The sequence below is a fragment of the Pelophylax lessonae genome, assembly GCF_965119305.1.
Source record: "Pelophylax lessonae genome assembly, chromosome: 1".
Taxonomy (NCBI): domain Eukaryota; kingdom Metazoa; phylum Chordata; class Amphibia; order Anura; family Ranidae; genus Pelophylax; species Pelophylax lessonae.
Window position 1 is genome coordinate 34441590 of NC_138768.1, and position 144179 is coordinate 34585768.

The 144179-nt window shown below is 45.1% G+C and overlaps 2 protein-coding genes across 3 annotated transcripts in view; both read right to left on the reverse strand.

Moving 5' to 3' along the window:
* Positions 1–15659: 15659 nt before the first annotated feature.
* PIGO (phosphatidylinositol glycan anchor biosynthesis class O) lies at positions 15660–82103 on the reverse strand. Of its 2 annotated transcripts, XM_082243708.1 has the most exons (11): positions 82008–82103; positions 75740–76233; positions 71473–71616; positions 51310–51433; positions 41251–41410; positions 37287–37466; positions 30589–32167; positions 25418–25621; positions 24812–25017; positions 19066–19136; positions 15660–16268 (listed from the first exon to the last, which is right to left on the reverse strand). In XM_082243708.1, exons 2-11 carry the CDS (start codon positions 76230–76232, stop codon positions 16139–16141), a joined length of 3291 nt encoding a protein of 1096 aa, XP_082099834.1. In that variant the 5' UTR covers position 76233; positions 82008–82103; the 3' UTR covers positions 15660–16138. The 2 variants fall into 2 exon arrangements, with proteins under 2 accessions (XP_082099834.1, XP_082099835.1); XM_082243709.1 differs by lacking the exons at positions 15660–16268; positions 19066–19136 and having other exon boundaries at positions 24839–25021.
* Positions 82104–103151: 21048 nt separating this feature from the next.
* The window catches only part of VCP (valosin containing protein), a 78693-nt gene continuing 37665 nt past the window's right edge, over positions 103152–144179 (reverse strand). The window contains exons 3-17 of the mRNA XM_082256397.1: positions 142100–142272; positions 135478–135620; positions 131245–131375; positions 126397–126528; positions 125382–125484; positions 123993–124126; positions 121363–121498; positions 120809–120921; positions 118764–118928; positions 118362–118484; positions 116263–116475; positions 115846–116154; positions 112871–113026; positions 110552–110706; positions 103152–103465 (exon numbers count right to left, since the gene is read on the reverse strand). Of these exons, the coding sequence (XP_082112523.1) occupies positions 103363–103465; positions 110552–110706; positions 112871–113026; positions 115846–116154; positions 116263–116475; positions 118362–118484; positions 118764–118928; positions 120809–120921; positions 121363–121498; positions 123993–124126; positions 125382–125484; positions 126397–126528; positions 131245–131375; positions 135478–135620; positions 142100–142272 (2289 nt within the window). The 3' untranslated portion in view covers positions 103152–103362. The remainder of the gene's footprint in view (positions 103466–110551; positions 110707–112870; positions 113027–115845; positions 116155–116262; positions 116476–118361; positions 118485–118763; positions 118929–120808; positions 120922–121362; positions 121499–123992; positions 124127–125381; positions 125485–126396; positions 126529–131244; positions 131376–135477; positions 135621–142099; positions 142273–144179) is intronic.

A 144179-nucleotide genomic window follows, 5' to 3' on the forward strand; every position in this document is an offset into this window, starting at 1 on the left:
GGGAACTCAGCATAGGGATGGGGAGAACCCCTCATAATGGGCACAGCAGGTGTGCAGACCTGAGATCTCAGCACAGGGATGATGGGAACCCCTCATAATGGGCACAGCAGGTGTGCAGACCTGGGAACTCAGCATAGGGATGGGGAGAACCCCTCATAATGGGCACAGCAGGTGTGCAGACCTGGGAACTCAGCACAGGGATGGTGGGAACCCCTCATAATGGGCACAGCAGGTGTACAGACCTGGGAACTCAGCACAGGGATGGGGAGAACCTCTCATAATGGGCACAGCAGGTGTACAGACCCAGGAACTCAGCACAGGGATGGTGGGAACCCTTCATAATGGGCACCCAGGTGTACAGACCTGGGAACTCAGCACAGGGATGGTGGGAATAGTGTGTATGTTTGTGAACAGCAGAAAATATATAACAAACATAAAGCTGGAGTTGCTGTACACATTCGGATTAATCAGGAGAATGTGGGATTAGGCGCACAATGCTGAGTCTGCATATAGGAACTCCAGAGCAGAGTTTTCTAAGTTTGGATGGAGTGAAGATTCATGGAATAGCAGAGAATAAAGAGATCTCACCGTCCTTCTGCAATGCTGAGTGTGTCTGCAGGCCGGAGCAGAGTCTCCTATGTGGAATCCACAATGTCCTCCTTCCCAGGACTGGGCGGGTGGAAGCCTGAGCTATTCACAGCCCCAGCAGCAGGCGGGAACATACTCAGAGCAAAGTACACCATTCACACTGAGCCTGCCTTCTCATGAGATTCACATGTGCCAAGTCTACTTTTCTTTCCCCAAGTCAAACGAAGCTGCCTATTGCCAAAACTATCTCGCAATCATTGTATGCTCTATGCAATCTAAAAGCAAAAAACATGTAGCCAAAAAAAAATACCGGTATCAAATAATAGAAGATGCAATCCAATTGTTGTTGCAAATATCCTTTACTTCTAATCTTCATGCATTATTAAGTAAACATACATTTTACCAGCAACATTTACAAGCGACTGCACAGTTTTGGACTTGCATATGTCCTTCATCAAGCTGCAATCAGCTTGATGAAGGACATATGCATGTCTAAAACTGTGCAGTCGCTTGTAAATGTCGCTTGTAAATGTATGTTTACTTATTAATGCATGAAGATTAGAAGTAAAGGATATTTGCAACAACAATTGGATTGCATCTTCTATTATTTGATGGATACTTTGTGGTAAGAGGGGAGTGCCACAATAGATGTAATCTTTGTGCAAAGAGATCTACACAGCAGAGGTGTCCCCCACTTGAAATTATAGATATATATTTTTATATATATATATATATATATATATATATATATATATATATATATATATATATATATATTTATTTTATTTAGATATATATATAATTAGATATATGTAAATATTATATATTATATATATATATATATATATATATATTTTTTACACACACATACATACATATATATATATATATATGTCAGGTATCTATTTACTCGGCATAACATCAACTTTCACAATATAGAAAAAAATTGGGCTAACTTTACTGTTTTCCAATTTTTTAATTCAAAAAAAGTGTTTTTTTCCCACAAAAATTGCGTTTGTAAGACCACTGCGCAAATACGGTGTAAAGTATTGCAACAATCTCCATTTTATTCTCTAGGGTCTCTGCTAAATTAAAATATATAATGTTTGGGGGTTCTAAGTAATTTTCTAGAAAATTACTGATTTTATCTTGTGTCAAAAATAGGCCTGGTCCTTAAGTGGTAAAAAAAAACAAACAAATGCAGCCATCATATCTAAGAATTAGTAAGCTGCAATATAATTAATGTTTTCTTCTGGGTTTAAAAGCCTTTGCTGGGGTGGTGACGTCACAAGGTGGTGGGGTCTCAACATGATGTCACTGGATGGGCATGGCCCATCCCTACATAAAAAATGGCAGACAGCGGGAGCCGACACAACAGCGGGAACCAGCGTCAGGAGAAGACCTCAGCGGAGGGGGAAGAACTGACAGAAGAACCAGAGGAAGAAGACATCAGCGGAGGGAGAAGAACTAGAGGAAGAAGAAATCAGCGGAAGGAGAACTGGCAGAAGAACCAGGGATAGAAGACATCAGTGGAGGGAGAAGAACCGGAGGAAGAAGACATCAGCGGAGGAAGAAGAACCGACAGAAGAACCAGAGGAAGAAGACATCAGCGGAGGGAGAAGAACCGGAGGAAGAAGACAAGAAGACATCAGTGGAAGGGGAAGAACCGGCAGGAGAACCAGAGGAAGAATACATCAGCGGAGGGAGAGGAACCGGAGGAAGAAGACGTCAGCGGAGGGAGAAGAACTGGCAGAAGAACCAGAGGAAGAAGACATCAGCAGAGGGAGAAGAACCGGAGGAAGAAGACGTCAGTGGAAGGAGAAGAACTGGCAGGAAAACCAAAGGAAGACGACATCAGCGGAGGGAGAAGAACCGGAGGGAGAAGACATCACTGGAGGGAGAAGAACTGGCAGAAGATCCAGAGGAAGAAGACATCAGCTGAGGGAGAAGACATCACCGGATAGAGAAGACAAGTTGAAGCTACGACTGGGGACATTCTTCATTTTTTAAAAAGGACTTTGTCAAGAACCTGTGTACTTTTTTATTTATATTTTTGACATTTTTTTTTTGGGTGAATGAGTGGGGGTACAATGTACCCCTACTCATTAACATGGGGGGGCGGGATCTGGGGGCCCCCTTGTTAAAGGGGACTTCCATATTCCGATAAGCTCCCTGCCCGCAGACCCCCACAACCACCGCCCAGGGTTGTTTAGAAGAGGCCCTTGTCCCCATCATGTTCAGGGAATGTGGGCTTGTATGGTCCGGAGCAAACTTTTTTTATTCTTGACCATTTTGCATGGTAGTTGCTTTCATATCTGACTTATTTTATATTTTTTTGTTTCACTTTTTATGTATTTGATTCACATCATAGGCTTTCACCGTGATCTAATGTTCTCGCCAACGGAGACTGTATTTCAATTTTATCACTGTTTCACATTTAATGATCATTTATTGTTATTAGCATATTATAAGTCCTACAGCGCAAAACTTTACACATAATTATGCTCGCCTCTTTTGCCCTATAAACAAAAAACAACTGACAATTTTGAAAAAAATATATGTATTCTTTTTTTATGTTCCTCTTGCAGGAGATTGATCCTAGCCAGAGGCGTAACTAGAACCTTCAGGGCCCCGGTGCAAGAAACCATGAAGGGCACCCCGGACCCCTGGCGGGGGCCCTTCCCTTCAAGCCTGGGGCTCTTCCCACTGATCCTGGGGCCCTTTACTCTCATTGCGGGGCCCTTTAATACGGTCCCGCAGCGGGCCCCCTTCCTGCCATCTTGGGGCCTCCTCACCGTGGTGGAATGCCAGGGCCTGGTCTCAAGTGTGGCCTTTGCAATCCTGGAAGTTTCCCCACTGGTGTCAGTAGTTTTTTATTTTTTTGGTATTTCAATTCTATTATTTGTTATCATTTTATTTTTTTTTTTTTTTACAATGTCACTGACTATGACTCTGTCCATTCAGAAAAGGAAGGAGCTGGTAAATCACATATTTACCGACCCCTTCCTGGTTCTCTATTGTGACACATCCCCTGCAGAAGCGGGCAGGAGAGGGGAGGGAGCACAGTGGGGGGGGGGGGCAGCACAGTTGGGGGGGGGGGGACTAGGGGAGCACACAGGTGCCCAGAGACAGCAGAACACAAGTGAACTGGATAGGAGGAGTTGCGGTGGCAGCATACAGAGGAACTAATCTCCTCCATTTTCCTCCTGCAGCTATAGGAGGAAAAAGGAGGACAGTGTTTTCTCTAAATGATGCCCCCGCCGCCCCCCCCTCCCATCCAGGTGTACAGGGGAGCTGCACAGGCCCCCTGGAGCATGGGGCCCGGTTGCAATTGTAACCCCTGTAGTTATGCCCCTGGTCCTAGCACATTCTCCGGTGCAGCCCCGAAACGTCTCTTTTTGTGGTCCCCAGATGTCGCTCCTGGCTCCTCCTCTTCTTGCTGTTTCTCCATAGCAAGCCGCTTGCTAAGAGAGCACACCTGCAGACTTGTTCCCAAGCTGCGCTGCCTGCTTCCATAAACACACAGCAAGGCTTGGCCCCGCCCCCTGCTCCCTCGTTACAGGATTTGGCTGACAGGAGCAGGAGCCAACAGCATCATCTGCCTCAGCAAAGGCTGTGAGACTGGGAAATGATAGAAGTACGAGTAGAGAAGGTGGAGAGTGGAGAGGAGATGTGGATAGGTGAGGGAGGAGAGAGGAGAAGTGAGAGACGAGTAGAGAAGATGGAGAGTGGAGAGGAGAGGTGGATAGGTGAGGGAGGAGAGAGGAGAAGTGAGAGACGAGTAGAGAAGGTGGGGAGTGGAGAAGAGAGGTGGATAGGTAAGGAAGGAGAAGTGAGAGACGAGTAGAAAAGGTGGAGAGTGGAGAGGAGAGGTGGATAGGTGAGGGAGGAGAGAGAAGTGAGAGACGAGTAGAGAAGATGGAGAGTGGAGAGGAGAGGTGGATAGGTGAGGGAGGAGAGAGGAGAAGTGAGAGACGAGTAGAGAAGGTGGAGAGTTGAGAGGAGAGGTGGATAGGCAAGGGAGGAGAGAGGAGAAGTGAGAGACGAGTAGAGAAGGTGAAGGGTGGAGAGGAGAGGTGGATAGGTGAGGGAGGAGAGAGGATAAGTGAGAGACGAGTAGAGAAGGTGAAGGGTGGAGAGGAGAGGTGGATAGGTGAGGGAGGAGAGAGGAGAAGTGAGAGACGAGTAGAGAAGGTGGAGAATTGAGAGGAGAGGTGGATAGGTGAGGGAGGAGAGAGGAGAAGTGAGAGAAGAGTAGAGAAGGTGAAGAGTGGAGAGGAGAGGTGGATAGGTGAGGGAGGAGAGAGGATAAGTGAGAGACGAGTAGAGAAGGTGAAGGGTGGAGAGGAGAGGTGGATAGGTGAGGGAGGAGAGAGGAGAAGTGAGAGACGAGTAGAGAAGGTGAAGGGTGGAGAGGAGAGGTGGATAGGTGAGGGAGGAGAGAGGATAAGTGAGAGACGAGTAGAGAAGATGGAGAGTGGAGAGGAGAGGTGGATAGGTGAGGGAGGAGAGAGGAGAAGTGAGAGACGAGTAGAGAAGGTGGAGAGTGGAGAAGAGAGGTGGATAGGTGAGGGAGGAGAGAGGAGAAGTGAGAGACGAGTAGTAAAGGTGGAGAGTGGAGAGGAGAGGTGGATAGGTGAGGGAGGAGAGAGAAGTGAGAGACGAGTAGAGAAGATGGAGAGTGGAGAGGAGAGGTGGATAGGTGAGGGAGGAGAGAGGAGAAGTGAGAGACGAGTAGAGAAGGTGGAGAGTTGAGAGGAGAGGTGGATAGGCAAGGGAGGAGAGAGGAGAAGTGAGAGACGAGTAGAGAAGGTGAAGGGTGGAGAGGAGAGGTGGATAGGTGAGGGAGGAGAGAGGATAAGTGAGAGACGAGTAGAGAAGATGGAGAGTGGAGAGGAGAGGTGGATAGGTGAGGGAGGAGAGAGGAGAAGTGAGAGACGAGTAGAGAAGGTGGAGAGTGGAGAAGAGAGGTGGATAGGTGAGGGAGGAGAGAGGAGAAGTGAGAGACGAGCAGAGAAGGTGGAGACTGAAGAGGAGAGGTGGATAGGTGAGGGAGGAGAGAGGAGAAGTGAGAGACGAGCAGAGAAGGTGGAGAGTGGAGAAGAGAGGTGGGTTGGGGGGTGGAGAGGTGAGGTGGATAGGTGAGGGAGGAGAGGTAAAGGAAGGGAGGGGGGGGCGAGAGGTGAGGGGAGAAAGGAGTGGGAAGTGAGCATTGCCAGGATGGGGGGGGGGTGACAGGAGAGAGGAGGAGGAGGGGGGAAGAGAGAAATAGGCAAACAAAAGAAGAAAAGGAGAGGGGGGGACAGAAGAGGTGACGGTGGGATGAGGAAAAGGTGACAGATGAGTGGGGATAGGAGTAGGCGAAGAGGTGAGGGGTGACAGCGGAGGGTTGGGGGAGGGGGAGAAAGAAGATAGGGGGGAGTGAAAGAAAAGAGGAAAAGGGCAGATGGGAAAGAAGAGGGGAGGGTGGACGGTGAGCTGATAGAGATGAGTAGGGAGGGGGAAGACAGGAGAGGGGGGAAGATGGGAGGGGGGGGGGAAGGGATAAATCTAGAAGGAAGGGGGGCACTGACAGTTTCAGCTTATCCAGGGAACAATTGGGACAGGTTTCCTATGATTCCCCATCTGCTCATTCCCACTCACAGCAGCCATCTGAACAGATCAAGCAGTGCAGAGACAGGAAGGAAGAGACAGAAGACAGACATTTATTAATGATACATGGAATCCATGTCATTACAGTACTCCCCTTCTTCTATTATCCCCAATCATCGGACAGACAGAGATGATCCATCCACCAGCAGACATCTGTACATTGATATACTTACAGCAATAATCTTCTCAGGCTTGTTGGCAGATTGTGAGGTTATCTAACAGCCAAAGAACAATAATAAGGGAATATAATATTACACGGAGACATGCAGAGCGCCACCTAATGAAAGCAGTGGGTAAAACAAACTACAAATACAATTTAACTCTTTCGTCACCAAGACAGCAGATTTGGTTGTTTAAGGTAACTGATCCTGAGGGAATCACAATATTACAGGCATGGTACTGAGACGCTGGGATTGTGTAGTGGAATCATTTCATTTTCCCTTTTGTTACTTTAGGATATACAACACTCAGTGCTGGGACAAGGTCATCCAGTGTCCAGGGCAAAGATGCCCAACTGCGCCCCCCTTCCCTTAGAGTTAGGGCCAGGGCACCCCCATCCCTGCAATAAACCATTGTGCCCAGGGCAGCCGCCCCTCCTACCCACCCCTTGTCCCGACTACACACACACACATATATATATATATATATACTTAAAGTGACACTAAATTCAGATTTGGAATACATGTTCTCCTTGTGTACATTAGAGCGAATACTTACCACTCCTGCCATCCGTACCACCGAGTGTCAATCTCCTGGTCCCCTATAGGGTGTTCAGTTGGTTCCTCCCACACAGGTTTTTTTTTACAGTTACAGTATCTCACAAAAGTGAGTACACCCCTCACATTTTTGTAAATATTTTATTATATCTTTTCATGTGACAACACTGAAGAAATGACACTTTGCTACAATGTAAAGTAGTGAGTGTACAGCTTGTATAACAGTGTAAATTTGCTGTCCCCTCATAATAACATTAATGTCTAAACCACTGGCAACAAAAGTGAGTACACCCAAGTAAAAATGTCCCAATTGGGCCCAATTAGCCATTTTCTCTCCCCGGTGTCATGTGACTCCTTAGTGTTACAAGGTCTCAGGTGTGAATGGGGAGCAGGTGTGTTAAATTTGGTGTTATCGCTCTCACTCTCTCATACTGATCACTGGAAGTTGAACATGGCACCTCATGGCAAAGAACTCTCTGAGGATCTGGAAAAAAGAATTGTTGCTCTACATAAAGATGGCCTAGGCTATAAGAAGATTCCAAGACCCTGAAACTGAGCTGCAGCACGGTGGCCAAGACCATACAGCAGTCTAACAGGACAGGTTCCACTCAGAAGAGGCCTCACCATGGTGGACCAAAGAAGTTGAGTGCACATGCTCAGCATCATATCCAGAAGTTGTCTTTTGGAAATAGAGGTATGAGTGCTGCCAGCATTGCTGCAAAGGTTGAAGGGGTGGGGGGTCAGCCTGTCAGTGCACAGACTATACACCGCACACTGCATCAAATTGGTCTGCTTGGCTGTCGCCCCAGAAGGAAGCCTCTTCTAAAGATGATGCACAAGAAAGCCCGCAAACAGTTTGCTGAAGAGAAGCAGACTAAGGACATGGATTACTGGAACCATCTCCTGTGGTCTGATGAGACCAAGATAAACTTATTTGGTTCAGATGGTGTCAAGCGTGTGTGGCGGCAACCAGGTGAGGAGTACAAAGACAAGTGTGTCTTGCTTACAGTCAAGCATGGTGGTGGGAGTGTCATGGTCTGAGGCTGCATGAGTGCTGCCGACACTGGGGAGCTACAGTTCATTGAGGGAACCATGAATGCCAACATGTACTGTGACATACTGAAGCAGAGCATGATCCCCTCCCTTCAGAGACTGAGCCGCAGGGCAATATTCCAACATAAGAACCCCAACACACACCTCCAAGACGATCACTGCCTTGCTAAAGAAGCTGAGGGTAAAGGTGATGGACTGGCCAAGCATGTCTCCAGACCTAAACCCTATTGAGCATCTGTGGGGCTCCTCAAACAGAAGGTGGAGGAGCGCAAGGTCTCTAACATCCACCAGCTCTGTGATGTCGTCATGCAGGAGAGGAAGAGGACTCCAGTTGCAACCTGTGAAGCTCTGGTGAACTCCATGCCCAAGAGGGTTAAGGCAGTGCTGGAAAATAATGGTGGCCACACAAAATATTGACACTTTGGGTCCAATTTGGATATTTAACTTAGGGGAGTACTCACTTTTGTTGCCAGCGGTTTAGACATTAATGGCTGTGTGTGGAGTTATTTTGAGGGGACAGCAAATTTACACTGTTATACAAGCTGTACACTCACTACTTTACATTGTAGCAATGTGTCATTTCTTCAGTGTAATAAAATATTTACAAAAATGTGAGGGGTGTACTCACTTTTGTGAGATACTGTAACTGTAAAAAAAAACCTGTGTGGGAGGAACCAACTGAACACCCTATAGGGGAGGTACTGATACTGTATATTACTTATAACAGGTATCAGGCACCTGTGCTAGGACAAGGTCATCCAGCACCAAGGGCAAAGTTGCCAAACTGTGCAGCCCCCTCCCCCCCTACGATTCATGATGGGAAAGCTTAGGGTATCCTACACTCAGCAGTCACTTGCTTCTTAAAATCACTGCCACTGTCACTACTCTTGGCAGCCTTGTAGCACGTGGATGGCGCCCCCATTCCTACAGTAAACTATTATGCCCAGGGTAGCTTCCCCTCCTGCCCACCCCTTGTACTGGCCTTGCCAGACAAATATGTACTGTATATTGTCAACAATGTATAAAGTGCCACACTGAGTGATAAATATAAGGCCCAACAGACTACTCTCAGCAGCTCCTTACACCTAATGTGCAAAATGACCTTATAAAGGCATCATGATAACATTCAACTTCCGCTATATTCATAAAAGTGATACGTAAAAATGATCAAAGTGGAGAAATAAACAAAGAAATATAAGACTGTGCAAAGGGAAACTAAACAGTGTGCTAAAGTCAGTCAATGAGAATACATTCAAAATAAAGAAATCCAAATAATATCCACGTTTATTGTTTTTCTTTTAATGTGCTCTTCTTTTGCGCATCAAAACTCTGCCTGTGTTGTGCCCTTCCCCCAATTACACTCCAGCTGCTCACCTTACAGTGGGGATCGAAAGTTTGGGCACCCCAGGTAAAAATTTGTATTAATGTGCATAAAGAAGCCAAGGAAAGATGGGAAAATCTCCAAAAGGCATCAAATTACAGATTAGACATTCTTATAATATGTCAACAAAAGTTAGATTTTATTTCCATCATTGGCACTTTCAAAATGACAGAAAACAAAAAAATGGCGTCTGCAAAAGTTTGGGCACCCTGCAGAATTTATAGCATGCACTGCCCCCTTTGCAAGGTTGAGACCTGCTAGTGTCATGGATTGTTCTCAATCATCGTCTGGGAAGACCAGGTGATGTCAATCTCAAAGGTTTTAAATGCCAAGACTCATCTGACCTTGCCCCAACAATAAGCACCATGGGATATTCTAAGCAGTTGTCTAGAAAACTGAAACTGAAAATAGTTGACGCTCACAAAGCTGGAGAAGGCTATAAGAAGATAGCAAAGCGTTTTCAGATGTCAATATCCTCTGTTGGGAATGTAATTAAGAAATGGCGGTCATCAGGAACAGTGGAAGTTAAAGCAAGATCTGGAAGACCAAGAAAAATATCAGACAGAACAGCGCGCAGGATTGTGAGAAAAACAATTCAAAACCCACGTTTGACTGCACGATCCCTCCAGAAAGATCTGGCAGACACTGGAGTTGTGGTACACTATTCCACTATAGAGAGATACTTGTACAAATATGGTCTTCATGGAAGAGTCATCAGAATAAAACCTCTTCTACATCCTCACCACAAAAATCAGCGTTTGAACTTTGCAAATGAACATATAGACAAGCCTGATGCATTTTGGAAACAAGTTCTGTGGACCGATGAGGTTAAAATTGAACTTTCTGACTGGAATGAGAAAAAGTAAGTTTGGAGAAGAAGGGGCACAGAATTTAATGAAAAGAACCTCTGTCCAACTGTTAAGCATGGGGGTGGATCAATCATGCTTTGGGGTTGTATTGCAGACAGTGGCACAGGGAACATCTCATGAGTAGAAGGAAAAATGGATTCAATAAAATTTCAGCAAATTTTGGATGGTAACTTGATGCCATCTGTGAAAAAGCTGAAGTTAAAGAGAGGATGACTTCTACAAATGGATAATGATCCTAAACACACCTCGAAATCCACGGGGGATTACATCAAGAGGCGTAAACTGAAGGTTTTGTCATGGCCTTCACAATCTCCTGACCTCAACATAATTGAAAATCTATGGATAGACCTTAATAGAGAACTGGAAGACTTTTGTAAGGAAGAATGGGCAAAAATACCTCAAACAAGAATTGAAAGACTCTTGGCTGGCTACAAAAAGCGTTTACAAGCTGTGATACTTGCCAAAGGGGGCAGTACAAGATATTAACTCTGCAGGATGCCCAAACTTTTGCAGACGCCATTTTTTTGTTTTCTGTTATTTTGAAAGTGTAAATGATGGAAATAAAATCTAACTTTTGTTGACATATTATAAGAATGTCTAATCTGTAATTTGATGCCTTTTGGAGATTTTTCCATCTTTCATTGGCTTCTTTATGCATATTAATACAAATTTTTACCTGGGGTGCCCAAACTTTCGATCCCCACTGTATATATAGACCTTTAGATCAGCCTATTTCAACTGGGGTGCCTAGGCACCATGGGGTGTCTTCTGGGTTCTTCAAGGGTGCCTTGACAAAATGTTACACAAAGCCATAGGTTTTCATTATGCAACATTACAAACTTGGGCACCGAGTGGGCCAACTGCCAGTGTCCTAACAACTGCTGGCGCCATTGGATGATAAGGAGGAAGTCTTTCACCTACACAGCATCCTCGTTTGACCCCTCACCCCTCTCTATCAGCACTGGGGTCACATTAGCAGCATGGTGGAGAGAGAATGAGCACAAATGCTGCAATATTAGTCAGTACCGGTGTGCAAAAGTGTATTTGCTTTGCAAGAAATAAACATCTCTAATGTTGGGTGTCCTAAGTGTGTGGATACTAATGCGATATGTAAAACAATTAGGGATGCCTCGAAATTGTGCATCATTTTAAGGGGTGCATTGACTGGAAAAAGATTGAGAAACAATGTTCTGGATCAGGGGTCTCCAAAATTTAAAAAACAAATGGCCAGTTTATTGTCCTTCAGACTTTAGGGTGGCCAGACTGTGGCCAGCGGGAGTGAAATTTTTCCTGGCATCATTTGAGTAAACAATGCCACATTTGGTATTAGGGAGAAGAATGGTGCCCCATCGTAGGTGTCAGTGGGAGAAATGGTGCCCCAATGTTGGTGCCAGTGGAAGAAATGGTGTCCGAATGTTGGTGTCAGTGGGAGAAATGGTGCTCCAATGTTGGTGTCAGTGGGTGAAATGGTGCCTCATTGTTGGTGTCAGTGGGAGAAATGGTGCTCCAATGTTGGTGTCAGTGAGAGAAATGGTGCTCCAATGTTGATGTCAGTTGGCACAATAGCATATCAGTGGTGGGAATAGTGCCTCAAGGTTGGAGACCACTGCTCTAGATTATAAGAGGTGTATATCAGCCTGTGTGTAAGGCTAGGTTCACATCTATGCAGGTTGCAGGTGATGTGTTTTTCCGGCCCTCCTTGCGGAACATTTTGCATAGTTTGTTTTGGCTAATGGGAAAGTATGACAGTTCTGTTCATGTGATGCTACTTTTTGTGAGGAGATCTCCATGGTACAGATACCTTCTCCACTTAACACTCTATGTCCACAGGTACAATCATTACTTCCTTCCTTCAACCCTACCACTATAGATGAGGTTGCTGAATTTCTTTCTAATGTCCACCTAACCACCTGCTCCCTGGACCCTGTTCCCTCACAAATACTGCAGTCACCCTCCGGCTCTATTCTACACTTTCTTACTCACATCCTAAATCTTTCCCTCTCTTCTGGCATCTTCCCCAACTCTCTAAAGCATGCACTAGTCATCTCCATATTAAAAAAAAACCCTCATTGGACCTCCACCAATCTTAACAACCAAGCTCCTTGAATGTCTAATCTACAGACTGATAACCTCAATAACCTTCTTAAGCCCCTTCAGTGCGGATTTCGCCCTCAACACTCCACTGAAACTGCTCTCCTAAAACTCACAAACTATCTGCTAATGGCTAAATCCAATGGGCACTATTCTCTACTCCTATTCCTGGACTGCTGCCTTTGACACAGTGGACCACCCTCTCCTCCTCAACAAAATTCACGCCTTTGGTCTCTGTGACTACTCTTGGCTGGTTCTCATCCTACCGCACCTTTAGCAATAGTTACATTTCTACTTTCTCTTCTCCTCTTCCTTTTTCTGTTGGGGGTCCCCCAAGGTTCTGTTCTTTGACCTCCCCTATTCTCGATCTACACTTCCTCCCTGGGTCAGTTTATAGCCTCCCATGGCTTTCAATACCATCTCTAGGCTGATGACCCCCAAATTTATCTCTCTACCCCTCAGCTAATTCCTTGAATCTCCTCACGTATCACTAATTTACTAACAGACATATCAATCCTCAAACTCAATCTATCCAAAACCAAGCTCATAATATTTCCTCCCCACGTGCCTCTTTCTCTGACCTCCCTGTCAAGATCAATGGCACAACTATCAACCCATCCCCGCATGCCAGGGTGCTAGGTGTAATCCTGGACTCTGAACTATCCTTTCGGCCCCACATCCAATCACTGTCCAAAGCTTGCAACCTCAACCTCTGGAACATCTCCATGATATGCCTCTTCTTAACTAATGACTCCACAAAGCTTCTCATTCACTCCCTGGTCATCTCTCGCCTCAACTACTGCAACTCCCTCCTCATTGGATTACCTTTACACAGGCTATTCCCCCTTCAGTCCATCAAGAATGCTGCTGCCAGACTCATTCACCTTACCAACCGCTCCGTGTCGGCTACCCCTTTCTGCCAGTTCCTTCAATGGCTTCCGCTCAACTGATGAGGAAAAGGGAAGCAGCCATTTTATTTATCAAATATTTACTTATGATTATCAAACATGGATTTATGATTAAGCAGATATATTGGATTTATATTTTGTGAGAAGTCATATTGTATAACAGCTGTTGTATTCAAAAGCCATCTACAGCTCCAGCTGTTAGATTGCTATCTCTACCTTTGAAGACCTGTTTAGCCAACAAGTTTTGGAAGTGACACATTTATGTTTAAATGTCCATTTCACATATCAAAGAATGTTATCAAAGACTGAGATGTGACTTTAAAGAAATTAGATAGCTAGGTTCCACCCACTTTAGTGTATAAAACTGTATTAGAAACCCTAGCCAGATAGAGCAATGATTACTAAGCCAACAGAATGTAATGTGATTGACTTGCTCTCCAAACATGTCTCTACCTACATGTTGTCTAAATAAATATAATTTTCAATCTGGCTTCAACAGTCAAAATGTTACTGAAACCCGTGCGTTTTGGGGTTACCCTTACACAACCAACAAATTAAATTCAAAATACTAACAGCTTACAAAACCATTAACAACTCAGCCCTGAGCTACATCACTAACCTAGTCTCGAAATACCAACCTAATCGTTCTCTTCATTCCTCCCAAGACCTCCTGCTCTCTGGCTCCCTCATCAGCTCCAGGACTTTTCCCAAGCCTCTCCCATCTTAAGGAAATGCTTATCTGAATCTGTGCGACTATCTCCTACTCGGTTTGCTTTTAGACGATCCCTGAAAACCCTTCTCTTCAGAGAAGCCTATTCTGCCTTCACCTAACAACTGTAATTTTATTTTCCCCATCAGCTCATCCCCCACAGGCATTACCTTTTGTATCACTTGACCCTTCCTCTTAGGATTGTAAGCTCTAACGAGCAGGGCCCTCTGATTCCTCCAGTAAAGTGCCTTGAAAAAGTATTCATACCCATTGAAATTGTCCACATTTTGTCATGTTACAACCAAAAAACGTAAATGTATTTTATTGGGATTTTATTTGATAGACCGACACAAAGTGGCAGATAATTGTGAAGTGGAAGGAAAATGATAAATGGTTTTCAAAATGTTTTACAAATAAATATCTAAAGAGTGTGGCGTGCATTTGTATTCAGCCCCCCTTACTCTTTAACCTCTAATTAAAATCTAGTGGTACCAATTGCCTTCAGAAGTCACTTAACTAATATAGTGTCCACCTGTGAGTTATTTAAATTTCAGTATAAATACAGCTGTTCTATGAATCCCTCTGAGGTTTGTTAGAGAACTATAGTGAACAAACTGCATCTTGAAAGCCAAGGAACACACCAGACAGATCAGGGATAAAGTTGTGGAAAAGTTTAAAGCAGGGTTAGGTTATAAAAAATTAGCAGTTTGCGAGAAGCCATGTGGGTGACACAGAAAAATGTGGGAGAAGGTGCTCTGGTCAGATGAGACTAAAATTGAACTTTATGGCCTAAAAGCAAAACGCTATGGGTGGTGGAAAACTAACATTGCACATCACCCTGAACACACCATCCCCACCGTGAAACATGGTGGTAGCAGAATCATGTTGTGGGGATGCTTTTCTTCAGCTGGGACAGGGAAGCTGGTCAGAGTTGATGGGAAGATGGATGGAGTCAAATACAGGGCAATCTTAGAAGAAAACCCATTAGAGTCTGCAAAAGACTTGAGACTGGGGCGGAAGTTCACCTTCCAGCAGGACAACGACCCGAAACATACAACCAGAGCTACAATGGAATGGTTTACATTAAAGCATATTCATGTGTTCTCAATCCAATGAGAATCTGTGGCAAGACTTGAAAATTGCTGCTCACAGACGCTCTCCATCCAATCTGACAGAGCTGGAGCTATTTTTCCAAGAAAAATGGGCAAAAATGTCCCTCTCTAGATCTGCAAAGCTGATAGAGACATCCCCAAAAGACTTGCAGCTGTAAATGCAGGGAAAGGCGGTTCTACAAAGTATTGTGGTGAATACAAATTCACGCCACACTTTTCACATATTTATTTGTAAAAAATGTTGAAAACCATTTATCATTTCCCTTCCACTTCACCATTATGTGCCACTTTGTGTCAGTCTATCACATAAAATTCCAATAAAATAAATTTATGTTTTTGGTTGTAACATGACAAAATGGCGAAAAATCTCAAGGGGTATGAATACTTTTTCAAGGCACTGTATTAAATTGTATTGGAACTGTATTGCCTGCCCTCATGTTGTTGAGCGCTGCGCAAATTGTTGGCGCTTTATAAATCATGTATAATAACAATAATTTAATGGTAAGTACAAAAAATCATGTGTGGTTATTTTATTAAATTTCCCTGATGTGATGCATAGAAGAAGACACTAATAATAATGTAGCACAAAATTCCCTTTATTTCAGAAGACTCCAGCACCACTTGCACACACACTCAAGCAATCTTTATTGTGCGGTCACTGACGTACTGATCACCTATGGCAAGCTCCTGGCAGTGGTTGGTAAGTGTTCTTCTATGAATTGTGCATTTTTTTGATCTCCCAAAAGCTACATTTATTCTTCAGTAAAATGCAGTTCACCCACACCACTCCCCTTGTTGCAGCAATAATAGGGGACTGTCTGCTGTCCATGGTAAATACATGACAGGGGAGCCGTCAGAAAATGGCTGCTGATAACACCAGGCGAGTCCGAGTTACTTCCGTCTCTTGGCAAATCCTCCCAATAGACAGATCCCAACAAATATAGCGGAAAGGTCCGGGTTCTGCCAGCTGGCGGAGTATAATTAGTGCAGCAGCCCACAGCCTGGGCTGGGAAAGGCACTGAGGGAGTTCTGAGCAGAGTTTCAGTCCATCCTCCGCTGCTACCTGCTCTGCTGGACCAAGAGGCTCTGGAACCAGTCACTAACGACACAGTCCACCCGCAGGACCAGTGCAATCCCACACACCATAAAGATGCTGCTGATTGTGAAGCCCAGAGATTCAAACAGGAACCTGTGAGACAAGAAGAGGATAATACATTAAAAGAGATACTATAGACGCAATACTTAACTCCAGGCTAAACACACTGTGTATTACCTGCCAAAAGATTTGCAGTTCTGTCCATCCAGTCCTAAAATTTACAGAGCTCAGCCACACTGCATAGCCCAATCTAGCAGGGGAAGAGACTGGATCTTTCTCTCATGCAGTATTACTTATATAAGGAGACGCAACAGACTACAGGTATACCCCGTTTTACGTACACTCGCGAGTACAGACACAGCTTGGTCAGCTTGGCATGGCACTTCTCCCAGTTTTTAACATTGGCATCTAGGGGAAATCTTGGTCAGCTTGACATGGCACTGGTGCCACTTTTTAACATTGGCGTCTATAGGAAATTTTGGTCAGCTTGGTGAGGCACTGTTACCTGTCTAACATTGGCGTCTATGGGAAATTTTGGTCAGCTTGGTGAGGCACTGCTCCCTGTCTAACATTGGCATCTATTGGAAATATTGGTCAGCTTCACATGGCACTGCTCCGGAACCATAAGTGACAGGGACACCAAAATTAGGGAGTACCGAGAGGGCATCCAGGACTACAACATATCCTATTTTTTGGTCGACCAGCTTGCCTAGGTAATCTACCATGTCATAGACCTGGGTCCCCTTAACGTGCTCCCCAAGTTTGGTGTCCTTGTCACTTATGGTTTGGGAGCAGTGCCATGTCAAGCTGACCAAGATTTGAGAGCTAGTGTATTTGCATTCATTGAGAAGTGAAAAAAAGTTATTGCTGCACTGTAAGTACATTTTCGTTTTACATACATGCTCTGGTACCATTGTGTACTTAAAAGTGGGGCATGCCTGTAAGGAGTTCATCTTTTGCACACTGCTCTCCCCTTCTTTCAGCCTGCCCCTGCAGGGCACCTGCTAGGCTCCTAGTGCTGCTTCTCCCTCCCTTCTCTGACCTCTGCTGTACAGGGACTGCAAGAGGCCAATACTAGGTCAAAACCATGTACTTTAATGATATAATAATGAATACAGAGTGCCAATAATTTGTTTTATTATATATAACTGCCTGGAGTTCAGCTTTAAAAAGCCCAACTCCAGCCCATACCTTTTTTTCCATATATAGTTTTTTGTACAATGGTTAGGGACTATTTCAGGATTTTACTGCGGTCTGCCTATCCATTGGGGAGGTTCCCCTATAACTTCCTCTACTGCTGACACCCGGACCATAAACTGATGTTCCAGAAACACAAAATGGAAATAAAGAGCTGTTCTAAAAATTACTCATAAAAAAAAAAGTTTATTTTAGTCTCTGTTCCTCTGTGGACAGATTTATCATCACTTCCTGTACCTGTGATCAGGGCCTCTGATAGGGGGGACCGCCAGTCCTCCTGTAGGGGGCCCGGGCACACAGGGGGGCCCCAACAGCACGGGGAATCGTTGCGGTCAGGCGGAGGAGCAATTACAGAAGCAAATCCTGTGTGGCTCTGTTTTATGCAGTGAATCCCTGAGTGTGGGGCCCAGTTTCATGCATTGAATCCCTAAGTGTGGGGCCCAGTTTCGTGCATCGAATCCCTAAGTGTGGGGCCCAGTTTCATACAGTGAATCCCTAAGTGTGGGGCCCAGTTTCATACAGTGAATCCCTGAGTGTGGGGCCCGGTTTCATACAGTGAATCCCTGAGTGTGGGGCCCTCTTTCATGCATCAAATCCCTAAGTGTGGGGCCCAGTTTCATGCATCGAATCCCTAAGTGTGGGGCCCAGTTTCTTGCATCGAATCCCTAAGTGTGGGGCCCAGTTTCATACAGTGAATCCCTAAGTGTGGGGCCCAGTTTCATACAGTGAATTCCTAAGTGTGGGGCCCAGTTTCATACAGTGAATCCCTAAGTGTGGGGCCCGGTTTCATACAGTGAATCCCTGAGTGTGGGGCCCTCTTTCATGCAGTGAATCCCTGAGTGTGGGGCCCTCATTTATGCAGTGAATCCCTGAGTGTGGGGCCCTCATTCATGCAGTGAATCCCTGAGTGTGGGGCCTGGTTTCATACAATGAACCCCTGAGTGTGTGTCCCTCTTTCATGCAGTGAATTCCTAAACGTAAGGGTCCTGTGTGACATTGCAAGGCTCCATACACGTTACATGTTACGTGCAGTGAATCCCTGAGTGTGGGGTCTCGTTTTATACAATGAATCCCTGAGTATGGGGCCCTATTTCATACAATGAATCCCTGAGTGTGGGGCCCCGTTTCATACAGTGAATTCCTGAGTGTGGGGCTCTGTTTCATGCAGTGAATCCCTGAGTATGGGGCCCCGTTTCATGCAGTGAATCCCTGAGTGTGGGGCCCAATTTCATGTAGAGAATTCCTCAGTGTGGAGCTCTGTTTCATGCAGTAAATCTATGAGTGTGGGGCCAGTTTCATACAGTGAATCCCTGAGTTTGGGGCCTGGTTTTATACAGTGAATCCCTGAGTGTGGGGCCCAGTTTCATACAGTGAATCCCTGGGCATAGGAGTCCTGTTTCATACAGTGAATCCCTGGGCATAGGAGTCCTGTTTCATACAGTGAATCCCTGGCTGTAAGGGTCCTGTATGACATTGCAAGGCGCCATATAAAAAGAATCCCATCCACAGGTCTACATTCCAGCTTCTTTAGTTGGAAAAACAGTCTAACTAAAAATTAGGACGCCCCACCTTTAGGGAAAACAAACTAAAACTCCATCTTGCTGTCCTGTATTCGTAGGAAGGGAAGATAATTTTTTTCCTGTGATTAGGGACATGTGCGTGGTCATTTCAGATACAATCAGCTTTAACCTACTTTGGAGCAAACACTTTCCACACCATTAGATGACGCCGAAGAATCATAGCCGCACAGACACAGGACAGGAGCTGTAAGGAAACAAAAAGCAAACATGAGTTGGAAAGATTCTCAAACCAAACTACTCTTCCAAATCTTTTTAGTTTCGATAAGCAAAGCTTATGTTTGTCTTGCAGTCGGGGTTACATCCAAGTGTTAAAGTAAGTCATCATTTTACCTATCAGCCCTATAAATGTCTACAAATTGGCTGGTGGTGTAAAGCATGCCAATGTTAGACCGATAATCAATACTAATCAATTGCTTTTGAGTGAGTTTCCACAAATCCCATTGTTGTCCATTTTTAATTACAGGAGACAACCGACCAAATATGGAAAAGATTGGAATTCCAGTCAGAACCAAACTAACTCTAAACCTACACATTCTAAGCCTAATCTATCTAGCCCTGTAGAGCAAACATCGCTGTACTTACCCGCTCCAGTGCGGTCCCATGTTGAGCTGTCAGCGGAGGCTTCAGTGTGGAGGTGGGTGCAGGAGAGGCAGCTGAAAACGGAAGCACCATAGTAACTCTATGGGTGAAATCATTTCACAGCCGTTGTCGGTTCTCTCCTGCACACAGCATCCACCACTGGAGACTGGACCGGCTTCAGAAAAGGTAAGAATATAGCAATTTTTTTCTTTACAAGGTTAGATAGATTAACGTTAGAATGTTGCAAAGTGTAGGTTTAGCTTTAGTTCGATTTTGATTAGAATCCCACTTCAACAATGCCAAAAAAATAGCTTCCGTTGATACTTATTTGCAATCCCAGGGTATTTGAGAGTGTTCTTTCACTTCAGGCTCAGTACCTGCATTCCCTGGATGAAGAGTATGTGTGGTCACAGTAACATCAGGCTCAGTGCCTGCATTCCCTGGAGGAAGAGTATGTGTGGTCACAGTAACATTGGGCATGGTACCTGCACTCCCTGGATGAGGAGTGTGTGTGGTCACAGTAACATTGGGCATGGTACCTGCACTCCCTGGATGAGGAGTGTGTGTGGTCACAGTAACATTGGGCATGGTACCTGCACTCCCTGGATGAGGAGTGTGTGTGGTCACAGTAACATTGGGCATGGTGCCTGCAGTCCCTGGATAAGGAGTATGTGTGGTCACAGTATTAGTGGGCTTGGTGCCTGCAGTCCCTGGATGAAGAGTATGTGTGGTCAAAGTAACATCAGGCACAGTACTTGCATCCCCTGTATGAAGGGTGTGTGCAGTAACAGTAAGAGGAGGCTTTGTACCCCGAACTCCCAGGAGGAAGAGTATCTCCAAACACATTACTTGCAATTCCTGACCTAAATGAAATGTGTGCATTCAAAGTATTAGCAGGCTCGGTACCCGCACCCCCTGGATGAAGAGTATGTGTGGTCACAGTAACTTCCGGCTCAGTTGCTCTCACTGGATGAAGAGTATGTGTGGTCACAGTAACTGCCGGCTCAGTTGCTCGCCCTGGATGGAGAGTCTGTGCAGTCACAGTAATAGATGGCTCGATAAACAAAAAATACCCCGTACAAGTACAGGAGAAAGAAGCTATATGGTAGACAAAAATAATTGACAGAGGGATGCTCTGATAAAAATTATGAACTTTAATGAGTCAATTGTAGTCAATTAGTCAAAAGGCCCTAGCTCGCCACCCATCTGGGGATCGTTGGAGTGGCGTATCGGCTGCCAGTGACGTCAATGCGTTTCGCAATGCTGATGCATAGCTTCCATCTGGACTCGGTCAATTCATCATACAACATTAGCAGTGATCCCAAACTGGATATTGGCCAGCACGGTGCCATCCAAGCCATGGACATCTGGACTTATGGGTTCCATATCCCCCTTTTCCAACCACCTTCCTTTTCCTCTTCTCTCCCTTCTATTGATCCCCCACGGTACTCCACAGCTCGAGCTCACAGGGGCTTGCCATCAGAGGAATTCCTAGTTACACACCGTATTGGTAAAGGTTTTGAAACGGCGGTGCCGTTGGAATTCTGTTCAAGTGCGTGGACCACCTGGCGTCCGGACGTGTTGCCATACATGTTTCTTTTGTGTCTTGTTTTTTGTGCATAGGGTTGTCATCTCACACACATGTTAGCATACGGCTTATGCTGCAGCCAGGGCATCTTGGCTAATTGACTCATTAAAGTTCATAGCATCCCTCTGCCAACAATTTCTGTCTACCATATAGCTTCTTTCTCCTGTGTCTGTACAGGGTATTTTTTTTATTATGCATTAAGCTAGGTTGACAAACACCATATTAGCGAAGACAGAGTTGAATTCATTTCTGCACATTTGAGCCATCTTTGCTTTTTTTTTTTTTACAATAGATGGCTTGATACCTGCACTCCCTGGATGAAGAGTGTCTGCAGACAACGTAACATCAGGATCAGTTGCTCTCCCTGGACGGAGAGTGTGTGCAGTCACAGTAATAGATGGCTTGATACATGCACTCCCTGGATGAAGAGTGTCTGTAGATACAGTAACATTGTGTTCAATACCTGCACTCCCTGGATGAAGAGTGTCTGCAGACACAGTAACATTGTGTTCGATACCTGCACTCCCTGAATGAAAGATGTGTGCAAACACACTATTAGTGGGTTTGGTACTTCCACTTCCTGGGTATAGAATGTGTGTGTTCATCATTATTAGTTGGCTCCCTGGATGGAGAGTGCCTGCAGTCACAGTATTGGATAACTTTGTACCAGCACACCCTGGATGAAGAGTGTCTGCAGACACAGTGACATTGGGCTCGGTATCTGCACTCCCTGGATGAGGAGTGTGTGCGGTCATAGTATTAGTGGGCTCTGTATCTGCACTCCCTGGATGAAGAGTGTGTGTGGTCACAGTATTAATGGGCTCGGTGCCTGCACTCCCTGGATGAGGAGTGTGTGTGGTCACAGTATTAATGGGCTCGGTGCCTGCACTCCCTGGATGAGGAGTGTGTGTGGTCACAGTATTAGTGGGCTCAGGGGCTTCACTCCCTGGATGAGGAGTGTGTGTGGTCACAGTATTAGTGGGCTCGGTGTCTCCACTCCCTGGATGAGGAGTGTGTGTGGTCACAGTATTAATGGGCTCGGTGCCTGCACTCCCTGGATGAGGAGTGTGTGTGGTCACAGTATTAATGGGCTCGGTGCCTGCACTCCCTGGATGAGGAGCATGTGTGGTCACAGTATTAGTGGGCTCGGTACATGCACTCCCTGGATGAGGAGTGTGTGTGGTCACAGTATTAGTGGGCTCGGTGTCTGCACTCCCTGGGTGAGGACTGTGTGTGGTCACAGTATTAAAGGGCTCGGTGCCTGCACTCCCTGGATGAGGAGTGTGTGTGGTCACAGTATTAATGGGCTCGGTGCCTGCACTCCCTGGATGAGGAGTGTGTGTGGTCACAGTATTAGTGGGCTCGGTACATGCACTCTCTGGATGAGGAGTGTGTGTGGTCACAGTATTAGTGGGCTCGGTGTCTGCACTCCCTGAATGAGGAGTGTGTGTGGTCACAGTATTAGTGGGCTCGGTATTTGCACTCCCTGGGTAAGGAGTGTGTGTGGTCACAGTATTAGTGGGCTTGGTACCTGCACTCCCTGGATGAGGAGTATGTGTGGTCACAGTATTAGTGGGCTCAGTGTCTGCACTCCCTGGATGAGGAGTGCGTGTGGTCACAGTAATAATGGGCTTGGTACCTGCACTCCCTGGATGAGGAGTGTGTGTGGTCACAGTATTAGTAGGCTCGGTACCTGCACTCCCTGGATGAGGAGTGTGTGTGGTCACAGTATTAGTGGGCTTGGTACCTGCACTCCCTGGATGAGGAGTATGTGTGGTCACTGTATTAGTGGGCTTGGTGTCTGCACTCCCTGAATGAGGAGTGTGTGTGGTCACAGTATTAGTGGGCTCGGTATTTGCACTCCCTGGGTGAGGAGTGTGTGTGGTCACAGTAATAATGGGCTTGGTGCCTGCACTCCCTGGATGAGGAGTGTGTGTGGTCACAGTATTAGTGGGCTTTGTGTCTGCACTCCCTGGATGAGTAGTGTGTGGGGTCACAGTATTAGTGGGCTCGGTGTCTGCACTCCCTAGATGAGGAGTGTGTGTGGTCACAGTATTAGTGGGCCCGGTGTCTGCACTCCCTGGATGAGGAGTGTGTGTGGTCACAGTATTAGTGGGCTTTGTGTCTGCACTTCCTTGGATGAGTAGTGTGTGTGGTCACAGTATTAGTGGTCTCGGTGTCTGCACTCCCTAGATGAGGAGTGTGTGTGGTCACAGTATTAGTGGGCCCGGTGTCTGCACTCCCTGGATGAGGAGTGTGTGTGGTCACAGTATTAGTGGGCTTTGTGTCTGCACTTCCTTGGATGAGTAGTGTGTGCGGTCACAGTATTAATGGGCTCGGTGTCTGCACTCCCTGGATGAGGAGTGTGTGTGGTCACAGTATTAGTGGGCTCGGTACCTGCACTCCCTGGATGAGGAGTGTGTGTGGTCACAGTATTAGTGGGCTTTGTGTCTGCACTCCCTGGATGAGTAGTGTGTGTGGTCACAGTATTAGTGGGCTTTGTGTCTGCACTTCCTTGGATGAGTAGTGTGTGCGGTCACAGTATTAATGGGCTCGGTGTCTGCACTCCCTGGATGAGGAGTGTGTGTGGTCACAGTATTAGTGGGCTCGGTACCTGCACTCCCTGGATGAGGAGTGTGTGTGGTCACAGTATTAGTGGGCTTTGTGTCTGCACTCCCTGGATGAGTAGTGTGTGTGGTCACAGTATTAGTGGGCTTTGTGTCTGCACTCCCTGGATGAGTAGGGTGTGTGGTCACAGTATTAATGGGCTCGGTGCATGCACTCCCTGGATGAGGAGTGTGTGTGGTCACAGTATTAATGGGCTCGGTGCCTGCACTCCCTGGGTGAGGACTGTGCGTGGTCACAGTATTAATGGGCTCGGTGCATGCACTCCCTGGATGAGGAGTGTGTGTGGTCACAGTATTAGTGGGCCCGGTGTCTGCACTCCCTGGATGAGGAGTGTGTGTGGTCACAGTATTAGTGGGCTCAGTGTCTGCACTCCCTGGATGAGGAGTGTGTGTGGTCACAGTATTAGTGGGCTTGGTTTCTGCACTCCCTAGATGAGGAGTGTGTGTGGTCACAGTATTAATGGGCTTGGTATCGGCACTCCCTGGATGAGGAGTGTGTGTGGTCACAGTATTAGTGGGCTTGGTGTCTGCACTCCCTAGATGAGGAGTGTGTGTGGTCACAGTATTAATGGGCTTGGTATCGGCACTCCCTGGATGAGGAGTGTGTGTGGTCACAGTATTAGTGGGCTTGGTGTCTGCACTCCCTAGATGAGGAGTGTGTGTGGTCACAGTATTAGTGGGCTTGGTGTCTGCACTCCCTGGATGAGGAGTGTGTGTGGTCACAGTATTAGTGGGCTCAGTGTCTGCACTCCCTGGATGAGGAGTTTGTGTGGTCACAGTATTAGTGGGCTCGGTTCCTGCACTCCCTGGATGAAGAGTATGTGTGGTCACAGTATTAGTTGGCTCTGTATCTGCGAGCTCTGGATGAAATGTGTGTGTAGGCACAGCCACACTGGGCTCAGGACTTGTACTCCCTGGATGGAGTGTGTGTGGACACAGTATTAGCTGGCCCAGTATATGCACTCACTGGGTGAAGAGTATGTGCAGACTCAGTAACACCGGGCTCTGTATCTGCATTCCCTGGATGAAGAGTGTGTGTGGTCACAGTATTAGCTGGCTAAGTACCTGCACTCCTTGGATGAAGAGGTATTTGGTCCCCAGCTGGAGAAGAGCCACAGAGAAGCAGTCCGGATTCTCTCTCAGCCTCATCTCCATTAGAGGCATGTCCTCGTCCTCACTCTCCCCCTCTCGGGTCTCTCTTTTCCCTCTCTTCCTCCGCCCGGTGGGGGATTCACACAGGAACGGCCAGAGCAGCAGTAGGCAGGATCCGGCTTCCTCAGGGGAGAAGATATTTATATCAGACACAAATCTCCCAGTATAGATTTTACTGTGACTTTATAGTGCAACTTCATGCCACATCCCTTAGACCACACCCACAATAAGCCACACCCATTATCTGCCTTTTATCTAGGAAAGGTAGCAACCCTACAAATATCCCAACCACACTTTGTTTTATCCCCCTGTAATACTGTTCTGTGAGAAGAACACCTGATCTTCAAATCATGCTTTATTTTGATTGTTTTGGTCTGCTTCATATGCCTTCCAGTTATCTACGAGTTATGCGGTCACCCCTTTGCACAATCCATATTCTATTGATTGCCTTGACCTTCCCCTAACTCCCAGTAATTTCCTGTCCTGATTTGTTATGCAGTTATGTGCATTCATTGTTACCTGAGAAGAGGATGTTGGAGCAGAAGGTGTTGGCAGCAACCAGCAGTGCAGGGATGATGTTGTTTGTGTGTCCATCCTGAAAGCCCACAAAGGCCGAATTCCAGTGAATGGCAGGGAAGACTGGCTGGTGACCAGTAGAGTAGAAGCTCTGGGTGGCGGCGAGAGCCCACGCTATGACCGCGTACCACGGGACACAAAACAAGTCTAAAGTAACAATAACAATAGAATTTATACAACTCTAACCGTCTGAGGGTCAGTCTATTCTAGCCTGCTACCATATGTATTGTCCCTTAATAGGAGGCCTATTTATAATGGAAAGCAGGAATATCATCATCTGCTTTCTGTTATACTTATCGCAGCCTGCATTTTGGAGCAAATTCATAAAATGCAGGCCAAAGTATAGAACCTGCAGCCTGGAACATAATGCTGCATAGAGAACTTCAGCATTGGAAGTGAGGCCAGTCACATGACTATATTGAGCCAGGCAACGCACTGACACCTTTGCCGCCATTGTGCGATGTGCTGGGTGTTCAGTGTGACCCTGTGCCTTTAAGGAGGGGGTGGGCTCCCTCCAGTTACCTGTCCTCCATCTATCCCATTAGATGCATGTGCTCTCATTGTAGAGACTCTTTAAATTGTAGAGTTAGGGACTGCAGATCACAGGGTGCCTTGCCGAGGCCTGCAGCTTACGCACGCATTTGCAAATGTGTGCAACCAAACCCCTGTTTTTAACGCATACTGTTAGACAGTTCAATTTGGTTGGTGGCTGGCTGGTTGGTAAGTTGTGACTGGAAATCTCTTCGTTTTTTTTTCTGATCAGTCACATGACAGGTCGTGTGAACAGGCTCTCCTCCTGCCTTATTATTTTGTTTAATTCAGCTTATTCATTTTAATTGCACACCCCTTGGTTTTAGAGGGCCAAACAAGCAGAAATGTGCTTCATGGATTTGCAGTGCCTTTGTAAAGCAGAGGCGCCTCTAAGTGCAGACTGTAAATTACATTTTATTGGTAAATGACAAGCTGGTCAAAAAAACTCAAATTTTCCATGTATATAAAAGGCCTTTAAAATAGGGATAGATGGTCCCTCTATGGCAGTGATGGCGAACCTTGGCATCCCAGATGTTTTGGAACAACATTTCCCATGATGCTCATGTACTCTGCAGTGTAGTTGAGCATCATGAGAAATGTATTTCCAAAACATCTGGGGTGCCAAGGTTCGCCATCACTGCTCTATGGCATCCTGGAGGATGGAATTAGGAAGCCTCTAGCTGGTGCAGCAAGCCGTCTCTTCTCCGTCCCCTCTGTTCGTATTCTGCCGGCATCCGAGGAGGAAAAGGTGGAGACGAATAAAGCTGAGGGCTGGAATGCAGCGTGGACCGCAAATCCTGCGCCAGTGACATCATCAACTCGTGACGCATTTCGGAGCATGTGCCATAACGGCAATAGTCCAATAGCGTGCTCCTTTATTTAGCTAGATCCTCGGCTTTGTTCATCTCCATCTTTTCCTCCTCGAATGCCGGTAGAATACGAACAGAGGGTACGGAGGAGAGACGGCTTGCTGCACCAGCTGGAGGCTTCTTAATTCCATCGTCCAGGACCCCATAGGGCAGTGATGGCGAACCTTGGCACCCCAGATGTTTTGGAACTACATTTCTCATGATTCTCAACTATACTGCAGAGTGTATAAGCATCATGGGAAATGTAGTTCCTAAACATCTGGAGTGCCAAGGTTCGCCATCACTGCCATAGGGGGACCATCTATCCCTATTTTATAGGCCTTTTATATACATGGAAAATGTGAGTTTTAACCAGCTTGTCATTTACCAATAAAATGTAATTTAAGTCTGCACTTAGAGGCGCCTCTGTATTTGTCTCTTTTTCATGTTTGGGAAAACTACTTCTGTCATTCCCCTCTTGCTGATGGCTGCCTAGGAACTTGTGGACTTATTCATTAATGGTGGCCCAAAATTTCTGGACACTGTAAGTTTATCAAGGATTTCTTCATTATTTATTGTCCATGAACCAGCGCCGATTCACCTGTATCTGTGTTGCTACCCTTTGTAAAGCAGCCAAATGCCTGCAACGCTGCTGGACAAATGGCCCACTCAGCTAGCTGCACGCTAAAAAAATAAATTTTTATGTGCAGACTGGGGTCCGCTGCGTTAAGGCGGAAGGAAGGGGTTGCATAATTGGATGGTGACTTTGGGGAAGCACCAGTGCGTTGCGGAAAAATGCACTTTTATACAACACACTGCACCGAACCTGAAGGCAATGTTGCAATGTGAACAAGGCACATAGAAAATAACTGCGGTGACCGGCGTTGATCAAGTGCAGAAAAACGCCAGTCACGCAACACTGAGAATGGGGCATAAAATTGGTTAACCTGTGGAATGCCTTTCTGTATTAGGTTAACATGGGAATGACAATAATATGGAATGAATTTGGCAAAAAAGTTGATGTCACCACCTTTGTGGGTCAGGAAAAAATGTTGTTTTCCGGTTTCAAAAATGGCCACAATTGACTGGGAAGAATTTCACTGGAAACTGCTGCAGCTTGTGAAAGCCGGAACTAGGTTGCACACACTGTTTGCAGCAAAAACAAAAAACAACAGGGATGGTGCAACTAGATTTCAGCCTCAAAAAATGTAATACCATACAATCTCCTAATACTTTATCCTGAATGGGCAAAGGACATGTTTGTAACAGGTACACTTGATAGTCAAGCTAATCTATACTTCTGGAGCTCGGTGACACACATAATACTTCCAGGTATGCAGGAACACAACTCTCCCCGCTTCCTCCCACAGTGAAGCACCAGCTCTTAACAGCCAATCAACAAACCGTGCTGTATCATGGGGGCGGGTCTTTAGCCACGTGCAAGCGCTGATGAGACCTTATAGAGGGCATTGTCCTGAGGATTTATTGGGCATCTGCAGGACCGCTGATAAGGCACTACAGCCAGCCCTTCTCTACTGGGCCCAGGCCCCATCAGTTCAAAAGGGGGGCCCAGGCACCTGCTGAGCAGGAGGGCCAGCTGTACTGCCTTACTGCAGAAACCAATCCCCTTTCTGCCTCCCCTGGCAGTGCTGCCAGCTTCTCCTCCACTCCCTCCCTCCAGCTGTGCTGCAGGGGCATCAATTGTAGCCACCTCACACCCATTTCCGGTCCCCCCTGCATGCCCCTTTTCCCCACAGCGTTGCTGGTTTCCCTCTTCTCCTCTCCTGCCAGCAGTGGGGATGTTTCAGGGTGAAGAGCGGGGGAAGGGGCTGGTAAAAATGTCAATCAATAAATAAGAATTTTAGTGTATTTTTAGAAAAAATATAATTTAATATTATCTGGGGGGTGGGGGTAAGGCCCTGTCAGGTAAGCAGTATGGGGCACCATGATTTCCAACAGCAGCCCTGGACATCTGGAAAGAAGGTATCAGCAATGAAGGGTTTCCGTACCCACCAAACTTGTACCCTAGACTTAAAAGAGAAGTATGGGACTTTATTTTTTAATTATACTTACCTAGGTGGATGCACCATCAGTCCAATGCTGCATCTGTCCCCCACTGGCTCTAAGGCTGAGCCGCTGAGAGCCTGAGCCGGAAGCTCTCGTCCCCTCCAAAGCCCAGCACTCCAGTGAGCACAGGGGACCAGAGCAGACAGCAGTAACTGACAGGACGCGGAGCTCTGAGAACCGAGCGATCAGTGGTGTTTGATCACTCGGTTCTCAGAGCTCCGTGTGCAGAGAGCTGGTGACTGTCAGTTACTGCTGTCTGCTCTGGCCCCTTGTGCTCACTGGAGTGCTGGGCTTTGGAGGGGGCGAGAGCAGCCGGCTCAGGCTTTCAGCGGCTTGCTGGGAGGCTGAGCCAGGTGCCAGTCCAGGCATGTGGGCGGATCCCGACCATATTGTTGTGATCTTGCCCCAGCCTGGACTGGCTCAGTGACGTCAGCCAACTTCAGCCCACTGTCTGCTGAAAACAGGTCACAGGAGTGCAGAAGGAACTGCACTCCTGTGATCCACAGGAGAAGTACAGCCAAACGAGCTTTGGCTGTACTTCTCCTTTAAAGTAGAACTAAGCTTACCTCTTCTCTAATGGTCGGGTTCCTCCCTGGCATCTTCTCCCTGGGTGCTGCTGTTCAGGCATCTCCATTGGCTGGTGTGGGATGCCGTAACTCTTGCGCATCAGTCATCATGGCACTCAGGGAGTTGCGCCTGTGCAGCCAAGTTTACCTGCCGCTGTAAACTGCGAGCAGGCAGGTAGGGGTATTTTAATGCAGAAGAGACATTGTCCATCTCTTATGTGCTAAAGCCCTACCTACAGGCTCACAGTTCTTTCTAAAAAAAAAAGCCTTCAGTCCCACTTTAAAGGAAAAGTCCAGCCAAAAGTTTCTTCTTTTGTTAATTTAGCTTTGGGTAATTGGGTTGGGTGATTAGAACTCATGCTGGGTTTTTATTGCTATCTGTGTATCACCCACACTATATGTCCTGGTCATAGTCACTGGAAGAAAAAGTGATGGGAAAGTCCAACATTTTTAGTTGGTGCTGAAATAAGAATATACGGTAAACCCCCGTTTTATATCGAGGTTCAGTTTTCGCGGTCCCGGTATTTTGCGTTATTTTTTTCTGTAAGACCTATTACTATTGTTTTATTAATTAAATCATTGTTAATTCAATATTTGTGTTTTCCATTGCTCTGTCTCTCAGTATCTTTTTATGTGTTTAAATGTGTTTCTATTGTTTTAAAAGTGTGTTTAAAGACCTTAAAATGCTTTTAAAAGTACAGTGAAAATTATAAAAACATGCCAAGGGTGTATTTAAATAGGGTCTTTCTATTTCGTGGATTTTCACTTTTCGCGGGTGGGTCTGGAACATAACCCCAGCGATGGAGGGGGGTTTACTGTAGTGTAAAACTTGAGCTTTCCCTCTTCTACTAAAAAACATTTTTATTACTGCCCGTGTTGATGTTGGAGATTGTTCCTCACTTCTTGTCTGGTTAAGCTGTTGTCACTGGGGCTCTTGTCTCTAACAGAGCCCCGGATACCAGTAAAACCTGACAGGGGTTCTAATCCTTCCCCAATTTATCCAACACAATAAATTAAAGTTTTGATTGGGCATAGGATTAAGAAAACGAAATCTATCTTTGACCTTGCATTCCTATAGTAAACAGGAGACAGATTAACTCACCGTTGTCATCAGGTGCCCAGTACAGGTTGGAGACATGTCCATGGATCTGGAGAATGACTAGTGCCTCTAATAATAGGAGGAGGAAGGCAGGGGTCATTCGTTCACTGTGCAGCATTATGAGAACAAGGGTGAGCAGAGACAGAGTAATGACCATGGCGGCAGAATAGACGCTTCCTAGTCCATAGGCCTCTAGTGCTGCTCCTTTCTTTCCTTCCTCTCCCTCTCTGCTATGCTGGAGCCGGTTCTTTAGTGTACGTTGCATCTTCCTGTAGATCTGTGGGATGACATGCTGGAGCTCTGCCTGAGATCCCGGGACACCACCAAAAGTGGTCACTGTGTTGTCTGCACTGGAGTCCTGGCTTTTCTTCATATATACTGTCATTGGTTTCCACAGGGAGAGCAGAATGCCCATTCCGGCGAAGACATACATAGCCCTGGGGCAGACCACCAGGGCTAGGTGTGTGAGCTCCCGCAGCCTGGCAAAGCTGTCCTCTGTGCCAGAGCTAAGGGCCCAGAAGGAGGAAATCCCTATTGCTATAAGCGGGAACCCCCATCGCACATACAGCACCAGGGGGGAGGAGCTGTTCAAGTTTCCATAGTGCTGAAGCCACTTTCTGATGAGGTAGACAATGACCCCCAGGCACAAAACACAACAGATATAAGAGAAGTTCTTTAGTTCCGGATCCTGCACACTGGACAGCGGAGTCAAAAAAGCAGACGGCTGACATTCTGGTGTCTCTTCCCGGCAGTTGTGAAAGAAGCTGGAGAGGCGAATACACAGACCCAAGGCTGCAAGTAACAATAACAGCCGGGATCCATCCTTCTTATAGGCTGGCGTAAGTGAGGGCTTCAAAGATTCACTTCCTAGCGGGGTGAAAGCTGGAAGGGTCAGTCTGCCATCCCAGTGTAGCTTTGCTACTGTTACTAAGAGCAATGACGCAAGAAAAAACTGAGCTGCCTTTCCCTCCGCCACTACAAAACTGTCTGAAAACAGAGCACAGCAGCGGAAAAAGAGCACAATGCAGGACCCTGACACTAAGAGAGAGGTAGGCCGGGACCACCATCTCTTTTGTGCATACCTCCTCAACCTGAAAATGTAAAGGAAACTAAGCTGAGAGGCGATAGTGACTAAAGCACAAAGAGAAACTAAATCTATATCTATGAATGACATCCATGTGCCCAGGCCAAGTACAACAGTTAGCAACAGTGAGATAAACACCGGATACCCCAGCAGATTCCTGTAAGACAACTTCATAGTCAATCCAGCTTCGGCAACTATGTAGGAGACGACGCATGACATAAAGAGAATGAGGCTTCCGAAGATCATTCGGAGTGGGTGGAAGCGGGCCCAGGACTCCATACAAACATGGCGGGCCTGGCTGAGGTAGAGCTGCATTTTCTGTACCAGCTGGGTCAGTCGATCTTCCATCTCTGCCTCCGACACCGCATTCTGGTCCCACTCTGACATCAGCTGCTTGTATTCTGCCATGGAGGAGGAGGAAAGATCATCGAGGAGCCTCAACTTATCAGCAGAAAGGTCCCCTGCAGCCTGGGAGTAGGAGGACAGATAACGGGCTACCTGTGAGACAGAAGACATAGTAATTGTGAGCGTCCTCAGCACAAAAGGTAGCTGCAAACTAAAGCAGGTACAATAACACAACAAAAACTGAAACCTAGTATAAAACCCACTGTGACTCTTACATTAGTGTAGCACCCTCCTAGGTAGGTGATAATGAGAAAGTATAGTTTTGAGCTCTGTCTGCTTACCAGAGGGGCTGCAGGTAAATCTACATTGTTCTCTGCCTATCAGAGAGCAGGATCTGTTAGTGAGGTCTGCTCATTGTGCTCAGTATGCGATTCATTATGTCTAGAGAGTGTTTCACGCTGGTCCAATAGGGGGGCATGTTGGACAGTGGGAGAAAACCTGACGAATGGATGCATAGGCTTTTGATACAGTCCTGGTGATTGGCAGAGTTCAGGTCGCCTGGGTGCATTCTGGGATACTGTATAAAAGCCAGGAGCACATGTGCTGTGGGGTCTTTGGCTGAAGAGCAGAGTCCTGGAGGGAGGGGGGTGACTGCCTCTTCATCTGTAGCAGTGGCATGCGGTCACAGGTCTTCCTGAGGGCCGGAGGAACGGATAAGAGAAGCTGAACCCAGAGGTCCAGGAGAGCTGACTGAGGGGGAGACACTGAAGACCCTGTTTTCTGATGCCATCTGGCAGCAATAGGGTGGAATACATGTCAAAGCCCGTGCAGTCATGCACAGAGCTTTAGCAACTTCCGTACCCTTTCGAAGGCTGTCATTTAATGCTGTGACATTGGTCATGTGGTCTTTGTTGAAGGTGGTGATGGATTGACATCCAATGAGAGCCAACCATTCAGCAGCACTTCTAAAAATTTGAGAACCTCCCCCCCCCCCCCCTTTTATCAAAGACCAATCCAGTTTCACTGGTCATCTGACTAGCCATTAAATGCATGTCATTTTTCCCTTAAGCCTTGTTTACATGGGCAACTGTGCGAGGGCCGTGTTTGGCCACAAGGGAATGCACAGGTGTTACATGCATCCCTGTCCGGGCAGTCCCATTTAGGTCTATTGGGACGCAGTAGCTGCACAGACACAGCCGCTGCTCTCAATTTGACATCCGTGTGGGTCCCTGAATGCACGCTGTTTGCATTCAGGGACCTGCACCCACATGGCTATCAAATTGGGAACAATGGCTATGCCAGTGCCGCTGCTGCGTTCCAATTGACTTGAATAAGATTGTCTGCACAAGGATGCACGGAACACCTGTGCATCCCTGTGCAGGCATATACTTAAAGCGGAGTTCCACCCAAAAGTGGAACTTCCGCTCATTTACTTCCTCCCCCCTCCGGTGCCACATTTGGCACCTTTCAGGGGGAAGGGGGGGGGGGGGGAACGGGTACCTATTTTGACAGGTACCCTTCCCCATTTCCGGGAGACAGCACCGTCCCTCGGAAGTTTGGCCCCCTCCTCCTTACCCGGCCGCTGAGCCAATCCCAATGCGCAGCGCGCTTCATGCATGTGCAGTAGGGACCCGCCCGTGAAGCCACAAGACTTCACTGCTGGGTTCCCTTACCGGCAATGGTGGAGGCAGCACCCGACAGCCGATGGGAACATCGGCTGTGGTGCCGACATCGCTGGACTCCAAGACAGGTAAGTGTCCTCATATTAAAAGTCAGCAGCTACAGTATGTGTACAATATGTGTAGCTTTAGAGCGGAACTCCGCTTTAAAGGGACACTAAACCCTCTTTTCCTTTTCAGCTAAGGAAGCTACCATCTTAGCCTGTATTTGATCTGCAGCTGCCATAGTGCTGCACATGTGAAAAGTCTAAGAGTAGAGAGCACAAGCAAATATGATACGTAGCATCCCGGCGTTCTTGGAACATAGCTGTTTTTTGAAACTGTAAAATCAATGGGCTTTGTTTCAATTTAAAGTAGTTGTAAACCTCAAACATGAAATATGAACACAAATATGTACTTGTCTCAATCCAGAGCACTAAGTGTAATTGCTGTCTGCTGCTTTGTTTCTCTGCTATAAACATTAATCACTTCTGACAAGTTTTCTGGACACCAAGAGAAAAATGGTGACAGGGGAGGGACCTACAGCTGATTGACAGCCTCAGCTCTGTTCCTGCGAGCGGTGTGTAGGGGGGGTGTGTCCCTTCCTTCCAATCAACATTCAGAGCACTCCTGACTGAGCTCTGCAGTGTGTAATTTCAGCTCTCTGCCCCCTTTTTTCTAAACTCTCAGACAAGCTTATCAGTTCAGCACTTTGAACAGATGTAGAGAAGACTGCAGATGAACAGGTATCACTTATGTAGGAGGATTTTTTTCATTTCTGTGTATCACATGAGACCAGTCACTTCATTAGGTATATGTGAGGGTTTACAACCACTTTAAGTATTGGCGTGTGAACGAGGCCTAAGAGTCTGCATAATTATTAGTTTAATAATTAGTAGGCATTGTTAGATTTTTGAATTCTTGCTTCAAAAATAGATTCCAGAGACAAGTATTGAATGCAGTTACCATAGTACCGAGTATTCCGCTAAAATGTAGTGTCACACACTACCTACAACCTATCACGAATGTTGCTGAGGTTCTTATCTCTTCTACCTTCTCTGCTCTTTGTCTGTGCCCTTCACTGCCTGTTTCTTTATTATTTTCTCACCAGTCTGAGAATTAAATTCAAGTTACTAAACTTTGTGTTCCAAACACTTACAAACTTACCTCCCTCCTAGATTTCTGGTGTCCTACTAGAATATTGGTCTGCTCTGCTTTTCCACTGACTTTCTTTTGTCCTTCTCAATCATAGCCTCATCCTTTACATGACGCCATGACTTCTACTGCTCATCCTACCAGACTTTCCCCCACCCTAAATACTGTTGTGCTCATAAGTTTACATACCCTGGCAGAATTTATGATTTCTTGGCCATTTTTCTGAGAATATGAATGATAACACAAAAACTTTTTTCACTCATGGTTAGTGTTTGGCTGAAGCCATTTATCAATCAACTGTGTTTACTCTTTTTAAATCATAATGAAAACAGAAACTGCTGAATGACCCTGATCAAAAGTTTACATACCCCAGTTCTCAATACCGTGTATTGCCCCCTTTAACATCAATGAGAGCTTGAAGTCTTTTGTGGTATTTGTGGATGAGGCTCTTTATCTTCTCAGATGGTAAAGCTGCCCATTCTTCCTAGCAAAAAGCCTCCAGTTCCTGTAAATTCTTGGGTTGTCTTGCATGAACGGCACATTTGAGATCTCCCCAGAGTGGCTCATTGATATTGGCTGAAAAGGCCACTCCAGAACCTTCGCTTTATTCTGCAGTAGCCAATGACAGGTGGACTTGGCCTTGTGTTTTTAGGATTGTCGTCATGTTGGAATGTCCAAGAACGTCCCATGCGCAGCTTCCCGGCTGATGAATGCAAATTTTCCTCCAGTATTTTTTGATAAATGCATTCATCTTGCCATCAATTCTGACCAAATTTCCTGTGCCTTTATAGCTCACACATCCCCAAAACATCAACGATCCACCTCCGTGTTTCACAGTAGGAATGGTGTACCTTTCATCATAGGCCTTGTTGACTCCTCTCCAAATGTAGAGTTTATGGTTGTGGCCAAAAAGCTCAATTTTGGTCTCATGACTCCAAATGACTTTGTGGCAGAAGGTTTGAGGCTTGTCTCTGTGCTGTTTGGCGTATTGTAAGTGGGATACTTTGTGACATTTGAGTAGTAATGGCTTTATTCTGGCGACTCGACCATGCAGCCCATCTTTCTTCAAGTGCCTCCTTATTGTGCATCTTAAAACAGCCAAACCACATGTTTTCAGAGAGTCCTGGATTTCACCTGAAGTTATTTGTGGGTTTTTCTTTGCATCCCGAACAATTTTCCTGGCAGTTGTGGCTGAAATTTTAGTTGGTCTCCCTGACCGTGGTTTGCTTTGAACAGAACCCCTCATTTTCCACTTCTTGATTAGAGTTTGAACACTACTGATTGGCATTCTCAGTTCCTTGGATATCTTTTTATATCCATTTCCTGTTTTATACAGTTCAGCTACCTTTTCCTGCAGATCCTTTGACAGTTATTTGGCTTTCCCCATGACTCAGAATCCAGAAACGTCAGTGCAGCACTGGATGAAAGATGCAAGGGTCTGTCAGGAGTCCAGAAACTCATTGACCTTTTATACACACACACTAATTACAGGCAAACAGATCACAGGTGAGGATGGTTACCTTTAATAGCCATTCAAACCCCTTTGTGTCAACTTGTGTGCATGTTCATCAGGCCAAAAACACCAGGGTATGTAAACTTTTGATCAGGGTCATTTGGGTAGTTTCTGTTGTCATTATGATTTAAAATGAGTAAACACAGTTGATTGATAATAAATGGCTGCAGCCAAACAGTGACCATGAGTGAAAGAAAAGTTGTGTTATTGTTCGTATTCTCTGAAAAATGGCAAAGAAATCATAAATTCTGCCAGGGTGTGTAAACTTATGAGCACAACTGTATATCTCATCCCTCTTTCTACCTACTCTGACCATTTACTACTGATCAAGTAACTCCCACCAAATGCACAACCGCCATCTTCCATACCTATATAGTGCCCAGTGCTCCCTAACTCTTATGGCACTTTTCCACTGCAAGTACCGGCTCGGCTCTACTCGGCCCTGCTTGGCCCGGTCTGGTTTTCCACTGCATGGTACCGCATGGTACGGTGTTGGAACGGTTCGGTACGGTTTGGTGCGGTTTGCTTTTCCACTAAACTAGTACTAAAGTAAGTGGGTGGGATAACAACGATTCACTGACCAATCAGTGGCTAGTAATGACAAACAGTCAAGGCTGCATGCAAAGGATTGTGGGATATGGTATCGGTACGGCCCTCTTGGAACCACAACCGAGGTGGTACTGTTTAAGCGAGCTGTACCGTTTGGTTCCATGTAGTGGAAAAGCGCCGCCGTACCGTACCGTTCCTACACCGTACCATGCAGTGGAAAAGCACAAAAGCAAGCCGAACGGTTCGGTTCCATGCAGTGGAAAAGCGCCAATAGATTATACAACCATTCACAGGTTCCTCTTTATGTTTGCCTAGAGTTTGCCATTTGCACCCCTACTATGCCCAATATGCTGGTGCTTTACAAAAATAACAATAATTAAAGCTTGAATGTACAGACCTGCTGTGTGTTAATCTGATAAGCAGTTGTCTTTGCAAGGAGTGCTGATATGTCACCCTCATCTTCCGACCACCAGAAGAGGTCGCTGATCAAGGCTCCCAGGTTACTGTATGGGATGGGGACACCAAGCAGAAGCGACAAGCTTGGGACCAAATTCACCTGGGGGATGGCTTCGGGGTCCTACAACAGAACAACAATCAGATAAACAGCAGGCAGCTCAAAGTCAGAACTAAACTACAGCCTGAAATGATGTAAGGGGAAATAAGAGAGATATTTAATGTTCCTGTATGTAAGTTTACTTGAACAGGTATGTCAAAAAGTAAATACACCCCAAGGAAATGGTTGACTCAACATATTTGAACAGGCAAACATTAGATCTTTGCTTTAATGGGGCCTAAACATAAAGGTGATAGACTTAAACAATAACATTATCGACACTGAATTCATTTTCATGATCCAAAATTAGAGAGGAGCTCCAGGCTCCCCGCAAAAAATGTAAAGTCAGCAGCTACAAATACTGAGCAAATACAATACTGAGAGGGCCTGGGCATCTCTCAGTCATCAGACTTTTAAAGTGATTGTAAAGTCAGAAGGGTTTTTATCCTAATGCATTCTATGCATTAAGATAAAAAGCCGTCGGTATATAGCAGCTCCCCTAATACTTACCTGAGCCCCCTCTCTATCCATCGATGTCCACGAGTCTTTTGGCCATCCGGGACTCTCTCTCCTGATTTGCTGAGACGCGCCATTGGCCCCCGCTGCTGTCAATTAAAGTCAGTTAGCTAATCAGGAGAGCGATGTGATATGTCCCAGAAGACTGCGAAAGAAGGAGGAGTGCAAACAAGCAGAACTTCCCCTTTTGGGTGGAGCTCTGCTGTAAGAAAAATGCAGCCTTGCACAGTGGAAAAAGTAAGTACACCCCGTATATTTACCACCACTTCAAACCCATGAAATTTAGAATCTGGGGTTTCAGATTTTGTGACAATAATTACAACCTCCTTAGGGAGGTACAGTATGTGGGTGGGACCGGTCTTATTTAAACCTCAGTCTGGGGTTCGCTTTGCTATTGACAAGTATGGTGTCATCATGCCAAGAATATTAGAGCTCTCTAAGGCCCTCATAAAGAAGGTTGTGGATGCCTAGGAGTCTAGGCCTCTTAAAAAAGATCATCCAAAGATTTGAAATCATTCTTCTGTAAGGAAAATACTGTACAAGTGGCGCAGATTTGAAAAGACTGCTAATTAGTCCAGGACAGGTTGTCCGAGCAAATACAACCCATGAGCTGACTCTTTGATGCTAAAGGAAGTCTCCCGGAACCCCAAAATTTCACTGCAGAGTGTGCTGGTATCTCTTGCAACAGTTATGGTCAATGTGCATCCATCCACAATCAGAAAAAGATTAAATCAAGTCCTACATGGTAGTTGTGTTAAGAAAGAGCATTTGCTGTCCAAAAAAAGCATTACAGATTACAGTTTGCCATTGGGCATATAGGCCAAATATAGACCAGGCTTTCTGGAATAATGTACTGAAGACTGATCAATCAAAGAGTTGTTTGGTTACAGTAACAGTAGACGTCTGCCGCAAAGCGAAGAAAGTATTGCAGGAGAAAAACCTCCTAACTGTGAAGCATGGTGGTGGAAGTTATAGTTTGGGGTTGCCTTGCTGCTTCAGGGCCTGGGCATCTCTCAGTCATAAAGTTATCAATGATGCATCATATCAAAGTGAGCTTGATGAGAATGTGAGGCGGACTATCAGAAAGATGAAGATGAATCAGAAATTGATTTTTCAATACAATAATGATCTGAAGTACACAAGGCAAATCCACCAAGGAATGTCTTGAAAATAAATAGGAGGGGTATGGACTGCCCTAGTTTTGGAAGGGGATTTCACTAAAGGAAATTCACAAGCATCTTGCAACTGTAGAAATTTTGCATGGAGCAGAAGTAAAAAATGCCACCTAGTCAATATCAGAGACTTGTGAGGAGTTGTAACTCAGCTACAAGAAGTCATTTCTGCTACTGAGGGCAATACCAGCTTCTGAGACAAAGACTATACATACTTTTTCCACAACACACCATTGCATCTATTTTTTTTTTGTTGAATAAATAATTGAAAATGCATTTTTTTCTTGTGCTGTTTTTCAAGTATATCACCTTTATCTGTAGGCCCTGTCTGAATAAAGAACTAATGCAGGATCACTAAATGGCGGACCATGGTCCTGATCCAAACCGAGTCAATGTCCCACTATGGTAGCGCACTTTAGGAGCCAGCTCTTCCCCTCAGCCACAGCTAGCACTGTCTTAATTGCAGAGCTGACACTGGGAAGCAGCACAGCGATGGATAAAGGGGTGGGAGCTAGTCCAGTTAACTGACTGGTTGCTAGGGCTGCCCTGCATCCTAGCAACCAATTCGTGCTGCCCTTCCGATGTCAGGTCTAGACCTGAAGTGCCTTCCGCCCCCTGCCCTGTGTAAGGTAGGACAGGGAAGAGGACTCTATTACAACTATGAAGGACAGGGAGCCGGGGGTGATGTAAAGGGGTTCCAGAAACCAAACTGTGAAGGAAGAAAGGAGGCGATATAAAAGGGGGCAAGGACAGGAATGGGAAGGGAGTGATACAAAGGGGGGGGGGGTGTTTTACAAAAGGGATGAGGACAGGAATGTGAAGTAGGGCTGGGAACTGCAATGTGAAGGAGGGGTGCAATAAAGAGGGTGAGGACAGGAATGTGAAGGGGGGTGCTATAAAGGGGATGAGGACAGGAATGTGAAGTAGGGCTGGTAGCTGCAATGTGAAGGAGGGGTGCTATAAAGAGGGTGAGGACAGGGATGTGAAGGGGGTGCAATAAAGGGGATGAGGACAGGAATGTGAAGGGGGGCTGAGAAGTGCAATGTGATGGAGGGGTGCTATAAAGAGGGTGAGGACAGGAATGTGAAGGGGGGCTGAAGAGTGCAATGTGATGGAGGGGTGCTATAAAGAGGGTGAGGACAGGAATGTGAAGGGGGTGCTATAAAGGGGATGAGGACAGGAATGTGAAGGGGGGCTGGGAACTGCAATGTGAAGGAGGGGTGCAATAAAGAGGGTGAGGACAGGAATGTGAAGGGGGGCTGGGAACTGCAATGTGAAGGAGGGGTGCAATAAAGAGAGTGAGGACAGGAATGTGAAGGGGGGCTGGGAACTGCAATGTGAAGGAGGGGTGCAATAAAGAGAGTGAGGACAGGAATGTGAAGGGGGGCTGGGAACTGCAATGTGATGGAGGGGTGCTATAAAGAGGGCGAGGACAGGAATGTGAAGGGGGGTGCTATAAAGGAGGTGAGGACAGGAATGTGAAGGGGAGCTGAGGATTGCAATGTTAAGGGGGTGAGCACAGGAATGTGAAGGGGGGCTTGGAACTGCAACATGAAGGAGAGGTGCTATAAAGGGGTGACAACAGGAATGTGAAGGGGGTGATATGAAGGGGGAACTGCAATTTGAAGTAGGGGGTAATATAAAGGGGGGCAGAGGGCAAGAATATGAAGGGGGGCTGAGGACTATATTGTGAAGGGGTGGATAATGTGTAGAGGGGACTGAGATCACTGATGCAATAACAGGATTGTGATGAGAAGGCTCTGAGGCTACTGCCATCTGCGTGTAGGCGACCTATTTATTTCAATGGGCTTCCTTACATGCAAAAACGCAGAGAAAGAAGTTCATGCCCCCCCCCTTTTTTTTTTATTTTTAAGTTGCGCCATACCGAGTTGCATTGTACTGTGACTTGCAAAAGCACGCCGCATTTGCCAATGTGCAGAGGTGCCACTAAGAATTAAACGTACTTCGGGCTCTGCTGGAAGAAAATTTTACTGAGTGGACCTTCGTAAATTTTAATTCAAAAAGTCAACCATTTCCATGGGGTATACTTAACTTTTAATATGACTGTATATAACATATACATATGATCATGTTTAATCAAATGAACAATTTCTGGATACCTCCAAAAGCTGCTTAGAGAAAAGAGGGGCTTTGCTGTACAAGAAGAGAGCTGCAGTCACTTCCTTCTCACTGTCTCCTCCATGGTCCCCGGTGTCTGTCATCCCATGGTCCCCAGCCACCACCAGTAAGGTGTCGTCATCCAGGTGTTCTATGAGGGAGCTGTGGGAAATATTTATACGTAATGGAAGAGTTATGAGATTTCTGGGACCAGCGGGGTCATGGTGATATCATGCCATAAGTGTTCCTCTCATGAAGCACTTGAATTCTAACATTCTAAAAGTGGCCATAGATGGATCAAAAGTCACTTCAGCAGGGACCAGAGGAATTTTGATCCATGTGTGGCCACTGCAGTTGCCGATCTAACAATATAAGTTGCTCGATCAACATCTGCAGCACTGATCTGTGTGTATTCTGATAGCTAGGGAGTCTCCCCGCTGTCAGAATACAATAGCTCAGTGCTGCGGATTCCTCAATCCACCTCAAATCTGTTCTGAACCAAAAAATAAATCTGAGCCATGTATGGCCAGCCTAAAGTGGAAACCTCAGACATGAAATACGAACAAAGCGCATCCCTCTATAGTGTGTACTTGTCTCAATCCAGAGCACTAAGTGTAATTTCTGTCTGCTGCCTCCTTCCTCTGCTATCTGCATTAATCCCTTCTGACGGGTTTTCTTGACACCAAGAGAAAAAATGGTGACAGGGGAGGGAGCTCCAGCTGATTGAAAGCCTCAGCTCTGTTCCTGTGTGAAGTAGGCTGTGCCCCTTTTCTTCCAATCAGCTCTCCTCACTGGGGTTTTGAGGAAGCACAATGTTTGTGTGAAACGCGTCAACCTGATATATTTGACTGTGTCCTGGTGGTAGTACTCATTGCACAGTTTATGCAACAAATATTCTTGGACCTGCGGTGGTGTGCAGCCAAATTTATTTTGTATCCAGTGTCACAGAAGGGAGCTGGGGCTAGCACCCAGACTACTGAGTTCATCAGGACTTTACATTTACCTGGAGCAGCATATCCCACACATAAAAAAGTGTGCACTGGTGAAACCAAATGTAGCAACAGCAGCTAGCACACAAGGGTGAATATGGAGCAGCCTACCTTCCCTTTCTTCTCACTAACTTGTGCAGAGTGTAACTTCAGCTCTCCGTCCTCTTTTTTTTTCTGGAAGCTCAGACATGCTTCATAACTTCTGTACTGCAGATAAACTGGTACAACTTACGTAGGAGGATTTGTTTAATCTCTGTGTACCACCTGAGGCCAGTTACTTCACTGGGTATATGTGAGGGTTTACAACCACTTTAAGACAAACAGAGATATCAGCTGTGTGCACCTACAAAAAAATCTGTGCAAATTGCAACAAGGTGCCTCTGAAAAGTGTGGCACTCCAGTTCACCTTGCCAACAGACAAGTGTGGCAGTGCACAGTAACACACTACCATGTGCTTTTTTTTTTACTGCAGACATTCTGAAACTGCAATTTAAAAATAGTGCACTCAGGCACATTAGCAAATCTATGGCTCTAGTAGCATTTCTAGAAAGTTTCCCAGCTGCTGTGCAAGACGTTGGATTCTCTACAACCTCTTAGTTTCAGCTCTGCTGGCTGTATAGCTCAGAGGTCATAGGTTTGACACTTCCTGCTTAGTATGTAAGGGCAGAAGTCTCATACCCGGAAGCAGGAATCCAGCCTGGAACGCATGAAGGGGACGTTGACCTGACGATGCTTTTCGCGCGCATGCGCTTTATCAAGTCCTTGTGGACGGAATTGTCCCCTTCATGCGTTCCTGGCTGGTTTCCTGCTTCCGGGTAGGAGACTTCCACCTTGTGCTTCTTTTTTTTTTTAACAGAAACGTCGCCTTGTGCTTCTTAGTTGCGGGGACGTCATGCAGTGAGTGTCAGCGGGCCCGGCTCCCGCCTGTATACGGCCCTTCGGATCATACCGCTCATTCACTGGCTTTTATTGACTTCCATTGTATTTTATCTTTGCTAATTTCTCCAATAAACGGTTCCTTGCAACCATCGGCCTGTTTATCACCATCTTGATAAACCAACATCCAGTTTCCCTTTGGTTGCTTGTTGGATGGTCATTTACAATAACCGTGAGCTCCGTGAGGCTCTGAGGAAGAGGCGTAGGCCTCGAAACGCATCAGCCGTCATCCTAATAGGACAATGGACTTTCGTATGGACTACTTCTGACACTCAAGTTTCTGAGTCCGATATGATTGATTTCATCTGCGTTTGTGAGTAGCCATTTTTATGTTACAACAATAAAACCATTATTGAGGATAATGCGCTAGGTCGGTGCGCCCTTTTTGTGTTTTTTGTTTGCCGTACTGTTGGACTGCCCCAGTCCTTTAAGGCAGCAAGACCATAGCCATCTGAGTCCTGTGGGAAGAGCAGTTGGGGAGCCTCGTTTTCTGAGCGCAGGAGAAAGGTGTGTCTTTCACCTTATTTTATTTGGAACACTAACCGTGACGGCTGCACCAATTTGGTTTGGGACCATTTACAGTACAGGTGCCGAAGCGTCAGTGCTGGAACTCTTGTTGCCCTTTCAGAGAGCGGACTTCAGCCTGCTCTCTGCTGAAAACGGGTCACAGGAGTGCAAAAGGGATTGCACCCCTGTGATCCATAGGTGAAGCACAGCAAAACGAGCTTTGCCTATATTTCTCCTTTAATTGACCCTGTTTCTTTGCCTTGCACTGGATATTTTCAGAGATGTATAGTAACTAAGTAGAACTACTTCACTACTGTACTTAAGTACCGAAAGGCGGTATCTGTACTTTCCTGGAGTAGAATTTTTTTCTCCTACTTCCACTTTTACTTCACTACATTTTTTCAATGATTTCAATACTTCTACTCCGATATTTTTTTTTTGTGCTGCATAGTTACTCGTTACTATTATAAAAACTACCACTGCCAGAACAGTAGATGGCAGGTTTCATGAAGCTCAAAACATGTGTATTATCAGCGCATACGAAAATAAATGCTACTGTATGTATAAATAAAAGCTGCATTTGAAATAATAAAAAACAATATGATGTTCAAACTTTTGACTTCTTTCTTTTTTTTTTTTTAAAACAGTGAGGTTTATTGAAACTTTTGGTACAATACAAAAATAAACCGTGCATTGAAACTGCGATCAGAGTCATAACACATTGGGGTACAAAAATACAAATATACAAAGTGATTAACACCGAGAAACAGAACAGACATAGTAAAAATAAGGCAGTAGTCAGTGACTCTCCGTCGGCCCAACACTCGAACAGAAAATATTGGTTTAACAGGGGCGGTCAGCATAAAGTAGTTACCCACTGCATTACTGAGCCGTATCAGGGCACTGCACCCATTTGTCCCAAATCTTGTTGAACTTCTGAGGGCACCCCCTATGTTTATATAAAAGTTTATGAAATGGGATGACACTATTAATTTCCTTAATCCACAATCCTAGAGTAGGAGGAGTAGGTCTCATCCACCTCCTGGCTATCAATTTACGTGCTATAAACAAAGTTTCCTGAAGAAATATGACAGTGGATTTGGGCATCTCTCCATCTGGGTAGACCCCCAGGAGACACTCCTTAGGGGAGAGTTGTAGAGGAGACCCCATCTTGTCATGCAGAAATGTGACTACTTGTTGCCATAGAGTCTGTAATTGGGGACAGCTCCACAATAGATGAAAGAAGGAAGCATCAGGGTCTCCGCACATAGGACAAGAAGGGACCAAGTCAGGGTGATATTTGGACAGTCTAAGTGGGGTGAGATAAGCCTGGTGTATTATAAAGGTCTGGGTTAGGCGATCCGACAGTTTTGGCGACACTCTGCGGCACGTCTCCAGGGCATCCTCCCATTCCTCATCCTCCATGGCCCCCACACTGCGCTCCCAGCGGGTCTTAAGTGCAAAAGCCAAAGTGGTCGAGGAAGGTGTGTGAAGTTCAGAGTAGAACATGGAAATAAGGTGACTGGGTTCTGTACTTTTAACAATCTCAAGGGTGGTAACCGATTCTAGCTCAGGAGGGCCGTCAGGGAATTGAGATCTATAGGCATGGGAGAGCTGTAAGTATCTGTAGTGCATGGGGCCCTGGAGCGCAAACTGGTCTTGCAAGGTCTCGTAAGACCGCAGACCAGTGGTCGTGGAGATATGGCTAAGGAGAAGAATACCCCTCCCACTCCATACTGACAGGTCAGGGATGGAAAGGAACTCACGCAATGTACTATTATGCCACAGAGGGGTGAATGTGTGAAATGGAGGGCACCGAAGCCTGGACGCTACCACCTCCCAGATCCGACAATAGTGGTATAGAAGAGATCTGGGGCACAGGGGCTCCGGCGAGCCCCTGACGCCCCTAAGGATAACTAGGAGGGGGTCCCCGAGGGGATGAGCCCACCCAGGGCAGAGCAGGGTCAAGAAGCGTTCTCTATCCGTTTTATCTATGTGAAAGAACTGGGACAACTGAGCTGCCAGATAGTACAGATTAAAATCCGGCAGGGCCATTCCCCCTAGATTAGTAGGATTCTTGAGTTTGCGCCAGGAGATCTTGTGCCGGTTAGCACCCCAAACAAAGGTCTTGAGGAGTGATTCCATCTGCTTAAACAGCTTGAGTGGCAGGTAAATAGGAGAGTGCCATACAACATAAAGTATTTTGGGAAGGAGAATCATTTTAATTAAATTGACTCTACCCATCACTCCCAGAGGTAATTTGGACCATACTTGAATTTTAGCCTTAAGCAGAGGGAACAAGGGTTGAACGTTATCCGGGACATAATCTGCTGAGTTAGCTGTCACCTGAATCCCTAAGTATTTAATGCGGGATACACATTGTAAGGCCGGGTTTGCGGGGGCGATCGCCTGCGGGCTCTCGTCAAGCGGGAGAATTTGTGACTTATCCCAGTTTATCTGAAAACCGGAGAATCGTCCATACCGTTCAATTAAAGAAAGGGCCGTGAGTAGGGATTCTCTAGAGTCTTCCAAATATAACAAAGTGTCATCCGCATACATGCTGATCTTCTCCTCCAGCGGTCCCTTACGTAGGCCTCGAATCCCGGGATGTGCTCTAATGGCCATCGCCAGGGGTTCCGCGGCCAGGGCATACAGCAGGGGGGAGAGGGGGCACCCCTGTCGAGTGCCACGGGATAAAGGGAAGGCGGTCGACTGCCAGCCATTTGCCAGGACCCTAGCTACCGGGGCGCTATATAGAAGTTTGACCCACTTAATAAAATTAGGTCCAAAGCCGTATCGGTCCAGACAGTTCCATAGAAATGGCCACTCTACCGAGTCAAATGCTTTAGCCGTGTCCAATGAGACCACCACCCTGCCACCCATTCCGTCGTGCTGTGCCTGGAGATTCATGAATAACCGGCGAAGGTTAAATGAGGTGTTCCTCCCAGGCATGAACCCGGCCTGGTCCGAGTGTATGAGTGAGAGGATCACCTTGTTAAGACGGAGGGATAAAACTTTCGCAAGGATTTTAGTGTCTACTGGGAGCAAAGAGATGGGACGGTAAGACTCTGGGGCGTGTACATCCTTGCCCGGCTTGGGAATGAGCACAATTAGCGCCTCACGCATAGAAGGGGGCAGGGTTGCATCTTTGAATAGAGATTGAAACAAAGCCAATAATTTAGGAGAAAGGAGTTCCGAATATTGGGAGAAAAATTCAATCGGGAGGCCGTCCAGGCCGGGGGCCTTAGATCTAGGGAACTTGGACACGGCTGCTGCAATCTCTTCCACAGAGATGGGTGCCTCGAGGGTCGCCAACTGGTCGGGTGTCAAAGTGGGAAAGTCAATAGAGTCCAGAAAGTCATGCATGTCAGTGCAGTCAGCGGGAGCCCTAGAGGTGTAAAGTGTACTAAAAAATGATCGGAAACACTGTGTCACCGCAGCAGGATCAGTGATCTCATTGCCCAGGTCATCCTTCAAAGTAATAACTACCGGGGGTCTATCCTCACAATGAACTAAATATGCGAGGAGTTTCCCCGCCCGCTCACCATGTGCAAACAGATTCTGCTTCTGAAAAAACATCTTAGATTTCGCCTTCTCATAGTCAAGTTGGGAAAGGACTTTAGAGGTCAATTTATACTGGGATTCATGTGCCGGAGTCGGGTCCGCCATAAAGGCCTGTTCAGCTTCAATTAGATTTGTCGTTGCCCTGGAGATCTCCTCAGCAGCCCGCGCTCTAACAGCCTTGATTTTGGAAATCATAGTGGATCTGGCGAACAGTTTAAATGCCTCCCACACCGCAGCCGGGGAGGCAGTGCCCTCATTATCAGAGAAGAATTGTGTCCAGGTCCCCTCAATGTCGTTCCCATCAGACACCAAGGGGAGCCAGGCGGGATTCAGGCGCCAGGCCGGGGGAGGTCTATTGCAGGGCAAGGACAACAGTATCCAATAAGGGCAGTGATCAGACAGAGTCCGTGGGGCGAAGCCTGCCGTCAGTAACCTGGGGAGCAGGGTTCGAGACAGCAATATCAGATCAATGCGTGACATAGAATGGTGTGCAGCCGAAAAACAGGAGTACGCACGCTGAGCGGGGTATTTGCTGCGCCAAGAGTCGGCCAAACCAAAGCTCTCCAACAATCGGGAGAACCTGGTCGGGGACGACCCCGGCGGCGCCTGGGAGGCGCCACCGGATCTATCCAGACCCGAGTCCATCACATTGTTAAAGTCACCCAGCCAGATCACCGGGGCCCCCGGACTCTGTGCCATAAACGCCAGTCCCTCCATAATAATCACAGCAGAGTAAGGGGGGGGCACATAGAAAGCCATCAGCAGCATCAATTCCCCATAGACTGACGTTTTGAGAAAAACATATCTACCCATTGGGTCGACCTGAGATCCTAGGAGCTGGAAATGTACCGATTTGGCCACCAGTAGCGCCACACCCCTGGAGTGCGAGCTATAAGCAGAGTGCTGCACCCAGCCAACCCAGGGCCGTTTGAGAGACTGTTGTACACGGCCCTCCAAATGTGTCTCCACCAGAACTATAATATCAGCCCGTACACGGCGTAGAACATTAAAGACAGCCGTCCGTTTAATCTTATCGCGCATACCCCTGACATTCCACGTCAACAATTTCAATGCGGCCATGGCAGGGGTAATACGGAGCGTGGAGCGGAGGCTCCCAGGATCTCAGGCAATAAGGCCACAGAACTAACAAGTCCACGGTCATACACTAGCAGTAATAAACGGCAGCAGAAGAGCAGATAATTATTACTTGAGGTCAATGTGCATAGAACAGAAACAGTATAGAGATTGTACCAAATATAAACCGTAAACAATGGTAATACCCCAATCCCCCCTCCCTGCCCTGCACCAACCCCAACTTGTGCGGGCATGTTCCCAAACAAGTGCCTCAACCAGAACAGGCCCACATGCGACTGGTAAAGAGCAAGATCAGGAGGCCAGGGACCCCCAGGGTATTCAGCAAAAATACAGCAAAATACAATTAGGACAAGCAAGGGGGCCCGGGGGCCCAGGTCCAGCAGAAGTCGCAGGGGGCAACAGGGGAGTTGGGCACAAACACACGCCTTAGCGGGTGTAGGGGGCGAAAACCAACAGGTGTATCGCTGGGTAGCAAAACCTATGGGCAGGTGGAAATCCATAGGAAGAGAACAGAAAAGTCAGTTCCATCTGTGGAGCCAGGGCGCTCCGCCGGTCAAACACAGGAGCAGTAGTGCAGGGAAATGAGGGGGGAGGTGGGGGGGGGAAGAGGGATGCAAAGTCTTGAGTTCCGCAGGATCTACAAAACCCCCCCTCCACCCCTGCAGCAGCTTAAGGTATAGGCAATCAGGGAGAAAGTATCATGAAGTCGCCAGGGCAAGGTGGTCAGGCTCTAGCTTCCAGTCCTTCTAACCAGGAGATGGCGGCTTCCGGATCCTCAAAGAAGTGGGCTCGGTCCTCACCCTCCACTCTAAGACGGGCCGGATACAACATAGAGTATTTGATATTCTTGATACGCAGCCTGCGTTTGACCTCCAAAAAGCTCTTGCGGCGCCTCTGGACCTCAGCAGAGAAGTCGGGGAAAATCGCTATTTTGTGATTTCCAAATGGAATGTTCCCCTTAACTCTGGCCAGGCGCAATATGGCATCTCTGTCCCGATAGTTCAGGAATTTAGCGATGAACGTGCGGGGGGGTGCACCCTGAGGGGGGGGACGCCCTGAGAGGCGATGTGCACGTTCCACAACAAAAGTGGGTGAAAAGGATTCTCTGCCATATGTCTGAGTGAGCAATTGTTCCAAATAGGATGAGGGGTCTGCACCTTCAGAGCCCTCCGGGAGGCCAATGAACCGCAGGTTACAGCGGCGCAGCCTATTCTCCATGTCATCTTGTTTTTGGAGGATAAGGTGTACTTGTTGCTGCAGCCTGTCTGAGGAGCTTTGCAATGGGGGGAGGGAGTCTTCCACCTCACTAATTCTGTGTTCAGCCTCACCAACTCTGTCCCTTAGCTTCTGCATATCCTGACGCATCAAAGATATATCTACCTTCACCTCCTCGATTTTAGTTGTCAGCATGGTCTGGCAAGTGGCAATCGCTTCCAAAACCTTGGATGTAGCAGGGCTCTCAGGCTCCTCCACCACAAGCGACGGGCCGGCGCCATCTTGGATCGGGGCCTCCTTCTCCAGCCTCCGGAATGCAGCCAGTTTTGCCGCGGCTTCAGAGCCTTTCTTCGGCGGAGACATGCGGAGGTCAGTGTCGCGGGTGTGCGGGAGGTGAAGGAAGGATTATCGTGCCCGAAGGGCTGCAGGATTAGCGGTAAAGGATATCGGTCCGGCGGAGCTCCTCTCACACACGTCCTCTCACATGCTGCGCCAGGCCACGCCCCTCTTGACTTCTTTCTTTAATAACTACATAACACAGTACTTGTACTTTTACTTTCAGTACTTGAGTAGCAAAATTTTGAAAAAAACTACTTGCAATACTTAAAGCGGAGTTCCACCCTGGATTTATTTTTTTTTTTTTATTAATACCCCCGGGACAGTCAGGGCTAGTACATTCCACAATGGCTAGCCTCTGATCTGTCCCGGGTTGCACTTACCTGTTAGGACAAATACTTACCTTGCAAACGTCTTGTCCAGCGCTGCCATCTCAGATGTGGGCAGCTTGAAGCCAGCGAGATCCCCTTCGGCGTCTTCTTCCGCCTTCTTTGGTCCCACGATGCTCTGCGCCGGCCCCGACGTCACTTCCGGGTCGTGCGCGTCATCCCTCTACAGCTTCTGGGCATGCCCAGAAGCTGTTTACAAGGGGATGACGCGCATGACCCGGAACTGACGTCGGGGGCCGGTGCAGGCGCAATGATTCCTGGGAGCTATGACGTTCAGCTCCCAGGAATCATTGCAGAGCCAGGAAGTGACGACGGGCCGCGGCCGAGGAAGGAGGAAGAAGGAAGTAAGGTAAGTATTTTTTCTTCGCTACGAGGTAAGTAAAAAAAAAAAAAAATATGCGATTATCCATTTCTTTTTCAGGTGACCCGGAGCGAGAAGATGGAGGTAAGTATAAAAATAGGGTGGAACTCCACTTTAAGTACAAAAAATGTTGAATACTTTAGTACTTCTACTCAAGTCACTTTTTGATCAAGCATTTCCACTTCTACTCAAGTCACTTTTTGATCGAGCACTTCCACTTCTACTCAAGTCACTTTTTGATCGAGCACTTGTACTTTTACTCAAGTATGGGTTTCGAGTACTTTATACAACTCTGGATAATTTTAAGGCTACCACAGAATCCTGATATATGTAAAGAACCTATAAAGGTTTGGGGTCAATATTATATTTAAGTGTTCAATTTGTAGCAACAGACAGTTTTCAAGCAGTGAACGGAAAAGTCACAGCCCGAACGTATTTTTTATTTTTTTTTGTGTGTGCAAATCTTCTCTTGAGCTATTGAGCTCTGTAAATGACATTTTGTTTTACGCATACCAGGTAAGACTAGCTTGGAGAATCTGAAAAGCAGCAAAAAGTGCCACCCGTTGCTTGCAAATGAAAATACTAAATATTTACATCTGGCCATACACATGTATAGAGATAAGCTATCCAACATTCTGAGCAGTCAAGCTTAGGAAGAGTTCCTTGTACCTTATCATCTGATTCATTTGCGTGAGTTTCTTGGCGGTCTCTGGGTGGTCTGGCCCGTGCTTGTGTCCACAGTGATCAACACCAAGAAAATGAGCAATTACCACGTCCCAATCTCCCCCGTCCACTAAGAGAAGAAGAAAAGCATCATGATATAAAACATGTCACAGCACAGATTACAGATCATTAAAGTCATAATTTATATAGGTATACTACTCGCGCCTAGGTCACGTATATAAATATGGGAAGCTGCAAGTAATCAAGTGTACTATAAATATAGTTAACTAAAAAAGTAGATATAATAAAAAATACTGCGCTACCCTTAGGGTAAAAAGTGAGGACTAGTTAAAGTGTTGTAGTGATAATAAACTTATGAGATTATAAAGTGCTATAGGTGATTATAATATTGCAATGGCTCATTTGTGTCGTAACATCAATAGGTGCATATATAGTGCAAAAAATTATCAGTTCAAAAATACAAACATGATACTTCCTTAGCAGTATCACCGACTGTTTTTTGAAGAAAACATATTATCACATTGCATTGTATATTGCGTTTTTCCAGTATTAATATCACGGACTTATTTAGCAATAATTCTGGATTTTATATATTTATTGTTTGTATTTTCGAACTGATAATTTTTTGCACTATATACAGTGGGTACGGAAAGTATTCAGACCCCCTTAAATTTTTCACTCTTTGTTATATTGCAGCCATTTGCTAAAATCATTTAGGTTCATTCTTCTTCCTCATGAATGTACACATAGCACCCAATACTGACAGAAAAACACAGAATTGTTGACATTGTTGCAGATTTATTAAAAAAGAAAAACTGAAATATCACATGGTCCTAAGTATTCAGACCCTTTGCTGTGACACTCATATATTTAACTCAGGTGCTTTCCATTTCTTCTGATCATCCTTGAGATGGTTCTACACCTTCATTTGAGTCCAGCTGTGTTTGATTATACTGATTGGACTTGATTAGGAAAGCCACACACCTGTCTATATAAGACCTTCCAGATCACAATGCATGTCAGAGCAAATGAGAATCATGAGGTCAAAGGAACTGCCTGAAGAGCTCAGAGACAGAATTGTGGCAAGGCACAGATCTGGCCAAGGTTACAAAAAGATTTCTGCTGCACTTAAGGTTCCTAAGAGCACAGTGGCCTCCATAATCCTCAAATGGAAGACGTTTGGGACGACCAGAACCCTTCCTAGAGCTGGCCGTCCGGCCAAACTGAGCTATCGGGGGAGAAGAGCCTTGGTGAGAGAGGTAAAGAAGAACCCAAAGATCACTGTGGCTGAGCTCCAGAGATGCAGTCAGGAGATGGGAGAAAGTTGTAGAAAGTCAACCATCACTGCAGCCCTCCACCAGTCGGGGCTTTATGGCAGAGTGGCCCGACGGAAGCCTCTCCTCAGTGTAAGTCACATGAAAGCCCGCATGGAGTTTGCTAAGAAACACCTGAAGGACTCCAAGATGGTGAGAAATAAGATTCTCTGGTCTGATGAGACCAAAATAGAACTTTTTGGCCTTAATTCTAAGCGGTATGTGTGGAGAAAAACAGGCACTGCTCATCACCTGTCCAATACAGTCCCAACAGTGAAGCATGGTGGTGGCAGCATCATGCTGTGGGGGTGTTTTTCAGCTGCAGGGACAGGACGACTGGTTGCAATTGAGGGAAAGATGAATGCGGCCAAGTACAGGGATATCCTGGACAAAAACCTTCTCCAGAGTGCTCTGGACCTCAGACTGGGCCGAAGGTTTACCTTCCAACAAGACAATGACCCTAAGCACACAGCTAAAATAAGGAAGGAGTGGCTTCACAACAACTCCGTGACTGTTCTTGAATGGCCCAGCCAGAGCCCTGACTTAAACCCAATTGAGCATCTCTGGAGAGACCTAAAAATGGCTGTCCACCAACGTTTACCATCCAACCTGACAGAACTGGAGAGGATCTGCAAGGAGGAATGGCAGAGGATCCCCAAATCCAGGTGTGAAAGACTTGTTGCATCTTTCCCAAAAAGACTCCTGGCTGTATTAGATCAAAAGGGGGCTTCTACTAAATACTGAGCAAAGGGTCTGAATACTTAGGACCATGTGATATTTCAGTTTTTCTTTTTTAATAAATCTGCAACAATGTCAACAATTCTGTGTTTTTCTGTCAGTATGGGGTGCTATGTGTACATTCATGAGGAAGAAGAATGAACTTAAATGATTTTAGCAAATGGCTGCAATATAACAAAGAGTGAAAAATTTAAGGGGGTCTGAATATTTTCCGTACCCACTGTATGCACCTATTGATGTTACGACACAAATGAGCCATTGCAATATTCTAATCACCTATAGCACTTTATAATCGCATACGTTTATTATCACTACAGCACTTTAACTAGTCCTCACTTTTTACCCTAAGGGTAGCGCAGTATTTTTTATTATATCTACATTAAAGTCATACAATTAAATGCAATTTAAATGGCTAGATGGCCTGAAATGCCTCATCGCCACACCATTAAATGAACCCCATTGCTGACCAATTTTTTTTGTTCTCCATAATTCAAACATGTAAAAATGTGCACGTTTGGCTTCAATAATAAAGGAGTTGTAAAGGCAGAAGAATTTTATATCTCAAAGCGAAGTTCCGCTGGCTTTTGTGTTTATTAAAATTCAGCAGCTAGAAAAAGTGTATGTGCTGACTTTTAATAAACACACACTCACCTGTCCCAGGATCCAGCGATGCGGCCACCCGAAGCCTCGGTTCTCTCTGTCTTCTCCCCGTGGTGCCGGTATCTCGAGTGTAGCTTGCGGCTTCACAGCCGGGTGCGCACTGTGCACGCGCGAGTTACACTGCGAGTCCTGAATGGACGGACAATCTTCTGGAACCTGCGACTTGTCCCAGAAGACTGCAGGGAGGGAGGGGCAGAGGAGAACTTCCGCCCAAGCCGCCTAGGCGGCCCGAGCGGAAGTTGGAGCGGGTACCTGTCAAAACTAGTGCAAAACAATCTGCACACAGCATGTAAGTATAACATGCTTGTTATTTATTTATTTATTTTTTAAAATTGAGACTTTACAATCGCTTTAATTAAAACCCACAAAACATTATAGCAAAGGACTTAATGAATAAAATTATGGTAGCTGCAATTTTTATGCGGCATGATATTTGTGCGTATGTGGGGTCAGACACCTCTCAAAACCGACCCAGTGCTTCTGATGTGGATATGGCTTTGGCTTTTTTGGTTTTATTTGACATACGATGCCCTTCCAGTGCTCCTCGCTGTAAAGGCCAATTATCGATGGGGGCCGTGGCCATTTGTTTGTATTGTTACTATATAGGTCGGGCAACGCACTGACACCTTTGCTGCCATAGTGCTATGTGCTGGGTGTTCAGTGCGCCTTTAGGGATGGGTGGGCTCCCTCTGGCTCACCTGCCCTCTATCTATTAAAATGCATGTGCTTCCACTGTGGAGACTCTTAGAAGTTCGAGTTAGGGACAGCAAAAAATGGGCCTGTAGCTTATGCATGCATTTGCAAATGTGTGCAGCCTAAACCCCTGTTTTTAATGCAAACTGTTAGACAGGTCAATTTGGTTGGTCGCTGGCTGGTCGGTAAATTGAGCTTAGAAATTTCTTTGGTTTTATTTAACCACTTGCCGACCGCCGCCCGACTATATAAGGCGGCGGTCAGCCCCTCCCAGGCAAAGTGACGTACCGGTACGTCACTAGCCTGGGAGCGAATAGGGGGCGAGCGTGCGCCAGAGGCGCGCTCCCGCCCCCGCTCGTACCAGAGGAAGCCGGCGCGTGTGACCAGCGGACCCAATGTCCGCTGGTCGCTCGCGATTGTCGGGCAGAGGAGGGAGAAAGGCAGACGGCTAGTGTAAAGAAAGCCGCCTGTCATTCTCCCCTGGGTAAAAACACAGATCACTCGGTCCTGCTATGTAGGACCGTTGATCTGTGCTATTACACCACTAGCCACATCCAATCACAGTAAGAATCACGCCCCTAGGGACACGCCTAACCCCTCTCTCTCCAATAAAGTTAACCCCTTCACTCCCAGTGTAATTTTTACAGTAACAGTATATATTTATAGCACTGATTACTGTAGTAATGTCACTGGTACCCCCAAAAGTGTCAAAAATGTCAGTCAAGGGTCCAATCTGTCTGCCGCAATGTCGCAGTACCGCAAAAAAAAAAAAAAAAAAAAAAAAAAAAAAATCGCAGATCGCCGCCATTACGTGTTAAAAACAAAAACAACAAAAATCTTTCCCTTAGTTAGTAAACGCAATAACTTTTGCGCAAACCAATCAAAATACGCTTATTGTGATTTTTTTTTACCAAACATATGTAGCAGAAAACAAAATTGTCCAAAAATTAAAAAAAATTTTGATTTTTACATTTTGGGGGGAATTTCATATAAAAAAATGTGAAAAATATTGTTATTTTTGCAAAATTGTCACACTTTTTTTGTTTATAGCGCATGATCAAAAAATTGCACAGGTGATCAAATACCACCAAAAGGAAGCTCTGTTTGTGGGAAAAAAAGGACGTCAAATTTGTTTGGGTACAGTGTCGCACGACCGCGCAATTGTCCGTTAAAAGTCACGCAGTGCCGAATCGCAAAATAGGGCCTGGTCAGGAAGGGGGTAAAATCTTCCGGGGCTTAAGTGGTTAACATACGTTGCACTTCCAGTGCTCCTTGCTTCAAAGGCCAATTATAGGTGGGGGGCGTGGCCATTTGTTTGCTTTAAAAGGTTGCAGCCAGCGCTGCTCCGGCCACACCCCCTGACATGTTTCGCCCTGCCTACCGGGGCTTGGTCACAGAGATATATGATATTTGTACAAATGTTTATCAAATCTGTAGTAAAAAAATAAAAGATAAAAATTACATTTAATTCACAGTTCACAAAAACACAATTTAATCTCCAACTTTTGTGCAGAAAATGTAAAATGGATATCAGAATATGTCAAGCCTCAAAACTGTGTACACCTGTGAAACAGGATAAAAATACAATACCCTACATTCAATAAATACCTTAAAACAAAAACCTTATAGCAGTCTAGATCACTTCTACAAGGAGTTCCTGCAGAAACATTCTAAGAAAAGTTCATGGCTGCTATTGATTAAACCACTGGGTTAACCCTTTCATGCCTAAGCCTTTTTCTGACACATGTTGTTTACAAGTTAAAAAAAAAAAGTTTGTGCTAGAAAATTACTTAGAACCCCTAAATATTATATATATTTTTTAGCAGAGACCCTAGAGAATAAAATGGCGATTTTGCAATATGTTATGTAACACTAGATTTGCCCAGCGGTCTTTCAAATGCAATTTTTTTTTTTTTTAAGAAATACACATTCATGCATTAAAAAAATAACAAAAGAGTAAAGTTAGCCTAATTTTTTTTTTATAATGTGAAAGATAATGTTACGCCGAGTAAACAGATACCCAACATGTCATGCTTTAAAATTGCGCACACTCGTGGAATGGGGACAAACTTCAGTACTTAAAAATCTCCATGGGCGACACTTTAAAAATTTCTACAGGCTACCTGTTACAGAGGGGGTCTTGCACTAGAAATATTGCTCTCGCTCTAACGATCGTTGCAATACCTCACATGTGTGGTTTGAATACTATTTACATTTATGGGCGTGACTTAGGTATGTGTTCGCTTCTGCGCACGAGCACGGAGCGATGAGGAGTTTTAATTTTTTTTTTAACGCTGTCCCTTTAAATATTTTAAAGGTTTTATTTTTGATTACTTTTATTGCTGTCACAAGCAATGTAAACATCCCCTGTGTCTGTAATAGGCAGTGACAGGTGCTCTTTTATAAAGGGATCTGGGGTCTATATGACCCCAAATCCCTCCTTTGCACTTAAAAGCATTCACAACACCAAAGTTTGGCTGTTTTGAAAACTGTCATTTTTTTTTTTTACATCTGGCGTCTTTAACCACTTAAGCCCCGGAAGATTTTACCCCCTTCCTGACCAGGGCATATTTTGCGATTCGGCACTGCGTGACTTTAACGGACAATTGTGCGGTCGTGCGACGCTGTACCTAAAAGAATTTGACGTCCTTTTTTTCCCACAAACAGAGCTTCCTTTTGGTTGTATTTGATCACCTGTGCGATTTTTTGATCATGCGCTATAAACAAAAAAAGAGCGTCAATTTTGCAAAAATAACAATATTTTTCATTTTTTTTTATATGAAATTCCCCAAAAAAAATGTAAAAATCAAATTTTTTTTAACATTTTAGGCCAATTTGTTTTATTCTACATATGTTTGGTAAAAAAAAAAAAAAAAACGCAAAAAGTGTATTTTGATTGGTTTGCGCAAAAGTTATTGCGTTTACTAACTAAGGGAAAGATTTTTGTCATTTTTGTTGTTTTTTTTTTTTTAACGAGTAATGGCTCGATTTTTTTTGCGGGACTGCGACATTGCGGCGGACAGATCGGACCCTTGACTGACATTTTTGACACTTTTGGGGGTACCAGTGACATTACTACAGTAATCAGTGCTATACCTATGCATTGTTACTGTAAAAATGACACTGGGAGGGAAGGGGTTAACTTTATTGGAGAGGGAGGGGTTAAGTGTGTCCCTAGGGGCGTGCTTCTAACTGTGATTGGATGTGGCTGTTTGTGTAACAGCAGAGATCAATGGTCCTACATAGCAGGACCGTATGATCTGTGCTGTTACACAGGGAATGACAGGCGGCTGTGTTTACATTAGCTGCCTGCCTTTCTCCCGGTGTAACCGACGATCGGGAGTGACCGGCGGACATCGGGTCCGCCGGTCACTCACGCGGGGGGGTCCGTGAGCGAGCGGGAGCGCGCCTCCGGCGGCGCAAGCTTGCTCCCTAGAGCCTCACAGGCTAGTGACGTACTCATATGTCACTTTGCCTGTGAGGGGCTGACTGCCGCCGTATATAGTCGTGCGGCAGTCGGCAAGTGGTTAAGTTGTCAGTAAACCAGAAGTGATGCCATGACATTGCTTCCGGGTTACTAGATCCAAGACTCGATCAAAGCCGATTCTGGCTTAGTTCTGGGTCTCCGGCCAGCTGACGAACAAGCCGGCTGGTCGCTCAGGCCCCCAGTGGAACGGGAGTGCCTGGGCGAGCCGTGGAAGGCGGCAGGAAGAGGGGGGGGCGCCCCCTCCCGCTGCTTGTAATAACAACCGAGCGGCGTTCATGCCAAAGAGCTGAAATCCAATAAAAGGGACAGATCAGGAACAGTCAGGCTGGTGATGAAAGGGGTTTTGTTGCACACATCTGCAAATACATGCGTAAGCTCCAGAGCCCCGACAAGGCACCCCATTTTCTGTGGCCGAACTCTAAATTCTGTGAGTCTCCAGCAATGGAAGCACATCTTTTTGTGTCTTGTTACATGCATTGCCCTTCAAACGCTCCTTACTGCAGAGACCAGTTACAAGTGAGGGCAGTAACCATTTGTTTGTGCTATGGATTATATTGGCCAGGCAACACACTGACACTTTTGCTGCCATAGTGCTATAGGCCCTGTGCCTTTAAGAAGGGGAGGGCTCCCTTCAGGTATATCTGCCCTACACCTGTCCATTTAAATGCATGTGCTTCCATTGTTGGAGACTCACAGAATTTAGAGTTAGGACCACAGAAAATGGGGTGCCTTGTCGGGGCTCTGTCGCTTACGCATGTATTTGCAGATGTGTGCAACTAAAACCCCTGTTTTTCAAGAGGAAGTAAACCCATCAAAAAAAAACCCCTGTAAGACAAAGGCATAATGTGCTAGTATGCATCGCATACTAGCTCATTATGAAATACTTATCTTAGAACGAAGCCCCCGCAGTGCCGTCCGCTCAGCGACAGGACAGCCAGCATGTTCGGCTGTCCTGCATCCTGGTTTGCGTCCTCTGGCCATCTGATTGGCCGGAGGCGCGATGACATCACTCCCACGCATGCGCGCCAGAGCAGCCGTTCTAGGCACAGGGCTCTGAAGGAACGGCACGGGTAGCTGTTCCTTCGGAGCGCATGCACCGATGACGTCGTCGGCTGCATTAATAGTAAATATCTCCGAAAAGGTGCATGTTTAGGAGATATTTACAGTACCTATAGGTAAGTTTTATTAACCACTTAAGCCCCGGAAGATTTTACCCCCATTCCGACCAGGGGGTATTTTACGACTCGGCACTGCGTGACTTTAACCACTTGCCGACTGCCTAACGCCGATCTACGTCGGCAGTCAGCCCCTCACAGGCAAAGTGACGTAGGGCTACGTCACTAGCTTGTGAGGGTCTAGGGAGCGAGCGCGCGCCCCCGGAGGCGCGCTCCCGCTCCCGCGTGGTCACGGACCCCCCCGCGCGTGTGACCGGCTGACCCGATGTCTGCCGGTCACTAGGCGATCGGCGGGGGAGAGGGAGAATGTCAGGCAGCTTGTGTAAACAAGCTGCCTGTCATTCTCCTCGCTGTAAAGACACTGATAAAACGGATCTAGTATGTAGATCCGTTGATCAGTGTCCTTACAGCTCAAGCCACAGCCAATCACAGTAGAAAGCACGCCCCTAGGGATACACACAGCCCCTCCCTTCCAAATAAAGTTAACCCCTTCACAACCAGTGTATTTTTACAGTAACAGTGCATATGTATAGCACTGATTACTGTAGAAATGTCACTGGTAACCCCAAAAGTGTCACAAATGTCAGTCAAGGGTCCGATCTGTCCGCCCCAATGTCGCAGTACCACAAAAAAAATCGCAGATCGCCGCCATTACGCGTTAAAAAAAAAACAACAAAAATGACAAAAATCTTTCCCTTTGTTAGTAAACGCGATAACTTTTGCGCAAACCAATCAAAATACGCTTTTTGCGATTTTTTTTTACAAAACATAGGTAGCATAAAACAAATTGGCCGAAAATTTTAAAAAATTTTGATTTTTACTTTTTTTTTTGGGGGAATTTCATATAAAAAATGTGAAAAATATTGTTATTTTTGCAAAATTGACGCTCTTTTTTTGTTTATAGCGCGTGATCAAAAAATCGCACAGGTGATCAAATACCACCAAAAGAAAGCTCTGTTTGTGGGAAAAAAAGGACGTCAAATTCGTTTAGGTACAGCGTCGCACGGCCGCGCAATTGTCCGTTAAAGTCACGCAGTGCCGAATCGCAAAATACCCCCTGGTCAGGAAGGGGGTAAAATCTTCCGGGGCTTAAGTGGTTAACTGACAATTGTGCGGTCATGCAATGTGGTACCCAAACGAAATTTACGTCCTTTTTTTCCCACAAACAGAGCTTTCTTTTGGTGGTATTTGATCACCTCTGCGCTTTTTATTTTTTGCGATACTAATTAAAAAAAGAGCAAAAATTTTGCAAAAAAATGACATTTTCAACTTTGTCTTTTAAAAAATATCCAATATACTCAATTTATGTATTTTTTTTTGGCCAAAATATATTTAGCTACATGTCTTTGACAAAAAAAAATTCAATGAGCGTATTTTTATTGGTTTGCGCAAAAGTTATAGCGTCTACAAACTATGGTGTAAATACAGAAATTTACGCAGCTTTAATTTTTGACTGCCTATCTCATTTCATGAAGTGCTAAAATGGCAGGGCAGTACAAAACCCCCCCAAACTACCACTTTTTGGAAAGTAGACATCCTAAGGAATGTTCTGAGAGGCATGTTGAGCTCATTGAATATTTCATTTTTTTGTCACAGGTGTTTGAAAAATGACTAAAAATTTTTTTTTTTTTTTTTTTTTTTTACACAAAGTTGTCATTGAAATGATATATTGCTCACACATGCCATGGGTATATGTGTAATTACACCCCAAAATATATTCTGCTGCTTCTCCTGAGTACAGGGATACCACATATGTGGGACTTTTTGGGAGCCTAGCTGTGTACGGGACCACAAAAACAAATCCCCACCATCAGAATTTCAAAGGGCGTACATTTTTCATTGCATTTTCTCACTACCTCTAACGGTTTAGGAGGCCCTGAAATGTCAAGATACCACAAAACCCCCCCAAATGACCCCATTTTGGAAAGTAGACACCCCAAGCTGTTTGCTAAGAGGCATGGTGAGTCCATGGAATATTTTATATTTTACCACAAGTTTTGGGAATATTACTATTTTTTTTTTTTATTTTTTTTTTTTACACAACGTTGTCACTAAAAGATAGAATTCTCACACATGACATGGGTATATGTGGAATTACACCCCAAAATACATTCTGCCACTTCTCCTGAGTATGGGGATGCCCCATGTGTGAGACTTTTTGGGAGCCTAGCTGTGTACAGGACCGCGAAAACCAATCAACACTCCCAGGTTTTCTAATGGCGTAAATTGTGCATGTCACCTCTGCACTACCTGTCACAGTTTCGGAGGCCCTAAAATTCCAAGATAGCACAAACCCCCCCCAAATGACCCCATTTTGGAAAGTAGACACCCCAAGCTATTTGCTGAGAGGCATGGTGAGTCCATGGAATATTTTATATTCTGCCACAAGTTCCGGGAAATATATATATATATATATATTTTTTTTTTTTTTTCACAAAGTTGTCAGTAAATGAAATATTGCTCACACATGCCATGGGTATATGTGAAATGACACCCCAAAATACATTCTGCTGCTTCTCCTGAGTACAGGGATACCCCATGTGTGAGACTTTTTTGCAGTCTAGCCGAGTACAGGTCCCCGAAAACCAGTCCCCGCTTTCAGGCTTTCCAAGGGCGTAAATTGTTGATTTCACTCCTGACTACCTATCACAGTTTCGGAGGCCCTAAAATTCCAAGATAGCACAAAACCCCCCCAAATGACCCCATTTTGGAAAGTAGACACCCCAAGCTATTTGCTGAGAGGCATGGTGAGTCCATGGAATATTTTATATTTTGCCACAAGTTCCGGGAAATATATATATATATATATATTTTTTTTTTTTTTTACACAAAGTTGTCAGTAAATGATATATTGCTCACACATGCCATGGGTATATGTGAACTGACACCCCAAAATACATTCTGCTGCTTCTCCTGAGTATAGGGATACCCCATGTGTGAGACTTTTTTGCAGTCTAGCCGAGTACAGGACCCCGAAAACCAATCATCGCCTTCAGGCTTTCCAAGGGCGTAAATTGTTGATTTCACTCCTGACTACCTATCACAGTTTTGGAGGCCATGAAATGCCAAGACAGCACAACCCCCCCCCCAAATGACCCCTTTTCGGAAAGTAGACACCCTGAGCTATTTGCAGAGAGGCATGTTGAGTGTTTTGCAGATCTCACTTTTTGTCACAAAGTTTTGGAAATTGAAAAAAGAGGAAAAAAAATGCATTTTCCTGTTTTTTCTTCATTTTCCAAAAAAAATTAGAGCTGCAAAATACTCACCATGCCTCTCAGCAAATAGATTGGAGTGTCTACTTTGCAAAATGGGGTCATTTGGGGGGGGTTTGTGCAATCTTGGCTTTTTATGGACTTCAAAACTGTGATAGGTAGTAAGGAGTGAGATCAACAATTTACGCCCTTAGAAAGCCTAAAGGTGCGCATTGGTTTTCCGGGTCCTGTACGCGGCTAGACTGGCAAAAAGTCTCACACATGGGGTATCATTGTACTCAGGAGAAGCAGCAGAATGTATTTTGGGGTGTCATTTCACATATACCCATGGCCTGTGTGAGCAATATATCATTTACTGACAACTTTGTGTAAAAAAATAAAAAAAAATAAAAAAAATTTTTTTCCTCGAAACTTGTGGCAAAATATAAACTATTCCATGGACTCACCATACTTCTCAGCCAGTAGCTTGGAGTGTCTACTTTGCAAAATGGGGTCATTTGGGGGGGTTTTGTGCCATCTTGAAATTTCAGGGCCTCTGAAACTGTGACAGGTAGTCAGGGGTAAAATCAGCAATTTACGCCATTAGAAAACCTGAAGATGTGGATTGGTTTTCGGGGGCGCGTACACAGCTAGGCTCCCAAAAAGTCTCACACATGTGGTATCCCTGTACTCAGGAGAAGCAAAAGAATGTATTTTGGGGTGTCATTTCACATATTCCCATGGCATGCATGAGCAATATATCATTTAGTGACAACTTTCTGTAAAAAAACAACAAAAAAAAAAAAATAATAATTTTCCCGAAACTTGTGGCAAAATATAAAATACTCCATGGACTCACCATGCCTCTCAGAAAAAAGCTTTGGGTGTCTACTTTTCAAAAAGGGGTCATTAGGGGGGTGTTTGAACAGTTCCGGCATTTTATACTCAATCTTAGCCACACATCACCCACTCTTCTAACCACTTGAAAACCAAGCCTTTTCTGTGCCTTTTTGTTTACATGAAAAAATATTTTTTTTTTACTAGAAAATTACTTTGAACCCCCAAACATTATATATTTTTTTAAAGCAGAGGCCCTATAGAATAAAATGGTGGATGTTGCAAATTTTTTTGTCACACGGTATTTGCGCACAGATTTTCCAAACGCAATTTTTGCGAAAAAAATACATTTTTTTTTAATTTATTGCACAAATACACTATATAATTCCAATTTTTTTGGTAAAATTTAAAAGATGATCTTATGCCGAGTTCATAGACACCTAACATGACATGCTTTAAAAATTGCGCATGCCTGCGCAGTGACAAAAACGTATGTACATTTTTGAAAACCTTTAAAAGTCTCTACAGGTTACCACTTTAGACTTACAGAGGAGGTCTACTGCAAGAATTACTGCACTCGATCTGGCGATCGCGGCGATACCTCACATGCATGCTGCAATTGTGGTTTACATATGACACTAGACCACCGCTTGCGTGCGCCATTGCGCGCAAGCACCGGGGGTAAGGGGGGGGGCTCAATTTTTTTTTTTTTTTTTTCTTTTGCTTTTTTATGTTATTTTGACACCTTTCCTTTAATTTTTTTTTTTTTTAAATCATTTTTATTGTTATCATAGTGAATTTAAATATCCCCTATGATAGCAATCTGTAGTGACAGGTACTCTTTTTAAAAAAAATTGGGGTCTTTTAGACTCTAGATCTCTCCTCTGACCTTAACGCATCTGACCACACCAAAATTGGTGTGATAAAATACTTTCCCAATTTCCCAATGGCCCTGTTTATTTCTGGCGAAACAGAAGTCATAAAATGCTCGTAGCCTCCGGCATCTTAGGCCATAGAGATGATTGGAGCCATTCTCATCTCCAATTAGCTCTATGGTTAGATAATTGAACCACCGGCTGCACTCTCGGGTTAACCGGTGGGACAGGAGAGCCAGAGAAAAACCATGGAAGGCTGCGGAAGGCGGCGGTGGGGGGAGGCCCCTCCCACTGCATGTAAAAGCAGTCTAGCGGCCAATTACCTGCTAGAATTGCTTTTACATGTAAGCCGACCGCTGGCTGTAAAAAACGATACCAAGATGATGCCTAAATCTGCAGGCATCATCCTGGTATAACCACTCAAAGTCCAGCAACGTACCAGTACATTGCTGGTCCTTGTTTGGCATATAGGTTTTTTTTTTTTTCATGCAGCCTGTGGGCTGAACGGAAAAAAAGAGAACCTATCAGAAATCAGCACAGGAATAATGCGTAGTATTACTCATCATTAACCGCCCAAACAACCACCCACTGAATTTAATGATGGGTATACACGGCGCTATCCACGTATACCAAAATAGGATTTTAACTGCAGTGCTGAAATCAGAAAATCACCACAGCTGCTATCAGCAAAGGTATCCATATATGCTGAGCGCAAACGCTGTTTGTGTCAGAATATATAAAATCAATGCGTGGTAGCCGACGAGTACCTGCAAGAGAAACAGGTCACAAAAGAATGAAAAAACAAACAAAGGACATTGAAAAAAAGTATAGTAGGAAGGAGTAGAAGGACATATAAAATGACTGACAACAACAGTTTTTGGATTTTTATCATTAACCGCCCAAACAACCACCCACTGAATTTAATGATGGGTATACACGGCGCTATCCACGTATACCAAAATAGGATTTTAACTGCAGTGCTGAAATCAGAAAATCACCACAGCTGCTATCAGCAAAGGTATCCATATATGCTGAGCGCAAACGCTGTTTGTGTCAGAATATATAAAATCAATGCGTGGTAGCCGACGAGGGACCTGCAAGAGAAACAGGTCACAAAAGAATGAAAAAACAAACAAAGGACATTGAAAAAAAGTATAGTAGGAAGGAGTAGAAGGACATATAAAATTACTGACACCACAACAGTTTTTGGATCCTTTTATTTTTCTTTCTAACTGTTCCTTTACTTCTTGATTTGGGAGGGACTGCGATCATCTGCGATCTTCTCTTCCAGCTTGGGTCTCTCAAAATGTCGATGGACATCCAACATCCTTCGAGACCCTGTGTTTATGTGCCCTACACTGTGTCGTGCTGTACCCTACGCTAATAATCCACTAGTGTATGGTAGCGCTCGAAACATTCCCCGATGCAGAGACCAGGTTGGTCAGGACATTTGGGACAATAATAACGGGTGTCACGCCTAAATCCGCGCTTGCTACAGACACGACATCTTCTTTGGGGCCATCTTTGGGTAGGGGTACTCGGGAGGACATGTGAAAAATGCCTCTCATGCAGCCGGCTCACTGCATCTGGAAGGGGAAGTTGGGCAGGCATGCCTCCTGGGTACAGGTAGGCAAGGATGATCTCTTCCTGGAATTCCCGGAAAGATCCAGTTCGTCCTGACGCCCTGTATAGGACAAAGGCGTTCAGCATAGCCAATTGGTATAGGTAAACAGACACTTTTTTGTACCAGCGTCTGGCTTTACGGGCAACTAAATACGGCGCCAAAAGCTGGTCGTTAAGGTCCACCCCTCCCATGTTAAGGTTATATTCGTGGACACAGAGGGGTTTCTCCACAACGCCAGTTGCCGTAGGAATTTGGATCGTCGTGTCTGGGTGAAGGGAGGACAGAACATAAACATCCCGTGTATCCTTCCACTTCACCGCAAGTAATTTGTCCGTTTTCAAGCAGGCTCTCGCCCCCCGACTAAGACGGGAATCTACAAGCCGTTGGGGGAAGCCCCGGCGATTAGGTCGCACGGTGCCACATGCGCCAATTTGTAAATCAAGAAGGTGACTAAATAGTGGCACGCTTGTATAAAAGTTGTCCACGTACAAATGGTACCCCTTTCCGGATAAGGGTGACACCAAGTCCCAAACGATCTTACCGCTGCTCCCTATGTAGTCTGGGCAGTTGGGGGGCTCCACACAGCTATCTTTTCCCTCATAGACCCGGAAACTAACTGTATAGCCTGTGGCCCTGTCACACAATTTATACAGTTTGACCCCGTATCTGGCACGCTTGCTGGGGAGGTACTGTTTCATAGCAAGGCGGCCAGTAAATTTAATCAGGGACTCGTCAACGCAGACAACTTGTTCGGGGGTAAACAAGGCTGCAAACCGCTGATTGAAGTGGTCTATGAGGGGCCGAATTTTGTGGAGCCGATCGTATGCAGGGTCTCCCCGAGGACGACAGAGTTCATTGTCGCTGAAATGCATAAATCGCAGAATTTGCTCGTATCTCCCCCTGGACATGGAGGCAGAGTACATGCGCATATGGTGAACTGGGCTAGTGGACCAATATAGCCGCAATTCACTCTGTTTAGTTATGCCCATGTGGAGGGAAAGGCCCAGAAAGATCTTAAATTCGGAAACCGTTATAGGTTTCCAGCCGAATTGTCTGGCAAGGTGTGAATTTGGGTTGGCGGCGATGAACTGTTGTGCATACAAATTTGATTGATCCACAATAGATCTGTAAAGATCTTCCGTGAAGAACAGCTCAAAAAAGTTCAGGGGCGTAAAACCAGCTGTCTCCACGTGGATTCCAGGTTGGGCGGTGAATGGGGGAAGTACTGGCGCTGTAGTATCGGTGGGTTGCCAATTAGGAAATGCCAGCGCATCAGGGAGGGCACTATGGGCTCTACGGGCCTGTCTTCGAATACGCGGTGGCTGCGGGCCACTACTTGTGCTAGCCACCGCACCAGCTTCAACTGCACTTAGGGGACTCGCCACGTCACCAGGTCTTACTGCAGTGCTGGTTGTACTAGGTCCAGGTTGTACTAGGCCGCTGGCGCTTGCCAGGTCGCCAGAAGGATGAGCGGCACTAGTACCCACACTCTGCTCCATACGAGCACCCTGCGATTCCTGCATCACAACAACTTCAGAATGGGGTCGGGTACGCCTGGGTCTAACAGGGACCCATCTGTCGTCAGAGCTATCTGTCAGGGAGCCGCTGCCGTCATCAGGTTCATATACTGACACTAATTCGGTCATTGTAGCTTCCCCTTCGCTATCAGATGACTCGGTCAGCATATAACTGAGAAGCTCTTCATCCCTGTACGAACGTTTGGTCATTTTGGCAACTAAATTTACTCGTACAGTGATGCGACTCACAGGTAATAAAAGCACCTGGTTGTCGAAGACTATTTCAAGCGCTACAAAAAAAACTGCTAATGCTAGCAGGGATCAGGCCTGACTCTGCTAACACAGCGGTTTTGTGTCTTGTGTTTTTTTGCAAGTGACAGTAATCTATTGATTACTACACTTGCCTGGGTGAAAGGGTTAAACGCAGGTGCTGGCCGGAATCAGTGCTGATCGTGCAAACACCGCGTTTTGGGAACCCTAAACTATGGGGGCGCTAGTATAGTTCTGATCAGATCAGATATTGATCTGTTCAAACACTATACTAGAAATGGAAGTGTAGGTGCGTGCGTGCGTGCGTGCGTGCGTGCGTGTGTGGCAATCAAGGGGTTACTTCTAAACTATGCGCTGGGGATCTGGGGGGGGTGGCGGGGACCCTAAACCTCCTTTGGGAAAGAAACTAGCTAGCTAGAGCAACCTCAAGTCACAATGACACCAATACAAAATACAGTAAAAACAGTATATTATGTGTGTATTAGTGCTAATGTGACAGAGGGTGTAGGGGTTAACGGGATGTGATCAGGGGGGGATCAGGGGTTTAAATCTTTATTGGAAGGGACTGGCGGGTATCCTAAGGATAAAAGGAACGGTGGCAAGCGCTAAACCTGGTCACAAGTCACACTTATACGGGTATATAGAAAATGCTATATACTGTATACAGTGTGCGTTGTGGCAGGGGGTGTAGGGGTGATCAGGAGGGGATCAGGGGATTAAATCTTTATTGGGCGGGTGGGGGGGACCCTAAACCTGCTTGGGACACAAACTTAGTCGCCTGCGCTAATTCTGATCACAATGACACTAATACAAAAATACAAAAACACAGTATATTACGTTTGTATTAGTGCTGATGTGACAGAGGGTGTAGGGGTTAACTAGCGGTGATCAGGGGGGGATCAGGTGGGATCAGGGGCTTAAATCTTTATTAGGGGGGGGTGGCGGGTAATTCAAGTGGAAAAAGGGGGGTCGCAAGTGCTAGACCTGACCACAAATCACACTTATACGGGTATATAGCAAAATGCTATATACTGTATACGGTGTGTGTTATGGCAGGGGGTGTAGGGGTGATCAGGGGGGGGTCAGGGGCTTAAATCTTTATTGGGCGGGTGGCGGGGACCCTAAACCTTCTTGGGACAGAAACTTAGTCGCCTGCGCTAATTCTGATCACAATGACACTAATACAAAAATACAATAACACCGTATATTGCGTTTGTATTAGTGCTGATGTGACAGAGGGTGTAGGGGTTAACGGCGGTGATCAGGGGGGGTTCAGGGGGGATCAGTGGGTTAAATCTTTATTAGGGGGGGGTGGGGGGTAATTTGAGTGGAAAAGGGGGGGTCGCAAGGGCTACACCTGTTCACAAATCACACTTATACAGGTATATAGGTATATGCTATATGCTGTATATAGTGTGTGTTGTGTCAGGTGCTGTAGGGGTTAATTGGGGGGGTGATCGGGGGTGAAATGTGCCTATCTAACTGTGTGTGGGTGTGCTTGGTGCAGTACTCACAGTAAGATGTGCTCTCCTCTCACGCTGGATCCAAAAAGACCGTTGTGGGGGGAGGGCACATCTCCTCTAAGCCTGTGTTTACATTTCACAGGCTTAGAGGATGATCTGATTGGGCAGGACCGATCAACAGGTCCAGACCAAAAATGATTGGCCTGGACCTGATGACTGATCGGTTCTGAACCCAATCGAGTCATCATCGGCGGCGGGGACGCGCGGGAGCGCGCACAGGGCCGGCAAATTGTGCTGACGTAGGCCTACGTCAGTTTGCCTGGCCGGGGCTGAGTGCCGACGTAGATCGTCGTGCGCCGGTCGTAAAGTGGTTAAAGACTAGCCTATAGGTACAAGTTCTAAGAGAGGGTTTATATCCTCTTTAACGCATACGGTTAGACAGATCAATTTGGTTGGTCGCAGACTGGTCGGTAATGAGAGCTTGGAATCTTTTTGTGTCTTCTTACATGCGTTGGCCTTCCAATGCTCCTTACTGCAGAGACCAGTTATAAGTGTGGGCAGTAACCATTTGTTTGTGCTGGCGATGAAAGGGTTACATGGTGCTGGAAGCCCCCCAAGCCAGGTAATGAAGTGGGTTCTATCTGACTTTCTGTAGCTCACAGTGTGCAGTGAAATCAAAGCAATTTCAGTGCAGGAGAAGAGCCGGTACAACTGTGCAAGACTGAAGAGAAGCTTTAGCTTGAGGCAAAAGCATGCATGTTGAAGTGTAATATCTGCAAGATTTTTGCATTAACGAATCACTAGAACTTATGTTTATGGTTTTAATGACTACCTGGAAACCTGTATGCAGCTGCTTTGTTGAAGGGTCCCCTTTTTTTTTTTTTTTTTTTTTTTTATTAGGCACATTAAAGCGAAGTTCCACCCAAAAGTGGAACTTCCGCTTATCTGCTTCCTCCCCCCCTCCGGTGCCACATTTGGCACCTTTCAGGGGGGAACAGGTACCTGTTTTTGACAGTTACCCTTCCCCACTTCCAGGAGACAGCGCCATCCCTTGGAAGTTCCGTCCCCTTTCTCCTTCCCCCGCCGAGCCAATAAGAATGCACAGCGCGCTTTGTGAATGCGCAGCTGTGAAGCTGAAAGGCTTAATTGCCGGTATCCCTTAGAGTCAATGGTGGCGGCAGCACCTGGCAGTCGATCCGAAAATCAGCTGGGGTGCTGACATCGGGGGCTGGACAGGTAAGTGTCTATATATTCAAAGTCAGCAGCTACAGTATTTTTAGCTGCTGACGTAAAAAACATTTTTTCCACAGCAGGAACACTGCTTTAAAGTGGTAGTAAAGCTTTTAAATTATTTATACCTATAGATAAGCCTATAATAAGGTTTATCTATAGGTACTAAACAAGCAAAAAGTTGGGGGAGCAAACCCTGAACATGTATATCTAACGCCGGTGCAGCTATGTACCAAGCGACATGTATATTAAAAAAGAATAGCGCACACATGCAAAAGAAATGACTATCAAATATGAAGACAATCCATAAATAAAAATGGGGATTTGGTCCCACCATATGGCCATATCGTGCTCAAGCCCACTACTACGTCAAAGTACCCCATTATCAGTGGGTCCTACACTATCCATAAAAATAATTATCTATAGGTACAGTAAACATCTCCTAAACTTGCACCGTTTAGGAGATATTTACTTTAGCAGCGCTGTGATGTCATCGGTGCATGCACACTGCGCTCTCAATGAACGGCGTGCCATCCACACAGAGAGCCGTGCCATACCGTGACTCCCGCGCAAGCGTCATTGTAGCTCAGGTAGTCAAACAGCCACAGCCCGTGAACCCGGAAGAAAGACCAGGTGAAGTTGGAAGCCCTGGGGAAGCTGTGACAGCACTCCGCTGGAGGACATTGTTTTCAGGTAAGTCTTTCATAATGTGCTAGTATGCGATGCATACTAGCACATTATGACATTAACTTGCAGGGAGAAGTTTTTTTTCGTTCTTTTTTGCGCTTTGCTACCAGCTTTCATTGAAGCTCAGACAGTCAAGCGGCCACAGCCCGTGAACCCGGAAGAAAGAGCGGGTGAAGACAGAAGCCCCGGGAAAGCTTTGACAGCCCTCCACTGGAGGACATTGTTTTCAGGTAAGTCTTTCATAATGTGCTAGTATGTGATGCATACTAGCACATTATGACAATAACATGCAGGGAGATGATTTTTTTTGCTTTCTTTTTTGTGGTTTGCTACCGGCTTTCACTGATATTTTGTCAGTGAATTGTGTTGGGGTCAGCCTTTCACTCACCAGTAGGATAGAGGTGCTGCATGATTCCCTCATCCACCGTGTGAAGGTCCTTCACATTGAAGGAAGAAAAGAAGTAAGACTTGTAAAACTTTTTCGGAAACAGTCCATCCCAGGTATCGTCTCCCATGAACACCACTCTCTTCCCTAAATAATGACAACGGAAAATAATGAAACAATTAAACAGATTTACATTGCTTGCCAAGCAGTACAGTCAGCAACCCAGCTAGTCTGAGAAGACTTTCAGCAAAACTAAACAAAAAGCATAGCTAATTATGTAATAAGCAAACTTACCACCCCTACCCACTTAAAAAAAAAAAAACATAGCAGTGTCCCCTCTGTACTGTGGGCTCTTAAATCCCCAATGTGGAATGCTATAGGAAGTGATGTCACTGTCCTTAGTCTGCTTGTCTTCAGCAAACTGTTTGCGGGCTTTCTTGTGCCTCATCTCTAGAAGAGGCTTCCTTCTGGGATGACAGCCATGCAGACCAATTTGATGCAGTGTGCGGCGTATGGTCTGAGCACTGAAAGGCTGACCCCCCACCCCTTCAACCTCTGCAGCAATGCTGGCAGCACTCATACGTCTATTTCCCAAAGAAAACCTCTGGATATGACGCTGAGCACATGCGCTCAACTCCTTTGGTCGATCATGGCGAGGCCTGTTCTGAGTGGAACCTGTCCTGTTAAACCACTGTATGGTCTTGGCCACCGTACTATAGCTCAGTTTCAGGGTCTTGTCAATCTTCTTATAGCCTAGGCCATCTTTATGTAGAACAATTATTTTTTTCAGATCCTCAGAGAGTTCTTTGCCATGAGGTGCCATGTTGAACTTCCAGTGACCAGTATGAGAGAGTGAGAGCGATAACACCAAATGTAACACACCTGCCCCCCATTCACACCTGAGACCTTCTAACACTAAGGAGTCACATGACACTGGGGAGGGAAAATGGCTAATTGGGCCCAATTTGGACACTTTCACTTAGGGGTGTACTCACTTTTGTTACCAGCGGTTTACACATTAACCACTCTACTACCGCTCACGGTAATAGTACTGCGGCAGAGTGGCTCGTTCCCGTCCAGTCACGTAGTATTAACGTGACTGGACTCCTCCCCTTCTGGGCGGCGCTTGCGCGCCGCCGGAGGCTCGCTCCCGCTGTTTTCATTCACAGCGGGAGTCGGGCCAGGGGAGGAGCAGCGGCGATCGCCGCTGCTCTTACCCGATCGTCGGGGATCGAGTCTGGAGATCCGCCCGCTGTGTGTAAACACAGCGGGCGGATCTCCATAGTGACAGGGAGTGACAGATCGGACTGTTCAGCATAGCTGGACATCCGATCTGTCCATGAATCACATAGTCACCTCCCCCCCTACACGTCAGTAAGCACCAGGCATACATTAACCCCTCCCTCTCCAATAAAATTAACCCCTTCCCTGCCAGTGTCATTTTTACAGTAACAGTGCATATATATAGCACTGATTACTGCAGTAATGTCACTGGTACCCCCAAAAGTGTCAAAAATGTCAGTCAGGGGTCCGGTCTGTCCGCCGCAATGTCGCAGTCCCGCAAAAAAAATCGCAGATCGCCGCCATTACGCATTAAAAAAAAAACACCAAAAATGACAGAAATCTTTCCCTTTGTTAGTAAACGCAATAACTTTTGCGCAAACCAATCAAAATACGCTTATTGCGATTTTTTTTACCAAACATATGTAGCATAAAACAAATTGGCCAAAAACTTTTAAAAAAATTGGTTTTTACATCTTTTTTGGGGGGAATTTCATATAAAAAAATGTGAAAAATATTGTTATTTTTTCAAAATAAACGCTCTTTTTTTGTTTATAGCGCAAAAAGTAAAAATCGCACAGGTGATCAAATACCACCAAAAGAAAGCTCTGTTTGTGGGAGAAAAAGGACGTAAATTTCGTTTGGGTACGGCGTCGCACGACCGCGCAATTGTCAGTTGAAGTCGCACAGCGCCGAATCGCAAAAAGTGGCCTGGACGGAAGACAGCAAAATCCTCCGGTTGTAAAGTGGTTAATGGCTGTGTGTTGAGTTATTTTGAGGGGACAGCAAATTTACACTGTTATACAAGCTGTACACTCACTACTTTACATTGTAGCAAAGTGTCATTTCTTCAGTGTTGTCACATGAAAAGATAGAATAAAATATTTACAAAAATGTGAGGGGTGTACTCACTATATTATATATATATATATACTGTATATACACACACACACATACATATATATATATATATATATATATATATACACACACACTAAACTGGTGATCAGTGTAGATCTAGCGCTGGTATCAAATTTTAACACCAAGAGAAAGAAAAAAAAAATGTTTTGCCCAGAATTTCCTTTACACAGTTATTATTCAATAGGTCTCAAAGTGCTTTGAATGTTTTGTCATGATTGCTGTGACTAATCATCTTCATCTAGCCTGTCGACCATATTTTGGCCTCAATAAACCTTGAGACGTTACCCTGAGAGCCTTGTCTTGGGATCTGCCTGAAAACCAGCTACAACATCAGACTGGAATACTCACCTAAACTGGGGTCCACAGCCTAAAGTGGTTACATAAGTTGTATCTGTTTATCTGCCATCTTTTTTACATCCTTTTAAAGTCCAGAATGTATACAGCTTGTCTGAGCTTTCTGAAATCAGGGATCTGAAGATACACTCTACAGTGCTCAGTGAGGAGAACCCTGAGAGGTGATTGAAGGGGAAGGGACACACCCCCCCCCCCTTCACACAGCACACAGGAACAGAGCTGAGATTGTCAATCACGGGCTGTGTACTGCAGCTCCCTCCCGTCACCTTTTAATCTCTTGGTGTCAGGAAAACTTGTCAAAAGTGATTCATGCTGACAGGAGAGGAACAAATACAAGAAAAGGAGGGGGAGACACCAATAAGTGCAGTATTAGTATAGATTAATTTATTAAAAGCGGTTAAAAACACAAGAGTGTGAAATTCATAGGCTCATCTGAAGATGTGTGGCTTGGCTGTTCCACTAAGTTCCTGGGGACTGTGTCACCCCAAACGCCACTGAAGATGGAAGGCTCGCTCTCCTGTGTTGTGCTTTCTGCGTTGGGCCAGCATGAGACGCAGAGGCAGAAGTGACATCACCGGTGCGGTTTGGAGACTCTCAATCCGTGAAGACAGGAAAGGCTATGTGCTCAGAGCTGACGGCTCCTTCCGAAGGCCTTCACTCCCTGAGGATAGCTGCCTGAATTATAGTTTACTCAGTCTGCCTGGACAGCAGATCAATCTTATGCCCCATAAAAACAGACCAGGTGACTCTTTAGCATTTGAAATTGTGGAGCGCCAGACTCCCATCCTGATTTTTCAGGAGAGGAACAGAGCAGCAGACAGAAATGACACCTAGTGCTTTACATTGAGACAAGTACACGCTATAGAGGGATATGCTTTGTTCATATTTTGTGTCTGAGGTTTACAACCTCTTTAAAGAGGAAGTAAACCCTCCTCTGACACTTTTACCTATAGGTAAGCCTATATTAAGGCTTACCTATAGGTACTGTAAATATCTCCTAAACATGTACCGTTTAGGAGATATTTACCTTAGATGCATCCAGTGACGTCACTGGCGCATGCGCTCTAAAGGAACGGCCGCTGATGCCGTTTCTTCAGAGCCCCGTGCCGTGACCGTTGACTCCCACGCGCGTGAGTGACGTCACCGCGGCTCCGGCCAATCAGATGGCCGGATGCCGCGATCCCGGAAGACGGGCGACTGGACATGTCGCCCGTCATACAGGTGAGAGGGCGGCACGGCGGGAGCTCGTTCTAAGGTAAGTATTTCATAATGAGCTAGTATGCGATGCATACTAGCTCATTATGGGTTTCTCTTTCAGGCTGCACTTCTTACAATGTATTTGTTGCCACCTTCTCTGAATTACAACTCTAGTTTTAGAGGTGACCCCACTTCCCAACATTTAACAGAAAGGAACTCGGTCAGGGGAAATATTTGTGTAGATGGCTGGTACACACAATGAAGTGTAAGATCTCAGCCGAAGAAGAATAAAAAAAAAAACAAAAAGCTCAATAAAGACCTTATCATATGGAGTGTTACAGAACCCAAGATCAACTTCAGAACAGAAAAAGGAACTCTGAAGAACTAATCTGGTCTTTTCCATCCAGTAACTACATGACAAATGACAAGCAAGAGGCCTTCAGACACTTTTCAAGACAAAACACTCGTTAGAAGCATTACCACTACTTAGGATCACTAAAATATGTCTCTGACTCACCATTCTGTACCATCTGATGGATCAAATTGTCTTCCTGGATGGCATAGCTGGCAAAGTTGCTGCCCACATCCACAAAGGTGGGCAGTGAGCCCGTAGTGACTCCTTTAATCCTCTGCATGGTGGTAGTGGGAGGGTCGGCCCGGAAAGGGAAGAGTCTGGCATGCCGAGGCTGGGACAGGATAAGCTGGTGGATCACCTCCAGTTTGTTCTCGAAGGGCTTTGGGTTGGTGTTCGCTGGGTCATATTTGGCAAAGTCATACTTCAAGGCATCAATGATGACAATGACGGCCTTATTGAACCTGTGTGGGAACCAGCAGGAAGCAGCCTCTTGTTGGGTGCTGCTAAGAAGTCCGGGATCAGGAGGCTGAGAACACAGACTCTGATTGTTGAGTTCTATTCTCATTAGGAGGAAACCGCTCATGAAAAGCCAGATGCCGGAGTAGAAGAGGATGGACAGCCAGGCCAGGAAAAGGAGCACCGGAGCCCTCTTCATCCTGTGGAATACACGGACAACACAGATTTACTAAGTTATGGCAGACATGCAATGGAAGTGGGATGCTTTCTCTATTATTTGTAGCAATGTCAATTTCTTCTTCTGATTACCAACTGCCAAAATAACTTCAGTTAGCTTTAGTGCCAGTTCACTCTAGGTCGCTCCGACTTCGGGGGCGACCTGTGAAGTCCCATGCACCGCGACTTTGGCGCGACTTGCACGGACTTCATATAATGGAAGTCTATGCAAGTCGCTCCGAGGTCGCCCCGAAGTAGTACAGGACCCTTTTTCTAAGTCGGAGCGACTTGTGTCTCTCCTATTAGAACGGGTCCTGTACCAGTCAATGGACCGCGACTTGTCAGGCTTACAAGTCGCCTGACAAGTCACGGTAGTGTGAATGGAGGCTTACAAAGAGTTTATTACTTTCAGTCAATCGGTCCTCACTGATAGCGGTCTATTTAACCACTTCTGGACCGGAAGGTTTTGCCCCCTTAATGACCAGGCCATATTTTGCGATTCGGCACTGTGTTACTTTAACGGACAATTGCGCAGTCATGCAACGCTGTACCCAAATAAAATTGATGTCCTTTTTTCCCCACAAACAGAGCTTTCTTTTGGTGGTATTTGATCACCTGTGCAATTTTTATTTTTTGTGCTATAAACAAAAAAAGAGAGACAATTCTGAAAAAAAAAAAACAATATTTTTCACATTCTGATATAGAACATCCCCCCCAAAAAAATCTAAAAATCTAATTTTTTTAAACATTTTAGGCCAATTTGTTTTCTGCTACATATTTTTGGTAAAAAAAAAAAAATCGCAATAAGCGAATTTTGGTTTGTGCAAAAGTTATCACGTCTACAAATTACGGAAAAGATTTATGTCATTTTTATTGGGTTTTTTTTTTTTTTTACTAGTAATGGCGGTGATCTATGATTTTTTGCAGGACTGCGACATTGCGGCGGACAGATCTGACCCCTAACTGACATTTTTGGGGGGACCAGTGACATTACTACAGTAATCAGTGCTAAAAATATGTACTGTTATTCTAATAATGCCATTGGCAGGGAAGGGGTTAACAGTGTGGATAATCAATGGGTTAAATGTGAGCCTAGGGGAGTGATTCTAACTGTATGGGGGCGGGGCTTATGGAATGACCATAGAGACCTGTGAGCCTATATAGAAGGATCACAGGGGCTCTGTGATCATTCCAGAGAGAAGAACGGTCAGTTGTGTTTACAACAGCCGACCATTCTTCTCTCTCAGCGAGGAATGATCACGGGTGTCAGGTGGCAATAGGAGCCGCCTGCCCTGTGCATCAGAGTCCTGGCTGCTGAGTGGGGTCGGGAGCGCGCCTCCAGCGGTGCGCGCTCGCCCCCTAGCTGCCAGCGCGCGACCAACGTAGCCCTACGTCGGTTCACGCAGGAGGAACAACCTGCGGCAGTATATATGCCGTGGGCGGTCCGGAACCGGTGCCACTAAATCCACATCATAAAAACTATCAATAAATGGTGTATTACATGCTGTTCATACTCAGTCACTATGAGATTTGTTTTCTCTATTCTGAAAAAAACCTGGTTGATCCTGCTGCTCTCTATCTCCCCTTCCGTTCGTGTAGCCATTGGCTACATACACTGATCGAATACTGGTATCCCAGACCGTTAGACCGGGATCTGTTAAACAGGCAGGGCTACACACAGGCTGAAATTCACCCAGTTCCTGCTGAACCGGCTGACATTAGTTACGTGTGTACCCAAGCTTTAGTTCTACTTTAAGGGCTACGCTATATTACAACAATGTCCAGCCTACTAACCCGAAGGTAGTCAGTGTTCATTTTATCATTACCTGCTCTGTGTACAGAAGGTTTATTATACAGAGTGCAGAGAAGTTGGGCCGATTAATAGCTAAAGATAAGACATGGCGCGACCTACAAAACCTACCCAATGACATATTTATTTATTTACAGAACGCCTTTTTTTTGAAACACTACTCAAAGAGGAGAAGAGATTTCTATGCAGCCGTTTTATCTGATAATCAATTTCCCGATCTGATTCTTGTCACCATGTTAATATATATTTTTTTTTTTTTGCATTTAAAATGTATTAAGGGATTGTAAAGTCTTTTATATATATATAATAGAGGCAATGGTTTTACACAGAGCAGCCCGGATCCTCCTCTTCTCAGGTCTCTTACTGGAGCTCCTGGCCCCTCCCTCCTGCTGAGTGCCCCCACAGAAAGCAGCTTGCTATGGGGGCACTCGAGCAGAGCTGCAGCTCCATGTATCCATTTAGACACGGAGCTGACGTTTGGCCGCACCTCTCTCTCTGCTGATTGACAGAGACGGGAGCTAATGGCACCACTGCTGTGTCTCAGCCAATCAGGAGAGAGTTCTGAATGGCTAAGGCACTAATGGACATCGCTGGATAGAGAGGGGGCTCAGGTAAATATTATGGGGGGCTGCTGCACAAAGAAGGCTCTTTATCCTAATGCATTCAATGCATTAAGTTAAAAAAATACCTTCTGACTTTGCAACCACTTTAAAGGCTCAGTTAAAAAAATAAATAAATAAAACAAACATGTCATACTTACCTGCTCTGTGTAATGGTTTTGCACAGAGCAGCCCTGATCCTCCTCTTCTCGGGTCCCCCACCAATGCTCCTTGCTCTCCTCTCCCTTTACCAGTGCTCCCAATAGCAAGCCACTTGCTATGGGGGCACTAGTGCATGCTCGCTTCTGATCCCTGCTCTATGTGTCCATAAGTAAGACACATAGAGCCGCAGCTTGGCCCTGACAACCCTCCCTCCCCCCCCCCATTCTCTCCTCATTAGCTCACTGTCTATGGCTGACAGCAGTGGGAGCCAATAGGAAGTCGGCACTTCCTATTTACTAGGTGACCAGCTGTGATTGGACACAGCTGATCACGGGCCTACGTCATAGGCTCTTTACCGGGATCGGAGATGCGGTGTGTCAGAGTGACACGCTGCATCACCGATCGCCGCTCTGCGAGCCCCCCCCCCCCAGTCAGGATAGAGCAACCACTTGGCGGTCGTCATTTTGCTATACGACGGGCAGGAAGTGGTTAATCACCAGTGGGTTTTTTATTTTTTGCTTAAAAAAAAAAAAATTGAAAAGAATAAAAACGTTGAAAAAAAAAAAAGTTTTTCTTAGTGCCTGTTATAAAATTTTGTAAATCAATAATTTTTCTCTCTCACCGATGAGGCTGCACTGATATGCAGCACTAATGGGACTGGTATTTAGCACTGATGTTTAGCACTGATACGCAGGACTGATATATAGCACTAATAGGCACTAATACGCAGCACTTATATGCAGGGATGATATGTAGAACTGATGGGCACTGATATGCAGCACCGATGGGCACTGATATGCAGAACTGATAGGCACAACTAATGGGCACTGATATGCAGAACTGATGGGCACTAATATGTAGCACTGATATCCAGAACTGATAGGCACTGATATGTAGCACTGATATGCAGAACTGATGGGAACTGATATGCAGCACTGATGGACACAACTAATGGGCACTGATATGCAGAACTGATGGGCACTGATATGTAGCACTGATATCCAGAACTGATAGGCACTGATATGTAGCACTGATATGCAGAACTGATGGGAACTGATATGCAGCACTGATATGCACAACTAATGGGCACTGATATGCAGAACTGATGGGCACTAATATGTAGCACTGATATCCAGAACTGATGGGCACTGATAAGCATCACTGATATGCAGAACTGATGGCCACTGATATGTAGCACCTTTATGCAAAACTGATGGGCACTGATATGCAGAACTGATGGGCAGTGATATGTAGAACTAATGGGCACTGATATGCAGAACTGATGGACACTAATATGTAGCACTGATATGCAGAACTAATGGGCACTGATATGCAGAACTGATGGACACTAATATGTAGCACTGATATGCAGAACTGATGGGCACCGATATGCAGAACTGATGGGCACTGATGTGTAGCACCTTTATGCAAAACTGATGGGCACTAATATGCAGAACTGATGGGCACTAATATGTAGCACTGATATGCAGAACTGATGGGCACTGATACGTAGCACTGATATGCAGAACTGATGGGCACTGATATGCAGAACTGATGGGCACTGATGTGTAGCACTGTTATGCAAAACTGATGGGCACTAATATGCAGAACTGATATGCAGAACTGATGGGCACTAATATGTAGCACTGATATGCAGAACTAATGGGCACTGATATGCAGAACTGATGGACACTAATATGTAGCACTGATATGCAGAACTGATGGGCACTGATATGTAGCACTGATATGCAGAACTGATAGACACTAATATGTAGCACTGATATGCAGCACTGATGGGCACTAATATGTAGCACTGATATGCAGAACTGATGGGCACTGATATGCAGCACTGGCATTATTGCTGGGCACTGTTGGGGCTGCACTGATGATCATTACCCTGATTATCTGTACAGATCTCTCCTGTGAGGAAATGCTGCTGATTGGCTCTCCTCACACTCTGTTATTGGGAGGCGAGGAAAGCCGAATTTCCTTGTTTACATGTGATTGGACCAGACTTGTATAAAGTACTCGAAATTTCTACTTGAGTAAAAGTACAAGTGCTCGATCAAAAAGTGACTTGAGTAGAAGTGGAAGTGCTCACAGAAAAAGTTACTTAAGTAGAAGTACTAAAGTATTCAACATTTTTTTTACTTAAGTATTGCAAGTAGTTTTTTCAAAAAAATTGCTACTTAAGTACTAAAAGTACAAGTACTGTGTTACGTAGTTATTAAAGAAAGAAGTCAAAAGTTTGAACATCATATTGTTTTTTATTATTTCAAATGATTTATTCAAATGATTAACCTGTGTTTGTTAGTAGTTTCTTGATGCACTTTAAGCGCTGTAGCACCATTTATTTGTTTGTTTCATATTTTCTTTTTATTGGAAAGATTTGGTATAGCAGCTTTTATTATACACAGCCTTTATTTTCGTATGCGCTGATTTACAAATGACATTATACAACCTGCCATCTACTGTTCTGGCAGTGGTAATTTTTTTAAAAGTAACGAGTAACTATGCAGCACAAAAAAAAATACTTGAGTAGAAGTATCGAAATCATCGAAAAAATGTAGTGAAGTAAAAGTAGAAGTAGGAGAAAAAAATTCTACTCTAGGAAAGTACAGATACCGCATTTCGGTACTTAAGTACAGTACTTAAGTAGTTCTACTTCGTTACTATACATCTCTGGATTGGACACTGCTGATCACATGGGTAGGGAGCCTCATCATCGGCTCTTTACCGGGATGGGTGATGCGCCGTGTGCCAGGGACAGAGAACACCACTGACCGCCATGGTGCGCAAGCGCGATGAGAGCGGGAAGACGTCATGTGACATCGTCCCTGAATGAGAGACTCGCCGTCTGCCCGACATTTCACAACATGGCGGGAGGGAGGCAGTTAGGACTACACTATGTGTGTATATATATATATATATATATATATATATATATATTAGACACATACACACAACACATAATATAACACACAGGAATATAATAATATATAAATACACCCATATATAATAATGCAAATAATAAAAGGCAGAGATCTAATAGGAAATAATAAGGATTATACATTATAATGAGAAGAAACACATGTATATATACACAAAGATAATAAACATAACACAGGGATATAAGACATATACAATAAGAAGTAATAACCATGTAAATGAAGGCTGTAACACTGACCTGAGCCTGATCTCTCCCTTCACATTCACTCCACTGAGGTCAGGCGGACCCGGAAGAACAGAGCTCGGTCACCAGGACAACAGCACAATAGAGACCGGGAACAGGAGGAGAGACCGATGGAGATCATAGACAGCACGCTGTCGGACCAGAATGGTAATAGCGGGAACGGGTGGCCTCTACAGGTCTTTTCTGGTACTGCATCATCATCATGCATAATTCAATGTATAATAACTGAAAGGCTGTTGATTGGCCTGGGGTGGAATTGGGAAGCCCCAGGGGTACATGGTGGTGTTTGGTAAAAAAATAATTTGTATACGGCATCGCTGTATTATTTAAAAAAGAATTTGTATACGGCAACGCTGTATTATTTTTTTTAAAACAGCAATGAATATAGTAATGTTTAGGGGTATGGTAAATATCATGCAGTATTAAACCCAAAAGCAAATATTTATTATATTTCAGCTTACCAATTCTCAGATGTGGTGGCTGCATTTGTTTTCTTCTCGGTTAAGACCAACCATTTACCACTGACAGGGGTGCTTACATAAATCAGCTTTTATTCATTTATGTAAAAATGTTATTCCAAGAGGAACAGAACTGTTTTGCTTTAGCTGCTTATACGTGTGAGCTGGAGTTTAGCTTCAACTTGTTAGTGTATTTAAATCTGCTAGTATATCTAACACTTCCCTCAACCCCGGATAACATTACTGCAATCCAAAGGTGCCCCCTGTGCTCCTTCCTCCAGTGTGGAGGTGTTCTATCAGAAGAGCGCTATCTATCAGATTCTGCAACCAGAAGGGACCTTCGGACGAGAACAACTTACTGCGCATGCACCATGCATTCCAACATGGCCGCCATGCGTTCCAATAGGTTTCCTAATGTGACAGAACAAGAAGCAGAGGCGGACATCTTCTTACACCCACGCAAGTCTTGAATTTTAGCAGTAAACTCACCTTATATACTGAAATAATCTATTTCACTATATAATCAGATTGTCACGGAGCAGTGCGGGGTGTACCAAGATGGCCGCCACCACCTTCTACCTGCAGGTTTCTCCATATATTTACTACAGTATATTACAATAATAATAGAAATGTAATACTGTGATTCAGTCTATAAAATGAGTTTACTGCTAAAATAAATGTAAAATTGAAGACTTGCGTGGATGTAAAGATGTCCACCACTGCTTCATGTTCTGTCACATTGGGAAACCTATTGGAACGCATAGCGGCCATGTTGGAACGCATGGCGCATGTGCAGTACGTTTTTCTCGTCCGAACGTCACTTCTGGTTGTAGGATCTGATAGGTAGCGCTATTCTGATAGAACAGAGGTGCTTTAATACCGGAGGTGTGTTACTGGCCAGATCACCAAGTAAAAACAGAGGGAGGGGATAAGCCTAAAAAAAGAAAACGAATGCAGCCGCCGCCTCTAATAATTGGTACGCTGCAATATATTACTTTTTATATTTTCTAATATTATTACATTTTTTTTTATCTGCATCTGTCATTACTTAAATGTTATACCTACAAGTGCTTGTGTGATCTCTCTTTGCCAGGGCTTTTTTTCAGCAGGAACACGGGGGAACGCAGTTCCGGCACCTCCATTCTGAATGTATGTATGCATGTAATGTATGTTGCTGGGGGTCAGTTGTTGCTGGGAGGGAGGTACTGTAGAGGAAGGGGTCTATTGATGCTGGCTACTGAGGAACCTTTTGTTGCTGGAAGGGATCTATTTTTGCAGGGGGGGTCTATTGTTGCTGGTAGGGATCTATTTTTGCTGGGGGTGAATCTTATGTTGCAGGGGGTCAGTTGTTACTGTTGAGGGAGGGGTATTTGTTGCTGGCTGCTGGAGGGTCTATTAATGTTGGCTGATGGGAGTCTATTGTTGCTGGAGGGGATCTATTTTTGCAGGGGGGCCTATTGTTGCTGGTAGGGATCTATTGTTGCTGGGGGTGGGTCTTATGTTGTAGAGGGTTAGTTGTTGCTAGGAAGGATGTACTGTTGAGGGAGGGGGTCTTTGTTGCTGGCTGCTGGAGGGTCTATTAATGTTGGCTGATGGGAGTCTATTGTTGCTGGAGGGGATCTATTTTTGCAGGGGGTCTATTGTTGCTGTTAGGGATCTAGTGTTGCTGGGGTGTGTCCTATGTTGTAGAGGGTTAGTTGTTGCTAGGAAGGATGTACTGTTGAGGGAGGGGGTCTTTGTTGCTGGCTGCTGGAGGGTCTATTGATGCTGGCTGTTGGGAGTCTATTGTTGCTGGGGTGGATCTATTGTTGTTGGAGTGTCCATTGTTGCTAGATCTATTTTACTGTCTTTCTTATTATCATTAACAAATTCCATACAAAATACTTAGCACCACAAAATAATACTTGGGTCTATATTCTCTAAAAGGGGCGGTATTGGGAGATAGTAAGGGGCGGAACCAAGGAACGGTTCTTGGAGGTGGGTAAGGGGCGGAGGCGAAGGGTGACTTAAAAGAGAAGAGTTCCTGGACCTATTCTCTGAGAAAAAAAGCCCTGCTCTTTGCACATCTCAAATAAACCCCAAAAGCATAAACTATCACATAACCATGATAATACACCCATATATTTGGAAAACCCTGGCTGGACCCAACCAGTTCCATCTCCTTATTCCCATTTACCTCCCAACTTCATGAATACCTCGTCTACCAACAGTCTGAGCTACAACGGGGAAAATAATTATTTGATCCCCTGTAGATTTTGTAAGTTTGCCCACTTACAAAGAAATGAAGGGCCTATAATTTTTTATCATAGGTGTATTTTAAATGATAGAGACAGAATATCAACCAAAAATCCAGAAAAAACACATGATACAAATGTTATAAATTGAGTTTTCAGTCCAGTGAGTAAAATAAGCATTTCATCCCCAAGCAAAACATAATTTAGTACTAGATGGAGAAACCCTTGTTGGCAATCACAGAGGTAAGACGTTTCTTGTAGTTGGTGACCAGGTTTGCACACATCTCAGGAGGGATTTTGGTCCACTCTTCTTTACCGATCTTCTCTAAATCCTTAAGGTTTCTTGGCTGTCTTTTGGCAACTTGAAGTTTCAGCTCCCTCTATAAATGTTCTATGGGAATAAGGTCTGGAGACTGGCTAGGTCACTCCATGACCTTAATGTGCTTCTTCTTGAGCCACTCCTTTGTTGCCTTGGCGGTATGGTTTGGGTCATTGTCATGCTGGAAGACCCATCCATATTTACAAAAATGTGAGGGGTGTTGTACTCAGTTTTGTGAGATACTGTATGTATCCCAAACCAGATATCTATCTTACTATTATCTTTCGATAGCATCATCAGTAAACTCAACAGATTGCATGTACAGATTGAAGTCTAGCCATCGAGACCAAATTTTTCGAACTTTTTCGGGGCATTTCCTATGTTTGTATGTCAGTTCTTCCCTTCCTAAATTAAAATTGATTGCATCGGATCATTGAGCAATTGTTGGTGGGGAGTTTGAAATCCATTTCTGCAATATGAGTTTATGGGCTATATACATAGACCGCAACCACATCTTTTGGTGGTATTTAATCACCAATGGGGATTTTATATATATATATATATATTTTTTTGCATTCTTTGCAGATCTTCTCTAAATCCTTAAGGTTTCTTGGTTGCTGCTTGGCAACTCAAAGTTTCTATAAGATTAAGGTCTGGAGACTGACTAGGCCACTCCATGATCTCAATGTGCTTCTTCTTGAGCCACTTATTTGCTGCCTTGGTAGTATGTTTTGGGTCATTGTCATGCTGGAAGACCCATCCACGACCCATCTTCAGTGTTCTGGCTGAGGAAAGAAGGTTCTCATCCAAGATTTTACAATACATGGCCCCATCCATTGGCCCCGCAAAGCGGCAAAGTTGGCCTGTACCTCTAACAAAGAAACAGCCCCAAAGCATAATGTTTCTACCTGAGCCACTCCTTTGCTGCCTTGGCGGTATGTTTTGGGTCATTGCCATGCTGGAACACTCATCCATATTTACAAAAAAATGTGAGGGGTGTACTCACTTTTGTGAGATACTGTATGTATGTATATATATATATATATATATATATATATTTATGCATTTATCCCAAACCAGAGATCTATCTTACTATTATCTTTCGATAGCATCATCAGTAAACTCAACAGATTGTATGGACAGATTGAAGTCTAGCCATCAAGACCAAATTTTTCAAACTTTTTAGGGCATTTCCTATGTTTGTATGTCAGTTCTTCCCTTCTTAAATTAAAATTGATTGCATCGGATCATTGAGCAATTGTTGGTGGGGAGTTTAATATCCATTTCTGCAATATGAGTTTACGGGCTATATACATAGACTGCAACCGCATCTTTTGGTGGTATTTAATCACCAGTGGGTGTTTTATATTTTATTTTTTGCATTCTTTACAGATCTTCTCTAAATCCATAAGGTTTCTTGGCTGTCTTTTGGCAACTCGAAGTTCCATCTCCCTCCATACATTTTCTAGAGGATTACGGGCTGGAGACTGGCTAGGCCACTCCATGACCTTAGAGTGCTTCTTCTTAAACCACTCCTTTGTTGCCTTGGCAGTATGTTTTGGGTCATTGTCATGCTGGAAGACCCACCCACGACCCATATTTAGTGTTCTGGCTGAGGGAAGAAGGTTCTCATCCACGATTTTACAATACATGACCCCGTCCATTGGCTCCTCAATGCCGCAAAGTTGGCCTGTACATCTAAGAAAGAAACAGCCCCAAAGCATAATGTTTCTACCTCCGTGCTTGACTGTAGGGATGGTGTTCTTAGGGTCATAGTCAGCATTTTTCTTTCTCTAAACATTGCGAGTCCCCCTCCTCAAGAAGGCACATATACGGTCATGCCAATGAACCTCTAAATGATTCAGAGAAGGATTGGTAGAAAGTGTTGTGGTCAGATGAGACCAAAATTGAGCTCTTTGGCATTAAAGTGGTTGTTAAGCTACTCTGGCGCTCTGAAAGCAGGTATAAACTACATTTTTTTTTTAAATCACACACACAGGCACATGGCTTTAGGAGACAGAGAGGATAGAATAAAAATGTAGATGTTATTTCAGCAGCAGAAGTGGAGGGGCAGGTGCTGTCACTAGCTGACAGTCAGGGAGGGGAGGAGGGAGAGAGAAGAGCTGCGGATGACAGATGCATGTAAACTGACCTCATGGTCCATCGGTCTTGTGCAATGGACTGTTCTTGATGTCATCACGCCCATACACCGGCTCTGAATGTGAAGATGTCAGGAACAGTCCACTGTTGGACGTGGGGGGGTCGCTGTTTTCCAGTGGATCAAAGAATCAGGTGAGTACAGACTCTGTAATTCAGCCCTAGACAAAAAAAAGCAGTTACCCCATGTAGAGCGGGCACAGCCCCACTGCATCAGGAAAACAAGAATTGACGAAGTTGGGCTTTAACCACTTTACCACCGGAGGATTTTGCTGTCTTCCGTCCAGGCCACTTTTTGCGATTCGGCGCTGTGCGACTTTAACTGACAATTGCGCGGTCGTGCGACGCCGTACCCAAACGAAATTTACGTCCTTTTTTCCCCATAAACAGAGCTTTCTTTTGGTGGTATTTGATCACCTGTGCGATTTTTACTTTTTGCGCTATAAACAAAAAAAGAGTGTTTATTTTGAAAAAATAACAATATTTTTCACATTTTTTTTATATGAAATTCCCCCCCAAAAAAAATGTAAAAATCAAAATTTTTTTTAATTTTTGGCCAATTTGTTTTCTGCTACATATTTTTGGTAAAAAAAAATCACAATAAGCGTATTTTTATTGGTTTGCGCAAAAGTTATTGCGTTTACTAACAAAGGGAAAGATTTCTGTCATTTTTGGTGTTTTTTTTTTTTAACGCGTAATGGCGGCGATCTGCGATTTTTTTTGCGGGACTGCGACATTGCGGCGGACAGATCGGACCCTTGACTGGCATTTTTGACACTTTTGGGGGTACCAGTGACATTACTACAGTAATCAGTGATATATATATATATATATATATATATATATATATATATATATATATATATATATATGCACTGTTACTGTAAAAATGACACTGGCAGGGAAGGGGTTAATTTTATTGGAGAGGGAGGGGTTAATGTATGCCTGGTGCTTACTGACGTGTGTGGGGGGAGGTGACTGAGTGACACAGGGACAGATCCAGGGTTCAGCTATGCTGAACCCTGCAATCTGACCCTGCCTGTCACTTCAGAGATCCGCCCACTGTTTTTACACACAGCGGGCGGATCTCCAGACTCGATTCCCGACGATCGGGTAAGAGCAGCGGAGATCGCCGCCGCTCCTCCCCTGGCCCGACTCCCGCTGTGACTGAAAACAGCGGGAGCGAGCCTCCGGCGGCGCGCGTGCGCCGCCCACAAGGGGCGGAGTCCAGCGACCTAGGTCTACGTCGCTGGATGGGAACGAGCCACTTTGCTGCAGTAGAACGAGCCACTTTGCTGCAGGGAGACGACAGGTAATACTAATGACTAGTACTTTGTCCTATGCAGTTTTGGGGCACGTCTTCCAAATTGTATGAGCTCTAAGTAGACAGAGCTGAACTCCAGGTTAACCACTTCCCCCTTAGGTGGACGTCATATGACGTTGTGGGGTTTAAGTGGGGATATCTGAATGATGGGTGCAGCTGCAGGTATCATTCAGATATAATTTTTTTCCTCTGGCGATTCCCTACACCATAAGAACAATCATAGCGGCTGAACAGCCGCTTGATCGTTCTTACAGGCAGCGGGAGGGGGATGCCCGGAGAAGGAATGCGAGCCGGAGAAGGAATCAGACGCCGGCGGAAGTGTACCATAGAGACTGCGAGGTCCAGATGGTCCCCGGCAGTCTCTATGACTCTCGGAGACCCGAGGCGCAATGTGATGACGTCACACCCCGCCTGGCAGTTTCACTACTGCACTGATCTCGGCATTCAGCTGAGATAGTTTTTTTTTATTTATTTATTTATTTACTTTTATTTCAGGCTTTCTAGCCTGTAGGAGAGATCTGAGGTCTTATTGACCCCCAGATCTCCCTATAAAGAGGACCTGTCATTCACTGATCCTATTACAAGGGATGTTTACATTCCTTCTAATAGGAATAAAAGTGATCAAAAAATAAAAAAAATGAAAGGGAAAGTGTAAAAATGAAAATAAAAATAAAATAAACAATAACAATAATGTAAAGTGGCCCCCGTCCCCGCATGCTCGCACGCAAAAGCGAACGCATGCGTACGTCGCGGCCACATATGTATGTTCAATCCATACATGTGAGGTATCGCCGCGAACGTTAGAGCGAGAGCAACAATTATAGCTCAAGACCTCCAATGTAACTCTAAACTGGTAACCTGTAAAAAAATTTTAAAGCGCCGCTTATAAAGATTTTTAAGTACCGAAGTTTGGCGTCATTCCACGAGTGTGCGCAATTTTAAAGCGTGACTTTATGTATCTATTTACTCGGCATAACATCATCTTTCACATTATACAAAAAAATTGGGCTAACTTTAGTGTTGTTTTTTTTTAATTCACAAAACTGTTTTTTTTCCAAAAAAAAAAAGCGTTTGAAAAATTTCTGCACAAATATCATGTGACATAAAAAGTTGCAATGACTGCCATTTTATTCCCTAGGGTCTCTGCCAAAAAAAAAAAATATATATATATATATATATATATATATATATATATATATATATATATATATATATATAATGTTTTGGGGTTCCGAGTAATTTTCTAGCAAAAAAAATGATGATGCCAGAAATCACCCGGTATGGAAGTGGTTAAGAAAAAAAAAAAGTGTCTAAATTAACAGTCCTATGTGTGTTCTTACTTAAATTTGGATTTCCTTTGAGAGTTTCTTCCACTTCTGTGCAATATTCAATTGTTGAAAACAACTCCAGAATTTTGTCCTGCCATGAAGACGAGTCTTTTCAACTCTCTCATTTTTTAGGTTGACTGGTCTTGTATCTGCCCCCTCCTGGAGTTTTCTGCAAGCAGCCTGTAGGGGGGGTACCTGTTGGGTCTCCACCTACAGCTCTGCTCTCTGCACAGATTATGTGCAGCACAGCATTTGTATGTCTTACTTTCAGTAGGTAATATCCGAGTTTGCAAGGGCATTTGGTGCAAGCAGTTGTTTGTGGCCATTGAGGAATATATTTAAAGGAAAGTTTTTTTTGTACTTGCAATGGATCAAAAACCCTAGAGCCTGCAACTTTAAAAAAAAATCTGCAATGGCAGTTCACACAATACCCAGTGAAAGGAGTACTGTACCCTTTAAAATAAACCAGTCAGATATTATAAATGTTTGATTGTGAATAAATGTTTGATCCAGCACGGTATGCAAGATGCCTGCTTGCCATTACCTTTCACTTTGTTACTCGTGACTTGAATTTTTTGGTAAGCAGCACCCACCATCACACACCTTATCCAATAAGTGCCTTTAACCACTTAAGCCCCGGAAGATTTTACCCCCTTCCTGACCAGGGGGTATTTTGCGATTCGGCACTGCGTGACTTTAACGGACAATTGCGCGGTCGTGCGACGCTGTACCTAAACTAATTTGACGTCCTTTTTTTCCCACAAACAGAGCTTTCTTTTGGTGGTATTTGATCACCTGTGCGATTTTTTGATCACGCGCTATAAACAAAAAAAGAGCGTCAATTTTGCAAAAATAACAATATTTTTCACATTTTTTTATATGAAATTCCCCCCAAAAAAAAAGTAAAAATCAAAATTTTTTAAAATTTTCGGCCAATTTGTTTTACGCTACATATGTTTGGTAAAAAAAATTGCAAAAATCGTATTTTGATTGGTTTGCGCAAAAGTTATCGCGTTTACTAACAAAGGGAAAGATTTTTGTCATTTTTGTTGTTTTTTTTTTAACGCGTAATGGCGGTGATCTGCGATTTTTTTTGCGGTACTGCGACATTGGGGCGGACAGATCGGACCCTTGACTGACATTTGTGACACTTTTGGGGTTACCAGTGACATTTCTACAGTAATCAGTGCTATACATATGCACTGTTACTGTAAAAATACACTGGTTGTGAAGGGGTTAACTTTATTTGGGAGGAAGGGGCTGTGTGTGTCCCTAGGGGCGTGATTCTAACTGTGATTGGCTGTGGCTTGAGCTGTAAGGACACTGATCAACGGATCTACATAGTAGATCCGTGTGATCAGTGTCTTTACAGCGAGGAGAATGACAGGTGGCTTGTTTACACAAGCTGCCTGACTTTCTCCCTCTCCCCCGCCGATCGCCGAGTGACCGGCAGACATCGGGTCCGCTGGTCACACGCGCGGGGGGGTCCGTGACCACGCGGGGGCGCGCGCTCGCTCCCTAGACCCTCACAAGCTAGTGACGTAGCCCTACGTCACTTTGCCTGTGAGGGGCTGACCGCCGACGTAGATTGGCGTTAGGCAGTCGGCAAGTGGTTAATACCTAGACATGGGAATGGCAGTATAGATCAAGGTTAGGCCTCTAGTAAAGTATGATGAAATCAGAGCAGCACCCTGTTGGAAGGTTAATGGAAGGCACCTTGAAGTAACATGATCTCCAACAGGGCTTTTAGTTTTAAATTGGCTGACAGGATTGCTGAAGCCTATGATGAGAAATACAAAAACTACAGTTAACGATCTCTTACTGGAAATGTTATCTGCAGGACTATTTCTGGCATCAGCAATATATGAGCCAGTATGAAGCCTATGCTATGTTCACAGCCAGGGATGCAAAGTATCAAAGCTACCGGATCAGCATGCTAGCTTGCCAGCTACCATTTTGATTAGGTCAACACAACTGAAGCCTATAAATGAATGTGGTAATGCACACCTCTGATGTACATCCGCCTGCAATGTGTCATGGCAGATGTTGACTGGGTAAGGGCCTTCAAATATGATAGTGACATGGATTAAAAAGTACATGGTGACCAACGGGAGTCGCACGGTTTTGAAAAAACAGTACTCCGCAGATTTTCAACTTGAAAAGGATTTATTTTTACAAAAACAGAGGTGAAGACATGCCATTTGAGTTACTTATTCAGTTATTAAAAATAACGTCATTTAGATGGTGACATCCTCTTGAATGCAGCTTTCAAGCCTTCTCTTGAAATTGTCCATCACTCGGGCCAACAGCTGTTGATCAATCATGAGCACTTCAATTTATTCAAATTACGGGGTTTTTGAGTGTACACACGGCTCTTCAGGTGCCCCCCATAGGAAGAAATCATATAATGACAAGTCAGGAGACCTTGGGGGCCATGGCACATCGCCGAAACGTGAAATGAGGCACCCAGGGAACATGTTTTGAAGAACTTTCATTGATGCACTGACAGTATGCGCTGTGGCACCATCCTACTGAAAATAAACATTTCTCTTGTTTCAGGGCTTTTTTTCCAGCTGGAACTTGGTGGAACTCAGTTCCACCACCTCTGGCTCAGGTCTCCTGCTCACCATTATCACTTGTAAACACAGAAGTCCAAACTAATGCCCCGTGCATACGTGCAGATTATCTGCAGACTTACCTTTTCTATGTAGTGCAAGGGCCTGCCGGATTGCATACAAATTGAAAGTGTTTGGCTCCGTTCACATTATAGCGTATGGATCACGGGTAGAACCGCCGCGGTTCCGCCCGCGATCGGGAGATTATTGCAAATCACGGGACGCCTGTTCGTTGCCCGTTGATTTGCAATAGACCCCCAAACGCTGAGCAATGTTGCCGCGATTTCTGCCTGCCGAATCGCGGCAACATCGCGCAAACAAAATCGCGGGACGCAATACGCTCCAAAGAAGCTCTTGTACTTCTTTGGAGCGTATTGCGTCCCGCGATTTTGTTTGCGCGATGTTGCCGCGATTCGGCAGGCGGAAATCGCGGCAACATCGCTCAGCATTTGGGGGGCTATTGCAAATCAACGGGCAACGCTAGGCGTCCCGCGATTTGCAATAATCTCCGGATCGCGGGCGGAACCGCGGCGGTTCTGCCCGCGATCCAAACGCTGACATGTGAATGCAGCCTTTAGGTTTGACCTCATATTATATGGTTTTGGTAAGTCTGCAGACAAAAGTCTTCAGATAATCTGCACGTGTGTACGGGGCATAAGTCTATTACTAGTGGAGTACTTAAATATATGTCTAGAATCGAGGAAAAGTACATTGGATTATGAGCTAGAGACTGCCGTGCCTGAGTTGATCTCTTAGGTGTAGGGGATACGTTCTCCAAATTAGCCGGAAAATTAACTACTTGTTTAGAGCTTTGATACTTGCTATAAAGAGCCAAATACTTGCTCTTGATACCGTCTCCTGTACCATGTCTGCAGTCTCTAACCGTCTCCGGTATCGTATCTGCAATCTCTGACCATCTCCTGTATCGTGTCTGCGGTCTCTGACCATCTCCTGTATCGTGTCTGCGGTCTCTGACCTTCTCCTTTATCGTGTCTGCGGTCTCTGACCATCTCCTGTATCGTGTCTGCGGTCTCTGACCATCTCCTGTATCGTGTCTGCGGTCTCTGACCATCTCCTGTATCGTGTTTGCGGTCTCTGACCCTCTCCTGTATCGTGTCTGCAGTCTCCGACCCTCTCCTGTAGTGTGTCTGCGGTCTCCGACCCTGTCCTGTAGGTGTGTCTGCGGTCTCCGACCCTCTCCTGTAGGTGTGTCTGCGGTCTCCGACCCACTCCTGTAGGTGTGTCTGCGGTCTCCGACCCACTCCTGTAGTGTGTCTGCGGTCTCCGACCCTCTCCTGTAGTGTGTGTCTGTGGTCTCCGACCCTCTCCTGTAGGTGTGTCTGTGGCTTCTGACCCTCTTCTGTAGTGTTTAGGGGGGAGCCTTGAGCTTTTTAAGTTGTTGTCTGCTGTGTTTGGACTTTGCTACATGCAGGGAGTTTTTTTTTTTTTGTTTGTTTTAAGAACAGATAAAATAACCATGGGCATTAATCGTGATATTGAATCGTGACCCTAATAATCGTATTCAAATCAAATCGTGAGGTAAGTGAAGATGCGCAGCCCTCTTGTTCCAATTTATTTAACAGTCACTGTTATGTAGTTTTCCATGAAAAATACGGGCCAATAATGCCAAAAGGAGCAAACGCACACCACACTAACGCGGGCAGAGTGGAGAAGTCTTTGAGTATTCCTAGGATTTTTGGTAGCCCTGTAACGAAGGTACCAGAAGGGTGTGTGTACACTCACAAACCCTGTAATTTGAATTAATTGAAGCATGCCATCCGACAAAAAGTGCTCACGATTGATCAATAGCTGTTGGCCCGAGTGATGGACAATTTCAAGCTAAGGTTTGAAAGCTGCATTTAAAAAGGATGGTCACCATCTAAATTACATTATTTTTCATAACTGAATAAGTAACTCAAATAGCATGTTTTGACCTGTTTTTGAAAAAATAAATCTATTTCAAGTTGAAAATCGACAGAGTATTGATTTTTTTTTCAAAACTATCTGACTCCCGTTGGTCACCCTGGATAAAGAACAAAATTACTTTTTGTTCTTTTACAACATAAAATAACAAAACCGGCATAGTATTAAAAGCATCCAATCATCTCCCCGTGCTAGACAACAGCCTGTAGCAGCAAACAATCTTGGGAAACCAGTAATGGACTTCGGACACAGGTTTCAGGAAAACAAATCAGTTTTTTTATTCGCTAGCCAAGATTTAGTGGACTTGTGTCCAAAAGGCTAAGCCCTGTATATAGGGAGGTCACAGCTTGTATACTAACAATTACATCACAATACACATTTCCTTTACACCTATGTTTCCTTATACAACTCCATTTAGTAAGCAGTCTTTGCAGTTTTACTATATATGCATAGCATCCCTTATCCATCTTATGCATCTTGATACAAACTGCCGCCACACACTGTTTACAAGGAAAGGGGGCTGTTGGTGACCTAGTTATGTGCAGGTGGTTAAACCCTAGGGGCTTTCCAACAAGACCACAATTCGTTCTGGAAACATGCTTGTAATAGCTATTTTGTCAAACATAGGCATTTTTGCTGCTGCCACAAGCCCACTTCCGGGTCTCGGCTTGCGCGATTGTGTCATCTCCGCTGGCCTCGTTCAATGCGTTTCATCACAGCAGACAGGGGGAGTGACCACGCTCCCCTGATGGCGTCCTCTGTGATAAAACACGTTCAGTGGGGCCATCGGCAGTGACGCTATCACGCAAGCCAAGATCCCGAAGCGGGCTGTTGTCTAGCTTGAGGAGAGGATTGTATGCTTTTAATACTAAGCCGGTTTTGTTTTTGTATCTTGAAAGCTAAACAGTGCCTGAGCATCATGCCATCTAGCACGAGTGCTGAGGCCATTTTTCTTAGCTCCTATGCACCTGGGCTCCACTAATGCTAAGTGAGAGGATGTCCATGGGGTACTCACAAAGTGAGTGCAGAGAGGTAGTTGCTTGTCAGAAAAAAAAACCACTGCAACCCAGGCGCTGACCGATGACCTATTACTGCATCTCTAGAAAAGGAGGCAGTTGAGTGATCGGTCGACATGCTTCTTGTGTTCAGTGTGCAGAAGATATATTGCAACTATGTCACCACCCAAGCAGCAATGCTGAGTGGTAAAAATAAAAAACCCACCATATAATAAAGTGGTTGCAAAGGCTGAAGATAAAGAAAAATTTTAAGTGTGCAGCTCCCCCCCTCATACCTACCTAAGCCCGATCTCAATCCAGCGATGTGCACGAAACCCAAGGTTCTCCAAGGCTGAAATAAACCAGCAGGAGCCATTGGCTCCCGCTACTGTCAATCGCAGCCAGTAAGGTGGGAACAGGGCTGAGCTATGCTCTGTGTCTTATGGATGCACAGAGCCGGCTCGGGAGTGCCCGACAACAAGTGGCCTTCTATATGGGGGGGGGGGGGGGCCACAGTGGCGGCGGGGGACCAAAGAAGAGGAGGATCAGGGCTGCTCTGTGCAAAACTACTGCACAGAGCAGGAAAGTATATTTATTTTTTTTTAGAACTTTTATTTCCTTTACAATCACTTTAAAAAGGTAAACATTCTAAAAACATGACTTCATATTTATTAAAGTTACAAAATGCAGAAAAGCGAATGAACAAAAGAAAAATCTAAATCAAATCAATATTTGGTGTGAGTTCCCTTTTGCTTCAAACCAGCATTAGTTCTTACACTTGCACGCTTTGTACACTTGCACAAAGTCAGGGATTTTGAAGGATTAAAGTCAGGTGTAGAAATAGCCAATTATACCAAGCAGGTGCTAATGATCATCAATTTAATATGTACAGTGCATCCGGAAAGTATTTACAGCACTTCACTTTTTCCACATTTTGTTATGTTACAGCTTTATTCCAAATGGATTAAATGCATTATCTTCCTCAAAATTCTACAAACAACATCCCATAATGACAACATGAAAAAAGTTTGTTTGAAATCTTTGCAAATTTATTAAAAATAAAAAAAAAACAATTTAGCACCAAAGCAGCCTCAATTATTTTTGAGCATGCTGCTTCAAATGTGCAAAAAAACACCTATTTTTGGGGCGTTTCCTCCATTCTTCTTTGCAGGACCTGTCGAGCTTCATCAGGTTGGATGGGGAGCATCGCTGCACAGCGATTTTCAGATCTCCCTAGAGATGTTCAATCTGGTTCAAGTCTGGTCCACTAAAGGACATTCACAGAGTTATCCCATAGCTACTTCTTTGTTATCTTGGCTGTGTACTTTGGGTGATTGTCCTGTTGGAAGATGAACCTTCGCCCTGTCTGAGGTCCAGAGCGCTCTGGAAGTTTTCATCAAGGATGTCTCTTTACATTGCTGCATTCATCTTTCCCTCATTGGTGAATAGTCCTCCCAACTCCAGCCGCTGAAAAACATCCCCACAGCATGATGCTGCCACCACCGTGCTTCACTGTAGGGATGGTATTGGCCAGGTGATGAGCGGTGCCTGGCTTGCTCCAGACAGAATGGTTGCCATTCAGGCTAAAGATTTTAATCTTTGACCATGAGAAACAAAATTCTTAGGTCTGATGAAACAGAGTCCTTCAGGTGCCTTTTGGCAAACTCCAGACGGGCTGTCATGTGCCTTTTACTGAGGAGTGGCTTCCGTCTGGCCACTCTACCATACAGGCCTTATTGGTGGAGTGCTGCAGAGATGGTTGTTCCTCTGGAAGATTCTCACTCCACAGAGAAATGCTGGAGCTCTGTCACAGTGACCACCAGGTTCTTGAACACCTGCCTAAAGCCCTTCTCCCCCGATTGCTCAGTTTTGCCTGCGGCCCACTCTAGGAAGAGTCCTGGTGGTTCCAAACTTCTTCCACTTATGGATGATGAAGGCCAATGTGCTCACTTGGACCTTCAATGCTGCAGACATTTTTCTGTATTCTTCCACAGATCTGTGCCTCGATACAATCCTGTCTTGGAGGTCTACAGACAATTCCTTGGCCTTCATGGCTTGGTTTGTGCTCTGAATTGCAATGTTAAGTGTGGGATCTTATATAGACAGATGTGTGCCTTTCCAAATCATGTCCAATCAACAATGTACCACAGGTGAACTCCAATCAAGTTGTAGAAACATCTCAAGGATGATCAGTGGAAACAGGATGCACCTGAGCTTAATTTTGAGTGTCAAGGCAAAGGCTGTGAATACTTATGTACATGTGATTATTTTTGTTTTTTTATTTTTCATAAATTTGCAACGATTTCAAACAAACTTCTTTCCCATTGTCATTATGAGGAATTGTTTGTAGAATTGAGATGAAAATAACAAATTTAATCCATTTTTGGAATAAGGCTGTAACACAAACAAAATGTGGAAAAAGTGAAGCGCTGTGAATACTTTCCAGGTGCACAGTAGGTTGAAACAGTCATTAATTGAAACAAACAGCTGTGTAGGAGGCTTAAAACTGTGTGAGAAACAGCTAAACTACTAAGGTGAGGTTGTGGAAGAACGTTTCATGTCACAGGTAATACACCATGGCAAGACTAAGCCCAGCAACAAGACACAAGGCAGTAGTACGGCATCAGCAAGATCTCTACCATGCAAAGATTTCAAAGCAGACTGGGGTTTCAAGATGTGATGGTCAAGGTCTTTTTAAAGCCGCACAAAGAAATGGGCAATGCTGAAGACTGTAGACACAGTGGCCAGCAAAGGACACAATACAGCAGATGAAAGACACATCATGCTTACTTTCTTCCACATTGAAAGATGTCCAGCAGTGCCATCAGCACAGAACTGTCGGAAAACAGTGGGACCCAGGTACACCCATCTGCTCTCCAGTTTTTTGCAAGTTTGGGGCTGCATTTCTGCAAATGAGATTGTTGGAGATTTGGATCATTATGCAGAAAATGGCAGCAGGTGCTCTGGACTGATAAGTCCATGTGAAATATTTGGCTGTAGCAGGAGGCAGTTTGTTGGGGGGGGAAGTGCTAGAGAGCAGTACAATAATGAGTGTCTGCAGCCAACAGTGAAGCATGGTGGAGGTTCCCTGCAAGTTTGGGGCTGAATTTCTGCAGAGTTGGAGATTTGGTCAGGATCAATGATGTCCTCAATGCTGAGAAATACAGACAGATACTTATCGTGCCATACGTGATTTGCTTATCGTGCCATATGTGATTTGCTCCAAATTTATTCTGCAGAAGAAGAACAGCCCCAAACATACAGCCAATGTCATAAAGAACTATCTTCAGTGTAAGGAAATTATGTTTGGCCCCCCCAGAGCCCTGATCTCACCATCATGGAGTCAGTTTGGGATTACATAAAAGACAGAAGAATTTGAAATGTGCTCCAAAGACTCCATGAGTCACCAGGGGGACGCCACAAAAAGTGTAAAAAAACACTGCTATAGGACAACCCCCACCGCACTGGCAGCAACACCCAATCTCCAGGCACAAAGCAGCCCTCAGCAGAAAGGGACAGTACCCCACAACCCACAGAAACAGGCAGCCACCAGGAGACACTGCACTACATGTGCGGCCATAAGGAAGAAAAATGATTCAGGGGTCAGCACCAGGGGATGAGGAGGTGCTGCCACTGCCAAAATCAACACCCACAGGGCTCCACTGTCATGGCCGCTGCTATTTTCAATGGCAAACCACAACAAAATGGCCGGACTACACAAACATGGCCACTGTGTATAGACACACAAAGGCTACAACAAAATAGCGGCCCCACAAAGCTTACAGGAACCCATGAGGGAGACCAGGCCTCAGACAGATCTAGGCAGGACAGGGAGGGCCTTGGCAGGAGCCCCCATCAGGTCCAACCCCAATATGCCAGGACCAGAGCTCCCAGCAAGAAACTAGGTACCTACTCCTGACTAGGCAGAAAAAAAAAAAAAAAAAAAGTGTGCTTATAGCAGAGAGTGGGTGTATACTCCCTGGGACTGCCCATAGGCATAATCAAGCTTTTTCCTGCCTAGTGTCCTACTCCTGTAGGGGGCAGTCTAACCCAATGGTCAAGATAAGGAGCTGTGTCCGTCAATGAACTAAATAGAAAATTAAAAACAGAGGTGATCGAATAGCACCAAAAGAAATCTCTATTTGTGTGACACAAATGGCAAATTTTATTTTGGTACAGCGTTGCTTGACCGCGCAATTGTCCGCTAACCCCTCAACGCCAACAGAACGCAAATATGCGGGCTCAGCTTTAGGGGTTGTACCGGAGGGGTTGCCTGCAGCCAGAGGCAATATCCCGGTACCGCTGTTTAGAGCCGGCAGTCGACTTCCTTATAAAGACAACCGACGCGGCTGAGCTGCTCGGCTGTCATTACATGGAGTGGACGTTCCCCCCCCCCCAAAACCTTCCCACCGCGATCATGACATCACTTCCAGTTACTGGAGCCTTAAAGGCACCAGATTTAAAAAAATAAATAAATAACAGCATTCAAAAATGAATGCTTAGATCCCTCCATAAAGAGCACCTGTCACGGACTAATACTGTCACAAGTGAGGTTTACATTCCTCGACAGTAATAAAAGTGATCAAAATTTTTTAAAAAGTGTAAAAAAAAAATAAAAAAAATGTAAAGCACCCCATCCCTCTGCTCGCGTGCAGAAGGATACGCAAGTTACGCCCGCATATGAAAAACAGTGTTCAAACCACACGTGAAGTATCACCATGATCGTCAGAACGAGATCAATTATTCTAGCACAAGACCTCCTCTGTAACTCTAAACTGGTAACTGTTAAACTTTTTTAAAGCGTTGCCTATGGAGATTTGTAAGTACCGAAGTATGTCGCCATTCCACAAGTGTGTGCAACTTTAAAGCATGACATGTTAGGTATCTATTTACTCTGTGTATCATCTTTCACATTATACAAAAAAATTGGGCTAATTTTTATTTTTCTAATTCATGTGTTTTTCTTCCCAAAAAAATTCAATTTGAAAGACGGCTGCGCAAATACTGTGTGACATAAAATATTGCAACGATTGCCATTTCATTCTATAGGGTCTCCACAAAAAAAAAAAAAAAAAAAAAGTTATATATATATACCTGGTTTCCCCGAAAGTAAGACATCCCCCGAAAATAAGACCTACTTACAGTTTTGCCTCTCGCTGAAATATAAGGCATCCCCCTGAAAATAAGACCTCCCCAATAATAAGGCCTCCCCCGAACATAAAGTCTCTCTGATAATAAGGCCCCCAGAAGCTACCATAACTCTGGACCGTAGCGACGGGCGCCACCACACCGCTCACGGTTGGCCGAAGCGCAGCCTGAGCAGACAGGAAGTTCGAGGTCGCTTTTAATCAGAGAGCCAGCGACGCCGCCAGGACAAGCTGCCGCTTGCTGCTCGCTCTGCCCTGACAGAGTCTGGCTGACAAACAATTGGGCAGGAGTCGGGCACATTGTGTGGACACACAGGGGTGACTGAGGTAGGGGGGAATGTCTGATAAAGGGGTGGGGTGGATGTCTGGTGAAGGTGTCCACTGGCACAGGGGTGGGGGCTGTGGGATCACTTAACCACTTTACGTCTGCTCACAGTAATACTACTGCGGCAGAGTGGCTCGTTATCGTCTGACGACGTAGTATTAACGTCGTCAGACACTCCCTCTTCTGGGCGACGCTTGCGCGCCGCCGGAGGCTCGCTCCCGCTGTTTTCATTCACAGCGGGAGTCGGGCCAGGGGAGGAGCAGCGGCGATCGCTGCTGCTCTGCCCCGATCGCCGGGGATCTAGTGTGGAGATCCGCCCACCTGTGTAAACACAGCGGACGGATCTCCATAGTGACAGGGAGTGACAGATCGGACTGTTCAGCATAGCTGGACATCCGATCTGTCCATGACTCACTCAGTCACCTCCCCCCCTACACGTCAGTAAGCACCAGGCATACATTAACCCCTCCCTCTCCAATAAAATTAACCCCTTCCCTGCCAGTGTCATTTTTACAGTAACAGTGCATATATATATAGCACTGATTACTGCAGTAATGTCACTGGTACCCCCAAAAGTGTCAAAAATGTCAGTCAAGGGTCCGATCTGTCCGCCGCAATGTCGCAGTCCCACAAAAAAAAAAAAAAATTGCAGATCGCCGCCATTACGCGTTAAAAAAAAAAAACACCAAAAATGACAGAAATCTTTGCCTTTGTTAGTAAACGCAATAACTTTTGCGCAAACCAATCAAAATACGCTTATTGCGATTTTTTTTACCAAACATATGTAGCAGAAAACAAATTGGCCAAAAATGTTTTAAAAAATTAGTTTTTACATCTTTTTTGGGGGGAATTTCATATAAAAAAAGTTAAAAATATTTTTATTTTTTCAAAATAAACGCTCTTTTTTTGTTTATAGCGCAAAAAGTAAAAATCGCACAGGTGATCAAATACCACCAAAAGAAAGCTCCGTTTGTGGGAAAAAAAGGACGTAAATTTCGTTTGGGTACGGCGTCGCACGACCGCGCAATTGTCAGTTGAAGTCGCAAAGCGCCGAATCGCAAAAAGTGGCCTGGACGGAAGACAGCAAAATCCTCCGGTGGTAAAGTGGGTAAAATGACACAGGAGGATCAGAGGGGGCAATAAAAATGACACAGGAGGATCAGAAGGGGGGAGGGGGGGGGGGGAATCAAAATGACACAGGAGGATGTAATTTGCGGATTTGTGATGACAACTACTACCGTACCATATATACAGGTAATACATTTCCTTTTTCTTCAACAATAAATGTGCACCATATTCTTCTTCATGGAAAAATAAGACCTCCCCTGAAAATAAGACCTAGCGCATCTTTGGGAGCAAAAATAAATATAAGACACTGTCTTATTTTCGGGGGAAACAAATTATATATATATATATATATATATATATATATATATATATATATATATATATATATATATATATATATATATATATATATATATATATATATATATATACACACACATATAGTTTGGGGGTTCTAAGTAATTTCCTAGCAAAAAATACTGATTTTAGCTTGTAAGCAACAAATGTCAGAAAAAGGCTTAGGCCTGAAGGGGTTAAAATAACCCAGTGCCATCTCTCAAAAAATGGCCTGGTCATGAAGGGGGGTACCTGCCAGAGGTCAAGTGGTTAACCTGCAGCTGACCCCCATATGACCCACTTCAAGCAAGTTTTGTATTCCCCTAAACTTGTATGAGAATGCAAAACCTGTTTCAAAGCAAATAATCTCCAGGATATAGGCCCTAACATTGACTATCCCAAAGTCACAAAAATTCCATGCTGGTTCCTTACAAAGCATGTCCCTTTAATATTTTCTCACATCAAAAGAAAAAGGTTTTAAACAGATACCTGCACAGCTGGTGGACACCTTTACGGTAGATTACAGAAATAAAGGAGAGCCATCAGAATCAGTGAACAGTCAGTTTATTCACGTTAGACGTCAACCTGCGGGTTTTTTTTTTTTTTAATTCAATAACATCAATATTTAAAGTGAATCTTTCATCAGATTCACACCATGGATTCTTTGCTATAAAACACAGTGATGCAGTATATATAAAGGAAATAAGGATATTCTATAACCCAGACAGCCCAGTAAGCAGCTTTCTGCCTGAAGTGTTGTGCATCCTGGTTGGGAGCCTATCCTGCGGCCCTGTCCACTCCCTCACAGGAGTATGGAGTAGACAGCTTAGTGTATACACAGCTCTGGGGGCAGAAAGCCACCTGCATTGCCATTATTTAATAGGGTTTTATGTGTTACAGCAATTCACGGTGTGAATCTAATGAAAGGTTCCCTTCAGAGCAGTGACAGAAGTTGAGCCCGTATCCAGAGACCTGGCACCCCTCTTCTCAAAAACAAAAAAAGCAGGAGTGGGGTGCGCAGCTATTCCGTTCTGAGTAATGAAAAACAGAGTGTCCATTCAACTAGGAATTTCTTTGCTGTACAGTTGGGATGGCATTGGGGAGAGGAGGGGGGTTCCATCTAGCCATACAGGTCGTCTTCTTCTTCAGCAAAGTGGTTTCCCCCAGCGCCACCTCCAGTTCCTTGGCTTGGACCGGTTCCTCCCTGCCCTCCGGAGGGGAATCTAGTGGAAAGAACATTGCACTGCATTTAGAAACACAGCAACATACTAACATGGTATTAGAAAATAAAGTTCTAGATCACGATAGTTTGACCTCCACCAAACTTAACCTAAAGTCCAACTACAGTATAAGAAATCTTTTAAAATTTTAGCAAGGCTTAAGCCAAAAAAAAAAAAAAAATCATCAGCTGCCACACTACCTTCAGAGCTGTTTCTTACTGTGATCCAGTCTAGTGCTTGTTCTCTTCTGGGATGAAGAATGCCCAGGGTCACTTCCAGTGAGACCATAGCCACACCCAATAACGCTGACCTGAAGTTAGTTAGGCCATAAATTATGCAATTTACTTTCCTTCCACCATGGGGAAAATTAAAAGGAAATTGCTCTAATGCCCCACCAACAAAATGTGGAGTGGGTAATCCCTCCCACAGTACTATTGTGTTCTGCCGGCGGGGAGCCATCCCTGCCGGCAGAACACGATTGGTGATGCAGTTATAGCTGGCAGCACTAATCCTTTGAGAAAACCCAGACACGCTGGTTCTACGCAAGTTGAACTCTAGAATTACGTGTGAACAACCAGGGTGCGAACACATGGACTGAATTCCTGGCCACTCCCTGCTGAATTTTGACCCTTGTATGGCTGGCTTTACATAAAAATGCAGCAGAGGGCAGCACTGCATTACCTGATGTGCATCACTGTGGCATTGGGTACATTCCCAACCATCAGATCAATAGAACCAATGATATCACATGAGTGGGCCAGAAACTCACAGGGAGATTTCACTATTGAAAACCAAATGCATAGGGAGCCAGCAGGTTAAATTAGTTCTGGGCAGAGTATGTGTTACGACATTCTCTCAGCAATTCCTTAATACGGTTACTGTAGGAGGTTGGGGTCAAAACTTTGTATGACGAAAGCAAGGTCAAGGGTATTGGACAGCAACTGTTCCAATTACTTCAAATAAGATTCAAAACCGAAATGGCCATAGCACTCTGGAGATCTCAAATGCTTTTTCAATGGCATAGTATTAAGTAAGAGAGAACCACAGTTGAACTCAAGCAAATCCTTACTAGGTGAAGTGCTGGAGCTTTCTAGTTCAAATCTGTACTGTCCATTCCCATTTAAAATCTGGCCAGGGGGTTTGGAGAGTTATCAATGCATAGCGATTTCATAAGAGCATTAAGCAAAGTATACACACCCTACCAGCTTGTTATTGGTAATCGCAATCGACCAATTATCAGCAAAGCCGATATTTTGAGGGCCGATATGCACTTTCCCCGATATAATCGGAATCAGTACCAATATTTCGGAAAGTTCTTGAACCGGAGTGATGCCTGCAGCTAGAGGTATCACCCCGGTATCAGCGTCCATAGCCGACGGTCGGCTGTCTTGTAACAATTGATGCAGGTGAGAAGCTGCTCAGCTGTCATTACAAGGAGCGGGAGGGGTCCCCTCCCCCCCACTCTCACCGCCTTCCGCGGCTCGCCCGGGTCTCCCGTCCCACCGTGAGACCCAGGCAACCAGCCTGCACGGCCGCCAAAGACCCGATCAAAGCCGCATTCGGCTCTGATTAGGTCTCCATGTAAAAACCCGGAAGTGATGTCATGACCACAATGACAGCATTCAAAAAAGCCAAACTTGGCGTTTTGAATGCTTTTAAGTGCAGAGGAGGGGGTTTGGGTCTTTTAGACCCCCAGATCCCTCCACAAGAGTACCTGTCAAGAAAAAACTGGATTTTTGACTTACCGTAAAATCCTTTTCTCTTAAGCTCATTGACAGACGCAGATTCCATCTCTTGATATCCATAAGGTATTACTGCCCCCTACAGGAGTAGGACACTAGGCAGAAAAAAAAAAGTTCTGGCTACACCTATGGGCAGTCCCAGGGGGTATACCCTCTCTCTGCTATAGGATGTCAGTTATGTAACAAAGCAGTGTCTGAGAAATCAAACCAACCCAACTCAAAATTTTGAGGGGCGGGCCCTGCGTCTGTCAATGAGCTTAAGAGAAAAGGATTTTACGGTAAGTCAAAAATCCAGTTCTCTGTCGCTCATTGACAGACGCAGATTCCATCTCTTGATATCCGTAGGGACGTCCCAAAGCAGTGCCATAAATGAGGGGTGGGATAACAGAAAAAAATCCAATCCAGAAGGCCAAAACAGAGCCAACCAGAAGAAGAACAGAGGACTCATCGAAACAAGATGATGAGACCCAGCTGAAAAAAACAGAACCCCCCCCCCGAGGTAGACCAAAGGTCTCCTCAAACAGCAGCCAGAAAAACCTTGCGGCCAAAAGAGGCATCCGCCGAAGCCAGCACATCAACCTTATAAAATTTAGTAAAGGTATGAACAGACGACCAGGTAGCTGCCTTGCAAACCTGAACCTGAAGCACCGACGCCTGATGGCGGAAGGCCCAGGAAGCACTAAGCCCGAGTAGAGTGCGCCTTAACAGGGAACGGGGGAACCCGACCGTTAATAGAATAAGCCTGCACCACCGTCTGGAGATAGTTGCGGCAGACGCAGGCAACCCCTTTCTAGGGCCATCCGTGATCACAAAAAGTGAATCAGACTTATGAAAAAAGAGTCAATAGTAACCAAGTGCACCCTGATTGCCCGAACCACATCCAAGAAGTGCAACGCAAACTCCCGAGGATGACTGGGCTTAGGACACAGGGAAGGTAACAATATCCTCATTCAAGTGAAAGCCGGAAACCACCTTAGGAAGGAAGGATGGATTCAGGCGAAGAACCACCTTATCCCTATGAACCACAAGATAGGGGGAACGACAGGACAACGCAGCCAGTTCAGACACCCTGCGTGCAGAAGTGATAGCCACCAAAAAGGCCACCTTCTGGGATAAGGTAAGCAAAGGAATCTCCATGATATTTTTAAAGGGAGGTTTCTGGAGAACCGACAACACCAAATTAAGGTCCCAGGGCGGCAAGGGCGAGCGCACCGGAGCTCAAGGCCAGCTTCTGCTCAATCCCCACATTGCAGGAAGGCCAAGATCCGAGCCACTGAGTAAGAGCGTGGAGGAACCCCGAGGGACTCACACCACGCAATATAAGACTTCCACGTGCGGTGCTAGATCTTTCTAGAAGTCGCTTTCCTCGCTTTAAGCAGAGTAGGAATAACTGAAGCAGACAAACCCCTGTCCTTCAGCACCTGGCTCTCAACAGCCAAGCCATCAAAGCCAGCGACCGTAAAGCAGGATGGAAAATCGGCCCTTGAGACAACAGATCCTCCCTGAGAGGAAGTCGCCAAGGAGCGTCCACGACCAGCCTGACCAAGTCGGCGTACCAGGCCCAACGAGGCCAGTGCGGAGCCACAAGGATGACTGGAATTCCTTCCGCCTCTATCCTGCGAAGAAGCTTCGGCAGCAACTTGAGGAGGAAAGGCATACAGCAGCTGATAATGCCTCCACGGAGCAACCAGTGCGTCTGTGGCATCCGCCAGAGGATCCCGGGAGCGGGCTACAAACCTCTGCACCTTTCTGTTGAGCCGAGATGCCAACAAATCCACATCCAGGGTGCTCCAACGAAGGCACAATTGGTGAAAAACCTCTGGATGAAGAGACCATTCCCCTTGATCCAAGGTCTGACTGCTGAGAAAATCTGCCTGCCAATTTTCCATGCCCAGAATGTGAACTGCGGAGAGAGCCGGAAAACAAACCGTTCCACCCAACGAAGGATGCCGGCCACTTCCACGGCCGCCAGAACACTCTTGGTGCCCCGCTGGTGATTGACATAAGCCACGGCCGTGGCATTGTCCAACTGAATCCGAACCGGGCAGCCCCGAAGACGCTCGGTCCAGTGAACCAGGCAAAGCCTGATCGCTCTCAGTTCCAACACATTTATCGGCAGCTTGGATTCTTCCAGGGACCAGAGCCCCTGAGCAGACAGCCTGCCGAGAACCCCTCCCCACCCAGATAGACTGGCATCCGTGGTGACAATCGTCCAATAGGTCAGAAGAAATTACTTCCCCTGACTGAGCATCGGAGACCGAAGCCACCAAACAAGGGACTCCCTGGTCCGCTCACTCAGCCGGATCAGATTGTCCAGGGAATCGGGATTCCGGTTCCATAGAACAATCTCCTTTTGGAGAGTCCGCGTATGAAACTGAGCAAAAGGTACTGCCTCGAAAGATGCCACCATCAGTCCCAGAACCCTCATGCAGGTCCGAAGGGACAGCCAGTTGGCGAACAGTAACAGCTGAGTCGCCGACTGAATCTTCTGGAGTTTCTCTGCAGGGAGAAACCCCTTGGCCAAGGACGCATCCAAAGTCAGGCCCAGATAGTCCAGCCTCCTGGAGGGAACCAGGGATGACTTCTGCAGGTTCACCAGCCACCCGAACTCTTCCAAAGAGGTCATGGTGATCTCCAAGTTTGACAACAGAGCCTGCGGAGACCCCACACGGAGGAGGAGGTCGTCCAGGTAGCCCAGAACCGATATGCCCTGCTGCCGCAACAGCACCAGAACTGGGGCCAAAACCTTTGCGAAGACCCGGGGAGCAGAGGCGAGACCAAAGGGTAACGCCACAAACTGATAATGGTCCTCTCCCACAGCAAATCGCAGAAAACGCTGGTGTCCTGCATAAATGGGAACGTGAAGATAGGCATCCTTGATGTCTATGGAAGCCAGAAAGTCCTCCTGATGCAGGGAGGCCACCACTATGCGAATGGACAATTGAGAGCTTTTAAGTCCAGAATTGGACGCACCTTGCCCTCTTTCTTGGGCACTGTGAACAGATTTGAGTAAAAGCCCCAAAAACGTTCCCCACAGGGAACCGGAACTACCACTCCCTGTTGCATCAAGTCCTGCACTGCCCCCAACAGAGCCCTTAGGCGATCCGGGGACAGTCGCACATTGGAAGGGAAGAACCGCACCGGTGGAATTGATCGAAACTCGATCTTGTATCCCGACCGTATGACCTCGTGAACCCATTTGTCTTGAATCCTGGAGAGCCACGGGTCCGGGAACCGGCGAAGGCGCCCCCCCACCCCTGATATGGGTGGGGGCGCACCTTCAGGCCGAAGCGGACTTACCCTCAGGTCTGGAAGCACCGGATTTTTGTTTACCAGACCAGGGTCTCTTGAAAGCCCCCGGGGGGGCCTTGGAGGGCTTCACCTTGTCACCCGCCCCGGAGGAACGAAAAAACTTCTTGTGAGCTGAAAAGGAAGGTCCCCGTCTGCGACGAGGTTCCTTACCCATGGCAGCCTGCGGGAGAAAGGTGCTCTTGCCCCCAGTGAGACCCTTGATAATCTCATCCAAGGTAGCACCAAAACAGGCGATCCCCCTGAAAAGGGAGATCAGTCAAGGCCTGATCCGCCGACCAGCACTTCAACCATAGCATGCGCCGGAGGACGACCGCCGAGAATGACACACGCCCCAGCAATGGAGCAGCATCCAGCGCAGCGTCACAAACTGTAGCCCCTGCACCATCTGCTCCAGCAACTCCGTCACTTCTCCCTTCCAGGTCACGGCGTAACAACTTGGCCCATTCCGTCAATGTTTGCAAAACCAGAGCAATGGTAAACACTGGTCTGAAGGCCGACCCCGCCAGGGAGAATATAGAGCGGGACACAGATTCCGCCCTACGATCAACCGGATCCCTAAAGGACGGGGAATCCTCTAACGGGATAACAGTAGCCTTATTTAGCCTGGAGACCGGCAGATCCACCGAAGGCGGCACCGTCCATTTCTTAAGGAGGGACTCTTCAAACGAGTAGCGCCTAGCAATCCGTTTGGGCATCCCAGCGGGCACCTCGAGGGGATCAGGTGGGGACACGTGTGCAGCAGGGTCCATGGTACACCAGGGGAACCCATCAGCAAATTATGACAATGAAAAAAACTTTTTTTTATAAATGTCACCCAGCGCTACAGCGCCCCCCAGTGGCCAGGCAGCGTGCCTAGAGACCCCCGCAGAGAGAGAAGAGAGACCCCCAAAAGGCTCACCACACGATGCACCAGCGTTCAAAAGGACTGCTCTCAGCACTGTCCACATGAAAAGGAAGTCCTGTGGAGTGATCTTCCCGGGTCTAGTGAAGGGGCTTCACCCCTCACATGCCTCCAGCAACTCCCACTGCAGCCCAGCTCTGAAGAACAACGAGCTGGGTGTACCAAGATGGCCGCCACCATGAACTACACGAGGGGCTACAAGAAAATGGCGGCCCCGCGCACTGCGGCGGGAAGAGGGGTCCCCGGGGGCCCCCACCAACAGGCGATCGATTGGCAAGTAGGCCCTGGGGAGCCAGGGAGGCAGCCCCCCCGCACAACAGCCGGAGGGAGGTGAGGGAGAGGGACACCACCGGAGGGGGGTGCACAGAGGAACAGAGGGGAACCCAGAGCAATGGGGGTCCGACCGTCCCAGGGAAGGGCCCGCGATCACCCGAGTCAGCCATGAGGGAAAGGGGGGAAACGTACTCACCATACCGGAACAGAGCGTGCGCCACTCCAGACAAAACCCCTCGCTGCCCAGTGGGGGGGGGGGGGGGGGGGGGGTTTCGGGCAAAAGAGACGCTGCGACTCGGTCACAGACCGGTCGTATGCGACTCGGTGGGACGTTTAACCCGCGAGCCAATCCCCGTCCAGCGGGACTATGTCCCGGCCGACCCAGCGCGGAGCTAGGGCCTGCACGCGCTCGTAGGCCGGCTAGAGTGACCACTGGATCTCAGCATCCAGCCCGTCGCCCAGATCCGGCATAATTGCTTGTAGATCTCACAGGAACAATGCGGAGAAAAAAAGCTAGCTAAAAAAAAAAAAAAAAAGATCTAAAAAAACTTGCCAGGACCAGAAATCTCAGCAAGGAACTTAGGTCCTTACTCTTGACTAGGCAGAAAAAAACTGACATCCTATATGAGAGAGAGAGAGAGAGAGAGAGAGAGAGAGATGGAATCTGCGTCTGTCAATGAGCGACAGAGAAAAAATCTTTTAAAAAAGTTTTTTTAAATGTACCAAAATATCGGCCGATACCGATACGAGATGACTAGGTATCGGCAATGACAAAACGATATTGATCACTAATTGATAAGCTAACCACCCTTCATATGTCTGCAAATTGGCATTGACAAAATCACTAACTCATTAGCATACCTGAAACTTCCAAAGCCGCGGCTCTGCTGCAAAGTCTGTGCAAACATTTCATATTTTCGGATGTCGTTATCGCTGACGGAACGGCGAGCAAAGCGCATAGCTTCCTCAAAGTGATCCCGGCGGATTTCAGGTACGGGGTCATCCTCCTCTACCTCCTGCATTAGGGAAAAAGAATGGTCAGAACAGACAAAACACTACAGCCTCGATCCTCACCAGTGGTGGTGTATAAATGATGGCAAACTATACAAGCCTTCTAAAACAGCTGATGGGAGCAAATTAGCTACATATAGTCTGTTTTCAATCTAAGGTGGCTGATAAACTTCAGTTAAAAAAAAAAAATAAATGAATAGGCACTATAGCTACAGATAAAAAAAAAAAATTATATATATATATATTATGATAAAACAAAATGAACGAAAAAAAAGAAAAAAATGATGGGCTTTACAGCACAGTTTAGCATTAAACTGAATTATGGCCCCAAAAGTTTTATTCTCCAACATACGCAGTGATACCTTACATGTATGAAGTCACAGTTTACATACACGTACTGTGGGCGCGTCTGCATTTGCAGTGTTTGTGCGTGTGTGTGTGTGTGTGTGTGAGTGCAAGTTAAGAAAAGGTGCATTTAATTTTTTTTTAATTATAAATCAAACTTTTTTTTTTTTTTTTAAACATTATTGCTTTCACAAGTAGGTTAACAAGCCCAATGGGATAGCATTGGGCAGGTGACAGCTACACTTTACAACTTTGTTCGATATACTCACCAGAAACGGTATATATCCTCTCCCCACGTCATATAGATACAAGTATTCTGTAGGAGTATGTACCTTTTTATATCCCTACCCATCAGGGTGTTCACACTCTATATCTCTGCCCACGTGTGGCTATTGACTTTCTAATTGTATGTAGAGGGGCTTTACCTCTATGACGTGGGGATATGATCAAAATCTTTGGATATGCTGTCTGTGTACGGTTACACCTTTACTAAGGCTTTTAACTCCTGCAAAGTCAGGAGAGTATCCCTTTCTTGCTCTGGCTATATTTTGTGCTTTTTTTCTGTGTAAAAAATAGCCTTTGGTGGAAAAACGCACATATATATATGTGCATCATTTACAGCAAAACCTTTCTTTTCTTGTATGTATGCATTTTCCTGTATGTGTTTTTTTAATTTTTTTTATATAAATTGGCTCACTTTTTGATCCATATATGCTGTATCTCTCCTTAGAAATGGATATCTTTTTTGCATGAGATGTACGTTTCTAGGGAGAAAGTATTGACGTTGGTGGGAGGATTATATTGATTTATCCTCGCCTTTGTGCGAGGGCATCTTGTGCCCAAAATTGCGTACTGCACTTTATTCTTTATCTAATTAGTACCCCTCCTGAATGAAATTAATTGGCCTCTATAAATGTCTGTGCACTTCCTTCCACCGTTCGCTCTGAGGAAACTGGCTTGGCACCAGTGAAACATGTCAGCGTAGATGTCATCAGCTTGTCTCTAATTGAATTTGGACCATCGTGACCATCGGGCACCGTACGGCTGGATCTTATCCGTTCCTCCGCCCCCTACATCCGGCGTGACGTCAGGCTGCCATTGACGTTCCTGTTCCCGCTACAGGGAAGCGTGCAGAGGGGAGCCAGACACGGGGAACGCCTTTGCCGGAGTGCACCGTCTACAGGTCATTTGGGTCAACATCTCCCGTGAAGACTTCCATGGCTTACACTCCAGGATGGTAACTCACTATCTCTCCTATAACAGTCTCTCTATTTGATGTGGTTTGAGAGAACTCATTATCCACACAACGCAGGGTTCACCTGAGAGTTTGTGTATATCAGCAAATCGCATCTGCCTGCCATTCAGTTACCAACTACTCGGCTCTTGTTGATTCCAGGTTCTTCATATAGGACCCTATATTACTCACATCCATTTACCCGTGGTGGTGAGCTCTCACTTGAGGAATTACATTGGCTGAGCCGTATATGGGCAGTACTTATGCGATTGATTCTTTGACCCATTGCTTGATCTCATTCACCCTCCTGGTTTATGTAACCTGATATCCCTCATCATCATCATTATTATGATCATCATCATCAGTACTACCATCTAATTATCTTTGGAAGCTCATTTAACCCGGGTTGATGGTTTTCATTTGGATGATATTGTGTTTTTAATCTGCTTTTACTTATGTTATGTCACACCTTATTACACTGATTTTGCTACCTTGCACTGGCACATGTGCCTTAAAAAGTTTATTTGTTTAAATTGCATAACGGTGTCCTTAGTTGACTCCTTTTCTGGGGGGATTCTTGTACTGCATACCATGGCTGAAGGGTTTGTCTGTCTTTCCCGTTCTCTCCTGATCTCATTCTCAATTGATTCACGAATTGCCAGTTTGCAGGCCCGCTGACAGATCTCAGTAAGGTCAGCACCAGAAAATCCATTGGTCATCTTGGCCAGGAAGTCCACGTCCACATCCTGCAAAATAAACATAGAAAAGATGATGATTTCTACACTCACCGAGTGTAATCAAGTTAAAAAAAAAAAGATCCAGAACATAAATAGGTTTTATCATAAAAAATAAGTAGGGCCAATGTCAACGGGCTTTTTGTCAATTCAAAATTGCTTCTCTATCTTTACAAGGCTACGGCAATGCAGAAACAAAATGAAATTCAGGTCAACTATAGGTCAAATGCACCCATCAATGAATTCTGAATGATCTTGGATGTCTCAAGCTGCTGGTGAGAAGACCAATATTGATAGGTTTGTGACCAATTAAAAAAAAAAAAAAAAAAAAAAAAAAAAGGACCAAATGTCGGACACCCTGAAGAAAGGTACGCACCAGGGAGTGTGTGGCCAAAGGTCGTTGGAAAAAGACTGCCAAAGCCGACACCTTGCTCTTGATGGTAGTCGAGGTCAACTTCTGCGAGCTGAAGGAGACTCCGCAAGCTGAAGGAGATCGTTCAGTACTGCGATCCCCCATTGGCGTAGCAAAGCTAGCACTGGGGCTAACACTTGAGAAGACCCGAGGAGCAGAGGCGAGACCAAAGGGTAACGCCACAAACTGATAATTTCTCCTCTCCCGCAGCAAAGTTGAGGAAGCGCTGGTGACTGGCACATATTGGAATGTGAAGGTAAGCATCCTTTATGTTGATAAAGGCGAGGAAACCTCCTGAGGCACGGATGCCAACACCATGCGAATGGACTCCCATCTGAACTTCTGCACCCGCACAAAGCAGTTCAGTGCTTTGAGGTCCAGGATTGGATGCACTTTGCCTTCCTCCCTGGGAACTGTAAACATATTTGAGTAAAAACCCTGAAAAGGTTCTGAAGTCGGAACCGGGACAATCACCCCTTGATGTAACCGGTCTTGTACCGCCCCAAACAGACTCTGTAAGCGGTCCGGGGACAGGCGAAAGTTGTAACGAAAGAACCTTGCCGGGGACAAGAGCGAAACTCGATCTTGTAGCCAGACCCAATGACTTCGTGGACCCACTTGTCTTGCAGCAGGGAAGCCCATGGGCTCGGAAACCAGCGAAGACGTCCCCCAGCTGTTCTCCCTCCAGGTCACGGTGTAAAAGCTTAGCCCACTCGGTCAGAGTTTGCGATACCAGGGCAATGGGGATAACCGGCCTCATTGCCAAACCAGCCAGATTGCACATATTGCATGCGGGCCACAGCCTCCGCCTTCCTGTCAGTCGGATCCCAAAAGGCCGCCAGGGACTCTCAACCGGAATCATGGTTGCCTTGTTCAATCTGGAAACCAGAGGGTCCACTTCTTAAAGCGGAGTTCCACTCAAATTCCGCTGATCTGCTTCCTCCCCCCCTCTGGTGCCCAATTTGGCACCTTTCAGGGGGGAGGGGGGAATGGGTACCTGTCCCTCGGAAGTTCGGCCCCACTCCTTTTTCTTCCACCGCTAGGCCAATTACAGGTGGGGAGATGGGCTCCAAAGACTCCATGAGTCACCAGGAGGACCCCACAAAGTGCAAAACTGCAAGGGACAACCTCCACCACGCTGGCAGCACCACCCGGTCACCAGGCACAAGCACTAAATGATCCTCAGCAGAGAGGGAGAGAACCCCACCAGACTCACCACCCAGCAGAAACAGGCACCTGCAGCCACCAGGATAATCTGCACTCCACGTGCGGCTATCAGGAAGTGAAAGGATCCAGGAGTCAGCACCAGGGAATCCCACCACGGAAATCGCCACCCACATGGCTCCACTGTCATGGCCGCTATTTTAAATGGCAAACCACCGCAAAATGGCAGCCCACCGTATAGAGAAACATAGGTTACAACAAAATGGCGGCACCACGAGGCTTACTGGGACCCAGGCTTCAAGGACAAACCCAGGCAGGACGGAGGTCCCTGGCAGGAGCCCCCACCAGGTACAAACCTCCCCCGCGGTCAATCTTCCGGTCGCCGGCAGTGCACCCCCCCCAGAGCAGAGAATAGCGCCCTGCCCCCACTCCCAGGAGGTGGACCAGACCACCCCAACATATGTGGAGGGGTAGGATGGGAGACAAGATGACAGGGGATGGGGTTGTTTGACCATCCCAAGGAGGGGCTTACGTCCACTCCAAAAACCCTCCGGGGGGTGGGGGGGGGGGGTACAACAGCTACTCACCATAACAGGAACCAGGCAGGCATCGCTTCAGACAGAACCCCTTTTCTCCTAGTGTGGAGCTGAGGTCTACACGCGCTTGCTGGCCAGACTGGGGTGACCACTGAATCTAGATTACCCAGCCGATTGTAGATCTCTCAGGAAAAATCCAGGAGAAAACATTTTTTTTTTTTTTTTTTAAAGTGCCAGGACCAAAGATCGCAGCAAGGAACTAGGTACTGACTAGGCAGAAAAAAAAAAAAAAAACCGAGTGCCTATAGCAGAGAGAGGGAGTATACCCCCTGGGACTACCCATGGGCGTAGCCAGACTTTCGGCCTAGTGTCCTACTCCTGTAGGGGGCAGTATAACCCAACAAGCATGAAGATCTGAAGCGGTGTCCGTCAAGGTACTAAAGAGAAAACTGAACAGGCAGACTCTTTATTGTAGAAGGCACATTCAAGGTCTCTTCTGCAATAAAATATACTTGCCTGTTCGCAGTTTTCTATAGAATGTACACGGAGCTGCTCATGAGTGAAGTCATCCCATGCCGGCCAATGTACATAGCCTAAGAATGGCATCCAGGATGACCAAGGAGAAATGCCTGGGCCAGTGAGGGACCTTAAAACATTTAGGGAAAAAGTACTATGTGTCCAATATTTTTTTTTAGTGGTTTGGAGGAGCAGTGACTTGCCTTGGCGACTGGAGACTTCCTTAGGTTGGCCTTTAGGATGGCAATGCGGGACTTCTCATCGGGTAGTGGAATGTAGATGAGCTGATCCAGACGGCCAGGACGCAGAATGGCGGGGTCAATGATGTCAGGTCTGTTGGTGGCTCCAATGATGAAGACGTTCTTTTTCGTGGACATTCCATCCATCTCAGTCAGGATCTGGTTGATGACTCTGTCAGCAGCTCCACCACCATCACCGACATTGCCACCACGGGCCTTGGCAATGGAGTCCAGTTCATCAAAGAAGAGAACACAAGGAGCGGCCTGTCTAGCCTGTATAAGGAAACAAAAAAAGTATTTTTTTTTTTTATAAACAAACTAATGACATTCTCAGGGCAGGCCAGAAAGTATAAATCACTCCATTCAAACAAAGGCTCTTACCTTGTCAAAGATCTCTCTGACATTGGCTTCAGATTCTCCAAACCACATGGTGAGCAGCTCGGGGCCTTTGATGGAGATAAAGTTGGCCTGGCACTCATTGGCAATAGCCTTGGCTAACAAAGTCTTACCACACCCAGGTGGCCCATAGAAAAGTACACCTTTAGATGGCGTCATGCCAAACTTCAAAAATTTGTCTGGATGCTCCACAGGATACTGAAATTAAACAGAACAAAACAAAGGTTATTCCTACAGACACATCAAATTAGATAGCAAAGGCAGGGTATTTAGTACAGTTGCACTGGTGCAGATAATAAGCATTTGCTCAGGTATCAGTACGCGTGCAAATGCTCTGATAGCCGAAACCAATACGTTCTGCCTCGGTTCTTTCAGCTGGATTTCCCAGCTAACAACTGAAATGTAAAGAAAAGAATGGTGGCAATTATTGGTTAAAGAGGAAATCCAGCACCTCCCCCCACAAAAAAAAATACAAGTCAGCAGCTACAAATACTGTAGCTTCTGACTTAATACTAGGACACTTATCTGTCCTGGAATCCGGCAATGTCCGGGTAACCTCGCCATGGCGAGATCATCCAGAAGTGGGTACCTGTCAAAACCAGGTACCCATTCCCCACTCCCCCCGAAAGGTGCCAAATGTGGCTTGGGAAGGTTGAAAGCTGAGCTTCCCCGTATGGATGGAGCTCCGCATTAACGGGGCCGCCGCGTCCTTAACACTCAATGACATTTCAGCTGTCCATGGGACTGGTCGAGAGTGCTGCTTCGGATTAATCTGCCTAAACCTGAAAGAGGGTAAAATCTTCGGCTTTGTCCCTCAGGCACCCACTGAACATGGGGGACCCGGAGACGTTTTTTTATTTTAAATAACTGCAAAGCAGGGAATAAGCTTATTGGTTCACAATTTTGGAGTCATCCCTACCCACTCTAACTCCACCCCCCCACTAAGTCCCAGTTGCCCAGGAGAAGATATACCAGCAGTGCTCAGCTGATCCCAAGGCGCTCCGCTCCAGAGGATCCACCTGTTATAAGAAGCTGCATCCCAACCACTCCAGCCCTCCACCCTTATTCCACCCCCAACTACCCTGTCCTCACTTAACCCCCCACCCCCATCTCCAAAACAACCCCTGTACCTACTCTCCCTAGGCGATATGTATTGGCGAGTACTAAAACGGTATCATACTTGTACTCTGGGTTTAAAAAAAAAAAAAAAAAAACGGTATCGATGCATCCTATAGTATGTAGTACAGTAAATATATGCTGCCTTCCCTTCACTCCTTCACTGCCTTGCTTGCCCACCGGAGGCAAATAGAAAAACAAAAGCCCTGTGTGAGTTTCAGGTCTGGTTCGAGTCAAAACTGACACAGGACTAAGGACATTCTTCCTTGTTTCCACAAAAAAAAAAAGGTTTAGACCCGACGTTTGGTCATTCAAGCACCCAGGGCTGCAACATGGATAAAAAAGGAGAATCACATGCTCCCTTATATCCAGAGGTACCAGGTTCAATTTTTCTCTGGCAGCAAAACATGGAGGCAAGGGAGTAAATGAAGGTCAAATATAAGCAGCAAATTGGGGGGGGGGGGGGGGGGCTGGCTTTGGAATGTACCAGCTACTTCAAACTAAAAAGGCATGCTCACATGATCAACAATCTAGTTACCCCAGAAACATGTGCTGTCCGATGGGCCTGCTTTACAATTAGAGAGCTATGCAGTGTCTGCACCCACCATCAACTGCTAAGGCGGGGGGGGGCACATATCTCCTGGATTCAGCCCTATGGGTACAATATAAGAATCACAGGAACCCCATTAACAGAATAGATTTTTGTTTGGATTTTTGTAACCTGCTTAGACCCATTATTGTATAATCGAGTACTTCAATGTAAGACATTACAGAGAAGACTTGCCAAAAGGGATTTAGGGGAAGAAAATAAAAAATAAAAATTCAGGGGTATCAAACAGAAAATGCTATAAGCGATAATAAGGTTGAAGATTGATGTACATCAAAGCCAACCTCTCTTCGTTTTCTAACAGTTAAACTTGATGAACTAGTTCCATCATGATACATGATAGGCGTTATGGTTGACTCACCTGCACCAATTCCTGAAGCTCCCTTTTAACATCTTCTAAGCCACCAATATCCTCCCAGGTAACCTGTGGCACCTCCACCACAGTCTCACGCAGTGCTGATGGGTTGCTCTGACTAAGTGCCCACTGTAAGGAACAGAATATGTGTTATCCAGGAGATATTGTAAAACAACTTAGTTTCCAAATGTTAATCTTGTAATACGAGGGACAACTTTCTGACTTTTAAAAGGAAAAAAAAAAAAAGGTAATCAACCGCAGAGTCATTGGGAAATTGTGGACCTCCTGGAGCCTCAAGCACAAATTTTGAAGGTGTTAATTTTGAGAGAGGTGTTCGTCTCTAGCCATTCAATAACCAAGAGACATTAAAAGACAAAAAATGATGGAATTTGAAAGCTTTAAACATACCCTGAAGTCGTCCATAGTGACAGCCAATGAATTCATCACTTCAGCATCTATGGTTTCATCTTCTAAGTCTATGAGGTCCATCTTCTTCCGGATGGCCTGGAGAGCGGCTTCGGAGCACAGCGCAGCAAGATCGGCCCCAACATGCCCATGTGTCTCATTTGCTACCTGGAGAGAGAGAGGGGAACAGTGAGAACAAAAGTAGACACTTTCCACGATCAAACAGGAAAATTATTATTCAGCCAATAGTTAAATCCTTATGTCTTGCAGGATCCACAGAACGGATTCTGCTCTTTTATTTCTAAAATTCCCATACTGACAGCAAAACAATTGTAACCCAATAAAAAGGCCTGTCCACAGAAGACATTTTGCATGTGCTTCTGCTTTGGTGTGCATTAGAAATGTCTCTGAACAAATTAATGTATTAAAGACCTTAAAAATTACTAAACCCCAAATTTTACCATTCCCAAAAGAAAACTCAAATGCTAAATAAATATCATTAAATCTTTAAGCATACCAATGTTCTCCATTAGAGTTCTGCCTACTAGTGCACGTGCAGTGTATGCTACATTTAAGGCATGGCTCTAGTGATAACTCAGAGATGCCAGTGTGCTTATGTCAGCTCTCATCCAACCTTTTAAGCCTTGAATGGCTGTTCATGCTATTCACATGCACAGAACTATGGTGTCAACTGCAGGACCCTTTGCACTGCAAAACGAGAAAGGAAACTGGGCGCTGCATGTGACCACCATACCGTGTCCTTATCGTATCAAAAAACAGGTAGAGGAATAAGTTACATATAGGCTGAAGCTTATGCCTGGAAGCACCCCTTAAAGTGGCATTCCACCCAAAAGTGGAACTTCCTTTTACATGCATTTTGTGACACTACAAAACACCTCCCTCTTATATAGAGTGTATCCTAAACATATATCTATGTGAAAAAGCTCATACGAGGAGTGGTACGCTCCAGCACTCGACGGAACGGAAGTGAGGTACTGAAGGGATGTAAGTCTCCACCCAACTGCCACTCCTGAGGATGTCACGCTGACAAAACGAGTTGGGTGGAGCCTCTTACGTCACTTCCAGTCTGTTTTACGCAGGAGCGTCCCATACATATGATTAAGTGCTACTGCTTGTATATGTATACAAGAAAATATTTATGGTGTGATTTTATAGTTTTTGAAGGGTTCTAAATAAATGGTATAAAACTATTGAAGATTGCCCTCTGGCTCCCTTTTTATGTACAACACTGGAGTGGAGAAGAAAAAGTGAGAGGAGGCCCAGTGCCGGCAGGGAAGGAGAATAAACCCTGAGGGGGGGGGGGGGGGCAGTGCATTTGACCTGCTTATTTAATATAAGGGGTCCTGGAGCTTGGGTGAGTGTGGCTCAAGAAGGGGGGGAGTACGTGTGTCACAAACACCGAAGTGTGTATAATCTACACTTTGACGTGTCCTATAGCAAATAGTGAAAGTATAGTGACATGCACAAAGCTATTTATATGAAACAGATTATATATATATATATATATATGATAAAGATCAAGATATACACAAACCGTATCTCACGATAGTGAGTACACCCCTTACATTTTGTAAATATTATTATACCTTTTCATGTGACATCACTGAAGAAATTACACTTTGCTACAATGTAAAGTAGTGAGTGTACAGCTTGTATAACAGTGTAAATTTGCTGTCCCCTCAAAATAGCGTAGCCATTGAAAGGTGACCTGTAGCGCCACTATATATATTTATATATATATATATATATATATATATATATATATATATATATATTATATTATATATATTTGGCTCCATAGTTATGTCCCTGGTAGAGAGATAAAGGTGGTGGCAGCTACATTGGCATACATTTATTTCCCATTACACGGTAACAATTATCCACAAATCTGTGCAAATGTTTCAAAATCTACTAGTGTGTGGCAAGCTTAGGAGGGCACAATGCGCAGCAGATAGGAATGTTTAGTTCCCCTTTAAAACAAACATCTGTGGCCAGCAAAACAAAGAACTATTCTATTAAATGCAAACCTGTTCTAGATCCACATCTTCAGCCAGCTTCATGTTTTTGGTGTGTATTTGAAGAATTTCCAGCCTTCCAGTAGCATCAGGAATTCCAATATCAACCTCTCTGTCAAATCGGCCTAAAGCGGAGACAAGCACCACTTGTTAATCTTTAAGGTTCCCAAGCAAATGTACAACATGATAAAAGGTGTAAATCCATTCTGCAGTGAGCTGGATACACGGGGTTACTCGCAATGTTAGTAGATGACAAGAGGGATAAGGAATCAGAAGCGTGGTTTAAGGTGCAATACGGCTGAGGGCCAGCCCAGGATAAAAGAGTCTCTGCTCAACATATAAAGCAAAAAAGGGCCCTAGCCTTGTTTATATGTTAGATTGGAGGATGACATGTCTCCTGTTACATCAAATCCATCTTTAACAGTCTCTCATAGCATGGGGGCCCTCTTTAAAATAACAGTCTGAATGTCAAAGCTCTTGAACCATCACTTCGTATACATAAATTTCCTTGTGAAGGGGTAAGATATTCTTTTGACCAATCAGCATCACTAGATAAATGAACTCACCAAAACGTCGCAGTGCTGGATCAATGCTGTTGGGTCGGTTGGTGGCAGCCATGACGATGACATGCGCTCTTTGTTTTAGACCATCCATAAGGGTTAGCAGCTGAGACACAATACGACGCTCCACCTCTCCGTGTGTCTGCAGAGCCCAAGAGAAAAATTCATTACAGTGCACCTTTCCTGTGACTACTTATGGAGACAAAACCGTAATAATGGAAATGTATTTAGTTTTCAGAGTATGGTGTTGAGCAACCTCCTGAAAAATGAGTAACACAAGACTTAATTCCTTAATGGCCAGAGTTCTTTTAGGCTACAAAACTGTGTGAGCACACAGGTATCCAACACTTCTAAAAGTATTGTACATATGAAGAACAAAGACTGCAGCGCTAAAGGGAGGGAAGTAGCAGACTGATGCCCCCGGAAACTGGAAAAATCACCAAAGTAGACACCGCTACTTCAGTGATATCCAGTTGTTTCTGGGTATTGTGCTAAGCGGCCAGCCTGATGCACTGTAAACACTGGAGGTCAGCAGTTTAGCAAGAGCACCACCATTCAGTGATTGCATTATATTTTCCGAATTAATGAAAGGCGTTCTCTGATTGAACAGTGTGGAGAGGTGCAGGTGAGACCTCACGGAGTCTACTTCAGTGATTTCCAGCTTCTAGGAGCATTGGCCAGGTTATGGTATATACATCATTACATTGGTTCAAGCTGGACCAACGTAACTAGGTTAATATACATCATGCCTGCAAATTCATCTTTAACCACTTAAGGACACGGCCTTTTTCTGACACTTATTTACACGTTAAAATTAATAGTTTTGCTAGAAAATTACTTTGAACCCTCAAACATTATATACATTAGATTTTTAGCAGAGACCCTGGAGAACGCCATGGCGGTCTTTGCAATATTTTAGGCCACACTGTAATTGCACAGCAGTCTTTCAAAACACAATTTTTTGAAAAAAAAAACAAAAAACAGTAAAGTCAGCCCAATTTTTTTGTATAATGTGACAGATGTTACGGCGAGTAGATAACCCAACATGTCATGCTTCAAAATTACACACACTCGTTGAACGGCGACAAACTCCAGTACCCTAAAATCTCCACAGGCGAAGCTTTAAAAATTTGTTACAGGTTATCTGTTTAAAGTTAAACAGAGGAGGACTAGTGCTGGAACTAATGCTCTCACTCTAACGATCGTGGTTATCTCACATGTGTGGTGTAAACATTGTTTATATATGTGCGAACGACTTACGTAGGCGTTTGCTTCTGCGCGCGACCTCGGAGTGACAGGGCGCTTTATTTTTACATTTTTTTTTGGATCACTTTTATTCCTATTACAAGGAATGTAAACATCCCTTGTATTAGAGATGAGCATGAAAAGTCCCCTTTATTGAGATATGGGGTCAAATAAACTAAATTGAAAAAAAAAAAGCTCTTTAAGTGCCGTTCACATTTCTGCGATGCTGGAACGCTGCGAATATACAGCGTGTTCCCGCATCGTATCCGCACCCCTGGCAGTTCACAGTGCCATATGAGATACACTGGGGGTGACAATTAGAAGTTGACACCCCTAAATCGGATCGCATATCGCAGTGCGATCTGAAAGTTCGCACAGAATCGGATCGCACTAGTGCGAACCACCATGTGATCCGATTCTGCTGCGGACCAAAAAAAGGGTCCTGTGCGAGTTAGGTGCAATTGCGAATTTGAACCGCACAGAGATCACATGTAATTTTAGGAGCAGTGCACTCCGAATTACATGCGATCTCTGTGATCGCAGAAATGTGAACCGGCACTTAGGCCGTTAGGTGAAAGTGATGTCAGACGCCAGTCCTTTCAAGAGCATTGAGTTGAGTGGGGGCCATCTTGCCCTCACTCAACTACCTGCCTATCGCTCCACACTGAATCTGCTGCCGGGACTACTTTTATTTGAAAGAGGATCACCCACTATATAAAAAAATAATGTGGTATGGCAGGTAGCTGCTGCCATAACAATGATATACAACATCAAATTGATGATGTGTATATCTATCACACACACACACACACAGTGGGCGGTCCGAAAATGGTAAAAAAGAAAAAAAAAATTTGTTTTAGAATGATACTTACCTAGGTGGATGCAGCATTGGTCCTCTGCCGGCACTAAGGCGGAGAACCAAGCAATCAAAGACTGCCGATCCCTCAGTTTTCCAAGCTCCCTGAAGAGAGAGCGAGTAATCACCGCTGTCTACTCTGACCCCCCCCCCCCCTCTCCTTGCTCATTGGAGCACTGGGCCGTGAAGGGGCGGGAGAAGGCAGCTCAGGCTCTCAGCAGCTTGCGGTGGGCAAACCCTGACCATATGGTAACCATCGTTCCCGAGCCTAGACTGGCTCTGCGACTGACAGAACCAACTGCACGCCTGTGATACAAAGAAGTACAGCCCAACGAGCATTGGCTGTACTTCTCCTTTAAACATTGCACATCCCAAAAAGTAAAACACCACCATTAAAAACATGTCCTAGAAGACATGCCTCTACCCATCGTGCAAATAAAATACTGAGAGGATTAGAACTTATTCGAATTCGAGATAAAAACAAAAAATGTGAGCCAGGTATCCCCATGACAGAGGACTCCTCCCAGAAACCCACCTTCTCTCTTTTGGGAGCAATGGCATCCAGTTCATCAATAAAGATAATGGCAGGGGCATTCTTCTCTGCTTCCTCGAAGGCTTTGCGCAGGTTGCTTTCAGACTCACCAGCCAATTTACTCATAATCTCAGGACCTAGGATGACCAAGCATGCACAAAATCATCATCAAATATCTTCAAAGGATGGAGCATTTTTTTCTGTTTTGTCACCAGTTCAGTAATGAAAATTGGGTGGTAACGAACAAAAAAAAAAATTGAAAAAAAAGCACTTGGCCTAAATACATCCCTCTGTCTGATCAAGATTTGTAGAATGTTGAAAGTTTAAGTTTAATCAGATTATATATAAGGTGCAGCTTCTAACGCACTGTGAGACGCTCAGATTGTGTGAATATTTACTTAAATTATTCAACCGTGAATACAAATGGACTGTTTACCTTGAATACCCAATTATGAGCAAAATAAGCACTTAGTGTCCATTCACACTACTGCGACTTGTCAGCCTGACAAGTCGCGGTCCATTGTGTGCTAAGGGAACCGTTCTAATAGGAGCGACTCAAGTCGCTCCGACTTAGAAAAAGATTCTTGTACTACATCGGAGCGACTTGCATAGACATTATATGAAGTCCGTGCAAGTCACGCCGAAGTCATGGTGCACGCGACTTCACAGGTCGCCCCCGAAGTCGTGCCGCCTTAGTGTGAACCGGCACTTAAAGTTGACTTGAGGTTTAAAAAAAAAAAAACAACCACTGTGACAGTCACCGCTAGTACATTATAAATGGGTATACAGTTTCCGGGCTTTGTGTACCTCGTAGGACTTACTCGTAACTCCTGATCCAACACACAACCACCCTTATTGTAGGCATCTGAAGCATGCTGACCCTCATCCGGGATTAGATGCAGCTGGCTACCCAGCATGCACCTCCTGATCTTGCGCATGTGCAGTGGGAATGAATCACAGCCTACTGCGTCTAGCAGATCGCCATAGCAATGTTAGCAATGGAGGAAGTTCCCACCCCGTTGCTATGGCAATCTGCAAATCAAGCAACCCAGAAGGAAGCATTGCGTCATTTCCGGTTGTGAAAGAATGCGATGCTAGCAGCAGAGGGGGCCCAATCAATGGGTACCCCCTGCTGCTAGCATCCTGTTATTTTACAACCGGAAATGATGCAATGCTTCCTGCCGGGTTGCTTGATTTGCAGATTGCCATAGCAACGGGGTGGGAACTTCCTCCAACGCCACCTCACTTATCCCAGGAACCAATGGGCAAGTGGAAATGATGTACCATGCCCCAGCGAAGATGGACAGAAGCACAGCCTTTACTCAACTTCACTTATCCAAAAATTAATTTAGGTGTGGTCAGCAATAACTGCAGCTATTGTACATTTCTCACCATTGATAAGGAAGAAGAAGGCGCCAGTTTCATTAGCTACAGCTCGAGCAATCAGGGTCTTTCCAGTTCCTGGGGGTCCGTATAGCAGGATACCACGTGGAGGCTGTTTTGTACAATAAAGAAACGGTCACTGTGTGACACAAATAAGGCATTTCTCTTTGTGAAGAGGTAAGCACCCATCTATGCTTTGATGATTCAGAGATAAATAAAAAAAAAAAAAAAAAAAAACACATTTACCCTGGTTATGCCTTTAAAAACATTGCAGGAAAATACCTGTTGTGCCTGCCACAAATCCAATGAGCTCTTAACTTTCTGTAGTGAGAGGACAATGCTAATGCACTAAAATACCAAGGAATATGTCCAGTCCTGCCTGAAATGGACTACAGAAAACCTTCCAAATCTCATCTTCATAGGGAGAAGGTGTTCTGTAGTTCACCAGGTAAAAACAAAGGGCTGACAACCCTGCTTGGGGAAACCTAGCCAGCGTTGTTTGTATACTACAGAAGTTGAGTGTTCAATGGATTTTGGGTAGTAAAAAGAACACACGTGGATACGGGCATGTATTGCAGAAATCGCTTTTCTTTTTTTTTTTTTGCTCAGACAGAATACAAAAAAAGGGGTCTTCCGCATTTTCTATCAGCTCATTATAGCCAAGCAGCGAGTGTTCCAGAAAATGATGCCCCAAACTATTCATTTGTAATAAACTTCGCAATTTTTTAACTAAATAAAACTTTGTTAGTGTATCTTTCTGGCAGGAGTCATCACCTTTAAAATCCCAACTTTCTTCTACAAATTGTATTACAATATACTAGGGGATGTGGTGCTGACCAATAGTGTCAATATATACAATATATTAGAACCCTAACACAGAACACAACTAAAAAGGAATTTTGACTATATACCACTGAAGGTCGGAAACAAGATCTGCATGCTGGAAAGGTCTGTATTATAAGGATATATGGCATATACCTAAACTCGTAGAAATCGGCATAAACCGCACAACTTTGTGTATTACCTTTACACCAATAGCCTTAAAGAGTGCAGGGTGCCTCAGCGGGAGCTCCACCATCTCCTTAATTTGTGCCAACTGTTTTCTGCAGCCACCGATGTCATCATAACCCACTTCATTCAGAGACTCTTCCTCATCCTGACAGAGCAAGCATTACCAAAATTACTACACAGTGAGGATCAGAAAGACTGCATAAAAAGATTCAAATTATTTCGATTGTTTTTTTTTTTTTTTTTTTCTTATCAGTTTTTTTTTTTTTGCTTAAAACAGGAAATTCTAATCTCAAAGTATCACAATTGGAAACAATTTTGAAAATGGATTTTGGCAAATTGCAAAAACTGTTCCTAGGTGGAAAAACAAAAAATAAAACATTTACTCAGTATTTTCACTTAATGAAAATCTGACAATGAACACTAGAAACCACCTTCGGAGGGAAGGACGGATCCGGACGAGATGAAGGAGATGAAGTACCGGGGGGGGGGCTACGGTGGGGCAGAGAGAAACCCAGGAGTGTGAAAGTCCGACCATCCCATTGAGGGGGCCGCGTCCACCACAAAATCCGCCGGGGTGGGGGAGAAGGGAGGCGTACGACATTTACTCACCATATCAGGAACAGACGGGCGCCATCTCCTGACAGCAGGACCCCACGCCACCGAACTGGGGGGGGCTGTCGGCCAAATAGGAACGCTGCGACATAAGCCTAAACCCTGTCGTGTGCATCCTGGTGAGACATTTAACTCGCGGGGCCAGTCCCTGTCCAGTGGGACTATGTCGCGGCCGACCCAGCGCGGAGCTAAGGCCTGCACGCGCTCGATGGCCAGACTGGCGTGACCACTGGATATAGATATTCAGCATGTCGCCCAGCTCAGCATAGTTGCTTGAAGATCTCACAGGAAATAAAATCTGGAGAAAAAGGCTAGCTAAAAAAAAAAATCTACATAAAAAATACTTTCATGCCAGGACCAAATATCCCAGCAAGGAACTAGGCAGATTAAAAACGGACATCCTATGCAGGAAGAGAAGGGGTGTACCCTCCGGGACTGCCCATAGACATAGTAAGAACTTTTTTTCTGCCTAGTGTCCTACTCCTGTAGGGGGCAGTATAACCCTACTGATATGGATCAGAGAACTGCGTCCGTCAATAAACGATAGAGAAACTGAGTTTAAGAGTAAAGTTAAGATAAAGATAAGAGGATTAGAAAACAGAAAAAGAGAAAAAAAAAAAACACACTAAAGGGGACAAGGTTAAAAGGACATCTCTACCCCTAAGAATGGCCCGGGCCCTCTGCTATAAAGTCAGCAAAGGCGGAGAATCGGAAATGAGGCCATACAGTCCACATAATGGAGTGGGCTTCGTCGGTTCCCGTGTCCCAGGAAATCATGCGTTCCAGATGTTTGATCCTGTCCATTTCACACGTCCAATCCGCCATTGAGGGTGCCAGTGGCTGCCTCCAACATCTAGCATTCACAGAGCTGGCAGATGCCAGGTGTCGGATTAGGCTTTTTTAAATTTGTTTATAGGAGCCAGGCAACATGGACAGTACGGTTATACGAGGTTCATTTGGGAACTTGTCCCCTGTGAGAGTTTGTCATACAGGCGAAGAATTTTATCCCAGAAGGGAATAATCTGAGGACATGAGCTCCATATGTGCGACATGGTGCCAGGCACCTGCAAACATCTCCAGCATGTATCTGGTATGGCATGGTCAATTTTATGGAGGACACTAGGGCAAGGATACCACCTAGACAGAATTTGGTAATTGCGTACTTCGGCTATAGAGCTGACAGACAGTTTAAAAGAAAGTGCCAGTGTTTTTTTCCACTCCATCTTCTCACCAGGTACACATAGCTCCGGTTCCCATTTCGATATAAATGGAGGAGGGTCAGGGTGGGTTTCTTGTAACAAGATCTGATAAAGTTGAGAACCAGTGGCTTGGTCTGTCAGTTCAGTCAGGTCACTAGCGTTCGGTAGCTTGCCCAAGAAGTGAGCTAATTGGGTGTGTTCAAGCCAAGCTCCAGGTGGGTTGTGGCAGTCGGGGAGCAGTTGAAGCAAGGGGATCATTTAACCTTTACAGAGCGTATGTGTCAACAAAGGATTGTCTGCCAGGACAGGAATTTGGTGTTGATACAAGTAGGGGAAAAGGATGTGATGCCAAACAAAGGGAACTAGGTCTAGAAGATAATCCCTTAGCCGGATATGTGTCCCATATCTGTAGTGTGTTGGATGTTGCAAGAGGCAATAGGGCAGAGGGGGGTCTATGTAGTGGGTCCGTCCAAGGGTGAGATCTGGAAGTATCAGATCATTCTCCAAGATGGACCATAGTTTGGTGGAGTGGCCGTAATACCAATCAGTCACCCGGGTAAGCACTGCCACATGGAAATATACCTGCAGGTCGGAAAGAGTGTCGGAAAAAGCAAATTCTTCACTAGCGTTAAACAATTCCAAGGTGTATAGGCTATTTCGAGATCTCTTGTGCTGCCAAATAAAGGATCGGATAGCTTTATTGATAGCCTGTAAAAAGCCCTGTGGTGGAGAAACAGGAAGAGCCTGAAATACATATAATCTTGGGTAGAATGTCCATCTTAACAGCATTAAAACGGCCAAACCAAGAAAGGTTCGATTTATCATATGTTTGATGACATGCGTGTATCATCCGGAATGTGGCGTGTAGTTGATATCCGTCAGGGTAGACAAAGAGGAAGGTATATTGATGCGAAGGTATTCGATAGCTGTATTTTTCCATTTAAAGGAGAAGGTAGTATGCAGGCTAGATAAGAGATTCTCGTGCAAAGATAGGTTAAGGGCTTCGGTTTTATCGTAGTTAACCTTAAAGTTGATCACCATGCTAATCTTCATTAGCATTTTGGTAATAGCGGGGAAAAGACTTCAAGGGATTAGAGATGTACAATAAAAGGTAATATCCTATGAAAAGGTTTTATATGACGAAACGCGTCTATCACGTTATAGACAGCCTGCATTGCTTGTTCATTACTTTTGCCTGTACCGCTGGATGTTTGTAAAAGCATTTCCGTTTATTTAAGTGATTTTAGCGGATTTACACTACGTTTGCCTCCCTTGGTCTATATTTTTAGGTCTATTTATAATTTCATCCTTCCTCGATTCTACATGACATCTACCAATCGGAGCACCCGCGGTTACTGCATTAGTTGGAGGAACCGAGGATCTATTATATGAGCCCTATGTGACCCATTTACTGCATGGTAATCTGGGTCTACAGTATCCGGTGCGTGCATATTTCCTTCTGATGGTGTTGGGATCTGGCAACCACTGTGACCACACACACATATCACCTTGGATATTAGTTTCACCTTTACACATGGGACCTACTTCAATTCACTCACTATATATATATATATATATTATATATATATATATATATATATTATATATATATATATATATATATATATATATATATATATATAATCTCATTTATTTGATTACCCTCAGTGGACTTTCTCGTTTTATTCACCGTTTCAGCGCTGCACTATTATATATATATACATATATATATATATATATATACATATATATACATACATATATATATATATATATATATATATATATATATATATATATATATATATATATACATATATATATATATATTTCCATGGTATCAACTTTTTTGTCATGGTTTGTGCTAGCGGCTTTTTTTTTTTTATTTTATTGGGTTAGCGCAATACATTATCTTTTTGTACAATAAAAGGTCGTCTGCAAATAAGGAAGAAGCCAATATATTTAGGTCTGGTTCACACCTATGCGTTTTTCAGTTTTGCAGAAACTCACCACAACTCATTTAAAATAAGAAGTCCCGCTGCTCCAGGTGAATATATGCAGCTGTGGTATCTACTTCCAAGCCTGTAGTATAGGGTGCACACCCTGTCACTGCTGCAGACACATTTGAAAAGGAAAAAGATTGGACGGCTACACACTGATGATTTTTCAATAAATATTTGTATGCATTATATCAAAAACATGGCACAATTGGCATATCAGCAGGGAAGAAGGGAGGTTGATGCGTTTCATACGTTAACACGTGCTTTGCCAAACCAACTTGACAAAGCATGTTTAATGTGTGAAACGCGCGACCCTCCCTGCCGATATGTCAATTATGCCATGTTTATTGATGTTTTTTCAATACATTTTTGGGTGCATCACATATGGGTGTGCAGCCATCCAATCCTTTTCCTTTCCATACAATTCATTTCACATAGTTTCCTATAGATCAAGTTCACATCTGTGCGTTTTGCCCCAGTACATTTTTTTTTTTTTTTAAAAGCCCCAGGGACTTTTTTTCTCCTGCAGCAGGTTGTGTTTTTGGTTCCATAGACTTCAATGGAAAGGCAGTGGAAACAAAAAATGCAGTCCTTGCCTTTTTGATGTGTTTCGGCTGTGTTTTTACTGGTTTCTCCCGCAAGACAACAAACCTCCCAAAACTGCTCGTTAAAAACAAAAAAAAGCACCAGGAAAACGCATCAGCTGCAACCTGCATAAGAATGAGCCTAGCCTCAGACACAGAAATGGTGCTTGGCTGACAAATGCCCAGCAACTGAGGTGAAAGTAGCAATGCTTGCTGAAGAGAAATACACTGGAGAACCTGAGCAGAAAGGAATGAGTCAGAAGACATTATAGTCTGTGGGGTGGGGACAGAGACAGCTTAGTGAACATACAGAAGTTCTCCTATGCAGGGTACAGGCTCTTTAATGCCAAATACTACTGAAGAGGTCATCTTTCACTGACCGTACTGGTCCTACCTCTGCAGCATGGAGCACCTCTAACATTTGGCATCCTATAGACACACACAGGAGGTGAACCAGAACACTTACCTCACGTTTAATGGGCTCTCCTTCACAGTGGATCACAGTATCTGGGGCAACTATACAGTACGGACTGGGATCTGTCTCCACCACCTTGAACTCCACTGCACGCATCCCACCTCGAACCAGAAATATGTCACCTGCCATGCAAACATACTTAGATGTTCATTCTGTAATCTGTACACTCCATTACCAGAACATAAAATCGTTCTACCAATGCAATCTTTTAAATTTTTCACACACGTTAAAATCTGCATTTTCATTCATAGAAATTACTCTAAGCCCAAAACAAATATATTTTCTGAAAACAGACACCTTGTAAAATAGAACGAGGGCAGTTGCAATTTAGGTCGCACTATTTATTAAATAGTCAGAGAAAAAAAAAAAAAAAAAGAAGACACACCCAGAAAGATTTTTAGTGCAACCAAAAGCTACTCAATTTTTGGTAAAATATAAAAGACGAGGTTGCGTCAAGTAAATGGATACCCGACATGTCAAGCCTTAAAGCGGAGTTCCACCCAAAAGTGGAACTTCCGCTTTAGGGAGTCCTGACCCCCCGACATGCCACATTTGGCATGTCATTTTTTTGGGGGGGGAGCGGGTACCTCGTTTTGACAGGTACCCGCTCCCACTTCCGCTCGGAGCGCCGCGGCGCCCTGAGCGGAAGTTCTCCTCTCCCCCTCCCTCCCAGCAATCTTCTGGGACACGTCAGAGGTCCCAGAAGATTGCCGGCCAATCACGGCGCGCAGCGCGACTCGCGCATGCGCAGTGGGTACCCGGCTGTGAAGCCGCAAACTAACAGCCGGGTGCCCACAGCAGTGATGCCGGCGCCGAGGGAGAGGATCGAGGCTTCCGGCGGCCGCATCGCTGGACCGTTGGACAGGTGAGTAAATGGCTGGAACTCCGCTTTAAAATCATGGATGTCCATGAAATCACAAACCACTCTGTTTTCGTACAAGAAAAATCAGCAACTAAGACTGCGCATGATCAGAAACAAGAAAAAAAAAAAAAAAAAAAAAAAAAAAAAGCTTACAAATTTTTTTTCATCAGTTTAGATTTGCTGTGAAATGGAGAAAATCGGACGATCATTCGCCCGATTTTCTTATAGTGAGTACCCCACTTCACCCATTAACTATAGCTCTAGAATTCTTGCTCCTTTTTCTATGTTTGCAGTAATACCTCATGAGAGGCACAATTTATGCTTATAGTCACATACGTAGCCTACACATAATATTACTTTTGTATATGTATAGGGGCAATGTTTTGAATTAAAATCTATCTCCATCTATCGATACATTTCCATCGAAATCTAGATATATCTATCTTTTTTTTTTTAATATAAATATTATTTTCCACTTTATTCATTTAAATTTACTGCTATCCTAAAGGGGGCCAACATCCCCCTATGTGAGAGCATTGGGTAGGTGACAGGTCCTCTTCAAACACGGTTTTGTTATGGAATAGGGTTGTGGAAGGGGTAGCTGGGGTTGCAGTACATTTCGAGTACCATAAAAGCCGATCACTTGAAAGCCGATCAGCAGCAGTGAGCTTGTTATAACCCCTTGAATACTCGGACATTTATAAAAACTTGCCTTGGTAGACAAAGGTTTAAACAAACTTGAAAAAACAATGCTGTAAAGACTAAAGGGCCTGGGGTCTACAAACTTCAATGGCCAAGTGCAGCATTTGTCTGTTTTTTTTTTTTTAATGCCTTTTGATAATTTTAATTCTATTAAACATACAAAAGATAAACTGGAAAAACCAAGTTGCTTCAAACAATACCAGAATAGTTTTGTCCGTACAGAATGACAACTTGTGTGTGTGAATAGTGAATGTGCGTGTGTATTTACCGTGGAGTTCGATTGGCACTTGCCATCGAACACCAGAATTGGCATGTTCACCAATGGTGCCCTGTGCAGGGTCATCCTGAGCACATGTGACAGACGTGAAAGGGTCTGGAGAAGCCGTGGAGAACATTATGCTGCCTATAACATCATTCAGCATGGCTGGTTTGGTGGTGGGTCAGTGATGATCTGGGGAGGCATATCCATAGAGGGACGCACAGACCTCTACAGGCTAGACAATGGCAACCCGACTGCCATTAGGTATTTGGATGAAATCTTTGGACCCATTGTCAGACCCTATACTGGTGCAGTGGGTTCTGGGTTCCTCCTGGTACACGACAATGTCCGGCCTCATGTGGCGAGTGTATGCATCCAGTTCCTGGAGGATGAAGGAATTGATGCCATTGAATGCCCCCCACACTCACCTGACCCAAATCCAATAAAAAAACACCTCTGGGACATTATGTTTGGGTCCATCTGACACCACCAGGCTGCACCTCAGTCTATTCAGGAGCTCAGTGATGCCCTGGTTCAGATCTAGGAGGAACTCCATGCCCAAGAGGGTTAAGGCAGTGATGGGAAATAATGGTGGCCACACAAAATATTGACACTTTGGGCCCAATTTGGACATTTTCACTTAGGGGTGTACTCACTTTTGTTGCCAGCGGTTTAGACATTAATGGCTGTGTTGAGTTATTTTGAGGGGACAGAAAATTTACACTGTTATACAAGCTGTACACTCACTACTTTACATTGTAGCAAAGTGTCATTTCTTCAGTGTTGTCACATGAAAAGATAGAATAAAATATTTACAAAAATGTGAGGGGTGTACTCACTTTGCGAATATATATTATATATATATATATATATATATACACACATACACACACACACACACACTTTCAGGTATCGGTTACACCTCTACATGCCAAGCAAACAGCAATTGGTGCCTTCGCATCTTTCTACTAGGGCCCAGCACTTTCACATGAAAAGCCTGCCTAGCACTAAAACACTGCGAGCTTTTAGAAAAATGTATTTACATAGATTGTATACATTTCTCAAGGGACTTGCTGTCCTCCCTGTTAGCTGTGTGGGTTTCCTCCCACATTCCAAAGACATGCTGGAAGGTTAATTGGCCCTAGTATCTGTATGTATAAATGCGATTTAGAGACCTTAGATTGTAAGCTACTTGAGGGCAGGGGCTGATGGGAATGTAGAATATATGTAAAGCCCTGTGTAAATTGACAGCGCTATAAAAAGGTACCTGTAAGAAATAAAATAAAGGGACTTCAACCAGCAATCAGTGCCTGGAGAAGGCAAATGGAGGAACCTTATGCTAGCCTTTTATATATTTGTTAAAATGAACCTGTGTAAAACATGTACAGCAACACTAGTAACACCTAAGGACAGGCGCTCTCTGTGTTGCTTGTTATAAAACAGTTATGGAAGTTATCCTGTAGATTAAAAGTGACAATGTTCTACTAAAGAGGTGCTTCATCCTGTAAAAAGAATTAAAGACAGCCGCTACAAATACTGTAAGCGGACAAAAAAAAAAAAACACTCATCGTTCCAGAATCCAGCGGTGTCCTCACCTAACCCGGTGTTCTAAAATTTAGTCGGACCCATGAAAATTCCGGACCTCGTCACTTCCGGCTGGTGCGAGCCCCGGTGCGCATGCGCACAAGGTCCGAGGAAATTCTTAGACTTAGCAAACAGCTGATTGAGAGGAGATGGGGCTGAGGTGGGACGCACACACCGCCGCGGGCGAACCAAAGCTGCTAGAGACCCCAAAATCGTATCGCAGGTAGCCAAGACGCTCCCCTATAGCTGATAGAAATTTAGGGTCTCAGGGATGAAAAGGCGCGGAGCAGTGACCCCGAGCAGCTTTGGTTCGCCCATGACGGCAATTTTCCCGCAGCGGTGTGTGCGTCCCACCTCAGCCCCTCCTCCTCTCAGTCAGCTGAATTTCATCGGACTTTGAAAATGCCTTGTGCGCATGCGCACCTGGGCTCGCATCAGCTGGGTTATGACGTAGCGTCACTGGAAGTGACGAGGGTCCGGAATTTTCATGGGTCCGACTAAGTTTTAGAACACCGGCTCTTTGCCAGTCTTTGGGTGCAAGTGCCAGCATCCTAACTGTGGGCAGCCGACTGACTCCTTGCCACTTTACAGCCGGCTGCCCACTGCACCTCATAAATGGCCCCACAGTCTACAGGAAAAACACAACTTCCCCTTGCGGGTGACACTCCGCTTTAACAACTAGCTCTGGACGCCTGTCTAACCTTGCAAGACATTAACCGCACATTGGCTGAAGCCTTGCAGCTATGAGCGTACCCCTCTAGTTCTCACAAGCTCTCTAGAAAAGCAGCCTACACGGTTCTCTGGAGAACATCCATACCTTTTCTGATGGGCCTGTAGGCCTCAAGGAAATAAGGCTTCAGATAGACCTCAAAGAGATTTCCTGTTATTCCTTCCACGGTGTCATCGATGGGTAAGACATGAATCCGTTTACCATATTTCACATCTGGGCAGGGCTGAATGCTGATAAAGGGGGAAAAAAACAACTCAATGAGCCATAACCAACATTGCAATATAGAAGTACAACACAAGAAATAGGACATAATGCGATGGCTCCTCACAGATTTTTACAAACCTATTAACCTTGAGACTAATCATTCCACACATTTAATTCTAATATTAACATATATTTCACTGCAACGGCTGACACTGATTTCATCCAATTATTTTTTACCTTCCCTTGTTTCTCCCTTTCCCGACACCAACGGACGAAAAACTTATTTCTCCTTTTTTAGACCCAGTGATCGTCATTATCTGCGGGTCTCTGTTCTTTTCTATGCAATGCAGGCAGATGATGTACAGCCTTTGAGAATTTATTACAGCACAAGACAAGCACACTTTTCGCTCTCTCATGCACTCCTTTGCCACAATCTAACTAAATTCAATCCAAAACTAGTTTTGTTTAGTTCTAGATAGTGTGTGCAATGCAGGAAGTGAAGAGAAATCTCAGGAGGTTTCATTGCCATCTTTGCACCGTTCGGCCCCTTTCACACTTGGACAGTTCAGATTCACCTGTCAGGTTTTCAGGCGGATATGAACGGATGCTCCATGCATCTCTATGGGGCATCGGATGTCAGTGGAGACATGTCCGCTGACATCCGATCCTGTCCGTCAAATCCAGACAGATGGAAACCCTATTTTCCATCCGTCTGGTGGATGGGATGGAATGAGAGCGGACAGGCGGTCCGTTCTCATCCGATTCCCCCATAGAGAAGAGCGGGGACCTGACAGCTTTGTCTCTGCACACAGCGCGGGGACAGAGCTGCCATCCACCTGCTCAGCGGAGGATCGGCGGATCGATCCCCCGCTGAGAAAAACGGAGTCCGCCGACAGAGCGGCAAGTGTGAAAGGGGCCTTAGTAAGTTAAATTAAATCTTCCTGTCCCAAAATACACCTAGAAGGGAGAGAATTTACTTTTTAGCCCCATTCACACTGCCGCCACTTTGAATCCAAAATCCTGGCGCGACTTCATCGCAGCTTGCATACAACTTCTTTAACAGAAGTCAATGCAAGTCGCATTGAAGTAGTGCAGGAACCTTGTTCTAAGTTGGAGCGACTCCAGTCACACCTATTAGAACGGTTTCATTGCCGCTAATGGGGAGTGACTTGTCATGTGACTTTACACTGAAGTTGCATGACAAGCTGTGGCAGTGTGAACAGCCAGAAACTGGTGTCCCTGTTGGAAGATTTGCCCTCATCTTGTGTCCTGGTGAAGAAGCCATAATTTTAGAGTTCTCCTCGCACTCGTATAGGGCCTATTCAAACCAAAACAGTGCGGGAAAGGAGTGTTTTGTGCACGTTTTCCGTCCCGCGTTCCAATGCCCTGTCCTTGCGATCTGCATGTAATGTTGACTGCACCCCAAACGCAGATTGCACAGGCACTGCATATGCGGGCACCAGATTACATTGTACTGCAGTATCATGTGATTTGGTGCAACATGTTTTTTAAAGGAATCTATGGATAACTTTTTCCGCATTCTGGTGCACAAATGACTGCAAAATCATTGTGCTGGAATCGCACAGGAACGAAGCATGCATTTCAGTGCGATCCCGAAGTGAACAGCCACTTGTGGGAACGATCCACAGGACAAAGACACACAAAGAAGGAACCCCCTAACATTTTCCAGCACCTTTATTTTAAACCACAAACCTGGTATAAATAAATGCAAAGCATTCCTTAGTTAAAACCCGCAATATAACAAACATTTAAAAGAATAAAACCTTTCCTAGGAAACTGCATGTACCTTCGTTCTGTGCGAACGTGGGGGGGGATAGAATTCATCTCCAGGTCAGAGTGGAATAGAAAAATACTACATTTTGGCCACTAGATGGAGCTAATGATCACAGGAAAATACTTACTCTGATCTCTGGCTCCATCTAGTGACCATAATTTGGCATTTTCCCTAAACCAATCTATTTTGATGAGTGAATAAGATTCGACCCGTAGAGCACATCGCCTGAAAATAAGTGATTTTGCCCTATTTGTACAGAACAAGTGTACCCCTTTCGCCAGGTGAATAGCTAAACAATTCTTTATAAATACACCCCACACTGTGTGAATGTATATAAAAAAATTAAACACCCACAAAACGTCAAAAAAAATACAAAAGAAACCAATGTGTGCCCTACAATACTAGACACAACAAACCCGCTGATTGTGAAGCGCGTGTTACCGAGTAAAAATTAAGAGATTACTAAATCATTAGGTATGGAGAGAAGAGGTGTATCCTGTATTAGTCCATAGTAACTAGAGGCCCAATAGGGACTGTAGCTAATGCTTCACGCACATCTTGGCAAAAGTCACTTAATCAGAAACAAGAGGAAAAGAGGTAAATCTCTGAAGTGGGGACACAGCAGAGTAACCCTTCTCTACTCCAACCCTTATTTTTTACCAAATTGCTACTCAATAATAGGTCTGCAGTCCTCGGTATTAGTAATACATATACTTTAACCGCTTAAGCCCCGCCCACCGTACATTTACTGCGGCACTCAGCCGCTGCTGGGTAAAGCGATGTAGCCCTACGTCGCTCGCTCAGGAGACTCTAGGGGGCGAGCGCGCACAGCTGCCGGCGCGCTCCTGCCCCCGCTCGTTAGCTGGGGAGCCAACGCGTATGACCGGTGGCTCCGATGGCCGCCGGACACTCGTGATCTCCCGCAGCAGAGAGAGAAGGACAGACGGCTGTGTAAACACAGCCGTCTGTCATTCTCACTGAAGTGATCACAGAGTCTAGGTGATCCTGCTATATAGGATCGCATGTCTCTGATGACTTCACAAGCCACGCCCCGACAGTTAGAATCACGCCCCTAGGGACACGTTTAACCCCTTGATCACCAGTAGTTAACCCTGTCCCTGCCAGTGTAATTTTTACAGTAACAGTGCATATGTATAGCACTGATTACTGCAGTAATGTCACTGGTAACCCCAAAAGTGTCAAAAATGTCAGTTAGGGGTCCGATCTGTCTGCCGCAATGTCGCAGTCCCACAAATGGAAAAAAAAAAAAAAAAAAAAAAAAAAAAAAAAAAAAAAAATCGCAGATTGCCGCCATTACTAGTAAAAAAAATAAAAACAATAAAAATGACATAAATCTTTCCCATAGCTAGTAAACACAATAACTTTTGCGCAAACCAATCAAAAATATGTAGCAGAAAACAAATTGGCCTAATATGTTAAAAAATTTATATTTTAAAATTTTCTGAGAATTTCATATAAAAAAAAAAAAAAAAAAAAAAAAAAAAATATTTTTTCAAAATGGTCGCTCTTGTTTATAGTGCAAAAAAAAAAAAAAAAAAAAAAAACGCACAGGTGATTACCAGATTACCAAACATATGTAGCATAAAACAAATTGGCCGAAAATGTTAAAAAATTTTGATTTTTTACATTTTTTTGGGGAATTTCATATAAAAAAATATGTGACAAATATTGTTATTTTTGCAAAATTGACGCTCTTTTTTTGTTTATAGCGCATGATCAAAAATCGCACAGGTGATCAAATACCACCAAAAGAAAGCTCTGTTTGTGGGAAAATAAAGGACGTCAATTTCTTTGGGTACAGCATCGCACGACCGCGCAATTGTCCGGTCACGCAGTGCCGAATCGCAAAATAGGGCCTGGTCATTGAGCAGCCAAATCCTCCGGGGCTAAAGTGGTTAAAACAGGGAACTCTGTCTTTTGGACTTCTATGGACCAATCAAATTACTACAGATCATCAAATCATAACAAAAAAATATAAATGGCGATCATTCTCATAAAAAAAAAAAAAATGGCTATTTATGCACAGCATTAAAACCAAATACAAAAAAAAAAAAAAAAAAAAGTTTTAATGTACTATGTATTTGGTTTTATGCTGTGCATAGATATTTTTTATGAGAATGAGCGCCATTTCTATTTTTTTGTTATAGGATTTGATAGTATCTAATAATTCATTTGTGGAATTCCTAGCTCTTTTTATAATACTGTAAGGGTAATTTAGACTCTGTACAATTATGCACACCTAGCAAACAAAAAGGGGTGGCAGACCCCATATTCTACACATGGGAAGTCATTCTAATCAGCAGACATGTACTGCTCTTCCTGCTGGAGCAGCGCCTGCACTGGGGAATGCAGAACACGGCACAGTCTTCACCCTATGCACACTGCCAAGCACAGACTGATCTTGCATACTAATAAACCATCAGCTACGACCTTTTAATCCAGTCTTGTCAAGCGAGGATGACAGATCAGACAAGGTAACGTAAGATCACTTTGAATATGAATAAAAATCAATTATTCTCTATGGACAGTAAGAGCTTCCATTGGCGATAGACAGCTAGAGTTTTAAGAGATAAATATTAATGAAGGAACATTCGTTCTATATGCAAGGCAGCCAACATCACACACTTCAATGTCAGACCAAGTTAAAGCGGAGTTCCACCCTGGATTTTTTTTTTTTTTTTTTTTTTTTTTTAATACCCCCGGGACAGTCAGGGCTAGTGCATTCCACAATGGCTAGCCTCTGATCTGTCCCGGGTTGCACTTACCTGTTAGGACAAATACTTACCTTGCAAACGTCTTGTCCAGCGCGGCCATCTCAGATGTGGGCAGCTTGAAGCCAGCGCTTCCTCTTCGGCGTCTTCTTCCGCCTTCTTTGGTCCCACGATGCTCTGCGCCGGCCCCGACGTCAGTTCCGGGTCACGCGCGTCATCCCTCCACAGCTTCTGGGCATGCCCAGAAGCTGTTTAGAAGGGGATGACGCGCGCGACCCGGAACTGACGTCGGGGCCGGTGCAGGCGCAATGATTCCTGGGAGCTATGACGTCCAGCTCCCAGGAATCATTGCAGAGCCAGGAAGTGACGACGGGCCGCGGCCGAGGAAGGAGGAAGAAGGAAGTAAGGTAAGTATATTTTCTTCGCTACGAGGTAAGTAAAAAAAAAAAAAAATATGCGATTATCCATTTCTTTTTCAGGTGACCCGGAGCGAGAAGATGGAGGCAAGTATAAAAATAGGGTGGAACTCCGCTTTAAGAAGAAAGATAGCGGCTCTAAAATGTATTTTAGAAGTTAAAAAGTAAAAAGATGATTTAGTTAGGACGGGGGCATTCTGCATGCATTGTCCCTCACCACATTCAAAACCCATTTCTAAAGGCAGGTGTGTTTTTTTTTTTACCTCAACGCATTCTATACATTAAAAGAAGGGTTTTACTTTTTAAAGATTCATACTTACCTAGGTGTATGCAGCATCAGACCAACAACGGCTCTAACACCTCCAATCGCTCGGTTCTCACAGCTCCTTCAGCAAAGAGCCGCTCTCTGCTCTGTCCAACCCCCACGCTCTCACTGGAGCGCTGGGCTTTGGAGGGAGCAGCCGGTTAATGCTCAGCTGCTTGCTGAGAGTCTGAGCTGGGTGCCAGTCCATGCATGTGGGCGGATCACGACTGTCGCAATCTTGCCCGAGCCTGAATCGGCTATGTGATATTAGCCGACAGCGGGCTTCTATCTGCTGAAAATGGGTCACAAGAGTGCAGAAAGAACTGCGCTTCTGTGATCCACAGGGGGTGTGCAGCCAAACCAGCTTTGGCTGTACTTGTCCTTTAAGGTAGAGAACCTTCTGGGTGAAGCCCCCCCCCCCCAACCATATATACTAGCTTGACCCCCATCTTAATCCTGCAATGTGCATAGGCGGAGCGGCTCTCTCAGGTCTCTCTCTCCTCATTTGCTTACACAGCAGCAGGAGCTATTGGTGCTGCTGTCAAAGCCAGCCAGCCAATAAGGAGAAAGCAGGGGGACAGGCTGTCTGAACTGACAATTTCAATTCACAGGAGAGCTGCTCAGGAGTGAGCCTACCTGAGTGCCCACCCATAGCAAAATGCTTGCTATTGGAGGAGGAGCCTGGATCGCCACGGTGAATCTAAAAAGAAAGGGATCGGGGCTGCTCTGTGCAAAACCAGCTCACAGAGCAGGTAAGCATAAGAGTTTTTTTTTTTTTTAATTCCTTTAGAATCACTAAGTCAAAGACATGCCAAATGCAGGTCGCAAACGCAGTGTTTCCCCCGTACTGGATCGCATGGTACAAAAGTAGCATGCAATGAGGTAGCAGTGAGTTCCATAAGTAGAGCATACACTCTGTTTGGTGCATTGCGGTGTGATTTCAGTCTATTCAAAATGAACGGGGCTGAAATTACACCACACGGAAATGTGCGTGAATTGCACAGAACCGCAAAGGGCGTATTCCCGGTGTGAACCGCCCCCTCAGTGTTATGAGGCCTAGCTTTTCCTACCTTCAGAGCAGCTAAAATCCCCCCGTCCAGTGAGGGTTTCCCTATTGAATCCATCTCTGCACAGCAGAATGGCAGTTGGAAGGAACTTGCAAAGCTGCCTGAGAAAAGTTGGGTCCGAATTGTAAAAGGGAAAATTAAGTAAGAGCTGCAGATTCACCTAAACGTATTCCAAAATTAAAAAGCTTTACCTGATGACATCCCCAAGCCTGACACGCAGATTGTTACGGACCACCCTGTTCATCCGGATCTTCTCATCAGAGCAAGTATCATCAGACAGGACAATGCACACGGCTTCTCGCCTTTTCTTCCCTTTCAGAAGGACAGTGTCGCCACGGAAAAGCTGCAGCTCATCCATCTTACTCTGCAACAAAAAAGTAAACAAAGTTATCTCCTTTAACGTGACAAGTGAAAGGTGTGAATGGATACCATAGATTATGGGAATTCTTTTGCTAAGCATAAAAGTGCTTCAGATCATTCAGGTGTAAGCCAGGCCTAGCTGCTCTGTTCCTGAATTCTGCTCAGAAAAATTCATTTGTGGGGGGGGGGGGGGGGGGGGGAACGGACCTAACTTTCAGACATGGCACCCCATGTAGTGTATTTACATGTAATCCTGTAGCTGCTGGTACTGGACACCACTAGAGGGAGCTGAAGACAGGAGATGAACTGCTCATGTATTCCAATACAAAGTCCATTTATTCCTCCCTTCAGTTCCCTCTGGGAGGAGGTCAGGAGGGACTGCTGTGAGAAGAGAATATGGAAAACTGATTGCTTCCAGGCTGCAGGTCCAATGTCTAAAACGTCTAACAAGCAGAAAAACAGGTAACCCCTGCAGGTGTCTTGTATAAAGCCAAACTGAAGTCGGATGTAAAAATTGCACCTTATCGAGAGGGTGACAGATTTTGGGTAAATCCCAAACTTTCAGTTTAAATCAGCTAAATATGTTCCAGGTCCATCAAAGCAAAACGCTACAGTTATTTGCCTTTCTAAAACAGCCACAGGCTGTCCCAAGCCAGCATGCTACACAGAAGGACTTTTTCTCTGTGTGGAAGCAGTGGTCTCTCTGCCGATGCGAGTCACACAGAGCTTCCGCTGCAATATCGCAGTTACTCTACAAGTCGCTGATCACCACCATTACTAGCGAAAAATAAATAATATCCTATAGCTTGTAGATGTGATAACTTTTGCGCAAACCAGTCAATAAACGCTTATTGGGATTTCTTTTTTCTACCAAAAACATGTAGCAAAATACATACTGGCATCAATTTATGAAGAAATTAGATTTTCTTTTTTTTTTATTGGAGGTGTTTTATAGCAGAAAGTAAAAACAATTTTTGGTCTTTTTTTTTTTTTTAACACCAACATTTAGGCCCCTTTCACACAAGCAGACCGTTCAGATCTGCCTGTCAGTTTTTTTGGTGGATCTGAACGGTCACCCCATGAATCTCTATGGGGCATCGGATGTCAGCAGACACATGTCCTCTGACATCTGATCTGATCCGTCAAATCTGGACGGATGGAAACCCTATTTTCCATCCGCCCAGCGGATCGGATGAGAAAGGACAGACGGTCGTTCCCATCCGATTTCCCCATAGAGATGCATGGGGACCTGACAGCTGTGTCTCCACACACAGCGCGGAGAACAGCTGTCATCCTCCTGCTCAGCGGGGATTGGTGGATCGATCGGCCCGCTGAGATAAACTGAGTCCGTCCGACGGACTCCCCTGTGTGAAAGGGGCCTAACACTCCCTAAGCCTAACACTCCCTAAGCCTAACACTCCCTAAGCCTAACACTCCCTAAGCCTAACACTCCCTAAGCCTAACACTCCCTAAGCCTAACACTCCCTAAGCCTAACACTCCCTAAGCCTAACACTCCCTAAGCCTAACACTCCCTAAGCCTAACACTCCCTAAGCCTAACACTCCCTAAGCCTAACACTCCCTAAGCCTAACACTCCCTAAGCCTAACACTCCGCACACACATCACAAATGTGTGCTGGCGTGTTTATGGTGTGTTACCATAGACTTGAATGGAGGGAGTCGAGGTGCTTCAACTCCTTTGGAACTCAACATTAAGCTTCATTTTTTTTGCCACAATGCAATGCAAACGCTTCATGTTTTAATATGAACAGCACTGTATGTTGTCCATATTATCAACTGCAGACTGCTTACTGGGAGTTTGAGGAGCGTTAAAAAGGAGCCTCAAACTCCAGCTTTTAATGTCATTGTGAACAGGGCATTAGATGAAATAATGAACCAGGTTAAGCCCCCC

Excerpts from the sequence above, each read along its gene's own strand:
- PIGO (XM_082243708.1), bottom strand. The coding sequence starts at position 76,232 with ATGAAGAGGGCTCCGGTGCTCCTTTTCCTGGCCTGGCTGTCCATCCTC. Across the intron at positions 51,434-71,472 it reads GCAGCACCTCTATCCTACTG|TGGACGGGGGAGATTGGGAC; the intron begins GTGAGTGAAAGG and ends TTCTTCTCTTAG. Across the intron at positions 19,137-24,811 it reads TCTTCATCCAAGGAGTGCAG|CTCCTGTCCTGTGTCTGTGC; the intron begins GTACTTAGCCAG and ends GTTTCCTTACAG.